General features: G+C 43.4%; 7 protein-coding genes and 1 long non-coding RNA gene across 12 annotated transcripts; 5 read left to right on the forward strand and 3 right to left on the reverse strand.

Moving 5' to 3' along the window:
* Positions 1 to 32,627: 32,627 nt before the first annotated feature.
* On the forward strand, positions 32,628 to 34,763 carry LOC134465980 (zinc finger BED domain-containing protein 4-like). Its single transcript, XM_063219878.1, has 2 exons — positions 32,628 to 33,871; positions 34,073 to 34,763. The coding sequence occupies exons 1-2, from the start codon at positions 32,628 to 32,630 to the stop codon at positions 34,761 to 34,763; spliced, it is 1,935 nt and encodes a 644-aa protein (XP_063075948.1).
* A 4,187-nt stretch (positions 34,764 to 38,950) lies between these two features.
* Positions 38,951 to 44,541, forward strand: LOC134466293 (uncharacterized). 2 transcript variants are annotated; one of them, XR_010038267.1, is made up of 6 exons: positions 38,951 to 39,308; positions 39,942 to 40,097; positions 41,063 to 41,125; positions 41,701 to 41,795; positions 44,146 to 44,306; positions 44,433 to 44,541. It is a non-coding gene; the product is annotated as an uncharacterized LOC134466293 (long non-coding RNA). The 2 variants fall into 2 exon arrangements; XR_010038266.1 differs by having other exon boundaries at positions 38,951 to 40,097.
* A 17,088-nt stretch (positions 44,542 to 61,629) lies between these two features.
* Positions 61,630 to 67,039, forward strand: LOC134465132 (cytadherence high molecular weight protein 2-like). The gene is made up of 4 exons (XM_063218595.1): positions 61,630 to 61,665; positions 64,620 to 66,012; positions 66,243 to 66,437; positions 66,699 to 67,039. Exons 2-4 carry the CDS (start codon positions 64,671 to 64,673, stop codon positions 66,776 to 66,778), a joined length of 1,617 nt encoding a protein of 538 aa, XP_063074665.1. The 5' UTR covers positions 61,630 to 61,665; positions 64,620 to 64,670; the 3' UTR covers positions 66,779 to 67,039.
* Positions 67,040 to 67,897: 858 nt separating this feature from the next.
* Positions 67,898 to 75,149, forward strand: ufsp2 (ufm1-specific peptidase 2). The gene is made up of 12 exons (XM_063218596.1): positions 67,898 to 67,991; positions 68,200 to 68,275; positions 68,395 to 68,578; positions 68,699 to 68,756; positions 68,943 to 69,100; positions 69,212 to 69,404; positions 69,728 to 69,874; positions 69,984 to 70,148; positions 70,600 to 70,724; positions 71,413 to 71,489; positions 71,814 to 71,938; positions 74,644 to 75,149. Exons 1-12 carry the CDS (start codon positions 67,989 to 67,991, stop codon positions 74,728 to 74,730), a joined length of 1,398 nt encoding a protein of 465 aa, XP_063074666.1. The 5' UTR covers positions 67,898 to 67,988; the 3' UTR covers positions 74,731 to 75,149.
* Positions 75,150 to 75,394: 245 nt separating this feature from the next.
* Positions 75,395 to 77,089, reverse strand: ankrd37 (ankyrin repeat domain 37). The gene is made up of 4 exons (XM_063218597.1): positions 76,885 to 77,089; positions 76,206 to 76,358; positions 75,983 to 76,074; positions 75,395 to 75,847 (listed from the first exon to the last, which is right to left on the reverse strand). Exons 1-4 carry the CDS (start codon positions 76,906 to 76,908, stop codon positions 75,616 to 75,618), a joined length of 501 nt encoding a protein of 166 aa, XP_063074667.1. The 5' UTR covers positions 76,909 to 77,089; the 3' UTR covers positions 75,395 to 75,615.
* A 3,295-nt stretch (positions 77,090 to 80,384) lies between these two features.
* Positions 80,385 to 99,241, reverse strand: LOC134465135 (sorting nexin-25-like). Of its 2 annotated transcripts, XM_063218599.1 has the most exons (20): positions 99,211 to 99,241; positions 97,629 to 97,705; positions 97,276 to 97,360; positions 96,699 to 96,915; positions 96,104 to 96,282; positions 94,522 to 94,708; positions 92,885 to 92,955; positions 92,097 to 92,284; positions 90,166 to 90,297; positions 88,865 to 89,149; positions 87,548 to 87,712; positions 86,402 to 86,533; positions 85,744 to 85,884; positions 85,241 to 85,354; positions 84,877 to 85,038; positions 83,007 to 83,124; positions 82,605 to 82,671; positions 81,965 to 82,146; positions 81,627 to 81,727; positions 80,385 to 80,766 (listed from the first exon to the last, which is right to left on the reverse strand). In XM_063218599.1, the coding sequence occupies exons 1-20, from the start codon at positions 99,224 to 99,226 to the stop codon at positions 80,701 to 80,703; spliced, it is 2,685 nt and encodes an 894-aa protein (XP_063074669.1). In that variant the 5' UTR covers positions 99,227 to 99,241; the 3' UTR covers positions 80,385 to 80,700. The 2 variants fall into 2 exon arrangements, with proteins under 2 accessions (XP_063074669.1, XP_063074668.1); XM_063218598.1 differs by lacking the exon at positions 99,211 to 99,241 and having other exon boundaries at positions 97,629 to 97,964.
* cfap97 (cilia and flagella associated protein 97) lies at positions 98,153 to 112,157 on the forward strand. Of its 3 annotated transcripts, none has more exons than XM_063218601.1 (5): positions 98,153 to 98,517; positions 100,168 to 101,083; positions 102,513 to 102,829; positions 110,201 to 110,354; positions 110,488 to 112,157. In XM_063218601.1, the coding sequence occupies exons 2-5, from the start codon at positions 100,177 to 100,179 to the stop codon at positions 110,604 to 110,606; spliced, it is 1,497 nt and encodes a 498-aa protein (XP_063074671.1). In that variant the 5' UTR covers positions 98,153 to 98,517; positions 100,168 to 100,176; the 3' UTR covers positions 110,607 to 112,157. The 3 variants fall into 3 exon arrangements, with proteins under 3 accessions (XP_063074671.1, XP_063074670.1, XP_063074672.1); XM_063218600.1 differs by lacking the exon at positions 98,153 to 98,517 and adding an exon at positions 98,950 to 99,141; XM_063218602.1 differs by lacking the exons at positions 98,153 to 98,517; positions 110,201 to 110,354; positions 110,488 to 112,157 and adding exons at positions 98,950 to 99,141; positions 105,514 to 106,531.
* slc25a4 (solute carrier family 25 member 4) lies at positions 111,908 to 114,322 on the reverse strand. Its single transcript, XM_063218603.1, has 4 exons — positions 114,113 to 114,322; positions 112,894 to 113,380; positions 112,590 to 112,730; positions 111,908 to 112,425 (listed from the first exon to the last, which is right to left on the reverse strand). The coding sequence occupies exons 1-4, from the start codon at positions 114,221 to 114,223 to the stop codon at positions 112,268 to 112,270; spliced, it is 897 nt and encodes a 298-aa protein (XP_063074673.1). The 5' UTR covers positions 114,224 to 114,322; the 3' UTR covers positions 111,908 to 112,267.
* Between the last annotated feature and the right edge of the window lie 29,259 nt (positions 114,323 to 143,581).

Raw genomic sequence — 143,581 nt, forward strand, 5'->3', positions numbered from 1 at the left:
GGCTGATGGGGCTGGAGTGCAGGTCTTGCGTCCCACTGCTGGGGGAGCATGCAGCGATGAGGGCCCTTCCAAGGGGTCACTGGGGGGGGCTGGTGGTGACAGCGGGACAGGGCTGGCTCTCGCTGCTGGTTGTGACAGCGGGACAGGGCTGGCCCGCACCTCAGCGCTGTAGGAACAAAAATGAATATTATATTTTTTACTACAATATTATATTATATTACATTATATTATATTATATTGTACTATATTATATTTACAATTTGTTGCATTTTCCACTAATTATACGTGTGTGTGTGTCTGTCATCAGCATATCATGAACCTAAATTAACCTACTAAATACAGTATACACTGCACTGTACTGTATTGTATTGCACTGCAGTGTTTCCCCCAGAAAATTGGTTAGTCAAGGTGGTGAGGCTTCGAGTCTGTCCCTGGGGGGCGGCGTGGCGGGGGGTTGGGGGGGGGGGCGCCACTCGCGATGTCACGCGGGGGGAGGTGTTGGCGGGGTTTGATGTCACGCACGGCACGAATACTGTTTCGGGGGTTTGGGGGGGGGGCGGGGGTTTGAATAATAACAAAGCTGTGTAGAACTGGAAAATATGTATTTATTGACCTGCCATATCAAAACTATTTACAGAAGCTGAAAAGAAAAATGTAACAAAAAGTGCAGTGCAGGTTGTTTACATTAACGAAAAAGAGAAACCAAATGGAGTGCAAAATTGACTGGCTACCTATGACTACCTATGGCACATTTTGCAAGTCCTGTCCTTGCAGGCCATCCTTCTCGGTTTTTCAAAAAAGAGTTCCAGTGCCCTACTGGTGGCCCATTTATGCTAATTCTTGGGTTGCTGTTGACGTCATAGTGCTGCCCCCAAAGTTCTTTTCCGTTCTCTGCTGCCCCCTGGTGGTGATCTACCGCTGCTGGTGGACAACCTGGGCTTGGAGCCATTGAAACCCATTCAAAACTTCATTTTTTCGATCTGACACAGAATATTTTTAATTATACCTAATTGGATACACACCATTGACACACCATTGGACTTGTTTAAAAGCTGAGAACCTCAGCTTTCCATAACTGAAAGCGGTATTTTCCTAGCATCTACCAGATCTAAAGATAGCGTTTTGTTTCCTTGGAAACGGACGCGGTTTATGTGTTACGCATACGCTATTTGACTCGGTTTTGCACTATTATGGATGAATTTCTAATCTTGACATGTTAATGGACAATCTATGCGAATTTCATAATGTGTTTTTATGTGATATGGGAGTAAATGTGTTTACATCCCGTCTGGGATTTGTTAAACTAGCTGGCCCGCTAGTTAGCTAGCAAGTGCTAGGTCTCTACACTACATCATGTCAAAAGTGGAAAGATTTTCTGACACTCAAGGCTGTGGATATAATGAACTGGTTCTGTGAATGTTCTCAGAATGTTTTGCTTTGACAAATTGCTGATATTATAGCATTACATCCAAATCCTGGTGTTTCTTTGTTTATGCTTGGGCCATTGAGACAGATCGATTCTAATATCTATCACCAGAGAGAGTTTATTTCTGCTATTACTTACTTGCTAGCTAACTAGCGAACTAGCTAACAAATCCCAGACGGGCGTACTGTTAACACATTTTACTCCCATGTTACATAAAAACGCATTTTGAAACTCGCACAGATTGTCCATTAGAATGTCAAGATTAGAAATTCATCCATAATAATGCAAACCCGAGTCAAATAGCGTATGCGTAACACATAAACCGCGTCCGTTTCCAAGGAAACAAAACGCTATCTTTAGAAAAGTAATTCTGCACTTAAAGTAGGCTACCTTCGAATTGGTAGATGCTAGGAAAATATCGTTTTCAGGTATGGAAAGCTGAGGTTCTCAGCTTTTAAACAAGACCCATGGTGTGTCTTAAGGTCTAATTAAAAATATTCTGTCGAACATCGAACAAATGTACTTTTGAATGGGTTTCAATGGCTCCAAGCCAGGGTTGTCCACCATTTCAAATTCGCGCGCTCCAGTGAAGGGGCATTCTGACGTAACTGCAACCCAAGAATTGAAAATTAAAATTGTTTCAAAATATGGCCTCGAGGATGGACACACATAGCGTAGTAATAAATCCGACCACTAGGTGTCACAATTTAGTCCAACCGATGTTGTCCTAGTGCCTGCGCTTGAACATGCATTACAACTTTTTTTTTTTTACAAGTTTTTTTTTTTTTTTTTTTTTGCCCTCGGACGCATTTTTTTTTTTTTTTAGGGAACGTAGCCAAGGCGGGGGTGGGGTTTAGTCAAGGCGGCCGCCTTGATAAGAAAGCGCTGGGGGAAAGCCTGCACTGCACAATCTCTTTCTCAGCAGGTCAATTTACTCTTCACTGTAATTTCCATGCATACTACATGTATATTTCATATACAAAGTAGGCCCTACACATTATACTGGACACATTCTCATCAAAAAAAAGTTGAAATTTGGACCTTACTTTTTACTCTTCAATATAATTTCACTGCATGCGACACGAGTATTTCTTACACAGTCCACAGTATTTCTAGACATGTAAACAAATTGCTTCAAATGTTCTAAATCTTATTGTACAAACTGATAAGAATAATTTCACTTACTTGTCGAGGATGACATCAAAGCCATCCTCAAAGGCATCCTCCTCCACGGAGTCGTAGCTGGCAGCCCCGGACCCCACATCACTTTCTTCTCCTTCCTCGGACTCCGAGGCGAACAGTGCGGCGTGCACCCCCGCAAGGCTGAGACCTTTCCTCCTTGCCATGACACAAAACGGTCACACTGTGGCAGTGTAAAACCACACCAATAGCAAGCCTAATACACGCAAATCGATGAAACGCCAAATGCAGAGCACATGCGAGTCGTGAAAGCAGTGCATCGTGGAAGCCGACACGAAAGCTAAAATGCTCATTTTATGCAGGTGTTTTATGCACTTGATTACGCACCTGGCCTGAAAACAAATCGGCGGACCAATAGGGTGAAATGACCACTCAAACTTTTCATCAGAAAGTTTTCTATTGGTTTAGAAAGCCATACACAGCTGTTGTTTAGTCTACTTTGTCGTTTAGTCTAAAGTATCCAGGCATACATTTTTGTTTACAAAACTTTCCCTCTGGGCACACATGAAAGATGCCGACGGCAGTGAGAAATAGTTGGTTAACAGCAAATAAAGACATTTTTATTTCATAGTGGACTTCTTCACGAGTTTGGCCATGTATGACATTGCGTGCAAAACCATAAAACAGTGACCATGAAGTGTCGGCGAACACGCCATTGGATTTCTATGAGGGAAAAATACTGTTTTTCGTAATGAAGGGATTACGCATCTGTGCGATTTTCCTGGGCATTTCAACACAACCAAGACCACTTTCCAGACTACTGAAAGGTAAAGAATGCATTCGTGGCGTTATTTAAGCTCACATTGTATATGTCACAAGTGGACCAGGCCAAGTTCTGTGCTACCTTTTATGAAGTTTGGGCCATTTTTAACAGTGTGTCACAATTACTTATTTTTTGCAGTGTTTCTAACCCGTGTGCTTTTTTAACTGACTGAGTGTTTTTATGTTATTTTTTAGTGGTTTTACCAAACCTGTTTGCAGTGCATTTTAAGTTTTTATTTAACCTGCTTGCAGTGGATTTTACTAATGAATTGCCCAAGTAACTTAATGAGCACCTGGACTTGGTTTTCCACCAGAGTTAACGAAATGCCTCTCCCCACTCTGGCTACTAATTGAGGATGCCCATATATGGGCGCAGCTTCCTGTGAGCTGTGACTGGGACTAATTTGACAGCCTTTAGTCTGTGCACTGAGTAATAGACAATTATCAGGGCTATGCCTGTGTGCTACAATTGTCCAATCACACGCTAATGTGTCTAACCGCCCCCACCTGTACAAAGGGGTATAAAAAGGCCAGTCTTTGTACAGATCAGGAGGAGAGGTCGAGTTCTAAGCGAGAGGCGAAGTGGCGTGTTGGCATAAACCGATTTGTGACTGAGTCTGGGCTAGGTTAGCGACAGGGCATGAATGAGGAGGAAGATATGGATGAGGACTTTTTGTCCTCTGAAGTATATAGGATTAGTGAGGACCTACGAGGTGGAGGAGCAGGTAGTGCAGGTAGGGGTAGAGGTAGTATTAGACCTAGCACTCAGTGGGGTGGTGTGGCTGGAAGTAGGGATGATGAGAGGAAAGAACGGGATGAGGAAGGTGGAGATAGTAGGGACGTTAGAAGGAGAATCGTGCAGGATCCTGCAGCTGACTTGAAGTTGATTGTGAAGTTTAAGCAAGGACATGACATTCGGGAGGTTGGCTTGGTTTGCTGGACCGCGGGTTTGAAGAAGGCTTGGGGAGAAATTGTGCAGGCAAGTGTGAGGTTTGATGGGTCCCTGCTAGTTACATGTAAAGATGCAGCGCAGAGGGATACAGTTATGAAGGCTCAAGTGGTGTGTCAAAAGGAAATAGCAGAGATAAGGAAGTTTGGAGAGCATGGAGCCAGAGGAGTGATTACAGGAGTGGCGCTTGGTGAAAACTTGGAGGAAATCAAAAAGAACATAAAAGGAGGAACAGTGTTGACTATTAAAAGACTGCTGGCTAAGCGAAATGGAGAAAAGGTTGAGAGCACTTCCCTGTTGCTTGGGTTTAAAGAGTTACGCATCCCGGAGAAAGTGATGATTGGTTACATGAGTTTCAAAGTGCGTGAGTTCATTCCTCCTCCGATGAGGTGTTTCAAGTGTCAACGTTATGGCCATGTTGCTGCTAACTGCAATGGGAAAGAGAGATGTGGAAAGTGTGGGGGTAATCACCAGTATGGTCAGTGTGAGGAGGGGGCAGTGAGGAAGTGCTGTAACTGTGGGGGGATCACTCAGCCGCTTATGGTGGCTGTCCTGTGAGGAAAAGGGCTGCAAGTGTGCAACAGTTCAGAGCAACAAAAAACCTGTCCTACGCCGATGCTGTGAAGGAGGTAGACAGAGAAAAGGGGCAGCGTGAAAAGCTTGAAGCGGTGCGAAAGCAGGGTGATGTGAGCCTTAGTTCTGAGCGACTTGTGCTTTTTATATCGTACGTGATCAATTGTACTGAGGGTCTAAAATCTAAAACTGAGAAAATAAGGTGTAACCGGCAGCCTGTTGGCTGCTCGTGGCCACCTTAGTTGCCCATCTGGTTGACACACCCCCTAGGTAGCAGGTTTGTTGCTTTCCACTAATTGGCAGTTCATTCATAAAAAGGGCGCTAGCCCGCAGGTTAGACACAAGCCCTGCTGTCACACCGCTGCCCCGGCCCTCGCTGCTTTAATTTAGAAGCACTATGCTTCTGCAGTTACTAAACGCTTTCGGGTAGGAAACTACTAAAGGTTTAGTCTTGAGGTTGCTGTCTGAGGGCATGCAGGTTCAGGGTTGTCATTCTGCTTGGTCCCCGCTGCAATCATTGGAGGGTAGCCTCCGCAGCGCAGCCAAACGCTTCCATGTAGGCTACGGAAGGTTTGGCCCAGAGGACCTGAGAGCACTGCCATTGAGGTTTTAAACGTGCAAGTAGGCATCCACTATGATGGCTAGAGAGGCCAGATGTCGTTGTGTGTGCCAGCCTGAATCACACGAAGGGCAACGCCACTGCTGCTTTGCCTAGCTTGATTTTACGAATCCAGTTATTGCCCTTTTTGGTTTGTTATTTTGGATAGTTTTGTTTTGTTGTTTTTCATTATGTTTGCTGCTGCTGTTGCGTCGCTCCACCACCCTGTTGGCCTGGGTATGTACTGACTGCCACCCATAGTCATTAGTGTAAGTTAACTTTACTAGGCCCTTGTAGTTGATGGTCTCACCTAGCCTTTTCGATCTTTCTATAGCCTGAGCAGTTTCACAGGGCGCATGTCATAGATTTGTAGTGGTAAATGAGCACCCTATAGTGTTTGCTGTGATCACGTGTGTAGTGCTCTGAGTGCATCAGCCCCGCTCTCCTAGTTAAAGTAACCAACCTCTGAGACTGCTCAGGTTTGGCCATTGTTAGTGGCAGCCAGTGACTTAACCCCTTGTGTGCCAGGTTTGATTTATTTTCTGTATCAGCAGCAGGTCTATGTTTCTTTGTGTTTGTTTATGTTTCAATAAATATTGTATCTGTTTTGGACTGGAACCTCACGTCTCTGCCTTTTCACTCGCTTACCTGTGTGCGGGAAACCCTCTTGTGCTAAACCTGGTCTAAGAACCATTGTTCAACAAGTATATCTGGTGGTGAAAGGCCACCAGTGGCGTAGTCGTTAAAAACAAACACACACTTTGCCAGGACCCTTTAGGACCCCCGGTTACAAAGGGTAATAGTCAAAGCGGCAGGGAAGTTCCTGAACCTTGACGTGACCCAAGATAAGATAAGCCACGCCCTGTATCTGAGCGAATCCCCAGAGATATCTTCTTCTCCGCCAGGATTAATGAAGCGGACTTAGTAGTTCTGCAATGGAACGCCAGAAGCCTTATTGCCAATGGGCAAGAGTTTAAAGGCTTCATCCAAGAGCTAAGCGAGGTACCCGATGTTATTTGCGTACAGGAGTCCTGGCTAAAGAGTCATTTAGATTTTGTAATTAAAGGGTTCTCAAGCATTAGGAGGGACAGGGTGGGGAGTAGTAGTGGTGGTGGTGGGTGTGTCACTTTTATTAAAAATGGACTGCAGTTCAGGGAGCTGAAGAAGTGTGTGGATTTGGAGGTTTTGTGCATTGAAGTATGGACTAAAGAGGGCAGTGTGAGCATAGTAAACTACTACAACCCATGTAAACAAATTCAGTTGGAGCACCTGGAGGCGATCTGGGAGGGGTTGGGTGACAAGGTAATATGGTGTGGGGACTTCAATGCCCACAGCATGCTCTGGGGGGATAAAAATGATTAAACTGGTGGCATTGTGGAAGAGTTCCTAGACGAGGTGGGGCTTGTATGCTTAAATGATGGCTCACATACACGAAAAGACGTAGCAAATGGTACTGGTTCTGCTATTGACCTTACAATAGTCTCCCAAACTTTAGCGGCCAGATGCAACTGGGAGGTACTGGACAGCACGGTGGGTAGTGATCACTTTCCAGTTGTAGTAGTGCTGGAGGTAGAGGTAATACAAGAGCAGGTGGTGAGGAAAGGGAAATGGAATTTAAATAAAGCAGACTGGGAATCCTTCTCAGAGTCTAGTGAGCTCAACTTGATGAATATTCCAGCCGATGGCTGTGTTGAGAGCATGTGTTGGGCTGTCACCAATAGTGTAATCAGAGCAGCTGAGAATGCTATCCCTAAAAGTGGGCCGGGAAGGGCAAGAAAGATAGTGCCGTGGTGGTCCAAAGAATGCAGGAAAGCTATCAAGGAGCGCAACAAAGCATTTAGAATTTTAAAGAAAACGTTGAACTTTGAGACATTGATACAGTACAAGCAGTGTCAAGCTGTAGTGAGGTGCACAGTTAAAAAAAAGTCAAGAGAGAGTATTGGAAAGCATTCTGCAAAACTCTAGTCAGAACTACCCCAATAGGAAATGTATGGGGAATGGTTAAAAGAATGAGAGGCATTAGGAGAGAGCTGGAATACCCCAAAATGATGGCAGATGACAGAGTTATCATAAGCAGCAAGGATAAGGCTGAGGCTATTGCTAAAACTCTTGTAAAGGTGCACAGGTCAGGAAATCTTACTCCTATAGAGGCAAGAGGAAGAGAAATCACAATAGATCGCTATAGGCATGTGTTATAGGCATGGAGGAGGAGATGGGGAATATGGGGAATATATATGCCTATAGATCGCTATAGGCATGGAGGAGGAGATGGGGAATGAAGATGCTCTAAATACTCCATTTGACTTGGGTGAATTGAATAGGGCATTAAAGAAAATGGGTAGGTCCACCCCAGGAAGGGATGGGGTTTGCTATATTATGCTGGAAAAGTTAACTGACAAGGGGAAGGACGTAGTTTTGGCTTTAATCAATAAGGTGTGGGTGGAGGGAGCTATTCCAGCCGAATGGAAACTGTCTGTAATTAATCCCTAATTAGAATCCCTATTAGAAAGCCTGGGAAAGATGCAACGATGCCATCAAACTATAGACCCATAGCACTGACCTCGCAGTTGGGTAAAGTAATGGAAAGAATGGTGAACGATAGGTTGGTCTACTGGTTAGAAACAAGAAATATTTTACACAGCTACCAGAGTGGATTTAGGCAGAGAAGGAGCACCATGGACCCTGTAGTGGCCTTAGAAGACTCAATAAGGAAAGCCCAAGTTAATAAGGAGACATTACTGGCCGTCTTCTTTGATATAGAGAAGGCTTATGATATGGTCTGGAGAGAGGGACTCCTAATTAAACTCAGACAGATGGGTATAAAGGGTAGAATGTTCCAGTGGATCAAGGATTTCCTATCAGGCAGGAGAATCATGGTTAAAATTAATGAAGAGTTCAGTAGTGAGTATATAGTGGAAAACGGCACACCGCAAGGAAGCATTATCAGTCCGATATTGTTCCTGATCATGATTAATGATGTCTTCAAGGAGGTGCAGGAGTCTGTCCATGTTGCGTTGTTTGCAGACGATGGTGCAATGTGGAAGAGTGGGAGAAATGTCAGCTTCATTGTGCGTAAAATACAACAGGCAGTAGACCATGTTCAAGCATGGGCCCTTGAGTGGGGATTTAGAATATCTATATATAAAACTAAAACCTTGTTCTTTACCAGAAGGAGCATTCCCATGAGTTTGAAGCTGAAGTTATCAGGCACTGAGCTAGAGAGAGTTGACTGTTTTAAATATTTAGGCCTGTTGTTTGATAAGAGGCTAACCTGGTCTGTTCACATACAGAAAATGATTGAGAAATGTAAGAAGGTCCTAAATGTCATGCGCTGTTTGAGAGGGGTGGACTGGGGAGCCAACAGGTCAGCCTTGAAAACAATATACATTAGCCTTATCAGGTCTGTATTTGACTATGGTTGTGTGGCCTACAGATCTGCATCTAAGACGCTTCTGACAAAACTGGATGTAATTCAGCATAAAGCATTAAGACTGTGTTGTGGAGCAATGAAGTCTACTCCTGTAAACGCTATACAGGTAGAAATGGGGGAAATGCCATTGTATATAAGGAGAGATCAACTGGCTCTAGTCTATTGGGCTAACCTCAGAGGGCAAGGGGAAGGCCACATCAGTCAACCTGTGCTAACTCATTGTCAGGAGAAAGATAAGCCTGGTAGAAGCTTTTATTTGGGTGGGTGATTCCCCAAAAGGTAGAGGCACTGGGCCTACAGGCACTTACTCTGTGCCCAGCTGTTACTTTCCCAGTTATTCCGCCATGGTTGTTAAAGAAACCTGTAATAGATTTAACACTTTTAGAGCTGAAGAATCAGGAGGAGTTCAGCAAAGATACAGTTGAGTATCATATCAGAGCACAGTATGAAGATAAACTTGTGTTTTTTACTGATGCCTCAAAGGCACTAGATGGCAAAGTGGGTGTGGCATTTGTAGTACCAGAGCTTAAGATGTGTAAAAAAGAAAGGATAAGCAATGACCTTGCAGTATATACGGCAGAACTAGTAGCCATCCTCACTGCTCTGACTTGGATAGAGGGAATAGACCAAGGGGTGGAGTGCTAATTGCCTCAGATTCTGCTTCTGCACTGATGAGTATCCAAAGTACCATGTCGGAGTCCAGACAGGATATTGTTATTGAAATTGCACAGATGGTCGATGGAATCATAACATCAGGCATTGATATAAGCTTCTTATGGGTACCAGCACACTTTGGGATACGAGGGAACGAGTTGGCGGACAAATATGCAAAAAAAAGCATGTGTGACCCCTGAGGTCACCTTAGAAGTAGCCCATAGTAAATTAGAGGTAAAGTCAATTGTTAAGACAAAGTCCAAGGAGATTTGGCAGAGTCAGTGGAGTGGTGCAGCTACTGGGAGAAAGTACTTTGCGATCCAAGGGATGGTTGGTCATGCTAGTGTAACAGGGTGGTGTTACACAGGTTTCAACTTTTACTAAATCAGAGTAGAAAAGGTGACTACGCCAGTCTCTTTATGGGTGAGACAACCCAGATGTTATAATATGTACACAATTTCCCCGACAGGTTCAGGATGATGAATGAGGACACAGCTGTTAACACAGAAAGTCTTTTTATTTTCTTTCTTTTCTTACTCTGTGTTAAAATGGGCAGGTAGCAGGTACACAGTTCACTAAGTATTCATACATACATCCACAGTAATCACAACTGGATTCAAACCAGGCTGTTACCGTGCAACAAGGCCGATAAGAAGAAGACACTGAGTGATGCACTAATTTAGAGAGACTATGCTATTCCCCTCGTTGCGAACTTGACACGGCAAACACACACGAAAATACAAAGGGGGGAAAACAAAATAATAAACCCCGATGTCAAACGGGGATAAATCACAGCAAACTCAAAAAAAGCAGTTCACAACGAGGAGATGCTACTAATTAAGCCTCTTGTCCGAGAGGTTACTATAACACTCAGTGAAATACCACCTCATCAATAAATGTATACACGATGAATGATACTAATCCCAACCGATCAGTCTCCAGTCGCTCATCCCTTACCTAAGGGGTGGGCGACTGAAGCTAGCCGTGTCAGACCGTACTCACAATGAATGAACGACACGCACGCATGCGTAGTGCTAGGAACGCGCAACTTCGCACCACCTGCCCCAACTAAAAGCTTGGTTATAAAATAAACAAAACAGAACCCAGGAGGAACGGTGGCGTCCCCCACCCTTGCCAATGGGTGCCTCCCAACCTGAAAGGCACAGTAATGGTTACTAGTGAACGACAGCTATGGTGTGGAAACCACACATAACTGGCACAGTTGAAAGTTACTTTGGGCAACTTTAAAGTTACCTTCAGGCTGTAGTCGGATGACGAATCCTGAGGAGTTCGTCTTGCTCCCGCTGGCTCCGACTAGAAAGCTGCGACAAACAGCAGTACATTAGCTAGTGTACAACACACATAGGAGTTACGCATCCTACAATTAAGAGGAGCCTACCTTCAAGAGCTGGATACATCTCGCAACCCATATTCGCCTGCGGTGCGCTTTACGCGCCACCACCAATATGCTGCCCAAATGCCACAGCAGCACGCAGGGCAAGGGCACATGCAACGCCAAGGCTATGGGGACTGGCAGCAGCAGCGAATAACAAACAAACCGGGCCTTTTATACGACCCGGAAGTCGTCCACCATCGCCCACCTGGCACTCATTTAATGATCATTACGCACACCAACCGGAGACCTGGTCCATCCGGTTACACTAGACCAACAGCAAGAACCACTAAAGAGGAGGACATCATATCTAGGATGAGGTTTGGGCATACTGGTCTGAACAGTACGCTATTTGTGTTTAAAAAACATGCTGATGGAAAGTGTAGTGTATGTGGTGCTACTGAGACCATAGAGCATGCAATAGAACGTTGTAGCAGGTTTGACCAGGAGAGGCAGCACCTCATCCTAGAACTGGAGTCAGAAAGTGTACAGTTAGATATGAAAACAATACTGCAGAAAAACTCAAGTGAGAAATGCTTTAAATACCTCTTTTCCTATCTAGAAGCCACTGGACTGATTAGAAGGATATAATCTCTTCTTTCTTTCTGTCTTTCTCTCTCTCTCTCTCTATCTTTTTTTTTCTCTCTACTTTAGCTGAGTTTAGCTTTCGTCCAGACTCATACTCCATTTCGGTAGGTGGCGGTAATGGTTCCAAAACGTTGTTTGCCAACCGCCAACAAAAACTAAGAAGAAGAAGAAGAAGAACAGATCAGGAGGAGAGCGCACCGGAAGAGGATCCCCTGTCGGCGTTGCTGCTGCCAAGTCTGCCCTGCTGCTCTGCTCTGCCCCGCCCTGCTGCTGCGAACCCCCGACGACACGGTGAACCCCCGACGACACGGCGAACCCCGAACGGCGTATCCCGGTTCAGACAGACGGCGGCGCATCCCGGTCCAGACAGACGGCGGCGCATCCCGGTCCAGACAGACGGCGGCGTATCCCGGTTCAGACAGACGGCGGCGCATCCCGGTCCAGACAGACGGCGGCGCATCCCGACGTCATCTTGGTTTTCAGCCAAAGCTGTCCGACGCGTTAACCTCCCCCAGCAGCCTCTGACCAGATTCGGTTCCGTGAGTGCCACTTACCCCAAATATACTCCGATGCCCTATGTCTAAAATCCATTGTGCTCTGTTCTAGAACCCCGAGGCCCAGGCAACCAGGTCCCACCAACAGACGCACCAACCCAGCCAGACTGCACACCATTCTCCGAACGCCTGCCACAAACCCCCCTGACCTTCAAACCTGTGCCGAACCACCTCCTTTTCCCAGCTAGCTCCCCCTTTTAACTCCCTCCTATCACTTTAGCTACACACACCTTAGGGCCCATACTTAACTTTAAAGGCCAACTTCCGATAAAACACAGTTTTACTGACTCCTTTTGAAGATCGGACGGTCACCCCAAGTTAAACTCACTTGCAAGGCTCTCATAGCGGTGCGTCACCTCGCCTGGCTGTGTTTCCCGGTGTTTCCCAATTGACATAAATAATGCAGAGAAACGAGCGAATCACGAAAGCCTTTCTGTGTTTCGTCACGTCGAAAGAAGGCGCTGCAGACAAAGGTTTATGTCGACCCATTTTTCTAAAAACATGTCGACTCATTTTTGTCTGCTTGTTTTCAATACAAGCAGCGTCTGGTGGCCTGAAATCTAGCTTAGCTTAGCTATCAGCTGGTTGCTACTCTCAGGTACACACACAGCACAAAGCCTCATCCATACAGCAAGCCCACTCTGGTTGCTCTGTGCCTGCAGCTTGCCTAGGGGTCGCTGTCGAAAGAGCACAGCCCTGAATGGAGCATGCACGCCTCCGTTGGCGCCCCTATAGTGCAGTACCACCCGGGGAAGTGGCGACTCTGTTTCCCATTACATTCTCTCCAAGAACAGGAGGACTGAGCCAATCAGAGACGCATTTCCACGAGAGCAGGAAGAGTGAGCCAATCAGAGACGCATTTCCACGAGAAACACGGAACACCCTCTCGTTTCTCCACAAGCCACCTTGCTGGCTTGCAAAAACGGCTTGAAACAAAGCAACCAGAACGTTTTTTAAAACAGGACCAACGCGTAACACATTCAATAACAATGGGGAACACAGCAATATTAATCAAATGACGTTGAGAGGCCATCTTTAATAAAGAAAACATTTGGATTTTGACACTGTTGTCTGTGTCTGTTTGTTGCTGGGAAATTTAAAACCTGTGTTGTAAGCGTTGCCACTAGGGGGCGACATATATTTGACACATTTCAAGAGTGATGTTGATGGAGCACCGCGTGTCCCATGTGAAGTCAATGAGGATCGTTCAGCTAAGCCAGAGATTCTCTAAGCTATGTGAGAGGCATCTCTCATTGGCTCCCATTATAGCCCCGTTAGCGAACGCAGCCAAGTAAAAGATGAATGGGAGCCTATTGGGCTAAATGGCTCAGCAGGGATTTGTGACGGTTCTGTTCTCTGGTTTGTAAAGATGTGTGCACATTCTGTACCTTATCATGGAAGTTGTATTAGAAGTGAAGTTAAAGGTTCCTGACATGGCTTTGTTCTCCCAAAGACGTGTTAGTTTTGTCCTGCAACACGCTAGCATTCGGCTAATACCTGCTGGCTGAGGAATCTCTGCGACTATTCACGACCAGAGCTGACGAGAGACGTACTCTGACTGATCCTAGCAGAGACATCTACGGTCACACACCTCAAAACCCCCCACCGCCGTCCAACATGTTAATTGAAGGTGCCCAAATTCTTACGGATGAGCGCAGTCATTTCCTTTACCCCATGTACACATGCCGCTTTTCCACCACCTTAAATGCAATAAATAACAGGTGTCCGCAACAATCCTAACATAACTTTAAACACATCGACATCTGAAGTCAGACTTAAAACTACAAAACAAATGGCGTAGTGCCGTAAAGTCGATTGTCACGTGTTATGTCATTGCTATAGTTGAAATAAGGGTCATTTTCACGAATCTAACACTTGACAAGATGCAAACGTGTCGGCAAATGCTTTCACTTACTCATATCTATCGAACGCGACTTCATTGTTTCCAGGGAAAAAATCACACGGGCAGATAGTTCTATGAGAAGCGTACAGCCCCATTGGCACCCATTCATTATTTACTTGGCTGCGATAACCTAGCTGCAGTGCCACTCCTGGCCACACCAGCTAGTGGTCGTTCTTGTACAATATTCCATTTTCTTTGATGGTAAGTAGGTTGGCATGTCAAATCTGGCTGAATATTATAAGGATCATGTAGTCATTTTAAAACATGCATACAGATTACAAAAATACTCATGTTATCAGTCTTGCTTGTATAAATCAGATCTAATAGTGGTAGTTTGATATATTAACTTAATGTAAGAAAAAAAAGGGTTTATGTTGGTGGCCCAAATTAGCTTAACCCCCTATGCTAAAGTGGGCCATGTGTGTTAAGCTAAAGTGGGCCACCCTCTATTCTTCCTACAAACACACATTTATCACATATTACATTTATTACATGTTTATTTTTTAAAGTAAAACATGTATGTTGATTTCCATGTGAAATAACTACAACTCAAAGCAGGGCTTCGAACCGGTTCAAGGAACGAAAACGAAAACCAGGAACTTTTTGTATTTTACAGGGAACAGAAACGAAACCGGAAACGTTATTATTTTTTATGTTCTGGAACGGGAACACTTATTTAAAAATAATGGTAACCGGTTAATACCGTTCCTTAAACTAAAAAAAAAAAGTAATTATTTTCCTGCGCACCATACCATGACGGCTGAGGTTCACTTCTTGTGTTACATCAGACATCCGCTGACTGAATGGAGAGAGAATGGTGGATTACAAAGTCTCCACTCCACATCTTAAATAAGAGAAACCACTGTCATACAAAATGACAGAGTTTGCATTGCATTATTGTAAGACATTGCAGGGAAGCACGTGTAAAGCGCACCGACAATGTTTCGGCGTTATTGGGCATCCATGGGCGCTTCAAATATGCACAAACTCACAATGTCCATCATAGTGCTCCCCGTGACCCAAGTCAGCATAGAGCGCACATTTTCATAATTGAGGTTTATTCTCTGCTTCTCCGCTTAGGTCGTCCCTGAATGATAAAATTCTGGAGGATATTCTTTTCATCCGCTTGAATAAGCAGTTTTGAATGTAGGCTGACTCATTTGCACTTCCGTCTTTCTTGGTTAATTACCGTCAGTTAGGCCTATGGGGAGTAATCAGCTGACAGGAACGAAATTAACCGTTCCGGGAACAATACTTCTTTGTTCTAACCGGTTTGGGAACGTCAATTTACTGGTGGAACTCAAAAATGTTATAATTCCGTTTCTGTTCGGAACAAACTGATTGGAAAAAAATATCGGTTCAAAGCCCTGACTCAAAGTAACTACTTTAACAGATAATTAGGATTTTAGGTAGCATTTAGGTAGCATTAGCATTTAGGTAGCATTTATGTAGTGATGGCTCAGTACATATTTGTGAGTCTGAATGCATGTGTGTGTGTGTGTGTGTGTTTGCATGCGTGCGTGCATGTGTGTGTGCGTGCGTGTGTGAGAGACTGTGTGTCACTATGACTTCAGAACAATAATAGGCCTAATGGTGGTAGATTTTTTCTTAAAGCGATGGTTCGGAGTAGAATCACCCTAATGCCATTTGAACCGTGACACCCATCCACCTTTACACCCGAAGTGTTTTCTGCCGCAGACTTACATCAACAGAGTTGCCGTGTTATTCGATGTTTATTCCGGTTAGCTTGACTCAAGCGCATATGGATACTGGGCACCGTCTCCAAACTTTCCCCACAAAAATAATATGTCATTACACCAAACTTCTGCAGTAGCACAAATATGGTCTGTACTCACGAAACGAAGCATTTGGAAGTTTGGAAATAGTCCAGGAGTTTAGTATTATCAACACAAGCTGAATAGCTTCTCTGCTGCTAAAGCTGTGCCAACGTTACTTCCGTCATATGAGACAAGCCCGTAAAAGTCTTCAACAAACTTCCAGACGAGAGTGTTAAAAAAGTTTTCACTGAATTGTGATTAAGGCTTATATTTTCAAGGCAATACTTAAAAGATATTTCAAATCTTACCTACTATCAATTAGACAAGGATTTTCGTTATCAATACTGATGCTGAATTCACTTTTCATTGTGCATATTATGAGCTTCGTTGAGGACTCTTACATGCTTGTCTTAGATGACGGAAGTAACGTTGGCGCAGCTTTAGCAGCAGAGAAGCTATTCGGCTTGTGTTGATAATAATAAACTCCTGGACTATTTCCAAACTTCCAAATGCTTCGTTTCGTGAGTACAGACCATATTTGTGCTACTGCAGAAGTTTGGTGTCATGACATGTTATTTTTGTGGGGAAAGTTTGGAGACGGTGCCCAGTATCCATATGCGCTTGAGTCAAGCTAACCGGAATAAACATCGAATAACACGGCAACTCTGTTGATGTAAGCCTGCGGCAGAAAACACTTCGGGTGTAAAGGTGGATGGGTGTCACGGTTCAAATGGCATTAGGGTGATTCTACTCCGAACCATCGCTTTAATTTACAGTGAGTATGGCAAACAAGAAGGAAGTAAGAGGAGAGGAGAGAGGGAGAAGAAAGCAGAGAGGCAGTGAGAGGAGTAAGAAGGATGAGAGGAGCAAAGTAAGAAGAGACAAGCAGAGAAAACAGGAAGCAAGAAAGCTGGTGATGAGAAAGGAATGCAGGGGGAAAGAGAAGAGACAGAAAGAGAGGAAAAACAAGGGCAAAAGAAGTGAGCATACAAATAAGAAACAGGGAAGAAAAGGGAAGCCAATAAATCAGTGGGTAATAGGATGAGAGGGGCCTTAGAAGAATACAAGGAGGCCCTGGAGAAAGGAGCTAAAGTGTCTGTGAATCACTTATCACGGGTATGGGGTGTTCCACGAGTTACACTGCAAAGACGCGTCAGAGGAGACGTGTCTGGCGGTCAACACTCATCCGGACGGAAGCCTTACCTCCCAGAGAAGGCAGAAAGGGAGCTAGTAGCCATCCTCAAGACCTTGGCACAGAGGGGGTTTCCAGGGTTGCCAGATGAGGCTGATGATTTCCAGCCCAAAAAATGTTCAAAACCTGCCTAGAAGCACAAAATCCCGCCCAATTGTATTGATTTCTATGGCAAAAAGTGGGCGGGTACCCGCACACGGCCATCCTAAGCAGCCCAATTGGGCGGGAACCAGCCCAATCTGGCAACACTGGGGGTTTCCTCTTACTAAGCGTACATAGTGGGGTCGTAGGCATGTGCATTTTTTGTCAGTCATTTCAAATTTGTGTTAAAGTTTGGTTTTCACTCCCAAGTTGAAGTTTAGGGTCTATAGAACAATTTGGGTTCGAGTGTCAAACACACAGATACCAAAATGGCCTGCGGGGAGCGCTCTAAAATATATAAACTGCTATAACTTTTTATTAGTTTAACCAAATTTAACATATGAGGTATGCATGGATTCAGCATTAAGAGGAGGAGCTGGTGAGCTAAGTATTTGGTTACCAGATTAAAGACACACTATGTCATAAACACACTTTTAGCCCATGGACAGCAAAATTCAGGGTTTTTTTTAAGATAAAAGGTGGAAATGCCCTCCAAGTTGCAATGAAACATAATTTATTGTTACAAGTTATTGTAAATTAAGCCTGGTATATCATTCAACTTGATTTGTTAAGAATATCCCTGAAGCACAAAGATACCTAGGATACCTATACGCAAATATGGCTGCATAAAGCCTATGTGATATTTAGGATCCAACTTGCAACTTTGAGTTTATGAATTTAGGATCACGAGTATCAACTTTTTTCGATGAAGCCATATTCTATTCACACATAAAATCACAAAAAAACGTTATATCTGGAAGAAAATAAATCAATAATAACAATAATAATAATAATAATAAGACTGCATTTCCGGAGAGACAATGCTATTGGTATGCTTGCGGATTATGCACACACACAGAGCTGTTGTATACACACACAGAAACACGAGGGAAAGAGATAGAGGTGTGTGTGTGTGTGTGTGTGTGTGTGTGTGTGTGTGTGTGTGTGTGTGTGTGTGTCTCTGTGCGAGAGAGAGAGAGGTGTGTGTGTGTGTGTGTGTGCGTGTGCGTGTGCGTGCATGTATGGAGATGCTTCAGGTGCCTTTCAGCAATGGGTGGGTAGGGAGAGGTAAGGGTGGGATTCAAACCTGCAACCCTCTGACAGACCAACACCCTACCCAGTAGGCCACTGCCACTTACTGACAGCAGAGGTCTGAAGTTCTACAAGGCTGCATGTGTGTGTGTGTGTGTGTATGACTGAAGATTCTAAAGGTGACAGTTTGGCAGTCAATAGCTGAGTAATATGTGCAGTCTTATTTTTACGCTGTCATATCTCCAAAAGTTTTGCAAGTTGTCAGATGATATTGACACACAAATGGCACAAACCTGCTCTTCATGTCAAAGCTGAGATCACTTTTCTTGGCCAAATGGTTCAGTCAAAAAATGGACATATTCAGGCCTATGCGCTGAGCTGTTCACACATTTTTTTGTAAGTGAATGGGGTCACATCATAGGGATTTTAAAACTGCTCTCTTTGTAACATTTTTAAGAGTTGGCTTATGATATTCACACAGTTTGTATTCAGAGCCAATACCTCTCTGACAATGCCTTTACCTAGTTGATACAAAAACCCCAGGACAGGTCACCTCTCACTCTAACTGCCACAGTTTGTGACATTATCATCTTGACCATTCTACCATTCATTTCAATGAGGGGGAAAACAGAGAGAAAACTGAGGAAAAACAAGTCTGGTGAACGAATGAAAGGGGGTAGGCCAGCGAAAAATACTCCACCCTAAGACCTTTTCGAGCTGTTCGTTTTGGCACTCGAACCGTGTCTCTATCTCGAACGCTGCAACGATTCAAAGCCGCTGTACTAATGAATGGCGATTCCCATATGCCGAGGTGAATGGAAAAATGTAGAATAATAATAAACTGTTGATGAACAATTAATATGCTTTCCCGCAAGCATACTAAATAAACTGTTGGAGAACAATTAGCATGCTTGCTGGGGGCAAGCAGAGGCCTTTGGCAAGCATACTAAATAATACTATAGGACTATTTCATACATGGTAGACACAATCATCTGCTTTGGGAACTGCCCATTTGTTACCAGCGTAGTTGACAGGAATGAAAACCGTTCTTATTATCTGCATTTGCCAGAAATGCCTGCCAATCTGGTAACAAATGAACAGTTCCCACTACCAAAGATGCCGTTGCCAAAGATGTTTTCCAACTAGAGGTGAAGTGCAGCTGTACTAGTACTTGTACAAATAGACCTGCCAGGTCTCGGTGCAAGTGCATGAAGGCAGAGTTAAAGTGCACACGTCTGTGCAAGTGCACATACAATTTCTAAGACTGACCACTGACTGTTTTTGCATCTGTTCTCTGTCATAGTTATTGTAGAGTGGAGTATTGGAATATTAAATGTTAGCCCTATGGTCTTCTGTTTACTTTTTGAATGCAAGAAAAAATTATGTTCCCCATAGTATTTATCATCATCATCATCATCATTATTATTACTATTATTATTATTATTGATTTACTTTCTTCCAGATATAAAGTGTTGAAGTTGTGAATAAAATGATGGCTTGATTGAAAAAAAGCTGGTACTCATGATCCTAAATTCATAAACTCAAAGTTGCAAGTTGGGTCCTAAATATCACATAGGCTTTATGCAGCTATATTTGTGTATATGTATCCTAAGTATCTGTGTGCTTCAGGGATATTCTGAACAAATCAAGTTAAGTGATAACCCAGGCTTTATTTACAATAATTTGTAACAATAAATTATGTTTCATAGCAACTTGGAGGGCATTTCCACCCTTTATCTTAAAAAAGCCCGGATTTAGCTGTCCATTGGCTAAAAGTGTGTTTATTACATATTGTGTCTTTAATCTGGTAACCAACTATTTAGCCCACCGATTTCTCCTCTTCATGCTGAATCCATACATACCTCATATGTTACATTTGGTTAAACTAATAAAAAGTTATAGCAGTTTATATATTTTAGAGCGCCCCCCGCAGGCCATTTTGTTATCTGTGTGTTTGACACTCGAACTCAAATTGTTCTATAGATCATAAACTTCAACTTGGAAGTGAAAACCAAACTTTAACATCAATTTGAAATGACTGAGCCTATTACGACCCCACTAACAGTGCAGCAACTGGCGTTTGAATATGCGGTGAAAAACGACATACCCGGCTTCTCCAAGACAGCAGGGAGGGCTGGGTATTATTGGTTCAAGAATTTCATGAAGCGCCACCCAGGTCCTCTCAGCAGCAAGGGCTGCGGCCCTAAACCCAACGGTAGTCTCAAAATGGTTTGTCAGGTACGAGGCCCTTTTGCTTGAGCTCGGCATTGAGGGCAGACCATCGCATATTTGGAACTGTGATGAGTCTGGGCTGCAGGACCAGTTCTGCTCAAAGAAGGTGGTTGGGCAAGTTGGCCTGCCATGTGTCGAGGTGTGTGCCTGTGAGAAGGGAGAGACGACAACGTGTCTGGCTGCTTTCAATGCCGAAGGCACGTACTGCCGCAGCATGGTTATCTTCAAAGGAAAGCGTATTCGGGCTGAGTGGGTGCCCAGAAAATATCACTGTAAGATGCTCTGAAAATGGCTGGATCAACACTGACTTCTTCTTGGAGTGGGGTCAAATGTTCATTCAGTCCCTCCCAAAAGATGACCCCCTGCCCCACCTTCTCCTGCTTGATGGCCACAGCAGCCACCTTTACAATCTGGATTTCCTTGAGCTGCTGAGGAGGAAAAACATTCATGTGAGGTGTTATCCTCCACACACCACTCACCAGTTACAGCCAGCAGACAAGGCACTGTTCAAAAGCCTTAAAGGTCCACTCTAATAGAAAACCATTCTTACATGTTATGTGCACCATTATTCAAAACCCATACAACTGAATCATTAATTGAGTAAAACATAATTTGGGTTTGTAATTTTATAGGTTTTAGTTAATTTACAATATAAACATTTCTGATTGGATATCACATAAGTGACGTCACAAGCCGAATTTCATGACTCTGGAAATATCGATTTTTTTTTGTTACAAGAATTAAAACAATATTTTTTGTAATGCTTCAACGCTGTTTTATATGGCATTGTAGGCCTACTGTGGGTACCGGTAGTTGTTGTGCCTACATGTTGGCAAACCACTAGGTGGCACCGTTACCTCATATTTCAGAACCATGGGGACTGTTGTTTACTCTGAGACGAGGCTACGCAAGCCAAAGTGCGACTCGAGATGAGTTGCAGACATGACGCTGTCCTGACTGACTATAAAGTTTGAAAATGTACTTCCGAGTCTACATTACAACTTAGTTCTTACAGATTTTATCACTTTTGAAACACAGTATGTTGAGCTGGAGAAATGACAAGGCTAACCATGTGAAACGATAACAGCACGAAGACATGGGATTGACGGCAGGCAAGAATGGGGTGTTCGATCGTTGAAATTATAATTCATAGGAGCCCTGACAGATACTGTATTTGGAAACGGATCGTGAGACTGCTAATGGTGCTCGCCTGGGTCTCAGTCAATCAACACATCGGTGAGTAGGACTAGCTAGCCTGCTAGCTTCGTCGACCTACTGTGCTTTCAGGGTTGGGTGGGTGGAATAGCTGTAAATATGATACAGTATGTAACAGATGAAACACTTTCCGTAACTTTGGCTCCCTTGATTGGCCGTTCAGCTACCGTATACCGGTGTGAACATATATTGTAAGTGTGTCAGATACATAATCTCCGTGTGACATGTTCTACTCTTTTGGTGCTACTGGCTATTCCAGACTGTTTAGAAACCCCATGTTGCTACTACGTGTCTTTTGAGGTCAAGCTTACAATGTAACGGTGTTAGACAGAGATGTGGACTTGTGACTTGGACTGACTTGTGACTAGAGATGATATAAAACCCGGAGGATCCGGTTGGAGAGCCGGGTAAAGACCTCATCCGAACAGACCGGATGGCTGTCGTGCATTGACCCGCCAAAGGCGGGTCAGACGGCATTTCATTAATATGTCAACAAAATGGCAGTTACAACGCGATAAATTGTGAAACCGGACTGTATCCTCTTTAGTTGACTACAACAGCCATTCTCTAATCTCCCTACTATGCTGTTCAGTCACGAACACTCACTGAGTAAAACTGAACCAACTCCCGCCTCGTCATTCATCGAGCCCGTTTGATCCGTCCAGCCTGTTGTAGCCAATTGAGTCGCGGGTCCACACTCCCTATGTGTGTGCTTCTGACTCTGTTGAGGTCTACATTTCTAAATGTTAACAATGCCAACGCTTTAACATCTCAGTATGTAGGCTACTCTTAGGGAAATTATAGTCTACAGACGTGACTCTACTATCACTCACTGCGTTACAGCGTACCGTCTTTAAAGACACTGCTGTCACTCCCCTCGTCCGAGTCACTCAGCAGCGGCGCCCTCGGCGACTCGGTGAGACGAATCCTGACTGAGTTGTTGGTAGCAGCGAATCCCCTACAGATCGGATCAACGCTTAAGTTTCGTTTTTGCCACGAGTGTGCGAGTCGCAAGGCAACTCGGCAGCGGAAGCGAGTGGTCATCTGCTGCTCGCCTCCTGACTCTCCCTGCTCAACTAGACTTCTGCTCCCAAATATTAGACTTTTAGTCTTCTTAAACACAAACACAAACACATTATTTATTGCAAAATCAGGAACATGCCGTTTCACTGCTGCCAAAGGCTGTTCGAGTTGTGGTTGCATGTTTAGTGAGGAGACCCAGGTGGGTCGGATCGCAGCATGAGTTTAGGAACTGTGACATTCATAAAGTGAGTTTTGTTGATCAAACTGTCTTACTCTTTGATTTATCAACGTGAATTGATGAATGGAACAACAAAGGTGAGGCGCATAGCTACTTAACGAAAGAAACGTTTTAAAAAATACATTATTATTATTTATTTTTTATTTATTTTAAATAAGTGATCCGTGTGATCCGACTAATCCGGATACCCTCCTTGGAATGATCCAATCCATCCGGACGCCTCAAAGAGTCGAGTTAAGCACCTCTACTTGTGACTTGAGTCACAAATGACTCGACTTGAGACTTGACTTGCCAATATTAGGAATGACTTGTGACTTGACTCGACTTGTACGCTATTGACTCGAGACTTGACTTGACTTGACAGTTTTAGTTTGCAATGACTTGCAATAGCATTCCAAGTCAGTGAATATATTATTCTTTTGCATTTGTGTGTGAAAAAAATGCATGAAAGAATGATTTACCCTTAAACAGTACCAGTAGGCCTACTACTTTTGTTTAGAACCCCTTACAAAAATCGTTTATGGTTTTACTGTAGTAACCATGGTCACTCTAAGTACTCTGTCTGAACCATCCACATTATCACTATGGCTTATCCATGTTTTTGTTTTGGTAACCATGAAAACCGTGGTTCTTGACTAACCATGGGTCATGGTTATTCATGATTTTCACGTTTTTTTCAGCATGGTTTCTATGGTTTAACCATAGTCACAAACCATGCTCAAGAAAACATGCTTAATTGTGGGTTGCATGGTAACCCAAAGAAAACCATGAAAACTTGTTTGCAACTGTGGTGTAATGGTTAGGGAGTTGGACTGAAGATCACATAGTTGCAGGTTTGAATCCCACCCTTAGGCCCATCTCTCCCTACACCTCCATCCATGACTGAAGTGCCCTTGAGCAAGGCACCTAACCCCACATTGCTCCAAGGACTGTCACCAATATGTGCGTTGGATAAAAGAAGCGGCAACTAAGTGTAATTTAATGAATAATTATAAACCGTGGTGAAATCATGGTTAGTTTTCAGAGTAAAACCATGGTTCATTTTATAGTTAAACCTAGTCAAACAAAAAACCATGCCAAACCATGCTCAAAAACCCACGAAATTATGGTATACCATGGTCGATTTTCGCAAAGGACATGACTGGCGAAGGTGGGCATGCAAAGCAGTCTGGAAAGGTAATGAATTTATGACCAAAAGTAATTGTCAATATTGCACATAGAATACAAGGTGACTTGTTAAGGACTTGGAAAAAATAAGACTTGGACTTGACTTGGCTTTGGCACGACTTGGACTTGGACTTGACTTGGTCAAATGTGTCGTAACTTGTGACTTGACTCGGACTTGATTGGAAAGACTTGAGACTTACTTGCGACTTGCAAATTAGTGACTTGGTCCCATCTATGGTGTTAGATATTCACCCCAACAGCGAAAATGTCGGGGGGCAGATTTGGTATTAGAGCTATTTGTTTCACTCCATGTCTGTGGACGGTGTCCTATATTTTATACAGTGGTGTTGTGCTTGGAAGTTTGCTTGGTAGTGTGGAGACGTGGGGAAGCTAATAAGCTAGCCTTGTAGTTGCAGAACTCTTGCTGTTAGACTTTCTATTTCATTGAAATTGAAAACATTTCTTTGCAAACTGTACACCGTCTTGGATAATGAACACCATGCTCTCTATAACACAAAGAGATAGTGTATTTGAACTATAACATCACTATCGTATCCGCACTCAAATTTCACAGCTCCCACAGTGTGCACAGATCCAGTTAGCCAAGGCGCTGCTAATGACCCGGTGTGCGTTCCATTCCCCGCACTGTGCACTATGTACTGAGATGCAGTGCACTTCCCACCCTCAGCTTAACGGCAAATAAGTGCAGGTATTTTGGCTGACACAAGTGCGTGGATTGAGACGTGATTTTTCATCTCTTGACATCAATAGAGCTCTTCAGCGTTGACATCAACTTGTATGCGGCGGTTGGCCTTCTGGTTCTATGGCGATTTTTTTACATTGCAACACGCCATAGAGATTCAGGTTTGGCAAAAATATAAGTTGCACGCCAACAACGAACATTAGCGTGTCCCCGCATCCCTTTCTCATTAGTGGAACGGATCGTATCATCATGTTGGTGTATTCACATGTTAAATCATGACGATTTTAATTCAATATTGCTAACCCCTCTCTGATCATTAAAACTTCCGAACTACATACTTTCCTTTGGTTGCCATGGGTACAACCCTCCGCACGTACATGACGTTAGATACAGGCGCCGCTTCTGTAGTCGCCAAAAGTTTACGGGTTTAGCATATGGACGCAACATCGTATTTATGTCGAAGTTTGACACAAAATGATCAACCATGTCATACCTACAGCCTATTTTTAACACCCTCGACAGCTTGCGGGGGTTCGCTAAGCGCGTGCTTGCACTCGGAGCTTATTTGAAACTGGCCCCTATTCATTCCCAATGGGAGGCCGGAAGCCGATACGAACCAGGAAGTCCTTAAATGCTAACATGAAAGACTACAGTCTACTACATGCTTCCGCGTTACTGAAGAGCTCTATTCTGGCTCGTTTTTGTTTTTGGGGGGCGGGACTAAGAGTGTTGAAAAACGGTTAAAACAACGTTTACAAACAGTCCTTACTACTGAACAAAACAACTTCTGTACATTCGAGTTCTGTTTCTGGACACATGAAAACACGTTTGAAACCATGTAAACTTATAGTTTTCTATTAGAGTGGACCTCTAAGCATCACTGGGATGTGGAAGGGAGGAAATGGACAAGGATGATGGCTGGGTAGAAGCTCTCCAAAATGCTGTGTTCAGCAGGGCTTGGGAAAAGGCTGCCACGGTGGAGAACGCACAGGCTGGGTTTCGCGCCACCGGAATGTTCCCTGTGAATAAAAACATACCGTATAGAGTTCTTCAGCGTTGACGTCAACTTGTATGCGGCGTTTGGACTTCCGGTTCTATGGCGATTTTTTTACATTGCAACACGCCATAGAGATTCAGGTTTGGCAAAAATATAAGTTGCACGCCAACAACGAACATTAGCGTGTCCCCGCATCCCTTTCTCATTAGTGGAACGGATCGTATCATCATGTTGGTGTATTCACATGTTAAATCATGACGATTTTAATTCAATATTGCTAACCCCTTTCTGATCATTAAAACTTCCGAACTACATACTTTCCTTTGGTTGCCATGGGTACAACCCTCCGCACGTACATGCCGGCGCCGCTTCTGTAGTCGCCAAAAGTTTCCGGGTTTAGCATATGGACGCAACATCGTATTTATGTCGAAGTTTGACACAAAATGATCAACCATGTCATACCTACAGCCTATTTTTAACACCCTCGACAGTTTGCGGGGGTTCGCTAAGCGCGTGCTTGCACTCGGAGCTTATTTGAAACTGGCCCCTATTCATTCCCAATGGAGGCCAGAAGCCGATACGAACCAGGAAGTCCTTAAATGCTAACATGAAAGACTACAATCTACTACATGCTTCCGCGTTACTGAAGAACTCTATTAGCCTGAATATAAGACGATCCTGATTATAAGACGACCCCCCATTTTCAGGCTCATGTTTTGGGGAAAAAAGTTTTTTGAAGACTTAATTTTGTTTCACATTGGAAACTTTTCTCAAAATGCAGTTTTTAATTTGTTGGACAATCTGAGGTTTTTTTTTACAAAGAACAAATTTCACAATATAATTTTCATGGAATTTCCTTTCTTTCCTTTCTTTACTCACTTCACCTGTCAAGCGCCAATAGGCACCTACAGGCTACAGCCGCCTGGGCCCGCCTGTTTAAAGTGCGACGCAACATAGCCTACACTCAGAGCATTAGTCTGCGCCAGCCAGGCAACCAGTCCAGTAGAGATAGGCTACCTATTGTGCAATGCACAGATTTTGCAAAATGCTTAGTTGACAGCAATATCTAACCAGCAGCCGTCTCGCCAAATCATTTTATGCATCCAAAGTTTTCCATTGGATTGTAGAAACCGAACGTGTCCAAAAGCAGATTGACGCATTTCACTTGAAACCCATGCGCTGCCTATCAGGACCACGTTGACATTAGAAGTCCGATTGATATTCATTTCATACCAAGGGTAAAACTACTAGTGATTTTATATGAACAAGACAATCTCTTGCCCTAACCATTATTCTGTGTTGTTACATCGTTGCGAGGCATATCGTCAAAGGCACCGCTTGTCAGAGGCGCCGCTCTCTCGCGCACACACAGATGACTATTGATTGGCTGATGACAGCATCCAAAACTTAGCCTACAGGTTGTTCGTCAAATCACCCTTCACTTCTTTAGTTTCTAGTGGTGTTGTCGGCTGACCAGAGAGAACAACCAAAGCTTTCCTGGTGAGACTGTAAAACCAAACACAAATATAAGCAGAGCAACGAGTCGCGATTGACTTGTGTTTTCCCCTTGCACTGTCGTCCGCATCGCGTTGACACTAGGTGCATTCGACATGTGTCAACGCATGCATGCGCATTTAGACAGCAATGCACCCTGGATGGAAAATGCTGCATGACGGTTAGATTTCCTGTCAAACTTAGAAATTTCGTCGACGTTGCGTTGACGAGGTGACATGTCACATGGTGTAAAACTATCGCGGGATGAATGCGGCTGCAGTCAGATCTTGCAACCTCTGCAGTTGCTTATCCCCTTCAACGCTCGTCGGTAGAGATGTGAAAAAACCCGGATGATCCGGTTGGCGATCCGGGTAATTACATCATCCGAGCAGACCGGACGGCTGGCATGCATTGATCCGCTAAAAGCGAATCAGGCGGCATTTCATTAATATCAACAAATGGCAGTTACTTACAGCGCTCTTGCACCTTACTCGTGAGATAAATGATGGAACCTAACTCTACAGATATCCCTCCGTAGTTGACAACTAGCCTACAACCATTCTCTAGCGTGTTGCTCCGTCATGGCTCATGGACAGAACCCTGAGTGATTGTGAAACGAAACCCAACTCTCTCCCGCCCCCTTAGAGTCATCATTGGTCGAGCCCGTTTTTTCGGTTAAGTGAGCCATGCATCCTTGAGCCGTCCGCACTGAGTTGCGATCCGTCTACTTACAGTGAGTGACGAATCCCTGCTGACTCGTAGGCTACCTTGGGTTTCCTTTCATGTGACGTAACCTGACCAAATCGGCAGCAGCAGCGAGCGAGTGGTCTGGCAGCAACTCCCTGTCGGATCCTCTGTGTTCATTCAGCTGACTCGAAATCTCGCACGGGCTACTTTGTTTTTTGTCGACTGTGTGTATGGCTTTTACGAGCGCAATTAAATAAACAACGTGTTGCCTTTTTGCTGGTTGTTCATTTATTTGGCACACATAGCCATAATAATAAGTAGGCCCTAACATATCAAAGATATTCCAGTAAGCGAAGTGTTTGATTAAGATTAAGAGATGTAATAATTACTAAGTTGGGCTATTAGACTGGCCGAGAATAAGGCAGCCAACAGAAGCACTCTTGCGCAACGGAACATAAAAATTAGAACCCCATGACATCGCAACAGTACACTCCCTTTAGTAACAGTAGGCCTAGAGACGGTCCATTTTTCTGAAAAAGAATCTTTGGTAACAGTCCCCCGTCCCTCCCGCGAGTTTGCGAAACATAGGACGATATTGCGCCCCAACTGCGTTTGGCGTCTCCGATTGGCTACAACGGCTCCCTTGTTCCTCCCCTCTGATGGCTTTCATTTGACAGCAAGAATTTCAACTCTCGCTCAAAGCAGGCTTGCAGAACATTCGTGTACAAATAATTTGGCCGATCTCTTGAAACAGACACTAAAAGTAGGGTAACAACAAACAAAAAGTAGGCTACCCAACCCATTTACGATGCAGTAGCCTAGGCCTACACAAATGCCGTGTCGTGTTTCATTTTAGCGTGGTTTGGCATATCTCTTGAAACAGATGTGCCAAGTCAAACAAATGTAGCCATAGACTACCCAACGATGCAGTGAGCTCCAGTATTTGATTTCATTTTTATTTACATAGCCTAATAAATGAAAGCGTCAGCTAAATGCAATGTAATGTAGCCTAATCCTAACTGCATAAACTCCTGTGTTTATAAATGCCGTATCATGTCATTTTATTATGGTTTGGCTGATCTCTTGAAACAGATGACACTAAAAGCATAAACAAAAGCAGGCCTAGCCAACGATGCAATACAAATGACGTTTCTTACCATTTCATTTTATTCACATTATCCAAACCTCGAGGTGATCTGGTAAGTTGTCCACCGAGTCCATGGCACATGTGGTAGCAAATGTAGGATTTACCTTCTATTATTATGTCGGTAAATCCATCTGGTGGTCATATTAGGAACTGCATTCTGCACATCAATTCATCCCCACTTCTGTAGATCTAACATTAACACATGGATACTTTGATAAGGTCTGTAATGAAACACTGAAATTGCGGTGATAGTTTTCTGTTGTCTAAGTACCTCAGTTTTAACCAACTTTGCCTGTGACCTGACAAAAAATAGGTGGTGTCATGATGACAGACAAGGCATATTGGATTGTAGAAAATGTATTAAATAGTATTTGGAACAAGGTATAAATCAGATTTCAAGGAGTGAAACTGCTACAGTGGCAAATCAACACAATGATGAAAGACAATGCATATTGCATTGTAGAAAATGTATTAAATAGTATTTGGAACAAGGTATACATCAGATTTCAAGGAGTGAAACTGCTGCAGTGCCAAATAGACACCGGGAGGCAAGCAGGCAGAGAGCATAATGAGGACAGCACACTCAAATCATGCAGATCAAATCTAAGCATGCAAATGTAAAATCAAGCAGCACAGCAAAACAAACCATTATAAACAATGCAACATGATGCACAGCAACATGAGCCAGTGTGACAGCAAACCACACCAAAAATGAATAAGTATGCAAACCAAGGAAAATGTAAAATCACAAAATGTGGTCAGTTTAAAAACATGCAAACCAAGGAAAATGTAAAATCACAAAATGTGGTCAGTTTAAAAACATGCAAACCAAGGAAAATGTAAAATCACAAAATGTAGTTTGTTTAAATCCAATCCAATATGCATTGTCTTTCATCATTGTGTTGATGCCACTGTAGCAGTTTCACTCCTTGGAATCTGATTTATACCTTGTTCCAAATACTATTTAATACATTTTCTACAATCCAATATGCCTTGTCTGTCATCATGACACCACCTACTTTTTTGTCAGGTCACTATCACCGCAATTTCAGTGTTTCATTACAGACCTTATCAAAGTAGCCTATCCATGTGTTAATGTTAGATCTACAGAAGTGGGGATGAATTGATATGCAGAATGCAGTTCCTAATATGACCACCAGATGGATTTACCGACATAATAAATAGAAGGTTAATCCTACATTTGCTACCACATGTGCCATGGACTCGGTGGACAACTTACCAGATCACCTCGAGGTTTGGATAATGTGAATAAAATGAAATGGTAAGAAACGTCATTTGTATTGCATCGTTGGCTAGGCCTGCTTTTGTTTATGCTTTGAGTGTCATCTGTTTCAAGAGATGAGCCAAACCATAATAAAATGACATGATAGGGCATTTGTATAAACACAGGAGTTTATGCAGTTAGGCTACATAAGGCTACATTGCATTGCATTTAGTGACGCTTTCATTTATTAGGTTATGTAAATAAAAATGAAATCAAATACTGGAGCTCACTGCATCATTTGGGTAGGGGAGACTGGGGTAAAATGAGCCACTTTTTACATTTTTCATCACAGCTAAGCGATGAAGGCGTATTTGGTTAAATTTTTTACATCATACCAAATTTCAAAGTGTCCTGATACTATTAGAGCAAAAACTAATTGATAAACTGTCATGGTTAAAATGATATTGCCTTTTAAAAATATTTTTTCAGGTGGCTCATCTTACCCCATGCATGGGGTAAGGTGAGCCACTGCTTGGGGTAAATTGAGCCCAGGCAAAAATCTCAGCTAAACAACTTTTATTTATTATAACAAATGTAACTAATGAATCTATGAAATAAAACAACTAATGCAACAGAACTATGCCAAAAAATACATATTGTGGGCCCTTACAGCTTTGTTTGAATACAATGGCGAACAATGCAGAGTGCAATGTAGAAAAAAGTTAATATTATTGTTTGAATTGGCTGAAACATGCATAAAGTCATTAATCTCAACTCACCTGGGTATGATATGAAAGAAATTATCTGATTATGCTGAAATATCATGGCATGTTTTTCAACCATTATAAATCCCATTAGGATAAGCGGCTCATCTTACCCCATCTCAAAAGGCTCACCTTACCCCATGCAAAAAAACACATTTTCACAAATATCTCTCTTGCCAAATTTGGTACATGCTTCACTTTTTCACAGGTGTTAGAAAAGGATTTCCACCACCTTAGAATGTGGTGACATGTTAAAATGTATTCACCTTTTTCGAGAAAAAGGGGGTGGCTCACTTTACCCCGTGGCTCACTTTACCCCAGTCTCCCCTAGGCTATGGCTACGTTTGTTTGACTTGGCACATCTGTTTCAAGAGATATGCCAAACCACGCTAAAATGAAATACGACACGGCATTTGTGTAGGCCTACTGCATCGTAAATGGTTTGGGTAGCCTATTTTTTGTTTGTTGTTACCCTACTTTTACTGTCTGTTTCAAGAGATCGGCCAAATTATTTGTATACGAATGTTCTGCAAGCCTGCTTTGAGCGAGAGTTGAAATTCTTGCTGTCAAATGAAAGCAATCAGAGGGGAGGAACAAGGGAGCCGTTGTAGCCAATGGGAGACGCCAAACGCGGTTGGGCGCAATATCGTCCTATGTTTCGCAAACTCGCGTCCCGCCCACCCACACTAGAAGTCAGAACGCCCGTGCTGCGTGCCGAATAGGGGGAGGGACACAACACACATTCGACACACAACACATAGGCTACATTAGGCCTACACATAGCCTATAGGCTGCTGTAACAAACACAAACACAGGGCACTTCAAATACAGCGCCATTGAAATAGTAGGCCTACAGTCTGCTTGTGTAGAGCAACCAATTTCGTTGTGGATGTTAGTGTTTCTAGGTCTAATTATTATGACTGTTGGTTTAAATGTCTTCTGTTTTTATTATTTTTATGAGTAACCCTGGTCTCTGTAGGCTATATTCAATTCATGGTGCAACTGTTTAGGCCCAGGCTTATTATTATTATTGTTGTTGTTGTTGTTATTGTTATTGTTGTTATAATTTATTGGACCTATTAGGCTATTAATATTATTAGGCCTATAATAATAATCATAATTATTATTATTATTATGGTCTGTTATTATTAGTGAAGTAGTAGGGCCTAGTAGCAATCATAGTAATAGCAGGCTTATAGCATTTTGATATTGTTGTAGGCTATTATTTTAAGAGACCTTCTAGGCCCACCTATTACGGTGGCTATTGACTGAATTTCCTTTGGGTAGGCCTACTCTAGGTTTCTTTAGGACTGTCTCTGTGACCTTTACCCCAGTTAAAGTCTACAACTGTCAATCTTACATTGGACTGAACAAGTTGCCATGGTATTTAACTGTTGACCGGCCCATTTGACCTTTTCGCCCAATAAGATACCTGTCAAGGAATACTCAATCCCCACCCCCATCCCCCACAGCAGCCCCTGAACTGCTCAATCACTCATTCACACATAGGAGAATCAGAGAGAGTGCATTGGTTAATTTGATGTGGTGATTTGAGTTTTGCAATGAGTAACAGGAAGAAGAGCGTGGTATGGAACCACTTGGACCCCACCACTACACCAGGGTATGCCAAATGTAAGCTGTGCAAGAATCTGAGTTCTAATCAAGGTGGGAGCACATCTAATATGATGAGGCATTTGAGGTCTCAACACCCAACAGTACTGCTCACCAACACCCAGGCAGAGGCAGAAGGAGACACAGACCCAGCAGAAGACCCAGCTGCAGCTGGCACATCTACTGCTGGCACAACGGGTGGAGCTGCTACTGCTGCTGCTGCTGGTGGTACATCCTCAACATCTGCAACTGCAACACCAGCAACTGTTAGGAAGCGCCAAAGGCAGACCACCATGGGGACCTTCATAAAAAAACCAATGGCACCTCACCAAAGACAGAAGGTGGATAATGCACTCATCTCCATGATTGCCAAAGACTTTCAGCCCTTTTCGGTTGTGGATGATGAGGGGTTTAAGGAGTTTACAGCTGCCCTGGACCCATCATACACCCTGCCAAGCAGGCACACTTTATCCAGGAAAATGCTGCCTGCTCTATATGATAAGGTGAGGGCAGAGTTGATGACGGACATCCAAAAGGCATCCGCTGTGTGTCTGACAACAGATTGCTGTACATCGCGGACCACAACCAGCTATATGTCTGTGACCTGCCATTACATCGCAGATGATTTCAGCTTGAAGAGCAACCTGCTGGACTGCTTCACCTTTGCAGAGCGGCACACGGCCGAGCAGTTGGCCTTCAAGCTAAATCAAGTGACAGAGGAATGGAAGATTAAGGAGAAAGTTGTGGCGTGCGTGACAGACAACGCAACAAACATAAAAAAGGCAGTCAAGGAGGTGCTGAAGTGGAACCATGTGAGCTGTTTTGCTCACTCCCTAAACCTTGTAGTGAGGCATGCCCTGGACCACAGTGCGGACATTATGTCCATTGTCAAAAAAGTGAAGGCCATGTCAGAATATATCAGGCGGAGCACAGTGGCCAGTGATAAGCTCCGCCACATGCAACAAAGCATGGGCCAACCACAATTGAGGCCGAAAATGGATGTGGTGACGAGGTGGAATTCCACCTTCTACATGCTGCAGCGCATCCGCCAAATTAAAGAGCCCCTCATTTCCACGCTGGCAATTTTGAATCCCCAAGAGCCAACATTGTCTCATGGTGAGTGGAAGGCCTTGGATGAGGCGTGTGCAATTCTGGCACCCTTTGAAGAGGTCACACGGGAGATGAGCTCAGAGAGGTATGTAGGCCTACTTATCTTTTATTATATATTTATATTATATATACCTCAATATATACCTCATGTTAAACATAAATTGTTTGTGATTGAAATATAACCATTCAATATTATACAATTTCATCTGAATATAATGAACCTGACATGATGAACATGTTATATGCATAACTGATCACTGTTTTTTCTTCTTCCTCTTTATTTTAGCTTTGTGACAGCCTCAAAGCCCATCCTGATTGTGAGAGGCCTGCAACGATTCCTCACCCACCACCAGAGGAACCCCCCTCGAACTGCAGCAGCGGGTACACTGGTGAAAGCTCTCGTAGTTGAGATTGGTGACAGATTCAAAACACTGGAGAGGAACAGTGTGCTGGCCGATACCACATTCTTGGATCCCCGATTTAAGAGGCATGGCTTTGTTAACGATCAGGTTGCCACCCAAACCATGGCGAGAATAGAGAGGGCAACACAAGACGTGACCACTCCTTCCCCACCCTCACCAGCACAGGAGGAGGAGAGTGAGGAGGCAGCCACCGAAACACAAAAAGAGCCGGTACCAGTGTTTTGGGCAGACTTTGAGGAAAGGGTGACAAGCCTCAGGCCTGACGTTCAAAACCCCAGAGCTGCAGCCTTACTTGAGGTGAAAGGCTATATATCAGAGCCACTATTGCCACGTCCCTCTGACCCTCTGCAGTGGTGGCAAGCCAGAGCCTTGGTCTACAAAAACCTGTGCACTGTAATGAAGACCAGGCTCTGTATTGTGGCTACAACGGTGCCCTCAGAGAGGATCTTTTCAAAGACCGGACTTATAGTCTCTGACCGCAGGAGCCACCTCACCACAGACAAAGTGTCTCAGCTGGCGTTTTTGAACGTAAACCTGAAGAGGAAACACAAATAGACATTTAGGCCTACACCTCTTCTCAAGCTTAGGCCTTCAATTGTTAAATATGTACAGCTTTGTTATTGCACAATTGCACTGGACTATTGCACCGGACTATTGCACTGATTATAAGCACACAGTTATGCCTACAAGGCTACATAGGAATAGTTACTATTTTGTTATCTTGCACATATTTTTTATGTTGTCCTTTTACTGCTTTTTATTGCACTGTTTTATCTAGTTTTTATATATATATATATATATATTTAATATTTCATAGTGTATTTTCTACCTTGCCCTTTTTTGTAAATATGTTTATGAGGGTATTGCCTGCCCTTTGTTACATTTAGGTCTACACCTCTCCTAATGCTAAGGCCTAATTTTGTTAAATGTTCAGCTTTATTCTTGCACTACTACGCTGATTAAAAAAGCACATAGTTAGGCCTAATTAGCCTACTATTTTGTTGTTACAAGTCTTGCACATATTTATTTTATTTCAATTGTGTTTTTTACTGCCTGTTCATTGCACTGTTTTCTCTAGATTTTCTATATTTTTAAATATTTTATAGTGTTAATATTGTATAGTTGTCATGTTCATTGAAGGTTTATCAGGGTATTGTCTTTTGTTAATTTTTTTTAGGTCTGCTGTTTTAACTGTTCACGTATTTCATTGCATTTCTCTTGTGCTCTTATCTAAGCCATTTTTGAAATGGTGAGATTTTATTTATAATTTTATTTAAATTTGTATTTGTGTATCATTTAGGCCTGTTTAATGTTTTACTGATCAATAAAAACACGACTTATGGTCCAACTTTGTACCGTTGCATTGTTTTCTCTAGTTATCTTTATCCAGTTCTCTTGCTCCGAGTCGCCGCCGAGTCAGTCACAACAGCGGCTCCGTCGGCAACTCGGTGAGAGACGAATCCTGACTGAGGTGCCGTTTCCACGTAGCTGGATATTTTTATATGTGGATATTTTTTTCTCCTGCTTGTATTGGTTTTGCATTGGTTTTGGCCTTCCGTTTCCACGTAGCAGATATTTAAAAATCCAGGTGCAGAAGAAAAAAATAGCAGGAGAAAAAAATATCCTGTTTAGGGGTCTGAAACGCATTTGTTACAATGGAGGATTTTTTTATCCACATGTTGCGTTTCCACGTAGCAGGAGAAAAAAATACCCTGCTAAAAAAATATCCTGCTACGTGGAAACAGCACCTGAGTTGCTGCTTTCAGCGAATCCCCGCCTACCCGGATCGCCGCTTAGGTTTCGTTATTGCCACAAGTGTGCGAGGCACAAGGCAACTCGGTCGGTAGCGGAAGCGAGTGGTCATCTGCTGCTCAACTTGACTCTGATCCTCCCAACTATTTAGGCTAAATGTTTAGTCTTCTTAAACACATAAACAACTCTTAGGCCTACAACAGTGGACTGTTATCATCATGAACATGATGTTCCAATGCTGACAAAGCCGCGGACATGTTTACTAGACCCAGGTGGGTCGGATCGCAGTAGTAGTTTTTGTTCTGTGATGAGCCTGTTGTAACTCGCGAATCCTACAGTAGCCCATGCGTGACCTGATCCTTTCCTGGCTCTGTTTTGTGGTGATCTCAGTGGCAGGGGTTTTGTTGATAAAACTGTCTCACTTTTTAATTTATCAAAGTGAATTGATTAATGGGACAAAAAAGGCGAGTCACATAGTCACTTAACGGCAGAAACGGTTATTAGGCTATTATTATTATTATTATTAATTTTTTTTATTTATTTATTTTTTTTTTTGATGATCCAAGTGATCCGTCCAATCCGGATCCCATCCTCTGGATGATCCAATCGATCCGAATCGCCCAAAAGATTCGAGTTAAGCACCTCTACTCGTCGGCGGACTGCCTCCGAGGTTGCGCGCCCATGAACTGGTTGGTCAACAACTCACTCACGTGTGTATATGGGTCTTGTCTCACACCTCTACACAAGTTTGCGCAGGTCCCCACTTCAGCTCCTCCTCACTGCCTGTCCCCCCACTCCTCACACCTGGTGTGTTAGTAGAGCAAACCGGTGCGAGCTCATCGTCTCGTTCATATTTGTGGCCGACTTTAAATGCTCTGTATTTAATAACACCCACATCGTGACAACAAGTTCTCGCTCACGTGCTTCCGTCAACGTTGGTCGACAGCAACAAAGTCGTATGGGCTTATTGACAGTTGATAGACGTGCGGTGCAACAGTCATAACGAAACAAGCATCTGCAAATTTGATATGGACAAAACAATCTCTTAACCCATCCATTATTGAGTTGTGTGGCATTGTTGTGAAGCATAGGCTAATGGCCGCATTCAGGTTAAGTTAAAAAAAAAAAAAACTTTTTTTTTTAAAAACTTTTTTCTCTAGCGCGCGGAAATAAGACGACCCCCCTTTTTAGAGTACTATTTTTATAACAAAAACCACGTCTTATATTCGGGCCAATACGGTAATTCCCGAAGCCTTGTATGCCCCAAGCAAAACCACCGAAAGAGAACCCCTCCCACTTCTGCCCACTGCACCAGTGATGCCCCCTGTCACCTTGACCCCAGCAAGACTGCTTGCTGAGCATCACACCTTCCATCTGCCGGCAGCTACACTCCAATCACCTGCCATCAAGATGCACCTGCCCTCCAACCTGCGGACACCATTGGCACCTGTGCAGCCCATACCAGCGCCCTCCACCCTCCTGACACCATTGACATCTGTGCAGCCTTTACCAGCGCCCTCCACCCTCCTGACACCATTGACATCTGTGCAGCCAATGTACTTTTTCCCAGATGTGGTTGAAGATGTGGAAAACATAGCAGAGGAAGACACTGGCCTCTTCGGTGCATTCACACCACAAGATGAAGCTCTCCCCCGGGATGAGGGACCCTCCACCTCCAGAGTAAAGTGTCATTCTTATACTGTACTTCTTTCAAATGTTACATAATATGTTACATTTGCATTAAATCCTCATGCAGACATATGCATGAGAATAGCCACACACATGTAGGCCTATATATAAGCATAATGTACACACATGTACGTACACGCACACTCACACAAGAACGTACGCATGCATCACACACACACACAATCATCCTATTTTTGCATTTTGATTCGACTACGCTTTTAAGTCCATGGATTTTATTTGCCAATTCCACTAACTATTAACTGCATCCAAAATGCAAATGCAAATCCAAAATGGGTTCTGGAGCTCTGAAAATGACACCCAAAATGATTGGTCAGACTTGTGAGGTCTTCTGGTCAAACACTGATGGGGTTTCCTTTCTATTTATAGCTTTTTATGAGAGTGTTCCCACTTGTCTCTACAAGGGGAAAAAATCAAGAGGCTATGTTGGGCACAAATATGTCTTCTGAAGGGGGAATGCTATGACGATGCAGGATCATACAGACCAAAACTGACAGTTTAGCAACAAAGTATTCCTATCTATGTACCAGCATGCCAAATTTGAACTTCCTACATGGTTTAGTTATTGAGCTACGGGCTTGTGAACTTTGACAAAAAAAATTGTGTGAACAAAATGGGCACCCCCCTCCCCCAGTAAAATTGGCTGTAACACGGAGAGTATGCATCTTTCATTCAAATAAATGTACAGTGTTTCTCTTAAGTACCATGGGTACACTTGGTAATATTTTCAGAATTTTTTGAGACCTAAGTGAGCGGGCTCTTGTTGATTTGGCGTGGAATGACCCTACTGATAATTGACATTTTGCTTTTGCCAAAAGCGTAGGCGAATTGTAGAATCACTCATTAACATGTTCTTCTTCTTATGTCATTTCTGTCTAGTTTGCAAGATCAGTCCAGTTCACTGACTTGATCTCAGTGCCACAGAGGGAGAGGGCCATCAGAAAGAGAGCGAGACTATGGTGTTATAATGTGGACAAAAGGTCCACGAGCGCCACTTACTGTACACGCGAGGTATTTTATTCTGCGCGCGCGCGCGTAGACACTGTCGCGCGCGCGATTTTGCTCTGCGCGCGCGCGCAAACGCTGCCACGCGCGCGCAAACACCGTCTCACGCGCGAGAGGTGACATGAATTTCCTCACGCGCGCGAGCAGAAATATGAATATTTAAATGATCTCCTCCCACTGGTTAGCATAACAAATGAGGCGGAAGTTTGTTTAGTCCATAGTAGTCAAACACAGAGATCTCAATTGCTGATAGACTATCGTTGCTACGGTGACTGCAAACGACCACCTTTGAAACACAACTGAAACGCAACTCACGGCTGCGCTGACAAGGGCATTCACCTCTTTATTAGTAAACCCATTTTATTTTTTGGTGGATGAAAACATTGTGTCAATATGCTATGTCTATGTTCGCCTTATTCACCCGGAACGTTCTAAAGACGTTGAGGGGTACACTTCAGGGGTACATTCGGCAACGCACCAGCTGTCATGCCGCCTCACTTTTGTGTGCCCAAATGTTCGTCCTCAAAGAGAAAAAAATCCTACCGTGGACAGACTTTCCACCGTTTCCCCAAAGAGCAGGCACTTCGCCGTGAATGTATAAATCACATCAAGAGGGATCCTGGTCCATATTTCAAGGTAAGATGCAAAATTATGTTCAATCATACGCATTAGCTAGCACAAATAAGCTAGCTCGCCAAACTTGTCATGACTCATGTAGCCTAATGACGCGAATGCCTCGGTGAAATAAAAAAAAAATATGAATGTGTAATTACACAACGCTACATTTATATGATATTTCCAGATCGCTATTTTCAAGATTAGGCTTTTAATTGTGTGGTAAGCGATCCGATGGCCATTGATTTTGTGCTACCAGAACCAGTAGCATAGGCCTACTTGATTCCCTGATTGTCGCTCCCAACGCAGGACGCTCCCCGGTCAGCTCGCTCCCACTAGCCAGACTATCGATCCCACCGCCATATAACGGAGCTAGTTATCTTTTTGATGTTAGTTTTTTGTTTCTAACCCTAACCCTAAACCTAACTCTAAACCTAACCCTAACCCTAAATGGCTTGTATGTGGCAGTGTATGATAATACGTGAAATATAATCGGGTGGGACTACACGTCCGGGAGTGATAGAAACACCTGGGACTACACGTCCGGGAGCGATCTCAGTTGGGAGTGTCCATCTACCTCCCGGCCTACTTGTGCCAAAATCAAGTTGTTTTGCTAACGAACTAAAATGCATACCCTGGTATTTATGGTTACAGATCAACGCTGAGACCAAGGTTTGCTCTGAGCACTTTGAGAAGCAGTGTTTTGTAAAGACCGCCCGTGGTATCACAAAGCTTATAAGGATGCCGTGCCACTTTGTTCGCCTGGACTTCAGAGAGGCCAAAGAGGAGAATCATCATTCGCAGACCGAGGTTAGTTTGTTCAGTCAATATTCAACTGACATGTGTTTAGCAACCCTCTAATAATAATAATAATAATAAACTGAGCATAACCGCGTTCGTCCCGCGACCGTTCCGCCTTGGTATGTTTTGACCCCTTACATATCGCACGAAGCAAAGCGCTCAGGCCTGGGCAGGTTGCCGTGGCAACGCTTCGCACAGCCCTGGCTGGTAGAGCTGTGAAGGATTTTGAATGCCAGGCAGCCAGTAGGGTACAGGGTACAGTACAGGGTACAGTACAGGGTAAGCTCGCTTTTATGCTGTTATTGAGAATTTGATTGAATGAGCAGGCGTTGTAAACTATTCTATGCATCAAAAAGCCCTATGTTCTGCGCAGTGCTCCTCCCTCCGAGTCCAGTGACTTTTTAATAACTCACTTTTCTAAAGTTTTAACTTGGATTTCTGTCACGTTTAAACGCCACCGCTCCTGGATCTCTCTCTATGCTGTGCCCTGCCTAGTATTTCTGAGTCCCCTGAAATAGGCTGTCTGCATTCTCTTTTTTAATGCACTGGGCCCTTTCTTTCAAATTAGTCAGTTTGTTTCAGATCTTGTCATTTCTGCTATAGGTGACTGCTCAAGATGTGGCTTCCTGTAGTTCAGAGATAGTTTTCAAAACTGCCTCAAGCTTATGTAGTAGTGTTAAGAATAAACAGGTGTGGAACATATGGCCTATATTTGAATAGTTGTGGGAATAACTGTGGGAACATGGAGCAGCAAGAATAAGCTGTGGGACCAATGGGCTGTGGGAACATAGAGCAGCTGACCCCCAACAGGGTCTTCATGGTTGTATGACCTGAATACATTTGACTTCTACTCTTTTCCACTATTAGACGCGCCTTTGTCCTGCACCTGGCCTCAGCGAGGTGGGATGTGCATACTCTTACTTTTATAAAAATGTTGTATATTGACCACTAATTCTGTGCATGCTGTCATACAGAGATGATGACCCATTCCTGAAGTTGGACGCCAGAATGCAGGAAGGTGCTGTTTAAGAGCCTAGGTAGGTATTTGCTCTCAAGACACTTGTCTGCGACAATTTAGGAAACACTATCAAAGTGTGTGAATGACAAAGACCAGCTTACAATGTTTTCTCTTCTCTTTTCTTTTGTTTCTGTGCTGTGTGGGACATGTTTGACATGTAAATAGACCACTAGGCTAGTTCAGTTGTTGGCGGTGGATTTATGTTGATTATAAATACAAGTCCTTTAGTAGGCTAACTAATTAATATGAGCATGACCTACTGTGTCATGCTAAACAAGCAGGAAGCTGGGCATTCTTGGCGACTCTGAGAACTATAATACAGGCCAAGTCGTCATTGTTATAAGATGGTAATAACATCATCAAATATTTGCCCTGTTGAATGGATGTACGTTTTTGCGTCACATCCTGTTGATGCTACAATTACGTGCACTGTTACATCAAGATCCATGAACTTGTCAGCAGTGCAGCCAGCCTTCTTTCTATGGTCGTAATGTAATCGTTTACAGCTCTCGAAATGAGCAGACAGCTCAGCTGCTTGGTGCATACTCTTACCAATCGGTCTATATTATTCCCTCTTGCATTATTTATTTTCAGGCGGTGGAAGAAGCACTTGCAGGTATGCTACCGACCAGGCTCCTCAACATCAATCCGAGACGGAAGATGAACCGGGATGAAGCAGTTAGATTGAGGTAAACATCTACACACCCCTGTTCAAATTCCAGGTTTTTGTTACGTAAAAAAATGACAGAAAACAAACTTAAAGCTTTAAAAGGAAAGAATAGAAAATAAAAAACTTCTATCTACATCGTTGCATAAATATGCACACCCTTAACCTAATACCTTGTTGCAGCACCTTTGGCTTCTATTACAGCACTCAGTCTTTTTGGGTAAGAGTCTATCAGCATGGCAAACATAGAAGTGACAATATTTGTACACTTATCTTTGCAAAAGTACTCAAAATCTGACAGATTGCGAATGCATCTCATCTGCACAGTCCTCCTCAGATTGCCCAACAGATGTTCCGTGTCATACAGGTCTGAACTCTGTCTGGGTCTTTCCAAAACCTCAATCTTATTCTAATGAAGCCATTTTTTGTTGATTTTTGGCATTTGCCTAAAAGTAATTGTCGTTCTGAATGATTAAGGTAATCCGCATCATTACCTTTCTAACAGGGGGCAGTATGTTTTATGCCACTACAATGGCCCCTGTGGAACTGTTCTAAATTCCAACCTCCCAGTTACAGCTGAAGAACGATAATCACATAGCATGATGCTGGCACCTTCATGCTTCACTTTACGCTTGGTGTTACCTTGGCAATGAGGTGTTGTTACCTTTTGTAATTATGTCCAAAATGTTAAACCTCGGTTTCACCTGACCATAATACATCTTCCCACATGCATTTGGGAGATTACAGAAATATTTTTTGCAAAATGTACTCCACCAAGATTGAACTTTTTGGTCATAATTCGAAAGGGTATATTTGGCAAAAAACATCACCCCAATAACACCATACTTAAAGTGAAGTATGGTGGTGGGAGGGTTCTTTTGTGCTGTTTTTCTTCAGCTGTCACTGGGGCCTTCATTAGGTAGGAGGCAATTATGAACATTTCCACAGGGGCTGTGGTAGTGGCACAAAATCTTCGCCCCCCTGGTAGAAAGGTGAAGATGCAGAGGAACTAATCTTTCACAACGACAATTTCCCTAAGCGCACACCTAAATCTACTAAAGACTGGCTTCACCAAAATAAAATGGAGGTTTTGGAATGGCCCAGATTGGGGGCCTTGTTGGGTGATCTGAGGAGGACTGTGGGAGATTGCACTCGCAATCTTTCTGATTTGGAGGGCTTTGCAAAGAGGGGTGAACGAATATTCAAGTGAAAAGAGAAGTCCGCGACACTGCTTGTCTATTTATTATTTAATCGAGCAACGTTTTGACCTTCAGGTCTTCATCAGGCAAAGACACTTTGCCTGATGAAGACCTGAAGGTCGAAACGTTGCTCGATTAAATAATAAATAGACAAGCAGTGTCGCGGACTTCTCTTTTCACTTGGATTTACTCTCATTGTCCTGCACCTGGCCCATCGAGTGGGATGTGCACACATCTACTTCTCTGAGGGTGAACGAATATTGCCATATTAATGTGTGCCATGCTGAGACTCTTACCCACAAAAGACTGTGCTGTAATGAAGGCCAAATGTGCTGCAACTAAGTATTAATTTAAAGGTGTGTACATTTTTGCATTGCATTGCATTGAATAATAGTTTAGATTGAAGGAGGGAAAAGCTGTGAATTTATTTGTCTCTCTGTCATTTTTTTACATCACAAAAACCTGACATTTGAAGAGGGGTGTGTAGACTTTTGGGAGCCACTGTACATGTAGAAATTATGTGTTCATATCACTAACCCTCTTGGTTTAGCACGATAATGAAAAGAACTGTGAGCAAAAATGTGGCTAGCAGAAAACCAGAGTGGCTAGTGACTTGGGAAAACCACTAGCCACTGTGGCCGGAGAGCAAAACATTATAATGTCAAACCCTTGTCTGTACCCAGACATGGGTTCTACCAGCTGTACGGATACCCAAACACAGCCTGTCACATCGTATGCAAAGCGCAAGTCTGAATTAAAATTTCTAAACGCATGTACGTAAAAAGTGGACCACAGTCACCTTGTAGTTTGAATACTTTTACTTGAAGGAGAGGATTGTGCACATCCCAGAGAAAGGTGCAGTACGAAGGTCAACTGTAGTTTTCAGAGTGAGGAGTCTGCACACTTAGAATCGTTTTTGTTGCGTTTTATTTTTTCATGGCAGGATACGTTTCTACCTCAACAGTCTTCTTCAGATTCTCAGATTCAGATTTTTCATTGTTTTTGGACAAGTTGGGTAAGACTGTATTATGTGCCAGTGCTTGAGTATTACCTGTTTGATTTCATTTGCCAACAATTAGAATTATTTTACACTGTCTGGACAAGATGTAGAAAACTACTACTGACCGACAGTGATATGTCATGTTCTTAATACTGTATATCCTGTCATTACAGACAAGGCGGCCGGAAACTTTGATGACCTCAATGACACTGGCTAGGTGAAGGACATCAAGAAAATGGCATCCGGTCACCAGACATCAGCTCATAAGCCACAACGCCATCAACCATTTTGCGCCAAAAATGAAGCCGTTCACATACCATGGCATCCTAAGCAGGTAATTTCATACCTCTCAGTAACCTCAGAATGTTGCTGGTGAAGGAGAACATCCCGTTCAATATCAATATTACACAGAATAAACAAAATCATCACTTCCCATAATTTCTACCACATGTTTCAATAGGCAGCACCACACTACTGTGCAACAGTGAGAGAGAGCGGGCAAGGACAAGTAAAACGGACCTACACTACAGCAAGACTTTGACACTTCTCCACGTGAGAGGCAGCCATCGGAGGAGATGATCCGACGCCATCACAGCCGATTTCCAAAATTGTACACCAAACTCTGTATGGGCGTGTGTGTGTGTGTGTGTGTGTGTGTGTGTGTGTGTGTGAGATATTGTAAAACTTTTCAGTCCTTCTTCTATACTATACAGTGTATAAATATGCATGTGAAAACCTAAATATGCATTAAAAACCATTACTGAGGTTAAGAAATGCATTATAACAAATACATCTGATTCAGGTGTACTGTACATTGAAATGTCTTTATTTGCCACAAATACATCACATCCTGGAAACCTGTACAATGTGTGGATTCAAAGGTCTGCCAGATCTTTGTGATGGCACAGGATTGCAGTGGAACCCAAACATAGCCTAGGAGCTCCCACGCCATCTCACCAACTGCCGATATGCAGTATGCCTGAATTTCCTGTACAGCAAAGAAATGTAGAGATTGTGCCTTCATCGAGAATAGGTCATTTGGAATCACAACAATTATTCAATTTACTTTGTGCGTGTGGTGTAGCTATTGCTGTTATTATGTTACTACTAGTGACCCATTTAGTTGAGCTTAATAGTCTACATGACATCTCTGCACTTGTGTTACCACTATTGGGATTGGCTGCTCCCTAAATGAAAATGAGAAAAACTTGCCCGGATGAAATGTTATGAACTGTGTGCGTTGTGCTGCTTGCTGAAGTAACATGACACCCACATCACCTTCCAGAAATAAAGTGTATACAGGCTACCTAACCAGAGTCCTAGAGACCTGTTGCTGCTGTGTGATGAAATCCAGGCAAAGACCCACCTGCTTTGGCAATTGCTGCAACATGTAAAAAAAGGTAGACAGATTAGGCCCCTGTAGATATGGCATGTGTAGATGGATTCACTTAATTCTTTAACCACTTAAATGGCTTGGGTCAGACAAGCTGGGCTGCACACTGACCTCTTCCATGTTGCCCATGTGGTTTCGTTGGCTGTGTGTGACCACCTCCGTACAGGGGCAGATTTATTTATTTATTTATTATTATTTATTTATTTATTAAAATGTCTGCACCTTTTTATTAAATGTATTGCATTGCACTGGTATCACATTGCATTAAATGTACTAGCCAAGTGACACAAACAGAGCAGGTAAATACAGTCTTGATCTGTACCATTTATGTCACTTCTTAAAGATTCAATTATTCAACTCTATATTCGAAGAGGCCGGTATTGCGCTACCATTTTCCATGAACCAGTCAACTTCTGGGAGTCATTGCAGTACTTTGAGAAAGTGATCTTACTTTCTAGCCTAATCATTCATTGTGCTTGTGTCAGTATTGTAGTGTCATTGGTTATTTACAGTGTGTCGACGCCATCTACTGGATACTCCACGCACGGTTCATTTTCTATCCACTTAATCATTTCATTCCAAAGCACAGAGTGAGCTCTTTGATGCAATGTAGGCTAAATTCACCCAGAGCTCTAGTTGTGTATACCCGTTGGATCGCTGAATACATAGCCTACATTAAATCCATATTTCAGCCGGTCTCAAGTCAACTGCGGCCGTCTTGCCCAGTGTCGTCACCAGCTATGGAGAACAGTGGCAAAATGAATGATTGTTCCAACCGATTTCAATAAAGGGTTTCTGATCTGACCGCTTGAATTGACTATCCAGCTCCCTCTTTTATTGCAATGCTTACCAGCAAAAGTATCAAACACACTTGAATCCTTACACATTACAAATATCTGACTGGACCATCGTAGGAAACAGGTTTGTACCGGTAGGCCTATGTCTCTCAGTCATGCATCATGCACGGAGCTGGATTTCAGTGAAACATTGCACTTACAACATGTTAACTTAAGGTCTATGTAAACGTGCATTTTGGTCTTCTTTGCAAAACAACTATGTCATCATGCCAAATACCTAGCCTGCTAACTTTAAGCTCTTAAAACACACTCGTCGTGAGCAAAATGAAGCTTGACAGGAATAGTCCTAGGCTACAACACGAACCATATTCAGTTGATGAAATGTCTACTCACTTTATTCCTCATCTGCTGTCTGCGAATCTCAACAAGTTCGCCCATGAAACAAACATATGTATTAAAAACAATGCTTTATAAAAATGGGTAAGAAATAGAGGTAAATGCCCTTGTCAGCAACCTTCAGTCATTCCACTCGTCAGTAAACGCGAGCTGCAGTCACCGTAGCAACGATATAAACAATTGATCTTGATATCTGTGTATGACTATTTCGGACTAAACAAACTTCCGCCTCGTTGGTTATGCTAATCAGTGGGAGGAGATAATTTAAATATTCATATTTCTGCTCGCGCGCGTGAGGAAATTCATGTCACCTCTCGCGCGTGAGGCGGTGTTTGCGCGCGCGTGGCAGCGTTTGCGCGCGCGCGCAGAGCAAAATCGCGCGCGCGACAGTGTCTACGCGCGCGCGCAGAATAAAATACCTCGCGTGTGCAGTAAGTGGCGCTCGTGGACCTTTTGTCCACATTATGACGCCATACGAGACCACCATCCTATCACCTGACTAGTGAAGAACATCTTGAATATATCAAAGCAAAAAAATCTAACAAGAAGCCTGCAAAGCCAGCCGACAACCCATGCAAACAGCTGAAAGGCGAAAAGCACATCACTTTGCAAGGCCTGCAAAGCCCAATATGGTGACCCCAATGACCCAAAGGCCACAGAGGAATGGATTAAGTGTGGACTATGTTCTGCCTGGTTTCATGAGGGTTGTGGTGAACTAAATGGCATCTGTGCTGATGATGGTTTTATTTGCAAAGACTGTGTTTGAACATATTGTACCATTCTTTTCACTTGCCTATTTATAGGCATTTTAAGTGTGTTTGCTTTCATGTCATGAATCACTTTCATAGTGTTGTAATTAATACTTTTTAACTATTTAAAATGTTTGAATTACTATTGTTTTAAATATCAGTTGCTGTCTAGTTTAAGACACGAATTCATTAATTAAGACATGAATTAATTGAATGAATACTCCGCGCCACCAATTCCAGTGCACTTACAAGTAGGACTACAGTTACCGCGACGTAATTTAAAAAAAAAAAAAAATTAAGTGTTTACTACAGCCTGTAGCCTACTTCATTTGAAATATCTGTATGTTGTTCACTTCTTTATACATTAAAATTGATGATGGAGTACTATTTTGTGTTGTTATTTCAGTGGCCCATATTACCTGATTGCTGGCCCGCTTTACCAGATGGGCTGGCCCACTTTAACTGAAGCTGTTCGTTTTCAAAAAGTTGGCACAACAAATGTTTAAAGACTTCTAGGGCCTAAATATTGATACTTTATAAAATAATTTCAACATGAAATGATAAAAAAGAGTCATCATTAATCATATACACATTGATAATACATGGGTGGTGGGATTTTTTTGTGTCCCATGCAATTTACCAAAAAGTGGCCCACTTTACCTTAGTTCACCCTAGTTGTTACATACAATTTTGAATTCCCTTTGATTTACCATGATTGAGTGTATATAAGACATAGTTTTGTCATTAAAATCATTCTATAAGTTCATGACATCAAGAAATATGTATTGGCTGTAGTCTCAATCTAGCACTCCAAGAATTACGGCTATTGAAAATTGACCATATTGTAACGACCTATGGTCTAGGTTGAATGTTGGTTAAATGTGTGTTGATCAATTGCCAATATGTTCTCTTGTTGTGTGTTGTCCCTTTACCTTGTCCCCTGTCTCCAGTGCTGCTGTGTTATTGTTTTGTTATGGTGGGATTCTGCATTCTGGGGGGCGGGGGGCTAAGGGTTAGAATGTTGCAAGTTCGGATGTTCTGGGCGCGACAAGTTTCCCCTGTAATGTTAAGCTGCGTTGTTTTATGCTCCCGCTGTTTGGGGAGATAAATAAACATTCCTGAGGAATAACCCCTTCTTTCCTCGTCCTTCTGGTTTCCGGAAACGCTACAATTGGTGTCAGAAGTAAAGCGGTTTGTTTATTTTATTTTTTTTCCTCACGTTTCATTTCGTTTAGGGTCAGTGACGTTTGGGCTAGCCGAGTATCAGTGACAGTTAGCATCTGGCTTGTCATTCTTGGGCGGCGTTTGTGATCGTTGCGTCCAGATTTTTTTTATAAAACATTATTTCGTTTTTGACTACGTGACATTATGGAGAGGGTTCCTGGCGTGAAGGTGAAGAGGGAGGCGGAAAGTGATCCGGAGTTGGGTTCATCATCGTACCACAGACTTTTATGGACTCGGTCCCAGCTGAGGGAGGAGACGTTGAGGTTGGCTGCGGCAGCGGGAATGTCACGTTCGAGTACTGGCCTGGAACCTCTGCGCGAGGGGAGAAGAGTTCCAGCTGCGAATGTAAACAAACAACATGGCGGCGCCCGCAACACCTCGGCGACAGCAGCAACCCTGAAGACACCCAAGTATGCAGGCAAGTCGGAGTGGGAGGCTTTCCATGCCCAATTTGAACTGTTAGCACAGGCTAGTGGGTGGACTGTACAGGACAAGGCCCTTCAATTAGCACTGTGTCTCACGGATGATGCTTTACAATGCTTGCTGTTATTGAGTCCTGCAGAGAGGCACAATTATGGGGCATTAGTAGGGGCTCTGCAAAGGCGTTTTGGGCAGTGCGTGCAGCCGGGACTTTTTAAGAATGAACTCAGCAACCGCTGTCGGCTGCCGGGGGAACCACTGCGGGTCTTGGCCAATGAGATCGAGAGCCTTACCCGGCGTGCCTACTCTCACATGCCCCCAGATGTACAGAGTGAGTTGGCGCGGGACCAGTTTATTAGGGCTTTGTCCCCCGCTGAGCTGCGCGTACAGGTCCAGCTAGAGCACCCACAGTCCCTGCAGAGTGCCTTGGAGCTGGCCGTGTAGAGGGAGATCGTGTGGGGTGTGTCAGGCGATGGCAGGCGCGGTGAGGACACCCCTACAGCCAGGGCCGCGATGGGGACCACTGTGGCGCCGGAGAAACCAGCGTGGGTGGCGGAGGTCACGGAGCTGATACGCGCTGTGTCCTTGCAGACAGCGCGGAACGCGCGCCCAGGGCCTAGGTTGTGCTGGGGGTGTGGCCAGCCAGGGCATCTCCTCCGGCAGTGCCCCAACTTACCCAATTCTCCGGGAAACGGTGCGGGGTTCGTATAGGGGAGGCTGTACGGACCCCAGCCCCAACCCCCTCCTCTTCGTCGTCTGCGGGAGGGGCCCGGCGGCGCCGACGGGGAGGTCCTGCCTCATCTCCCCTTGAAGCAGACGACAGCTCGCCGCCTGTTTCCTCCCCCTCTTCCTCACCGGCAGGAGGGGCCCGACAGCGCCGACGGGGAGGCCTTGCCTCACCTCCCCCTGAAGCAGACAACGACTCGCCGCCTGTTTCCTCCCCCTCTTCCTCACCGGCAGGAGGGGCCCGACAGCGCCGACGGGGAGGCCTTGCCTCACCTCCCCCCGAAGCAGACGACAGCTCGCCGCCTGTTTCCTCCCCCTCTTCCTCACCGGCAGGAGGGGCCCGTCAGCGCCGACGGGGAGGCCTTGCCTCACCTCCCCCCGAAGCAGACGACAGCTCGCCGCCTGTTTCCTCCCCCTCTTCCTCACCGGCAGGAGGGGCCCGTCAGCGCCGACGGGGAGGCCTTGCCTCACCTCCCCCCGAAGCAGACGACAGCTCGCCGCCTGCTTCCTCCCCCTCTTCCTCACCGGCAGGAGGGGCCCGACAGCGCCGACGGGGAGGCCTTGCCTCACCTCCCCCCGAAGCAGACGACAGCTCGCCGCCTGTTTCCTCCCCCTCTTCCTCACCGGCAGGAGGGGCCCGACAGCGCCGACGGGGAGGCCTTGCCTCACCTCCCCCTAAAGCAGACGACAGCTCGCCGCCTGTTTCCTCCCCCTCTTCCTCACCGGCAGGAGGGGCCCGACAGCGCCGACGGGGAGGCCTTGCCTCACCTCCCCCCGAAGCAGACGACAGCTCGCCGCCTGTTTCCTCCCCCTCTTCCTCACCAGCGCCAACCTACGGCAGCCTTCCCCCTTTGGATGTGGTGGTAGTCGGTCGCACCTGCGTTGGGGACTTTTGCCACATACCGGTGACTGTTGAAGGGGTCCCCTGCACGGCCCTTGTAGACACCGGGTCCACAGTGACTCTGGTGAGGCCGGATGTGGTGCCCGACCATACCCCACTGGAACCCACCACTGTGCAGCTGCGCACGGTCACGGGTGGGTTGGCCCCAATGAAAGGCCGGGGCATGTTGACTCTGACCGTGGGAGGGAGGGTCATCCGTCATCCTGTGTGGGTGGCGAGTGTGCAGGACCCGTGCATACTGGGGTTGGACTTTTTGAAGGCTACGGGCTGTCAGCTTGATCTGGGTGGGGGCACGCTGAGCTTCCGAGAGGGGCCCGCCCTCCAGTTGTCAGCCTTGTCGGCCTCAGCGTCGGGGCCCGTAGCCCTGGCCGCCCGCGATGTTGCCACCTCTGTGCCTCGGGTCGGTGTTACTCCCCAACGCCCTCAATCCCCACTCCAACACTCCGCTGCCCCCCTGCCGTCACCCTCTCAGGTGGCAGGGAGCCCCAGGTCATCTACACCCGGCGGGGTTGCACCGGTTCCTGCCAGTGGGAGCTGTTCGTCCCCCGCTCCGCTTCCCCTGAGGGAGGAGGCCCCGCACTCTGCCCTGGTGGAAATATGGAGGGAGAACTGCGAGGGCCTGGACACCCAGCAACAGGAGCAGTTGTGGGGGCTCTTGTTCGAGTTCCGGGACAGTTTTGCACAGGGTGAGAACGAGGTGGGGCGAACCCAGCTGGTGGAGCATGAGATCAACACTGGGGACGCTCGCCCTGTAAAGTGCAGACCCCGTCGACTTCCGCTGGCACGCCAGGAGGCATGCGACCAGGAGGTCTGGAGAATGCTGCAGGCTGGCATCATTGAGCCTTCGGACAGTCCCTGGGCCTCACCCGTGGTAATGGTACCCAAAAAGAACGGTACGTGGCGCCTGTGTCCGGACTACAGGCCCTTGAATGGGGTGACCAGGAAGGACTCGTACCCATTACCACGGGTGGACGAGTCTCTGGACTTGGTGTCTGGGTCCTCCTGGTTCTCTTCTTTGGACCTCCGCTCCGGCTACCACCAGGTGCCCCTATCACCCGACGCAGTTCCAAAGTCGGCTTTTTGCACGGGACGGGGCCTCTGGCAGTTCAAGGTCCTCAGCTTCGGTCTGTGCAATGCTCCAGCCACCTTTGCCCGACTCATGGACCGGGTACTGGCTGGCGTCCCTCGCCAGGAGTGCCTGGTCTATTTGGATGATGACATCTTGGTTCACGGCGGCACGTTTGAAGCAGCGCTGGAGTCACTGCGTCGGGTGCTGGGAAGGATCCGAGGTGCCGGCTTGAAGCTCCACCCGGACAAGTGTCACTTCATGCGGCGACAGGTGACTTTCCTAGGGCACCGAGTGGGGGGGGGAGGGCATCAGCACATTGGAGGACAAGGTGGAGTCTGTGAGCAGCTGGCCTGTCCCCACCTCTCCGGCGGACGTATAAAGTTTCCTGGGCCTGGCCTCGTATTACCGGAGGTTTGTACGAGGGTTCGCGTCTATTAGGGCTCCCTTGCTCCAGCTGCTGCAAAAAGACCAGGACTTTTCGTGGACGGACAGCTGCCAGGCTTTTACTCGACTGCGCCAGGCCCTGTGCGAGGCTCCCGTGCTGGCCCCACCAAACCCCTCCCTGCCGTTTGTTCTGGACACTGATGCTAGCGGGGTGGGCGTCGGAGGGGTGCTGTCCCAGCCGGGGGCGGAGGGAGAAAGAGTCGTGGCGTATTTCAGTCGGACTTTCAACAAGGCTGAACGGCGCTACTGTGTCACCCGCCGTGAGCTCCTGGCCGTGGTGCTATCCCTACGCCACTTCCGTTATTACCTGTGCGGCCTGCCTTTCACCCTCCGGACTGATCACTCCGCTCTGCAATGGCTCATGTCTTTCAAGGAGCCAGAGGGGCAGGTTGCCAGGTGGTTGGAGGAGCTGCAGTCCTACAACTTCACGGTGGTGCACAGGGCCGGGGCGCAACACGGCAATGCAGACGGTTTCTCTCGTCGCCCCTGTGCTGCAGAGGGGTGCCACTACTGCGAGCGCAGGGAGCAGCGTGAGCGGGAGTTATGCGAGCAGGAACACCAGCTGGCCGTGCGGCATGCCAGCACCGTCACCTGCAGGGAGCTGCAGGCGGTGGACGCGCCGGAATGGAGGCGACAGCAGGAACTGGACCCCAACGTGCTGCCGGTGCTCCGGTGGGTGGAGGAGCGGCAGAGGCCGCCGTGGGAGGAGGTGGCCAGGCTCTCTTTAGCCACCAAGGGCCTCTGGGCCAAGTTTCCTGCCCTCCATCTGCAGGACCGCGTGCTGCAGAGGGCGTGGAAGGAGCCGGCCACGGGGGAAGAGCTCTGGCAGGTGGTGGTCCCCAAGGGCCTGAAGACAGCAGTGTTGGAGGCGGTGCATGGGACTGCAGGATCGGGGCACTTCGGGGTGGGTAAGACCCTGCGCCGCCTTCGACGGGGGTACTACTGGGGCCAATTCCGCCGGGATGTGGAGGACCTCTGTCGACGCTGTGACCCATGCACGGCAAGGAAAGGCCCAACCGGTCAGTCCCATGCCCCTCTGCAGCAACATCTTGTAGGGGCCCCCATGGAGAGGGTGGCCGTGGACGTGATGGGCCCCCTTCCCCGCACCGACAAAGGTAACACCTACACCGCATTTCACATTATTACGCAAATGACATTTTTTTCCCTTTTCCCAAATAGTCAATAGAAATGACAGTCGTCATAATTTTCAAGTAATCAGCCATTAGAGTACAATTCAAAAATTTTTGAATGAACCTTCCAATGATAACGGTATTTTTTTAAATAATAAAAAACTTAAAATGCCCAAAATGCTCTGTTCCAAATTATTACGCAAAACAGTTTTGTAGTGTTGTAATACAAATTTCTTTCTTTTTTTCCCATTTACATCAAAACAGTTGGCATTTGGTACCTTCTAAATTACATTTCGATGTTCAAAACTTGGTCATAAGCTGTAACTGGAATGCTGCGTTTAACATTGAAGTCAATGGCAGGACATTGCATGGAAATTATGGAAGCCCAGATATCCTTGATGCTTTGCTCTCAGCTGTTTTTGTTTGTTTGGTCTGGTGACCCACACTTCACTCTTCAATATACCTGTAGATTTCCATGCCACGTGTAGGTGCTTTGGAGGTGATGACATTCAAACTCACCAGACATAGCATCCCATTCATTTTCAATGGCGTTTTATGTCTGGTGCGTTAGAATGTCATCACCTCCAAAGCACCTAAACGTGGCATGGAAATCTACGGGTATATTGAAGAGTGAAGTGTGGGTCACCAGACCAAACAAACAAAAACAGCTGAGAGCAAAGCATCAAGGATATCTGGGCTTCCATAACTCCCATGCAATGCCCTGCCATTGACTTCAATGTTAATCACAGCATTCCAGTTACTAAGACAAAGAGCTTATCACCAAGTATTGAACATTGAAATGTAATTTAGAAGGTACCAAATTCCAACTGTTTTGATGTAAAAGGGAAAAAAAGAAAGAAATTTGGATTACAACACTACAAAACTATTTTGCGTAATAATGTGGAACAGAGCATTTAAAGTTTTTTATTATTTTAAAAAATACCGTTATCATTGGAAGGTTCATTCAAAAACGTTTAAATTGTACTCTAATGGCTGATGACTTGAAAATTATGACGACTGTCATTTGTATTGATTATTTGGGGAAACAGCGAAAAATGTCATTTGCATAATAAAGTGGAATGCGGTGTACATTCTGTCTGTCATCGACTATTTTACCAAGTGGCCTGAGGCGTACGCCCTTCCCAATCAGGAGGCAGAGACTGTGGCTAATGCCCTAGTGCAAGGCATATTTAGCCGATTTGGCCTGCCTGACACCCTCCACAGCGGCCAGGGGAGGAACTTTGAGTCCCGGGTGTTCTCAGCCATGTGCAGTCGCCTGGGCATCCACAAGACCCGTACCTCCCCGCTAAGGCCCCAGAGCGACGGCCTGGTGGAGAGGCTCCACCGTACTCTGTGTCAGCAGCTGGCCATACTCACCTCTGAGCATCAGCGAGACTGGGACGAACATTTGCCGTTGGTGCTCATGGCCTGCCGGTCCGCAGTTCAGGAGTCCACCGCCTGCACTCCCGCCCTTCTTATGCTGGGGAGGGAACTCCGCACCCCGGCTGAGCTGGCGTTTGGTCGTCCGCCAGACGCCCCGGCCGCTCCCCCCGGCCCCGAGTATGCCAGCCAGCTTCAGGCTCGCCTTGAGTCGGCTCATGCATTCGCAAGGGTGCAACAAGAGAATGCTGGCGCCCGGCAGAGGCGCAACTACGACATCAGGGCGAGAGGACGTCATTTCCAGCCGGGGGAGCTGGTCTGGGTCTACAACCCGCAGAGGAAAAAGGGCCGTTGCCCAAAGCTGGACAGCTCCTGGATGGGCCCCTGCCGAGTGCTGGAGAGGATGGGCGAGGTGGTGTACAGGGTTATGTTGCCGCCACGTGGCCGAAGGGTAGCGCTGCACAGAGACAGACTGGCCCCGTATCGTGGTAGCGCAACCCCCCAGTTCCCCGGCCCGCCACTCTCGCCGCCTGTCCCCCACCACGTCCCGACCCCCCTTCTCACCCCTCCAGGCCAAGGCTCGTTCCGGGGAGCCCCACCCCCGCCCCGGGGGGGTCCGGACCACAGCCCCACTCCCCGGCCCCCCACGGTGGCGCGCAGTGTCCAGGGTCATCATCCCCAGTGTCTCACCCTAGCCCACCCCCACCACAAAGCCCCTTAGCCCCCAGGAACCCCCATTCCCTGCCGGGCTCTCCAACAGGGCACACCAGCCCTGTTCACTCCCCGCCACCGCTGCCTCTTGAGTTGCGCCCCCCCTCAGGCTCAGGGATGCTCCCCAACGTGTCTCCTGCCTCCGCGGGAGTCACGTCCCCACCAGTGCCACCCTCCCCGGTGGCCCGCCCTCGCCGGGTGCGAAGACCTCCTCGGCGGTTGGCAGACTTTGTTTGTTCCCTCGGGGGCGAGGAACTTTGTGGTGGGGGGGTAGTGTAACGAGCTATGGTCTAGGTTGAATGTTGGTTAAATGTGTGTTGATCAATTGCCAATATGTTCTCTTGTTGTGTGTTGTCCCTTTACCTTGTCCCCTGTCTCCAGTGCTACTGTGTTATTGTTTTGTTATGGTGGGATTCTGCATTCTGGGGGGGCGGGGGGCTAAGGGTTAGAATGTTGCAAGTTCGGATATTCTGGGCGCGACAAGTTTCCCCTGTAATGTTAAGCTGCGCTGTTTTATGCTCCCGCTGTTTGGGGAGATAAATAAACATTCCTGAGGAATAACCCCTTCTGTCCTCGTCCTTCTGGTTTCCGGAAACGCTACAATATTAAGAATGCTTCATGTGTGCAAATGATGGAGGGGTTTGAAATTCTCCTATGCTTCCAAGCTCACTTGAAATAGACCCAGAAGACATGGTAAACTGTCCTTTGCTTACATGAAGTTGCAGAAGTCAATTAGTTTAAAAAAATATATATATAATCTTGCACACCCTGTGCTACAGTGAAAATGGACCATCCAACTTGTGTTATTGCCAACTTCAAAAGTCAGCCACCATGATGGCATGGGGGTGCAGTAGTGCATCGGTTAAGTTGTTCTCACTCATCTGTAGAGTTAAATACAGTGCTGAATGATATAAATGGGTTTTAAACAACATGAAAAGCCACTCATGCATTTTGAAGGGAGATCTTCAATTAATACTACATAGTAAGGACAAATTGAATTCTCTACTATGTTTTAACAGTTTAACTCCATCATAACGACAGCAGGTGATAAAATGGTGGGCTTTTGGTCAAGACCTGTCACACTGTAAGCACTACAGAAAGGAAAACACTGCAAAACATGACAAGGAATACACCCACCATTTAAGCTGGTGAAATCATGTCCATGATGTCCAAGATAGGAATTAACACTGTTTTTAATATAAAATCATCTAATCGGTTAATGTAATTAACTGTTAAAGGGACACTGTGCAGGAAATGGTCAAAAAGGTACTGCAAATATGCAGCTCATTGAAACTGGGCTGCCTATTGCCAAATTTAATCTTTACATGAAAGTTTACTAAGTAATAAACAAATATTTTCTGGTAAGGTCCAAGTACAGTCATTTTTGCAGCTAAAAATGGCTATTTTTGGAAATTCAAAATGGCGGACCATGGAGAAGATCCCCCTTTTCATGTATGAAAAGTGCATTTTTTCCAGTCATAGAATACTTAGAATTTGATGCTGGTGGTAAGTATTCATGAAAGGTAACATTAGTGTTGTCCCCGTCCCAACTCTTTTGAGACGTGTTGTTTTTATATAATCATGAATAGTTTTCTTTGTACCATTCTCCATCTAATGTAAGAGTCAGACGTTTTGAAAATGGCAATATTTTGTTCTTATCCGCAATTTACCTTGTGTCCCAACTTCTATGGAGTTGGGGTTTGTACTACCATAGTAGCCTACTTCTATGGCATTACACACAGTCAGCCATTAGTAATATAGTACCGGTAGGTCACTGTCATTCTGGTGACAATACATTTATAATGGGTCATGTTTTAACTGGTTAAAACATTCTCTACTTAATTATGTGAATAATATTACTTCCTGTTATTAAACAGCAACCCTGGCCCCAGAGCATGTCCATGAGGTCCTTTTCCTAAACAAGAATCTCAAAGTGAGACCGTTTCTGTTGTGAAAGGTGAAGTTTACTGATGAATTTCATGAGCTAAATAATACACTTTGGTAACTATTTTTTGCAACGTTCATTTGCACTTTTAACATTTGCACTTTTTTTACTTAATGGAAGATGGAGGCTTATGGTTGAAGTTTCTGGTGAATTTAATGAGTTAAATAACATACTTTGGTAACTATTTTTTGCAAAGTTCATTTGCACTTTTACATTTGCACTTTTTTTTACTTACTTGAAGCTGGAGGCTTATGGTTGAAGTTTCTGATGAAAGCGTTAAATAATATTCTTTCCTCAATATTTTTTGCAACATTCATCATTTGCACTTTTACCTTTGCACTTTTACTGACTGGAAGATGCAGGAATTTTTTATGTTAATACTTTGGTAAATGTGTTGAAAAAATATGAATTTAAGTTTTATAATACTGAATATTTTCTCAAATGTACAATCCTCTACAATGGTTACGTTTTTTTAAAGAGTAAGATGGAGGCAGTTTTGTTTACAGTTGCCTTGATTGTAATTGATTTAGCCTACAAAATAAAAACATGTCTTTTGCATAAACACTTAGTGGTTTCTTTTGCCTTAAGACATGTAAAAGTTTTTATCTTTTACCTGACATGTTTCGACGGTGTTACTTCCGTCTTCATCAGAGGGTCACTGTGATGTTGATGAGTGACGTGCTTTAAAAACAGCTGATGTTGTTGTGGAGGTGTGACCTCCCTGTCAATAATGACAGGTTGGTCACACCTCCTGCTGTTAGAGTTGTCCTCTTAGGATGGTGGTCCAGGTGTGTGAGAGCATGTAAGCCCCCTCATCCCAGCAGGAGGTGTGACCAACCTGTCATTATTGACAGGGAGGTCACACCTCCACAACAACATCAGCTGTTTTTAAAGCACGTCACTCATCAACATCACAGTGACCCTCTGATGAAGACGGAAGTAACACCGTCGAAACATGTCAGGTAAAAGATAAAAACTTTTACATGTCTTAAGGCAAAAGAAACCACTAAGTGTTTAAGTTAAACAGTTAGACATAATGAACTTAATTCATATGATAAACGCAAGTTACGGAAGAGATTGCGTAAAAGAGTTGCGGCGTTTGGAACAACTAACGAGGAAACGGGCACGCCAAAGAAACCATCTGCGATTCAATCTAAGATGCCGAGATGAAGGAGTAGTACCGGCAAGTCTGAACATCAAGACTCCAATCCCGACCAACAATGCAAGAAAAGCCGTCGACAGAGCGCGTAAGATCCTTATCAAGGAGAGGATTCGATGTACAAGCAACACCATCAAAACCATTAACGCGGAGTATGAAGGACGACTACAACGTTGGAAACAACAGTTCCCCCTCACCAACGAATTGGACACGCTTGTACAGGAACATCTCCACGGAATACATGAAAAAGAATTCACACAGACAAAAAAACGCCACATGAGGAAGTTGGAGAGGCTGGTCGCCAAGAAAGTACAACAGAAGCAGAACAACACTGAGACCAGAAAAAGATGGGTACACAACATATCGTCACACAAACTGACTCAAACAGAGCACAGCGTTTTAACAAGGGGCCTTAACTATGCCATAACACCGCGCAAAATCCCACACGAACAATTCATCCTCGCAACAGAACTGGCATGTGAAAGAATACCCGACCAAGGACAGAAATTACGCAATGAAGTAGCAGGCATTCTAAGATCGGCAAAAACACCACCCAGCAATATAACAAAAGCAGAGGAGAAAGCACTAAAAAACTTGGCCAAAAACAACAACATCATGATCCTGCCGGCGGACAAGGGCAGGACGACGGTCATCTTGGACTCAGAACAATATGAAACACAAATGTGCAATATGTTGGCAGACACGGCCACGTACGAGGTACTCAGAAAAGATCCAACAGAAGACAAAAAGAAAAAACTCAAAGCCATACTAAAACCACTACTGGACGCAAAGAAAATAGAAAAAACGGCATACAACAACCTTATACCCACAGCAAATATAACCCCACGGATTTATGGCACCCCCAAAATACACAAACCTGGAGCACCATTAAGACCCATTGTGGACAGCATCGGATCCGTCACTTACAACCTCTCAAAGGCCCTTGCAGAAATAATAAAACCAATGCTCGGCCAAACGGAACACTACTGTAAGAATGCCAAACACCTAGCCGAACAATTGAGAAAGGAGAAAGTGGAGAAGGATGAGATGCTAATTTCATACGATGTGGTGTCACTGTTTACAAAAACCCCAGTGAAGGCCACACTACACGTCATACAGCAACGCCTCGAGACTGACAGAACACTCAAAACACGCACATTACTGACAGCACAAGACATAAGCCAATTACTGAATTTCATCGCCACATCCACATATTTTCAGTTCCGTGGAACAATATACAGGCAGAAGGAGGGATTCGCCATGGGGGACCCACTCTCTGCCATAATGTGTGGGTTTTTCATGGAACACCTGGAGAAGGAGGCCATCACATCTGCCCCAGAAGAATGCAGACCCACGTTATGGCGGAGGTATGTGGACGACATTTTAGAGAAAATAAAAATTGGACGAACGCAACAACTAACTGATCACCTCAACTCCATAGACCAAACTGGCAACATACAATTCACACATGAGGAGGAGAAGGACAAATCAATAGCATTCCTGGACATTAAAATTCACCACACAGACGAGGGAGACATCAGAATAACCATCTACAGAAAACCAACACACACGGACCAATATTTACTCTGGACGTCCGAACACCCCATTGCGCACAAACTATCCGTTGTCAGAACCCTCTACGAACGCGCATCCATCATTACCGATCCCGACGAACGCGCAGCTGAAGAAAAACACATCCGACAGGCACTTGCAGCTTGCCAATACCCACCATGGGCCATTCAAAAAGGCGCCCTACAGGTAAAAACGAAGGAGGAAACACAAGGGAAGAAAAAGAAAAAGCAGTCCACACAAAAACCGGAAAACAAAGGAATGGTGATCCTGCCCTACATCAAAGGGATCACCGAACGCATACAGCGAGCCATGAAGAAACACAAGATACAAACGCCAGTAAAGCCACACACCAAACTACGACAGCTGCTAGTACACCCCAAGGACAAAATAGACCAACATAACAAATGCAATGTCATATATGAGATTCCGTGCCGGTCATGCAACAAGTCATATATTGGGGAGACAGGGAGGACATTCAACACAAGAAAAAATGAGCATAAAAAAGAATGTGAAAAGGAAACAGAACAAAGACATACAAGAGCAATAAAGGAGCGAGCCACACAGGAGAACCTCAAATCAGCCATAACTGACCACTGTAGGAGGGAAAATCATATCATGGACTGGGACAAGGCAAAAGTCATACAGCAAGAGAACAACAGATACCACCGCTGGATTAAGGAGTCTATGGAGATCAGAAAGCGTAGCCCAAGTACCATGAACAGGGATGAGGGGGCATACATGCTCTCACACACCTGGACCACCATCCTAAGAGGACAACTCTAACAGCAGGAGGTGTGACCAACCTGTCATTATTGACAGGGAGGTCACACCTCCACAACAACATCAGCTGTTTTTAAAGCACGTCACTCATCAACATCACAGTGACCCTCTGATGAAGACGGAAGTAACACCGTCGAAACATGTCAGGTAAAAGATAAAAACTTTTACATGTCTTAAGGCAAAAGAAACCACTAAGTGTTTAAGTTAAACAGTTAGACATAATGAACTTAATTCATATGTCTTTTGCATTGTGTTGCATGGAGATAATTTCATATATTGAATTAGGGAAGCCATCACGTCAAATAGAGTGCAAAATCTTGAGATTTTGGTCTCTCAACTTTCCACTAGGTGGCAGACATGTGGTAGGCTAGACCTACTTCAGGCAGAGCCGTATAGAGATACTCTGACTTCAGGCAGAGACTTCAGGTGTTACCAGCTCTAAATAAACTTTTATCACCAGCCAAAATGGTTAGTAGGCCTAGATGTTAATCTTACAAGCCAAACGCACACTCTAATCTAATCGGTCAAGTGGCTAGCCTAATAAATTTGTCTGTTCTACCAGCCAAACTGAATTTTCACCAGCGTTTGACAGCAAAATGTCAAGGATATCTGGGCTTCCAGGCTCCCATGCAAGGCCTCTGCCATTGACTTCAATGTTAAACGCATCAGGGCAGTGATTAATCTAGATCCGAACCAACGAAAATCTGGTCCGTTTGGTCCGAAACGTGGTAGGTCTGAATACGCCCAGTTAGTAGCCTCGCAAACGTAACGTGCGGCAAATAGCAGCAGCTGACGGTATCCAAAACTAAAGAGACGTTCGAAATAGAGAATCTAGTACTAGATTTCTGGCTACAGCGCGTTTCGAACCGCTATTGCCAAGGGAACCCGAAGCTAAAGGTAGGTCTGGTCAAACTATTTTGCTCGTCGCCGTGTTATAAGTACTTTTCTTGTTAAACGGTTTTTTAACAACTCTGATATCTGCGTGCTAAGACAGTGCCACAAACGTAGGCCTCCTCTGAACGTCAAGGCATGCGCATTCATCTAGGCAATCAAAACCACTGGCAGTCTGCAAACATTAGAAGTAGACATGAATTCATCCATCTAAAGTGCAGGGCCTCACCATAGCCTAGCCTAGGGGCCTACACCATGGTATCAAAAACACTATAAAACAAACAAAAAAGTAGGCTATAGGCAGGGCTCTAAATTAACTTTTTCCACCACCAGCCAATTTGGCTAGTGGACATTTTTTCTTACCAGCCAAACAGAAGTTCAACAAGCCATTTTATTTTCTCGCCAAAATAAACTATGCGTTAGGCTAGTTTTTTTTTTTTTTTTTTTTTTTATTATGGTCATTTTGTTCAACTATTTCTACAACACAGATACACCATAGGCCTGCATAAGCTACTATATGCCTACATAATAAGCATATTACAGGCTATACATTTTTTTCTTTTTTTTTTAACTTCTGCTTTATTTTTTACTTTCATTACTTAGGCATAATCAATTTGATTCGTTTTTGTTCAATTCCTCTGAAAACAGCTGAATCACATCACACAAGCCACTCACATAACAGACCTTTAACATAGGCCTACAGTAACCAAGCACACAGCTTAACACTACAAAACCTCACATAGGCCTACGCACACCCCAAGGAAGGAGAAGAGATGAGAGGAGAGAGGAGGAGCTCTTCTCTACCATGCGCAACAAAATGACAAGAAGCCTAGTTTAACTGAAAGTAAATATTATCTCGGGAATATTCGCTTCCGTTGTTACTTCGACAGCTTCGTCGTTGGTTGCTTTTTTTCTTTCCGATGGCGTGGGCTTTCCAACTTAGTTGCGCCAGGACTCGGAACATTTCAGAAGACAACTGAACTGACAGCTACGGTCACACTACTCTGACAGTCAGCTCTCCTCCTCTGCCCTTGTCGCTATTTCGTTCCACAGCCACTCATTTTTTAACGTCACTATTATTACGGTTACACCAACGCACAGAACCTTGCGCTAACCCCCGCCACATTCTCATCACTCGCACAAAACATAAGTCTACAGAACAGAAGTAGCTCTATGCATAATCTGCGTAACTCCTGTTATTGAAACGGCCAGGGCCTCGCTGCTTCAAAAATGCAGCCTGTTACAGCAATGTTCATATAGCAGTAGTGACGTTAAAAAGGTTGTAGCGAAAGCGACGAGAGCATAGGAGGAGAGCTGCCTGTCAGAATAGTGTGAGCGCAGCTTAGCTGACAGAATGTTTTCAATCCTGGCGCGCGCAACAGCATGGAGTTGCCGCTCGCTGCACTGGAAAGCCCACTGTGGGAGGCTACGTCGTGACGCCAGTGTCCATGGGTAATATAGGAAATCTCGCCGTCTAACGTTCGTCAGAGCAGCGGTTTACTGTTCATAATTTACTGTACTCGGGAACTACTAGCCAAATTGGCGGGTAGGTATTTTTTTCTACTAGCCAAAATGAATTTTCACCCCTGTTTGGCGTGTTGGCGTGTGTTAATTTAGAGCCCTGGCTATAGGCATAACAATAAAGACATTGTTAATTCAGTGTGACTAGGCCTATCTATGACTAGACCCAGCCATGACTCTACAACCTCTAAGTTATCTATCTCTCTTCTTCCTCTGCCTTCCTGCTATTGCTGCCTCTCCTCTCTACCTCTCCTTTTAAATCCATCTCTAACAATGATGTTTTTTCCCCCATTTGTTAAGCACTTTGAGTTGCATGCCTTGTATGATACAGTGCTATACAAATACAATTATTATTTATTATTATTATTAAAAATAATAAAAGATAATAATGAGAGGGAAAAAATTGACGGGAAAATGAATCAAACAACGAAAGATATAGGCCTAGGAACCTCAGACCAAATAATTAATAATTAGATCAATGCTATTCCCTGCCATAATGAAAGCAAAAATGCTTTCAATCTGGATTTGAAAATCGCAACAGAGCTGGCCTGCCTAATGTTCAGGGGAGGAAGCCCTGTGGCCAGCAGACTTCCTCGCACCTCAGGGATAAACGAGAGACCCGCATGCATGGACCATCCATCAATCAATCAATATTATTTATATAACTTAGCTCATTACCATACAAAACTGTCATTCAATGTAGTAGAGAGTTGAAAAAGAGCAGAACATTTTGTATTATAGTATTATATATAGTATAATTGTATTATAGATAGTATATTGTATTATAGATAGTAGATATGTTAACTAACTAACTATCACCAAAGGCAGATGAAAATAAAGCTGTTTTTAATTTCTGTTGGGGCTGTTCTAATTTGGACTGGAAGCTGTGGCATTATAATGCCTGAATGCCATTTCACCCTGTCTGGATTTGACCCTAGGCACGATCTAAGACATCTATTAGCAGCACTTTATTGTATTGTATTATAGATAGTAGATATGTTAACTAACTAACTACCACCAAAGGCAGATGAAAATAAAGCTGTTTTTAATTTCTGTTGGGGCTGTTCTAATTTGGACTGGAAGCTGGTTCCTGGCATTATAAATTAATGCCTGAATGCCATTTCACCCTGTCTGGATTTGACCCTAGGCACGATCTAAGACATCTATTAGCACTTTAGTTGTACAGTCTAATTCCAGTACAGTGTGAATGTCCACTAAAAATGTTGTTGGACCAAGTCTGTAAAGGAAGGCTTTGCACTCTGTGTGTAACTTATATAGCCTAATGAATTTTAGCCTTGTCAATACACTACTAGCCTACAGAACACAACATTCAGATTTTTTTTAGGAAGAATTGGGGACAACAAAGTTGAAGACAACGTAGAAGACTTGCTTGTTAAAAGCCAGTTTAAAATGTGTTATTTCCCTTCTTGCATTTTCAGGTGCAGGAAGAGAGCATAAGTCTAATTCACATGTGAGCCAGATTACTGTAAATGGCCCACGAATGCCAGTCTGCGATGGAGGAGAGAGAAATGCTACAGAAACATAACCCATCAATCAGTGAACCCCACGACAGTGTAAGAGAAAACAGTGCAGGGGACGGAAGCAAAACTATCCAACCAACAAGCAAGACAACCAACAACAGCCAACGGATAGACGACTTGGAGAAACTGATTGGTAGATTGAATAATGCCATGTTGACACTGGAAGAAGAAAACCTAAAATTGCACAAAAGATTGAAAAACAACATTGAGGCCAGAGCAAATGTAATACCGGATCACGGTGTGGACACCCGTTGTAAAGAAAGCCAAACGTTTCCCCTAGAGGGCACAGAGAGAAGTAGTTCAAATGCAGGTCTGTTACAACAAGATGACAAATATGGTCAGCTAAAAGCTGAGAATAGCCACCTCAAGAAGACACTTAAAGAGACAGAGAAATGCAGTAAACAGTATGCAAGAGATTTACAAAGGCTGCTCCAAAAGTATGAAGACATGAAAGCCCAGAATCAATTACTAGAGCAGTGCAACAAGCAGCTGGTCCCTGACAAAGGTGCTCTTGAGAAGAAACTAGACATTAGACATAAAGCAAAATCATCACAGACCAGTCGGAGCAGCCAGACAGAGGTCTGGCATGTTGACCCCAGTAGGATGCATGTGGAAACTGGACATGGCCGCAGGCTCTCTTCTGAGAATAGCATTGCTAATGATGGAGCACAACACACCAAACATTTAGCCGGGAATATCGGTGTGGAAGAAGAGCTTTCTGTTACTGAGACTGTGGCACACCTCAGGGAGAAGAACCGGCGGCTGCAGGAGGACTTGATACAGAGCATTGAGAGAGGCATCCAGACAGCAAATGTTGCCATGAGCCTGAAGGAAGAGCATGTCATCATGGAGGGCTGTCTGGAGACTATGAAGCATGAGAAAGACCTACTCCAGATGGAGGTTAGAAATCTACACCAGGACTACATTAACCTCAGCAAAAGCATTACTCTCCATCTGAGAGACGCTGGAGAGAGCAGCAGACCTCCGGAACTGTACAAATCCCATGCCCATACCCCTGATGTCCACGATGTTGCTCAATCTAACAGCATCAGCACAGAATTACATGACAGCACCTCTGGATCTCTTGGTTTCTCTGTGTCCTCTAAATCCCCAGTCATCAAGCAGAGCAACAGTACTGACAGCACTCTGAGGGACAGGGCATCCGAGAGGCGTAAATCCACTGGCTCTACCCCCAGCCTGGCCCCTGCTGAACACAGGAGAACCAGCAGAGGAGAAATGGAACGGTCACCGCAGGAGAGCCCAACGCAGATGGCCAAACATGTCCAAATAGGTATGATAGTGGACGCAACCATGAGACAGTCACTAACTTGGTAGCTCAACATGAATGCTTTTGGCCCCCATTAATATTGTGAGGGTGAGGTATTTTGAGTTTGGAGTAGCCTATGCTATACCACAGCCATTCAAATGTATACATTATAGGTAAATTGATCAATGAAAAAGGCTTACTTGCTGTTTTCTTCATTATATTAATCTAGTCATAATGAATGCTCTCCCCCACAGATAAAGACACTATTGAGAGGATCAGGATCCGATACGAGGAAAATGAGTTGAAGGACAGGGCATCCGAGAGGCGTAAATCCACCGGCTCTACCCCCAACCTGGCCCCTGCTGAAAACAGGAGAACCAGCAGAGAAGTAGAAATGGAACGGTCACCCAAGGAAAGCCCAACGCAGATGGCCAAACATGTCCAAATAGGTATGATAGATGATAGTGGACACAACCATGAGACAGTAACATCACTAACTAACTTGGTAGCTCAATGTGAATTTCATGTCATCAAGGTGAAGAATTTACGTAAATGCTTTTTGACCCACATTAATATTGTGAGGGTGATGTGTTTTGAGTTTGGAGTAGCCTACCACAGCCATGTAAGTGTATAGGTTAATTGATCAACGAAAAATGCAATACTTTGCATTATTGTATTAATCTAGTGATAATGAATGCTCTCCCCCACAGATAAAGACACTATAGAGAGGATAAGGAGCCGATACAAGGAAAATGAGTTGAAGAGAGAACAGAGACGTGTCAGCCAGTAACAGCAGCAGTATTAACTCTGAGAGGCCTGTTTTTGTTTGTTTGTTTATCGTTTGTCTGCTTGTTTTTTATTTGAGTGTTTCACATATTCTTCTCACTTATTCTTCTGTGGGAGTTTAAGTATTTGAGGTTACGGAAGTAACAACTTTGGAAAGCAGTGAAAGATGCTGTTCTGTACTTTAAAGGTTATAATTCTGTATTTTGTAAAGGTTGAGCAAGTCCTAATCCTACGATTTTTAAGAGGAAATAAAATAGAAATTTGATTTGGTTTGAAGTTTCTTTATTTGGTATTACCCTCACAGGCAGTGGGTGGGTATTTTTTTATCCACCGACACTCACAACACAAGTCTCTATGAAAAAAAATGTTCTGATTAAATTTTGGTATGAATTTCTGGTGTTCTGGTGAAGTATAAGGCCAGAGGTGTGGGGTTAATTGTGGGTGGTGATTTAGGCCTATTATTATTAGCTAACAGGTAATTTTGATCCTTTTTGATGACATATACTATTATTACTACACTACTACTACTACTACTACTACTACTATTATTATCATTATTATTATTATTATTATAATATAGTAAAGGGCAGTCATGGGTGTCAGACTTGTAGCCCAAAGATTGCCGGTTCGACTCCCGGGTTGGTGAGAGGAGTAATTAACCAGTGCTCTACCCCATCCTCCTCCATGACTTGGTTGGTACCACCCCGCCACACTGCTCCCTTGGGGGCTTCCCCCTTGCATGGGTGAGGCATGAATGCAATTTCGTTGTGTGCAGTGTGCAGTGAACACTTGTGTGCTGTGGAGTGCTGTGTCACAACGACAATGAGTTGGAGTTTCCCAATGGGCTTTCACTTTTCACCTTATTGTTATTATTTGCTATAGGGAATTTATAATCGCAAGCCTGTACAACTACTGTGTGAACAACGTGACATCATATTACAACATTTTATTCAGTCTGCAGTGCTCGTGTCTGGAAAAGAAGTTTTATTCATTGTATAGTCACTTGGTTTCAGTTTTCAATGTTTCCCACTGCATGCGTGGTACTAGCCCTTTAAATACCGCCAGCCACATGGGTGTTCAATGGACCAATGAACGATCTCCCTTCCCCAAGTGTGACGTGTACCCGGAAACATGTGCTAGATCGAAAGCCTCTGGTACAGCAGTTTATCGGTGTCTGAGGAAGCTGAAGAAGTATATATCTACAGACTGCCGAAATGGTAGGCCTTTCTAAGATTATATGACAGTAAAGTAAGCTACATAGTATGACTTTTGTCATTCAATGCCGTTGTAGATGACCTACTGTTTGGTGGAGTGCACGGTAACACTGCGCCTGGCAGCTCACGAACCTCGTAATGTTAGAATCACATTGTATTTTACAGCCAGACAGTGTTGTGCACTAATCCATGTTGTTTGATATTTCCCAAGGCTCCATCTGACAGCACTGTCATCTTACGTGTGCGCGGTTCTTTGGCTTTCTCGTGTTGGTTAGAGAGCTCCAACGGTAACGAATGTTTTTGTTTACCATCCCAGCTGTTTTGCTGTCAGCTGCTTCACTGTCTAAGCCTAACACACACTCATACACAATGAGTCACTCGTTGTCTCCTTTCTCCTCCTCTGTAGGCTCACAATCACAGAAGTCTGTTTCAACGAGTTTCAGTGATTTGCGTGCCAAAGTTAGGGACGAATCTTTTGTCTTCAATTTGTGCAACAGCCCAGTGTTCATTTGGCCAAATAAAAACTGCCATGCATCAGTGAGCAGCATAACAGAGTCTACGAGGTGTGGAGATCTTCAGAAACATGTAGAGTGAGTATCATATGTCTGTTTCAGTTTTTGAAATTGTGCAGTCATTAGAACTATAGTTGATGTTATCATGAAGTTAATCCATTAGATGTTGTTCTGCACATTCCTGTAATTCTTATTTAGAATGGAGGACGGAGATGGGGGCGGCAAGAAGAAAAGAAAAGACAGAAAAACTGTGTCCGTGAGTGTTGTTTATTTAAATTAAAATAATATTTTATTAGGCCTACTGTTAAATGTGAAAAATACAGTAACTACTTTAAAATTGGACATTGATGTGTTCCAGGAGACTAAACCTTTTTTTTTTTTTTCTTCTTCTTCTTCTTCTTCTTCTTCTTCTTCTTCTTCTTCTTAATTTGATGATGCGTAGACTGTTGTTAATTTAGCATCAATGACCGAAGTGACTGTCTCAGATGAGGAGAATCTCACCGCCCCTCGCTTATCCCAAAAGAAGAAAGAACACTCCTTGGATATGACTCTCCCCTTGGACTGTGTCGTCTCTACGGGTGCTGATGAGACTGTTGGAATGTGAGTTGCCTTCATCATCTGCATCCAGCTCCTATTTAGTTCTCATTTGTTTTTATTTTTAATTATGTGAAGTCAGTCTGACTGAAATACGTTTACACCTTTCTCATCTAGTGTTTGTGAACGTCTCATTGGAGCACTTTGTTCTCAACTGTTGGACATGGAAAATGTGGTCTCCCAACACTTGCAGGGGACAGACATTCCCGTTCCTCAGCCTTTCCACTTCATGCTACCCGAACCCCATGGCCTGATCAGCGTTGTCTACCCTGCAAATACCTCAGACAACGATTTGGAATCGTGTAGAAAGGCAAGATTTTTTTTTTCAGTCTCATGGTTTTTGAGTCAATTTTTTTGTATCAGTGACATCCGGTGTGTGGCTAACTACCTTGCCATATGTTGTCACTTGTAGACATACTTGCTCATAATATGTGAGTGTAGAGTTCTGGAATGTGATGAACTATGGTATTTGGTTTATGACCACTGCATGAGTTGATTGTCAGCCTTGGTTAATTGTTACCATATAGTAGTAAACGATTATTTTACCTTGCACAAAAGTCTACAAAACAGCTACTTCATTCAATCAAACAGTTATTTGAAATACATATTCACAAATGTCTTTATTTGCCTTAGGACCTACACAAGAAGTATGAGCTGCCAGAAGATAGACCATACTTCAAGCGAGCAAATGCATTTCAATTTCCAGACCAGCAGTTCAAGGACGGTTATCTCCGCAATCCACATGAGCATCTTAATCATCCAAACCTAGAGGACGCTAATGTGAGTAGAATTCAGCATACACTGCAGTAAGTGTAAAGGTCATGGAGAATGCACTCATAATACAATAAAAGTTTTCAAAGACTTGTAAATTCTGTCTCCTTTCCCTTAGCTCTATCTGGTGCAGGGTGTATACAGCTACCACCACTACATGCAGGATCGTATGGATGACAACGGCTGGGGCTGTGCTTACCGCTCACTTCAGACGATCTGCTCATGGTTCCAACAACAGGGCTATGTGGAGAGGACGGTGCCCACTCACAAAGAGATTCAGCAGGTATGTGGACTGGGGTGGGGGATGGGGGGAGAAGGCAGCCACAATCTCCACTACTCCCAACACTAGTGATGGAATATTAATAGTGGTGGAGGTGCCAATAGATGTAGCAGGACCTGTCACTGATAATAAAACTATGAAGATGTAGTCCTCCATTTCGAGACATACAGACACATCGGTGTAAGATTCACAATGATGGCTCTGACCTCTGTTTAAAAAAACAAAACAAAAACCAACTAAACTTAAGTATAATATTTTGTATTCATGCCCATTACCAGTGGAATTTTCTATGGAATGGATTATATTTCTTCAAAAAGTATAATTTAAGTCCTCTTTTCATATTTTATTTAGCCATGTAGTGTATTCAGAGTAAGAATTAACATGCCAGTGGTGTACTATGCTCTGTAGCTTTGACCTTTGACAGCTAAACAGACAAAACTATTTTGTGTTCCAGGCCCTTGTTGATGTAGGAGACAAACCTGCTGCGTTTGTGGGGTCGCGGCAGTGGATTGGCTCAATTGAGGTGCAGGTTGTACTCAATGAGCTGCTCAAAGTCACATCGAAAATTATGTTTGTCAGGTAAATGTAGTTTTATAGTATTTGACTCAATTGTGCAGGGGTTGGACAATGAAATCGAAACACCTGTTTTTAGACCACAATAATTCGTAGCAGCCCGGCCGTGTATATTGACCCTGCGGAGGTCCCGACGGACAGTTCTGGTGGTAACAGGAGAGTTGAGTTTCACACTTAATGAACACACTGTCACACAGCAAGACGTGCATCAACAATTTGTCCTCTTTTGAACTCTGATATATCACCCATAACTGTGTGTTCATTGCATTATTTTGAGCCGAACTGTGCCCTTACCCTGCTAATTGAACCTTCACACTCTGCTCTTACTGGTCCAATTTAGCCATGAAACCTCCCACACTAAAATGACAGGTGTTTCAGTTTCATTGTCCAACCCCTCTATGTCATTGATTCTTGAGAATGTGGCTATGTACATATAAAATGAAAGTCTTTTAAAGAACTGTCAGAAGCACAAACTCCCACCTACACCTGAAGAATACCAGACTGGTCGAAACGTTGGGTAAAATAAATTGGGAGCAGCAACAGTGTGCGGACCTTCTTTTTGCTTGTTTGTTCTTGTTTGGCTGTTTTAGCCACATTCTCAAGAATCAGTAATGTATCAGTCATCAGTGTTTGCCAGTAAGGTTTTCCATCGAAGTGTAGCTTAATGAGATCGATCTATGTTTTTTCTTTCAAGCCAAGGCTCCGAACTTGCCACAAAGGGACGAGAGCTAGCAAACCATTTTCAGACAGAAGGAACGCCAGTGATGATTGGTGAGTCACTGTTTTGGATGCATACTCTACGCCACAGAAAAGCAGTCGCTCAGGTTCAGTGGGAGCCTATCCTTATTGGCTGCCCTTTTCCATTCAATATGAACAGGAAAGGGGCGCACCTTGCATCAAATGTTATTTAATTAATTTCCTGAACACGTTTGTGCACAAACAAAAAAGTTTTGATGCAAGGTGCGCCCCCTTTCTGTTGATTTTGAAATGTTTTATTTGGGCCAACACCCTCAAAATAATTGTAAAATAATCAAGAAACTCTGTGTGAAGCCTGCTACCTGCAATAACTGCCTTTTCCCATTCCCATGACTATAGGAGGTGGTGTACTTGCTCATACAATCCTCGGTGTGGCATGGAGTGAAAGCTCAGGGCAAATCCGTTACCTCATCCTGGACCCCCACTACACTGGTGGCGAGGATCTGCAGACCATTACTGAGAAGGTACTTTTCACAATAATGCAGCACAAATAATGCATTTATAAAATAACTACTTTGAGGCACTTTCAGGCAGTCTGTAGAATGGTCTTTTCATTTGTAAACTAGGCTCATTGAACATTTTGGGGTTTCTTTCAGGTGCATTTTAATCTGATGTATTTTCACTTTCACCTTAGCATAGGGGTAGCTGCCAAATTTGGTATAGTGATGAACTGAGAAACTGATAGGGAATCTCTGGAACTTGTTGCAGAATCTGTTGTGTGTGTGTGTGTGTGGGGGGGGGGGGGGGTTTGATTTAGTTCATGTATTCCTCTTGACAACAAAATGTTTCAACCCAGCGCCGGCGCTAGGGATAGGCAGACAAGGCGGCCGCCTAGGGCGCCAAATGTCTTGGGGCGTCAGTAATACAAAAAACTCCCACAAAATTAGAACTTAGAGCAAAATAAAACATTTAACTTCACATGAACAATGAATATTCATGGCCAGTCAGTATAAATGTAGGTAACAGCTCAGATGTGCTGCATCAGATGTACAGTGTTATGTTTACAAATGCTATTTTCTAAGTAAATGCACAAAAAAGAAAGGGCACCAAATTGACGAGAACCAGCCCTGTTTCAACCTATAGCAAACAGATAGCAACACAAATAGTTTTTGTATAGTGTGTCCTCCTTAAAGGGACACTGTGTGAGATTCTTAGTTGTTTATTTCCAGAATTCATGCTGCCCATTCACTAATGTTACCTTTTTAATGAATACTTACCACCACCATCAAATTCTAAGTACCGGTATTCATTATGACTGGAAAAATTGCACTTTTCATACATGAAAAGGGGGATTTCCTCCATGGTCCGCCGTTTTGAATTTCCAAAAATAGCCATTTTTAGCTGCAAAAATTACTCTACTTGGACCACACTAGGAAATATTTGTTTATTACTTAGTACACTTTCATGTAAAGATCAAATTTGGCAATAGGCAGCCCAGTTTCAATGAGCAGCATAGTTGCAGTACCCTTTTTGACCATTTCCTGCACAGTGTACCTTTTTAAATCTAATTTCTGTTGTACCTGTGAATCGACACTTCAAGTACAGTGAGTCCAATATGTATTTGATCCCTTGCTGATTTTGCCGGTTTGCCCACTAATAAAGACATGATCAGTCTATAAATTTATGATAATATGTATTCAAATATGGAGAGACAGAATATAAAAAAGAAATTCCAGAAAATAACTTAAAATAATATATTTTAATTTATTTGTATTTAATTTAGGCAAATAAGTATTTGACCCCTCTAGCTAAAGAGGATAAAGTGCTTTGTGGCAAAGCCCTAGTTGTCTAGCACTGAGGTCAGATGCTTCTTTTAGTTGATGACAATGTTTGTGCATATAGTAGAAAAGATTTTTGCCCATTTTTCTTTGCACATTATCTCTAAAACATTAATAGTTTGTGGCTGTAGCTTGGCAAATGGGAGGTTCAGTTCTCTCCATAGAATTACTATATGGTTCATATTTGGAGACTGTCTAGGCCACCTCACGACTTTAATATGCTTCTTATTGAGCCACTCCTTCGTTGCTTTGACTCTATGTTGTGTATTATTGTCATGTTGGGAGATCCAAAAATGGCCCACCCTTCAGTGTAGTGGTGGAGGGAAGGACGTTTGCACTCAGGATTGCACATTAAATGTCTCCCTCCATGCATTTGTTGACGATATGAAGTTGTCCTGTGCCTTGGCCAGACAAACACCCTCAAACCATAATGATACCACTTTCATGCATGATGGTGAGGAGGGTGTTCTTGGGATCATAGACAGCAGTGCTCTTTCTCAAAACACATTGAATTGTGATAATGCCAAACAGCTTGATTTTGGTTTCATCTGACTACAGCACCTCCTTATCATATCCTAAACCAGTCTGATGTCCATTGGCAAACCTCAAGTGGGACTGCACAGGTTCCTTCTGAAGTAGAGGTACCATGTGTGCACTACAGGATTTTAAACCTCTGTGGCATAAAGTGCTACCAGTAGTTTTCTCAGTGATTTTGGTCCCAGTAGCTTTGATATCATTGCCTAGTTCATCCCGTACAGGTCTAGGGTGATTTCTTTCTGTTCTCATGATTATCAAATCCCTACAAAAGGTCAAATCTCGTATAGAACCCCAGACAGGCTGATGGATAGTCATTTTGTATTCCTCACATTTTGGAAGAAATGCATCAACAGCTGGGTCATTAATACCCAGTCTCTTTCTTGTGACTTTGCAGCCCATTTAATCTTTGTTCAGGTCTAAAATCGTGTCCCTGATATCATTTGACCACTCTTTGGTCTTTCCCATGCTGGTGAGGTTGGAGTGTGACTGATTCACTCATACTATGGACTGATTCTGCTGATCCAATGTGTCTTTTATGCATGTTAGTATGTACAGGTGTCTTTAATTCAGATGACAAGTTGATCGGAAGTGCCCATCTGGTCTGTGGGCCCGGAACTGTAATCAGTTGGCAGGGGATCAAATACTTATTTTGCTCGATGAAATGGAAATAAATTAATATATATTCTCTTCAGTTAATTTCTGGATTTTCTTTTTGATATTCTGTCTCTCCATATTAGAATGCATATTATCATAACATTTATTGACTGATCATGTCTTTGTTAGTAGGCAAACCAACAAAATCAGTAAGGGATCAAATACATATTGGACTCACTGTACTTTTTATTTCTTAACAGGGCTGGTGTGGCTGGAAAGGGCCTGATTTCTGGGACCAGCAGGCATACTACAACCTTTGCCTTCCTCTTCGACCAAATATAGTATGAGAGCACGTGTGAGTGAGAGAGGTAGTAAGTAATATATAGAACTACAGCTCTGGAGAGGAAATGGAGCTCTGAGAAATTGTTAGTTTCACATTTATTTGTAAAAAAAAAAAAAAAAAAGTAAAAAAACTCATGTAATATTTTCAAACCTCAAACAATATAGAAAACAAGATATTACCTTTAAAAAAACAACATAATAGGCTACTTTTTTGTAACCTCGGAAGAGTTCACACCCTTTGGCAAAAATGTCCTATTTTATTGCATAATACTGTACAGACATTTACAGATGTGTTAATGTAAGAGTCAACGTGTCGGTGCATAACTGTCAGGAGCCTGTATATCAGTAGTGGGACATGTAACAAATACACATATCTTCATCTCCAATGAGTTGTCGTCACATTAAACATACAACTTCTACCTTACTCTCAGGTTTGCTTGTCATTCATTCAGTCAACTGATAAGGCACTCCCAGACAGGATCAGTGTGTGCATTCCAATATGCACACTCCCGTCCTCCACTTGTGCTTGTGGCCTCGCCCTGCCTGCCGGGCCCACCTCCTTGAAAAAAAACAATAAAGTTTCCCAGTTGTCAGACTAGCCACAACAACTTTTGGGGGAATGTTTTTTCATTCACCATCCCAATTGCAAATGAGAAAATGACATTAGAATTGCGCTTTTGCAAAATATTTAATTAATTTTCTGTCATCAGTGACATCATCATGAGGTCACAAGCAGGCAAGTGAGTAAGGGAGGATGGAAGTCCGCAGATCGGAATCCACCCAGTGTGCCCCCTATCCTGGGACTATTTGTCCTTCCACTTCTCTGGTGCTGACTTCCTCATGCACATGATATCAAATTTCTATTTCCTATTTGGGTGAAGTCAATTGTGTCACCAGTCGCGAGACTTCTTCCCATCTTGAGCATCAGGGCTTATCCGCGCTCTTTTCTGCCCGGTGATTGTGCAGCTGTCGGGCCGTACTCCAAACGCTCCCTCCTCATGGACCCCAAGGCAGGCTTTGCGGTGGTGTGTCAGTCGGAGAGTGCTTAAAAAACGGCCACACTCTGTGAATCCATAGTGCCACGCCAAATCCTCTGCAGTTTTACCATCATTGTTACAAACACTAAAAGGGAAAAGGTACAATGCAATCAATATTTTATCAATAATTAAGTAAAAAGGAAAATGTGAATGGTGATTATAGTAGTCATGCATGGTGACTGTGGCAATACCTTCATGTATCTCAGTAGGCAATACTTACTCAAGTTGTGCATCGCATGCCACAAGGGCACTGAGACATTCAAGGCTACCCACACGTGCGGCTTTGTGGAAAGGTGTCTCACCAGCGCTGTCCTACAATTAAACACACACACGATTTTTATTCTCATTGAAAACTAATTTAAATTCTGCTTGAATATTCTTGAATCTTGATCTTTCACATCATCATGTAGTATCATTGTCATGTTTACATGCCAGCAGCATACCTGATGGTTGGCGTCTGCGCCTGTTTGAAGAAGCCAGAGAAGGCAGAAGGCCTGCCCACCACAAGCAGCCAAGTGCGCCGGAGTTTGTCCCCAACTGTCTCCAGAGGAATTCACTGCGCACCCTAACTCCAATAAGCTGTCCGAGCTGCACACCTGCATAAAAAAAGATGATGTGATCAGAGAAACACAAGCAAAGAGTTTCCACCTAAACGTTTGGTTTGAGAAGCACCCTGACAGCGCCAACTACATTGCACAACAAATGCATGCGGAGCGGATGGTGTGATGCGCAGTGGTTGCCAGACAATGTACAATTGCCGTGGCCCATTTAGCGCGCATATTATTCGCCTTTCTCAACATGGATTTCACAAAACATCCACACACAAAAAACGACATTTTAAGCTACTTCTACTATTGCCTACTTCCAGCCTATGTGTGATTACTCTATTTTATTGTACAGAAGGTTACAGTTGTTAGCTGCCCAATGCGAGTGGTGCTGGCACAGATCGAAATACCGCTCCTTAGACATAGTAGACTACATTTAGGTTTTACCCTGCCTTTTGGTGCAGAGCCGTTTCTCAAAAAAGGGATTAATAAAGAAATAGGCATACACAATAGTTCTCAGTAAGCCCACAAAGGGAAAACGTAGATTTGAGAACAGTAGAACTTTGGTATTTCATACCTGCGAGTCATCAAGCAACAGCATGGTGAAATGCAATCGAGCTCTTCGTGGTGTTTTTCAAATGTAAGTCCAAATTGTATGGCCGTCGCTCCCTCGTTCTTCTGCATGCAGAAATCAGATGCACGTGTGTGTTGTGCCGTGTATGGATATTGTCATAATAACTCCTCTCTCGGGAAGTTTACAGTTGGGGCCGGATGGATCACGTGGTCGGGTCTATTAACCATAGACTGAGATGCTGGTAGCCACACGTAGCAGGGAGAGCGGATGCCAGCCGAGTGCAGGGAGTTGTGTGCGAAAGCTCACGTACGCACTGGCTGAGGCAGGGGGAAGTCAAGTCTTTTTCAGAGGGAGTGCTAAAGCAGTTAGGCTGACTAGGACATTAGTCAGAAATCATGGTTAGAAAACCCGCGCAAAAAAGTGTGTTTTACCGGTAGGCCTACATGACGAGAAATTGTAGACCGAATTTGATCATAACAAAAATTGCATTTTCAAAACAATAATTAATAGGCCTACACCTAGCGTGCATTCCATACAGGCCTACAATGAAGAAGTGCAACGACTGGTACATTTTGCTAAATCATTATTTTGAGGGAATAAGGCTACCGTTTATTTAAAACATGATCGTATATGAAACCTTAGGTAATTGCCTACATTGGGACAAGGCCAATTCTGAAAACACCACAAGGAAGAATAAAAGTTCCATGTCATTTTTCCAACAGTCTATTAGTCAGATATGCTATCCCATTAGCTGACTGTCAGCTACATAGGCCTATTGATCTTTTTTTAATAAGGGATCCATTAGTCCGACATCCCATTGAGATGACCACACACCTGCCTGGGGACGGATGCAGCATAGCCTATACTCGTTCGTTCCAGAGAACCACAGTAGTGTTCGTGTCTTGAACTTCAAGGCACGTTTCCCAATAAAGATGGATCATTTCCTAAATGCAATGGCCTGAACGATTAATCCCAAACATGTTTGAGGTGTTCCACGCCTGTTTCCCAAACATCGTACGCGAACGCCTGTCGTTGATCATCTAGGGTCGCTGTCCACACCGGTGGTGCTGAAACTTACCAGCCTACTTGTCCGTGAAGTGGAGCGTGCCAAAGGCCTAGGCTACAACCACATAACCAAGCAATTACAAAAAGCAATCAATGTGTTGATGTCAAGTGCCACATTTTATAAGGGATGGCCTCCATGTAGTTTGAAACTATTTACAGAAGTTATTGTTGGTGAATAAAACACAGTGCACGCAACCAAATTATGCCTTTACAGCGGAGGAAACGAGCAAACTGCCTGACAGCTGACCGTGTAACGTTCATAAATATAAGGCCCCTGTAAAATACCTGAAGTGGGCAGGTGTGTTCAAAATTAACAAGATATCTAAATCAAATAAGTATGCCTATTTATCGGAGTTCAGACATCTATGTGTGTGCAAAGTAGGCCATTAAATAGGTTACAATGATCTTCAGTGCATGTTGAAGGCTTTGACAACTGGTTGGAGAATTTTGCATACCATCCTGCTGATAACAGCACCTTTCGAATGTGTTACACTTGGCTATGCACAGCATTCAGAATCTACCATCATCAATACAAGATGTTGATCAACAATTTATACACTGCATGGAAATATATCTTGAGACATTGCAGAAGGGTATCTGAACAATGACACAGCAAAGGTGTTCCGACCATAACCAGGCAGTCCAACAACAAATAAGTGTGTGTGTAACCTTTTTTGGTCACGACTTTTTCTTTTTGAACAGTCAATGTACTATATACTATACATACCTGTATGTAGCCTGATTATCATCGACTTTCAAATCTCTTCAACACTTGGTCTGAGCGAGAGCATAACAATTAACATTTCCCAAACGACCTGGTTGACCTGCCTCCCTAGGTTTTGCAATGGTTGTGGGAGGAGTCCCCGATTTTTCTGGAGGTCAGAAACGATATTTACATTGTTCTTGGCCTGACTAGAAGCAACGCTGAAGGTGTTGAGTCACTAGGAGGGCGTGGCGTGGCTAATACACATGCTGTTTTCTTCTCAAACCCCAAACCCCTGCACCTAGATCATCCAATTACCCAGTAGACCTTCATGCCAGTGTAGGCTGTGTCCACACTTACTGTACAGTGCCCAGCAATAATGAGTACACCCCTTTTGAACATTTGAACAACATTTCAATAAACACACCTTATTTCCAAAAGACTGCATGACAACATATGTTGAGCTTACAACAGAAAATGAAAGTTAATGATGTCATGTACGGTAATAGATGCGCCTGGGAGGATACACTGTGAAACACGGGATGTGCATCATTTTGGTGTCATACTTAATGACTGAATCACTGTCACGTCTTTGGAAAATCAGCAGTGGCCATAGGTGTGTATTTAGGGTAATTGTTATGTTGGGAAAGAACACAATAATCAAGTGCATGGTGGTATCTTTGTTTTCCAAGGATAAATACACCCATGTCTTCAGGTGCAAAGCAGCAAATTCTGGGCCCTATGCACAATCAGCTCCAAATTATTTTCTTTCTTTGTTTTTTTGTGTTTTCTCTTGCAGTTTCATTGGAAATGGTAAAGGGTTGCTCTATAGAACTGTTTTATAGCTGACTGTCTGATGGAAAACTGTTACGAGTCCTTAGACTCACCTTGGGCTGATATAATGCTTGTTCAATTAATACATATAGTTTCATTGGGGTGTAGGCCTACTCATTTCTGCACCACAATTTGCCAAAAACTGAAAAATAAATAAAATAAAACCATATTAAAACCTTTCTTTTATAATGTAAAATGAATAGATATCGTATTACACTTCATCTATGCATAAACCGAAATTGTATTTAATGAAATATCTTATATTTTCACAATGTTACTTTTCAAAAAGGGTGTACCTATAATATAACCTAGGCCAGTGTTTCCCAACCTATGGGTTGGGACCCACCTTATGGGTCGCCAAAGATCCACAGGGGGTCGTGGAGCCCTCTTGATTTTAAGGGGTTTCATTTTAAATATATATAGCCCATGTTGAATAAAAGACAAAGCATTTAACTAATAAATGCATAGAAGCAACAAATTGTAAGTGCTACATTAAACATTTATTCTAAATTTCACCACAGACAAATTGAGGAATAAAATAACTAAAATTAGTTTTCGCAGGAAACAGAGGGCATCTTGTGACTCCGTCTTGTGCGGGCGCTCGCGTGGTTGGGTCACCAAAGCTTACAATAGTAAAAACATGGGTCCCTGAAGAAAAAGGTTGGGAACCACTGACCTAGGCACTGTAGGCTATATTAACCAGCATGTTCATAAATTGTGCAATATTAAGAAAAAGTACATTTTAAAACAGATCTTGTATCAGCAGTAGCCTATTTGGTTACTGCCACAGCAGCGTAAAGATAACAAAACCAGGAATGAAGCCCAACAAGCTGGAGGAGCGGTCTTGCCTCCTTCATGTTGCAAGATCCAAAGATACTGTACACCAAAGATAGCCAGCCAACCAGAACACAGAAAAATAATCCATGTTTTATTTTTAATTGATTTAAAAACAGGGCGATAGATTTATGAAAAATGAAAATCTGGTTCTATTATCACTTAGACTACTTTTTAGAGAGATTGTGCAATTATACATCGTAATGTAAAACAAAAACAGAAAAAAAACAAAAACACAAAGTTTTTTTATATAAATATACAAATATAACTCAACATTCATCTTTTGTAGAAGTGTTTGGTTGTTTGTTTAAAGGCAGTGAAGAAGTACATCAGTCATTATGTTCAGAGGGAAAAAAGGAAAAGTTATACAAGAATATGTGGTGTTACAGCTCGTCCATTTCAGCAGACAATTCAGGGCAGAGTTCTCTTAGCAGCATTTCCAGAAGGACCTAGAAAACAAACAAACACACACAATTTCAAATTTATATAGGCACATTTCACGTGAAAAGGTCTTCCATTTTGGTTAATGGTCGATGAGTTCCTCTTTTGACCAGCTAGATGCAAGTATCTGAGCTCTATGCTTTGCCAAATATGGTTTGGTGCAAATCTAAACCTACCGACCATAGGCCCTTAGGCCATTGGGAGTAAATGAGTGATTATGTAAAAGGAATAACAAGGTGGTGCTAACCTGGCTACCAGTACACACACTGTATACTATGTCATTGGTTCTTAACCTGGGGTGCGGGCACCCCATGGGGGTGCGGGCACCCCATGGGGGTGCGCCAGAAGTGTCAGGGGGTGCGCAGAATTTTGTCTGTGTTGAGATTGTGACCAAAATCCTGCTTGCAAGCATTATATTTAGGGCAAATTAAGAGCAAATTAGAACATATTTTGGTCCCCATTTAAAGTAATTAATGTTTTGATTAATGTCTCAAGCAAGAATCATTGTAATTAATCCCTTTCCTATTTTTTTTTTGTGTGTATACACATGTAGAAGTTTGGGTTGGGGGTGCGCGGCTTGTCTTCGGCAGAAGGAAGGGGGTGCGTTAAGAAAAAAAAAGGTTAAGAACCACTGTACTATGTGATAAATGCTGCAGTACAGACAATTGACACAAGATGGAGTTGTAGAGTTTCAACATGCCATACTTCAAGGTGAATTGACATCAAATTAAAAATGTATACAAGTAGCTTTGTCCGTGTTGGTGTTTCCAAATATCCACATAGGAATGCAGAATGAATGCAGAATTTATCAATAACAAAAACAAAAACAACAAAAAACCTCAAAGACTTGAAATAAATAACTGCTTACATATATCAGGTGGCGGTTGGCATTGACCTCCTGAAGGGCACTGAATACACGGACTGCCCCAAAGCGAGCGTTCTGTTGCCCAACGAGGTTCTGCAGGGCATCTAAACACAGACAGGGCATCCCATATTATTACCCCCCACCAAAAGCCCCGGCTAGAGGTGGCTAGAGGGAGGGGATGTATATGACGTATAAATGTATTTATGCTTTTTGAGCAATGGAATGACTGGTCTCACTGTATAAAAACATAAATGGACAAAGACAAGGGCCATGCTTTCATGACAAAGTATGTTCTATTTTACTCTGCATGGCAGATCCAATCACCAACTTCCCCCACTTACCTGGAATACTTTCCAAAAGTTTCTTCTGGGCATGATCTCTGGTCTCCTGCCTCTCCAACTCCGTCCTCTCATTACTGAGGACAGCACGCGCTCCGTCAGGCCAAAAAGTGTCTCGAAATATGCTGATGTAGTAGACGATCACAGGCTCCCCAAAAATCCAGCCCACCATCTCCCTGATCTGCCTACAAAGTAACATACAGGACATGTCTATTGAGAAAGCCATCATTTAACCCATTTTAGCCTGATGCTGCGTATGTTGTTTGACCTTTGGCACCTGGAGCAACATGTATATATTTATATAGGTACTGCATTCAGGCTCTTGAGATTTGAGCTTTTTTATTACAAATGTGGGTATGTTGGAGCTGAATTAACACATTCTATTGCAAGATGGGGGTCCTAGCTTTTAAATGCAACTTATCTCATGCTTTTTTGTGCTTCGGAGGCTGAGATATTTAGGTTTTAATAGGCAGAGGGCACCTTTTCCCAAAAAGGGCTTAGGCTTTCAGCAGGCGTTTTTTTGCAGGTGCTTTAGGCTAAAATGGGTTAAATTGTCAAGAGTTGCATGTACTGTAGCTAAAAACTAAGGTCAGAAGAAATTACATCCGTATGGCTCTTGTCTGACTAATGGATTAACACTCACCTGTTGATTGTGCGTCCAAAGGTAACCTGCACCAGCGAGATTAAGGTCCTCCGCACCCATTTAAACACTGAAGAGAGCAAAAATGATTCACATACTCAAATACAATTATTTATCACTCAGCAGTATACAAATCCAACAGTCCTTTCTTTACGATTTCACCAACATTAAAAAGGTTCCAAATACATAATGCAGAAAGACGTGGTCTAACGGTTAGAGAGTTGGTCTTTCAATCTGGAGGTTGTAGGTTCGAATTCCACCTGACCTCTGACCTAACCCCACATTGTTCCAGGGACTGTAACCAATACCCTGAGAAATAGTAAATGTAGTTCGCTCTGGATAAAAGAGTCAGCTAAATGTAATGTAAAAATAGAAATACAGAATATCATCATACAACGGACTTACTTCCCCTTAGTTCAAAGATTTCTCCAATCAACATGAAGAACGGTTCAGCCAGCAGCTCCCTCTTCCCCTCCGGCTCTTCTCCGTAGTCTGATAAGTCACTGTCATCATCTGCCTCTTCCTAATAAAACACAAACATCAGAAAAGGATACAAGAAAGAGAGATCCTTAGTGTGATATGGCGTTTGTGTATTTGGTCTCTGTGCATGTTTTGAATTTGTATATTAGGTCCTTGTGTATGCTTTGTATTTGTGTATTAGGTCCTTGTGTATGTTTTGTATTTGTGTATTTATGTATTTGTGTACACCTTAATTTCCCTCGGGATTAATAAAAGTACACTTCTCTACTATTGTGTACATGTGTATGCATGCAGGAGGTTTGTGTATGTAATGCCGGGTGTACACTATGATTTTTGGCCAAATTTTTCCACAATTTGTCAGTCAGATTACTTTTTGGAAATCGGGCCGTTTTTTTGCTCAATCGTAAGTCAATCGCGTGTCTCGCATTGTATAGTGTGCATGGGGTAGTGACAAGTGATTTCACCTCATGACCTACTCCCGATCAGTAATTGTATGGCCGCAATCAAGACACTCCAAACTATTTGAAATCCTAGTCGTGGTCGCCCCTTATAAGTGCATGGCACTGTTGAAGCAGTGATACAAGATTTGACACTACCTCTCACGCTGCTTTAACCTGGTTCTCACGCAATGGTTGTACATTGACAATCGCTTAGCTCTGGAAAGGCACGGGTGTGTTCAAAACAGCTCAAACCTGATTGGAGAATTCACATGGCTTTTTTTTAAATCACTACTACTTCAACCACTGACTTGTGTTTTTTTTTTTTTTTTTTTTCCTTTTAAGGGATGGCACTTAGGCCTACTGTAACATCCTATTGATTTTGTGTATTCATACATGTGTGTGTGTGTGTGTGTGTGTGTGTGTGTGTGTGTGTGTGTGTGTGTTGTGTGCACCTTAAAAATATCAACAGCACTGGGTTATTAACTTTGAATTGTGGGGAGAGGATCACATTTTTTTTATTTTACTGTTTTTGATTTACTTGATTAATTTGTTAATACTCATATTATTTCTATTATTTACTTATTATACTTCATGATATACTTCATGAATTTAGACTTTATTTGACTACTTCTTTTTGGTTACTTCTATAGGCCTACTTCAAACTACGCAGTGTTGTTGCTCCACCCACAATTTCGTTGACTTCATTGACAATGACAATAAACTCCTTGAATCTTGAATCACTGACTTGTATATACAACGCCCCACGATCTCGCCCCACGATTCTGATTGGACAGGCCATGAAATATCTGATGCCGTTCGGGCTCGTCTAAGATTTCCAGACCCTCGTGCCAGCTCACGAAGTTTAACGAAGATGCACAAAGGGTCTGCGTGAGAGCCAGGCTAACGCTACTTGTGTTTCCATGCACAAAACGGCACAAATTGCCAGAGCAGCAGGACAGCAGTTTCACTTCTGCGTCTTAATCATCTGCAGTTCTGGGATACAAGTCTTTTCACGTCGTATAATGTGAGCACTCTGGTCACATCCAACCATCAGCTCGTATCGTGTGAGGACACGAATCGTGAGATGTGAACTTTGAAAACCTGCGATTCACTTGTGCAGTGTAAACAGGAGCTGAATACATGCGACTGGCAAGATCTCACAGTGTACACCCGACTCTAGAAAGCTAACAAGAGTTTAATAACTTACAAATAGTTATGACTAATAGATGACTTAGTGCAAGAAGGAGACAGGCGATGTGATGAGGTGATCATCTATCCAATGTAGTGTTTTGTAATAGGCCACCTCCTTTACAATTCATGGACAAAAAATGAAAGCATGCGTATTCTGCCCTCACCTCCTGGTGTGTGAAGAAGTCTCCAGGCAGCCTCTCGAGTAGTGATGTGAGAGAGAAGCCGACCTTCTTCTGTGGGTCCATTACCTTCAAGTGCTCTAGCGATGGGCTCAGGAACACGTACAGGGCCTCGCTCTGGCACAGACACTCATCTGATAAGATCTTCTACGCGCGCGCACACACACACACACACACACACACACACACACACACACACACACACACACACACACACACACACACACACACACACACACGCACACACGGCACACACACGGCACACAAACACACACACACAGAAAGTATGAGGTGTCTAATTATGGATTGACATTAAGTTGAGAAAGTGTGCATCGATATCTTGTGATACCTGCAGAAAGTTGTTGAGTTGGTTTTTTGATTTCTCCAGGAACTTCTGGTCAATGGACTTGAAAGGAAGCTTACTGACTGAGGGGAGCTGCATCTTCTTCAGGACAGGGAAACACTTAAAAAAAAAAACAGACAAAAAGGAAAGTATAGTCAGTTGCACATACTGTATGCATCCATATTCACAAATATACTGTATGCGGTATATACGTACACCCTGCTACATTGGGTTTTTTTTTCTTGGCACTGGTATCAGTGTTTATCTAGACATAAAAGTAGTGTGAGGGATGTTCGCACATCCAGTAAAACAGGTGCTGGATCAAACAAAGACGTGTGAAAGAAGAAGGAAAACTGCACACTGTTGCTGCTCACAGGTTAATTCAACACAACGTTTTGACCTCAGGCAGTCTTCATCAGGTACAAAGGTCACCTATACACCTGATGAAGACCGCCTGAGGTCGAAACATTGTGTATTAATAACTTGTATGTAATAGATATGTGTAGTACCTCAATGAGTTTCCGATGTAGAGCCTGAAACTCGCTGAGTTTACGCGACACAGCCCAGCGACTGTGGGTGGAGTTGTCTGTATCTGGCAAACTCACACATATGTAAAAACAAGCTGTCTGCTCCCCATTCTCCTCTAGAGCCTGGGAAAGAGAGAGAGATAGGAAGATACAAAATTATGACATTTAAAACCCTTAAAATGCATATTTCCAACAGAAGTTTGTTCCTCAGATCGATCAAGTAAGCAGGGGTTGGCATTAACATTTTTGATAGTGGTTTGCCTTAAAGGTGCTGTGTACGGTAGGATGGTAGCCAGAGTAGGTATTGCAACTATGTTGTTCATTGAAACGGCACTGCCTATTTCCAAATTTGCCAATTTGATCTTCTCATGAATATTTACAAAGAAATAAACAAATATTTAGTAGTATGACCAAAGTACTGTAAGTTTTGCAGCCAAAAAATTTTTATGTCTGGAAATTCAAAATGGCAGTCATGGAGAAGATCCTCCTTTTCGTTTATGAAAAGTGCAATTTTCCCAGTCACAATGAATACTTAGAATTTGATGATAGTGGTAAAAAAGATAACATTCATAAAAAAGATTTGTGAATGAGCAGCTTGAAAAATATTGCACAGTGCCCCTTTCAGAAACACAACCTTTACCTCTGCACCGATGACGGCCGCTCTCCACATGCCCAGGTGTGTACACCACCAGTCAGCACGGGAGATGTGAACCTCGAGGTCAGAATGCTGCTTCTCCATTGTGCTGATCTCATCCGTCAGTTTGCCCACAATCTGTGTAGCCACACCATTAAAGCATGAGAGTATTGTATACAAAAACTAGAAATGCACTCAGAGAGTGCAGACCTCCGCCAAGGAAGCTCCCCCCCCCCCCAGAGTCTTTCTGCCTCCTTTTTGTGGAGTAACAAACTGGAATGTCAAAATTCACCCTGTTCCGCAATGGTCCACCAGGGGGCTCTGGAGCCCCACACACACACACACACACACACACACACACACACACACACACACACACACACGATGTGCTGCCTTCACATACACATGCAGACATTAGCTGGTTTGGTCTACTACACTACAGTCTTCCACTCTGGCATGGAAGGACTAGCTGTTTTTATGTATTACTAACTTTTACAGACATAAACTAGACAAAATCTGTATCCACCCCATCCCAAATTGCAGAATGAATGAGCGCTTACAGTATCGCTCACAACACTCTGCATGAAGAGGTCATACTTATTATTATCTCCGCCAAGGAGGTTGTTTTCGGTCACATTGGTTTGTCATGTCTGTCTGTTTTTTGCTTGTCTATCCCGTTGTTTTTCTGTCAGCAGGATAACTCAAAAAGTTATGAACGGATTTGGATGAAACTTTGTGGAGTTGTTGGAATTGACCAAAGGAACAACTGATTAAATTAATTCGAGTTTCTAACTCCACAAAAAGAGGCCAGAAAAATGAGGGTGTAACACAGTCAAATGTTCTATCAAACAGCTTCCTTGGCGGAGGTCTGCACTCTCTGAGTGCATTTCTAGTTCACAATAGTTACTAGACAAACAGTAGGATCATGATCGTTGTAACAGTTGGTTTTCTTTACTGCTGTGCGTTTGTGTGAGATCTTCTGGTCACCACAGGTCAGTAGTTAGTCTTCATACACGCATCACATCCGATTAAATATGACATGCTGGAAGGCCTTAGTCTAGTGATCTAAACCCCTACAGCAAAAAGCTGACGGAAATTCAATTTGCGGCCGCTAGGGGCGTCTATATTGATTTCTAGGCTAGCAAGTCGTACCTTTTTGTCTGGTTTGGGTGAGTTCTGGATGGAGCCCAGGGCCTGGCGCTTGTACTCTAGCCGGTCAGCAAGCTGGCGCAGTTGCATCGCTGCATGGCTAGCCTGCTCATTGATGCTCACACGACCCTCATCCAGACATGTTCTACTACCAGACATGGTTGGGCTCTGGTGAAAAGAAACACATAGAAGCAGAGATAATATGGAGAGCAACGGAGAAGGACACAGCAGTAAGACTACTGTAAATGAAAAGGCAGCGGTTCCCAAACACTACCTTGACAAGCCCCCCACATACCGTTAGATAGATTCCGTCCAAGGCCCCCCTTACACGGGGCGTGCTATACTCTGCACAACCCCTTTCATGACGATAGCCTGTGTGTGTGTGTGTTTGTGTCAGTGTCCCATTGGGATATATAAAATAACTATGTATAATGTTCATAGGTGCAATAGATTATTATGCAGTTCTGTGCTGTATTTTTTTCTTCCGACATTCGGCGGATCCCACAGCACCCCTTCGAGGCTCCCCGGCCCCCACTTTGAAAACCACTGCATTACTGCACCCAGGCCTTAGCCCCAACTGTGACAAATGTGGCAACACTGAGGCAACACTGAGTCATGGTTTTGGTTTTGCCCGAGTCTTGAACAGTTTGATTGACATTTTTTTATTATAAGCTTACTACTACAACACAAGTTTGAACCTGACCTGGAGGTGGCGGGAGGGGGCAAAAATATTCTGAGGTCCAAATGGGGATCCCTGCAGAAAAGGCTTTGGGAACCAGTGGAGTAATCAACCACCTTCACCTCTTTTTCTTCCCCCACCTACTTCAGAAGTGTAACTAGCTGCTGCGTTTTCCACCAGTTGCCTATGCCTACTATGCACTGGGTAAAAAAAATGCTACGTCCTGTCCATCCCTTTTTCCCCGCCTCTTTCTTTTTTATGTTAAGAGCTAGGATGGGTTGGGATGAGATGGGAAGGGAAGGGAAGGAGGTGGGTGTTGTGAGGCACTGGCAATGAGGAGATCTGGATGGGAAGGGCTGACCCAAGAAGGATCAGGAAGCGCGCTCAACACCTTGCAGTATAATGCTCTACACTGGGTGCTTAACTTTATTCATTTATTTTTGAGATTTGAGTTAATGCATGGACAAAGAACGCTCATAAGATGCCTTTTTGCTTTTTTAATCGCGTCACAAACGTTTCAGGCTTGCAACCTTCTTCAGTGTGAAATGGCGATGAGGAGATCTGGATGGGAAGGGCTGACCCAATCAACTATTTATGCTTATCTAACCCTTCGATTTTTCCGAGGCTGCCCTGAGTCTTACCATGTTGCCCCTTTCCTCTGGCACGGGCATGGGGGTGCCACCCCCACTGCGCTGCTCCTGCCAGCGGACGAGGCGGTTGTAGAGGTCACTCAGCAGGAAGGAGGGGTAGTAGCGCTCCCTCATGTCCTCGTAGATCTCCGTCTGGAGACGGACGAACACCTCTGTTCCCTTGTCGCCCAGCAGCGCCTGCTGGATCTCCCTCAGCACCTCCCGCTCCACCTGGATCTCATGGCTCTCCACAAAGAAGATCTGGTAGAGCTCCCCCACCAAATAAGGGACCTCACTCTGAAACGAGATTCACACAGTGGGGCAGACCAGTGTTAAAGAGAAGAGAAAGCACTGATGATGGTCTAAGAGCCGAAACACGTCTGCTTGTGGACATGGTGGTATATAATGAATAAATAATGAGACTCAGCTCTTGAGTGCGGATTTTCTCCTCTTGAAGTTTGTAATTTTTTTGCGCACCCAAAGTTATTTATTTTACTCCAGAAGTTGAGCGCGCCCTTTGCAACATGTATTGTTCGAAGCAAAGGCAACAAGGGCTTTAATCTTTGTGAGTCTGTAGTAGAGTGTAGCTTTGTTATAGTATAGGGATAATCATGAATATAATTTCCTCAAGAGCTCTTTTTTATGGAGAAAATGTAAATAAAAGGCATTGATTCCCATAGGAACTGATACCCTGTGTAAGATCATGAAAGATTTCCACAGAAATAGAATGTCACGTTCCACTATTTAAAGACCCACAACAGACAAGATACCCAATACCAGATAAAAGCAGGTGTTAAAACTTTGAATATACTGAACTTTGATGTCTGAATTGACAGACATCGTTCTTGTTTCCCTTTTTCCTGGTGCCTTTACCGCAGTGCATCAGACATTGTACCTTAGTGATTCATATATTGTACCTTAGTCTTAGTGCTAGGGCTGGGCGATATGGGGAAAAACCTAGATCACGATATGGATTACTTAATATCACGATAACGATATACATCACAATATAGCACAATTATTTATGTTTTCAGTTATTCTCTTTATTTCCTCTATTTCGTCCTGTCGCAAAACCACATTTCTTTAAAATGAATCTTTTTATTCTATTTTTTACAGTTAAATGAACTTAGAGCAGCATACATATTGGCAACATGAAATGTAATTAAATGATATTAAATTGTCTAAAATTGATCACATTTGTTTATCACGATGTAAACGATAGAGGAGAAAGGGCACGATATGCACTTTTCTATCACGATAACGATATATATCGTCATATTGCCCAGCTCTACTTAGTGCATCATATATTGTACCTTATTGGCAGTCTTCAGGATCTCCACTAATTCCCAGAAGTTAATGAAGGCACTCTTATCCATCTGCCCCATGTAGATCCGAAAGTACTCCCGGTATGCTGGCCTGGACATTATCTCCTCGAACTGCAAGATCTGAGCACATGGAGGGACAGGTATTAAGAGTAATCACCCAAAACCAAACACAACTGTACTGATGAATATCAGTGTTTCCCACAGAAATTTGGAAACTATGGGGGCAGCCGGGATTTTTTTTGTCCGGGGGGGGTCTTTTCACTGCCCTTTTTTTTTTGGGGGGGGGGGGGGAGTGTTATTCACGCAGTGTAAATGCAAAATGACAAAATAGGAGCAGAGATAAGAATTTGAGATTGCTGTGAAATTGTTAACGCATAAACAAAAAGGGTCTAGGGTAGGCTATGCCTTTTTCCCACACACACATAGGTGTACACATTCTACATGAGGTGTGCTGGTCACAGGGCCAGTTTTTCAAAATTAAAAGGGCTGAACAACATATTACACATTTATGTCTATATTCACATTCATTACATATTCATTTCTATGCAGCCCGATGCCTCCTCTGCTGTGTCAATGAAGGTCTGTCACCTAACTCATTACAACTGTAAAACAAAGCCTGGGGAGTGTTAGTAACCTATCCCAACTGTCCCTTCTCGGAAGGTTTTTTTTTTATTGCTCCCAAACCCAAGTTAACTACAACAACTTGACAAGGCTTTTGATCCCTCTCTCTTTCAAGCACTTGTGGTTTTCTCTATAGGATGTATTTACTCCAGGAGGAAAATGCGAAGGAAATCGTAATTGAAATCGCTTTTAACAAACACGGAAATCGTAAAAAAAAAAGTAAAAAAAAAAAAAAGTAAAAAAAAAAAAAAAAAAAAAATTTTTTTTTTTTTTTTTTTTTTTTTACATTTTCGGAAACTATGGCGGCCAAATTTAAACTATGACGGGCCGCCATAGTTTCCTCAATGTATGGGAAACACTGAATATACTGTATATCAAGTCCCCCTGTATAACTCTGCTCTGTAATTCCAGGCTGCTTCATAACTATCCTTAGGGTTCACCTATATAAAGTCTGCACTTCTCTTGTTCTGTGGTACTGTGACTTTAACATGTCCAGACGACGCAGGCTGGGTCTATTTCAATATCTAATTAGACTAATCTCCCGTCCTCTCCCTGCGTTTGTGGCCTGGTGATGCAAGCCAAGATGTCATTGAGGATAGGAGTGTCATTCAATATCTTGCAAAAGCAAAATTCAAAGAGTCATGTTTTCATGTGTTGATTGGGGAAAAGTCCAAAAAAAGTTGTTGTGCCTCGGTTGACAGCAGGGAAATGTTAATGTTTTCTCAACCGGACGGAGCATCAGTGAAGCGCGAGGCCACCAGCTCAAGGCGAGGATGGGAGGTAAGGTTAGATAATGGATCCTCTGCAGCAGTGTGAGGGATGCACGCACATCCAGGTAAACAGGTGCCGGACTTCAACACCATGAAACAATAAAGGAGGACGGCACACTGTTGCCGCTCCCAGTTTATTTGACACAGCATTTCGACCAGTCTGTAAACTGGAAGCAGCAACAGTGTGCAGGCCTTCTTCCTTTTATGGATCCTCTCTCACCCTTGGCGATGATCATGGGAGGTTAGATAATGAGATGGATCCTCTCTCTAGCCTGATTTTCATCGACTTTCAAATCTCTTCAAGACTTGGTCCGACCAAGAGCATAACAATTAATGTTTCCCAAACGGCATGGTTGACCCACCTCCCTAAGGTCTGCTACTAATTGACTGGTGTACGACAGAGTGGATGGAGTTCCCAATTTTTTGGGAGATCAGAAACGCTATCTACATTGCTCTTGGCCTGACTAGAAGCAACACAGAGGGTGTTGCGTCACTAGGAGGGCATGGCCTGGCTATCCTCCCTCTCACCCTTGGCGTCTGGGCCCCCTCGGTCCCGTCCGGCGACCCGTCCTCCGGCTCCTCATAACTGGGGCCCCCCAGGAGCCAGATCCTCTTCTCACACTGCTTCTTGGCCACAGTCAGCTGGTTGATGTAGCGCTTCATGTTCCGTGCTCGCAGCAAGTTGGTCTTCATTGCTTTATCCTTCCCTTTGTTATCTGCAGTAAGAAGAAGAAAACATGAGGTTGAATTTTGATTGAACGATGTACATTCTGGAGCAATCTTATTGACTGGTGAGACCTAAATTAATTGAAAAATGAAAGGAGCTGCTTATAGCCAACGTTGCTAATCACACTGTAATGGCAGAAAATAAAAGATGATATTCAGAACTCGCCTCATTTTTCTCTCCTGATCTTAAACCCAAATGTGTGAATAACAAAAACAAGACTATTTCCTTCGCTTGTCCAATACGTTTGGAGAGAACTGTATGTCACATAAGTAATATAAACATATAATGGGGGGGGGTCTGCACGCTAAGCCCCCCACATATGGGCTTGCATGCCCAGGGGCACCCTGGGTTCGAATCCCGCCTGGGTCATTTCCCAACTCTACCCCATCTCTCTCTCCACACTCACTTTCTGTCAGTCTTCACTATCCTATCAGAAAAAAAGGCCCAAAAAAAAAAAAAAAAATGTTTTACAAAATAAAATTATAACAGGGGGCAGAAGTTCTATGAGACGTGAAAATAGATGTAACAGACACAGACACGTAGAAGAGATTCATGATGTCATGGTTCTGCAACATTCAGGAAAGCCCACCTTTCTGCTTCTTCATCTGAGGCAGACTACTGAGTGTGGTGGCCTGGATTATCTCCATTACAATCTGGTACCTGCAAAGAGATGTGCATTACATTCATTTCAAAATTCCAATAGTGAATGGCACACACGCACACTGGTGGTGTGGATTGGCACTGCCCTCACGATCCGATTCGATCACAATTCGGGAGGTAGTGATTTGTTTCGATTCGATTCTATGCGATCCGGTCCGATTCAATTCTACAATGCATTGCAATGCATTACATTTCTACTGAAAGCAAAGCAAATGTTTAATCAGTCATGATGAGGCAATACAAGTAGTCAGATACTGAGCTGATACTTTTCTGTATCAGTCTTTATCAGTCTTGCAGTGTTTTGAAGTGCTTTTATTTAATTTAACATTCATTTGCTCCCGAAATATCCATGGAAGTAATTGAAACTTAAAAAATTGCCGGATCGATTCTGGAACTTGCCGGATCGATTCTGGATCGTCCATGCCCCGCATTAGATTGCATCGCTGAATCGATCATTGTTGACACCACTAACGCACACACACACCCGTTTTGGTTGTAGCCGTCACTGGTCAGTCCTCCCAAGGCTTCCATCAACATCTATGTCCTTATCAAAGTGTGCAGTCTCACATAATGTTTTCCAGCCCCCATGCCCTCTTGGTCTTTATCAAAGGAACCATTTCCATGATTTTCACAACTTTTTCTTTCAATGTTTTCAAACAGGTGCACTTTGCCAAGTACATGTATTTTACGCAAAATATGGAAAACACTGGCACATTTGTCATAGGCTAGCGAGTACTCATAAGTCCTAGTAGCAGTGGTGTAGTCTACGTAGTACGCAGTATACCCATTTCAAAATTTCAGTGATTTTAGTATACCCACTTAATATTGATTGATCCATTATTTAGAATAGCACAAATACAGTATATACAGTAAACCTACTTCAAAAATGCTCAAATATACAGTCTACCCAAAAAGTAGACTACACCACTGCCTAGTAGTAGTACCAGCCCTCAATAAAAAGTAACTGATTGAAGGTGTTTCAATCAGGATGTGTTTCCTGGATACACAACAGTTGTGATACAGCAGGTAGCGCAACAGCTCCTCATGTACAAGTGAGGTGAGAGAGCTTTAATAAAGCCCTAATGTTTGCACTCTTTCATCCAGCCCAGTGTTTTTTTTTCTTGTAAGTCAACATCAAAACAACTGCAATACAACTCTCTAATACAGAAATTAAGCTTGGGTTAAAGTGATACTGTCCCATTTTTGGAAATAAGGTTATTTTACACCTCCTCTTGAGTTAAATAATAGGGTTTTACCATTCTCCTGTACTTTCAACCGTTCTCGAGGTATGGCAGTGCAAATTTTACCTCCATGCTAGCAGTTAACATTGAGTCCTATGAGACCAGCTTGTGGCTAACTGGTCTGGCCCACGAGGGTGCAGGGCCCACCGGTGAGTCAGTTCTGCGCAGATTATTGTGAGGGGGCCCCTTTCAGCCAAAAGTGCCCAGACCTTATTTCTCCCCCAGTCCAGCCCCGTGTGTGGGGCTGTGTGGGTAAAACCAAGACACAGGAGTGACCGTAAGTAAGAAAGTGGTAAGTGCTGAGGCATGCCAAGTGAGGTCTGACCTGAGTTGCTGCAGGAAATCCACGTCGGTGCTGCCACTGATGAGCTTGATGAACTCCTCGTAGGAGGGGGCGTAGGTGTAGGCCTTCCTGTGGCTCTCCAGCAGCTGCTCCCGCTGCTCCAGCTGAGACAGCAGCATTCGGTTGATGTAGTCAGGGTCGCTGAATACCTCAACTAGAGGCCACAGTACTGACAAACACACACACGCACACGCATACGCACACCATCAAAAATAATTCAGTTATAAACACAAAAGCAGTCAGCAAGTGAAAACTGTAACCATACACTTACAAAACCACTGCTGAAGAAATGCTGGAGACCCAACTTGCACAATGTCATGATGTAACTTGGGCACAGTGTCAGGCCCTGAAAAAGGCCTGCTCTCAGGCCGAAACATGTTGGCTTGTTTAAGCACTTCAAATATGAGCTGGCTCTAAAAAATCTAAATCTTTTTATTGAAAGAAGACTTGTCTTGGGTATCCTTCTTGAGAAACAAATGTCATTCACATGTGAGACTAGGAAGATAACAAACTCTAAATAGAAAATGTGTAGGTAAAAGCGGTCCATATAAAATGTATGGCATAACAGATGGTAAATTTTTTTTTAAATTCCTGTTCATGAAGTCCTTGTGCACTTGCCTGCCTCTTGCCCGACCTGTAATTCCGTACAGCTTTGTGAGCTCCACCACCAAGTCTGGGAGCATGTAGCAGGATTCCATTTCTCCGGTCAAAAAATAATCAAAGCATTATTCTGTTTTTCTGTTGATCTCTAAAGCGTCAATATAGTCTATAATATGTCCTGTGACTCCTCAATGTGAGAGCTGCCATTGATATTGAAGCAATAAATGCTCCGATTATTTTTTGACTGGAGAAATGGAATCCTGCTACATACTCCCAGACCTCTGTGTTGAGCGCCACCAGGGGGCTCCAGAGCTACACACACACACACACAGGTGTGGTAGGAACCAGGCTACTTGTGCACAGGCCTTTAGTAAAACAGGCGCAGGTGTGTGGCAGGAACACCTGATGAATGATGAATATTCAGAAAACACAACACACTGATTATTTTTCACTTCGCTCTTTTTTTTCTTTCTTGGAGCGAACACCATGTTTCACCCAGTGCTTTGTATGCTTGGCTTTAGGCCTTGAGAGTATAAGAGTCTCTGTATGTCTATCAGCTGCAGTTATGGTCAGGGGTGTGGGCAGCCGGGCCAAGGGAGAGAGCTCCAAAATTGGGTTCTCATTACATTGTATTTGTTGGACTTAAGGCTGGTTTAGACTCGTCCTTCAGTTGGAGGACACGCACTGTCAGCGGGGGGTAGCGGCAGATCAAGTACCCAAACAGCCACCACCACGCCCCCTCTTTTAGCGCTGAAAAGACCCCTTGCCGCGATCAACGTATATTTCTTCCAGGCTGAATTGTCCGCGATCTGCCCAAACCCAACTGAAGGAGGAGTCTAAACAGACCTTAAGGGGCCCTTTCAGATGACTTTATCCTGAGCCCGGCCAAAGCTGTCAGCGGCCCTGCTTGTGGTTGCTTTCACTCACAGCAAAATCAGTGGCTACCGTGCATGGCCCTGCTGACCTTTGATGGCGATGACCTCCGACAGTACCAGGCGGAGCGTGGGGGAGCGAGCCTGACGCCCAGGCAACAGGCTGAGCAGCAGCAGGCGGGCGCAGCAGCGTAGGAAGCGCAGTTCCTCCTGATGGCTGCGCAGGCAGGGGTGCAGGGCAAAGGGCCTCGGTACAGGTACGTCCTCATGGCTGTGAGACGGATGGAGAAAACCAACACTATTGTATGAATATGGGGAAAAAAACTGTGAAAAGACTTTGACAAATACAGTACAGCAGTAGAATTGCAAATGAGGGCGTGTAACGGAGGCCAACTAGCAGAGTTCGGTGTGGAACGTTGGTAAGCCTCCCAGTAAACCTCCCTCCCAAAGCCTCATGTATTGATAGTGCTGGGCAAGGGGACTGGTCCTTTAGTCCAGCAGTATTGTACTGTGGCTACCATTTCCAGATCGTTGTAGTTGACAAGGTGGCAGGTTTGCATCCCCGAGGGGGACGAACAGGTGCAGGAACACCTCCGTCACAGGTGCATACTCTAGTTACTAGTACTACTAGTAGGCTACTAGTATCAAGTAGGCCTACAAACACAGTCTGATAGGAAGGAACCCCACCTTGTGCTGGCTGTTTTGAGGTCACAAAAGTGGGCATAAAGGGTCCTGACCACGTCATTGCACACCAGGTCCACCAGGTCGATGTCTGCAAGCCGTCCCCTCAGCTGCCTGATCACCTCCCAGAAGTCCTCAGACAGCATCTGGTAGAGATGGCCCTCGTCACGGCTCAGCCGACCATACCACGACTGCACATAGTCTCTATAGCTATAGTCAAATACTGACAGAATGGAAGAACAAAGGATGAGTACTACTGGAAACGTAGGAAACGGTGTGACAATGATGATACATTTATTAAGATACTGGATAAGGCTAACAAATGATTTAAAAAATATCAGACAGCCTATAACAAAAGCTTGTTTATTTATTATCAATATTAGATTGTGGTTCTTCTGGGCCTTTAAAGAGATGTTGAAGCACACAGATGAAATATAACAAAAAGAATAGTTTCAAGCACAATATTCTCATTCTTCTCAATTCAGTTTTCAACTCGTCAAGGCCTACACTGTGACCTTATATAGCCCTATTGCCTCAGAGTCTGGGCACTACCTTGTTTGCTTTTCTATTTCACAGCACTCACCTTCCTTGAGAACTTTGTCCACATTGTGTGATACCACTACACGTCTCAATTGGGCTGATTCAGACAGTGATACTGGCATCCCATTCTGACAAAAAAAAAGTTATGAGAATTCAGATGATATACCTCAACAACCCCTGATGGGTGAAAATACACCAACTTAAGATGGCCAACAGTGACAAAAGACAATACTTGCCCATTGTGATACTATCAATATATAATTTGCATTTTACTCCAGTTATTACCAAAGATGAACAGGCAAAGCAAGTGCAGCCCATGATGCAAAAGCATCCCTCATTCCCTTCCCTTCATTCATTCATTCATTCATTCATTGACCACGGGAGGGCCTAACTTACTGGTATTGTGTTTAAGAAATCCAACAGGTACGCAGAGTTGTTAGAAGTGTCAAAGTTGATTGGCTTGATTGGACTTTCTTGACATAGTATTCCAGTGCATCCGAAGAGAATACAAAGTAAAAGAAATGACACATACACAAAAGTCTTGAGAACTAATGTAGTCACGGTGAGTCCCCCGCTGGCGAATTGAAATAAGACAGCAGTCACCAGTGCAATGCCAACAAACTGAAAAAACCGACGGAGATTGAAGTACGCAGCTTTCTCTTTACGAGGCATTGAAACATTACTTAGCCTGCTCAGTTTGTTAATGTTAACACTGCCGACGCCAACATGCATCCTATTGGGAAAGCATTTCCCTCTCCAGAACCGCACGCATGCGACTAATGAAACGTTAACTCTGCTCCAGAAGATTAGGCTAGGTAGCAAGACAGACACCAAGACACAAGACACAAGAGGACTTGTGTCGTTTTATTGGCAGATATCTACACCGTTGACGAAGTTAACAAAACATTATTTCGCCTCCCGTCTGTATCGAAGAGAACATCAAAGATGGAGGGACCTGGAAACAACACAAATCCAGCCAAGGCCCATAGCCTATTAGTGATGTTGTTGATGGCTAGAACTAGCTGTCATCTAAGCCGAAAGAACGCACCGCACCGATGGACCCAACAAGCGACCAAAACCATTTAAAATGGTTTAAGTGTCTTTTCTCCCCTCCTCGCTAGGCTACCCAAGTTACTGTCACTTCAACATAGTGAATGACAGTTGACGCTGACTAAAATCAAGATCTATCTTGGTTGTCCCCCGAGTTTCCTGCAGGATTAAGTAGGCTGGCTGATTGACCTGGTCGAGGGGTAGCAAGCAAATCACTCGAGAACATAATGGGCAGGTAGGCAACTTCACGCGCGCAGCTCCCCAAAGGGCACGTGCAAGTCGTATTGTGCAGACATTTTTTAAACACAGACATTTCATTTTCACAACTCTGGTTGGCTGTAGAGGCTATATTGTTTTTTTTCTAATGCGGTTAAATATCAACAGGTCGTGGAATAGACTTTTAAATAAGACGGCATGGGGAAAGCCTTTGTTGTCCTTGTATGCATTTTAGATGTAGTGCTGCTATGTGTTATGCAGGTCGACAGTAGCTTAAAAAAAAACAAAAAAAACAATAGCATGACAATGCAAACTATCTTACACCTGAGCAACTGAGCACATTGACAGATGTAATTGTAAACAACATACTCAGCGCCATCTGCTGGCGAACTGGGGTAGCTCTACACCAGAGTGGTCGTTAGGAAGTGACGTTGCTTAGTTACCTTGGGGAGCTGTTGCCAAAGTAGCCGGTTTGCTATTCTCCTGTTGTTTGGTTCGCGGTATCTACTAAGTGCACTCATTGGGATCAGGTTTATTTAGGGATATCTCAAAACATTCATGGATAAAGGACTCAGCTTATAGATAGTCATAGACGCAATGCATTCAGCATCATGGCTCCGTGTATATGAAATGTGAATGACAGGTAGGTTACTCTTTGCAAACTAGCCACGCTGTCAACTTCATGTTAGCCATCTATAAATGTTTTTTTTACCTTTCCCTGTGTCCATGACCGTATCGATGACATGTAATACAATTAAGATATATTAGAATGACTTAATCAGTTTCGTCGTTTGAGGAAGCTTTCTGGGATGCCATGCTAACTCTAATTGTGTCTGTTATTGGCTTTCTTTTTTCACACCATGCTGTTGCATCAAAACAGCAGCAAGCAGCAGAAGGTGCAGAACATTAGTCGTCTGTTTATTTTACTGTCAAGGGAGGGAGACTATGAGTTTATTGACAGAATACGACGTAAACCGTACAGCATTGTGTCTGCTGCTGTTGTGTCGCAAATATTGTATACATTAACAACAGCATGTGTTTGTTTACTTTTCTTTAAAGCTGCACTTCGGCTACACTATACATTGTACAGCCAGTGCGACAAGTTTCAATGTGTTTGATGTTTCGGTGGTGCTAACATGTCTACGACAGAAATCCGTTAACTGAGTGACAGAACATTTCTTCAAACCCATTTCAAATTAGGTCGCTTGCTGCGCGTGATGATGACCTACTCCAGAACCCCAGTTGAAATCAAACTACACAACTTTAAAATCGTATCCGATTTTGATGTTGGATTTTGCCGCACACATAAAGATAATTTGCTCGTTGTCTCTAATCGTAAACACGACACCCAACGTTCTGTTTCGAGTCAAATCTGTTTGGGTGGGTGGGAATGGAATTTGGGATCTGACCATCATTCCATCGATTGTCGTAGTGGGGAGTGCTTGGAGTGTAGGCCAAATTTGAGCTCAGCTCAGCTTAAAAAGGTAATCTAGAATAGAGACAGAATCTATAACATTGGTCCCCATGATGTAAAGCAAATTCTCACTTGAAACAATTATGGAAAATGTGTTGTGGATATATGGAAGATATGTGTTATTAAACGATGATGGACTATATGTTTATGTGTTTACAGTATGTTTTTCCCATCTGTTCTTTTTTATCCTCTTAGTTGGAAGACATGTACAGTCCAAAAGAACAAGAGGAGGAACCGGACCACTCCTTCTTTGACAGTGACCCTGAAGATGAACCAAGTCAAGACTGTGACAGCAAAATACAAGATCACCAAGACAGTTTGGGCAATGGTGTGGTTTCTCATGGTCATAGGTCCCCGGCTGAGCTCTCGGACTCAAATAGCATAAAACAGAATCATGGAGGGCAAAATCGGATGGATGATACTCCTCAGGTGGAGGGTGCATCTATTGACCTGAAGGAGATCAAAAAGGCTGTATCAGAAGTAAAGGATGGCAGTGCAGAGAACAAGAGAAGGGGTTCACCTGACCTAGACAGCAACGACCAAACTGAGAAGGGGGAATGTACAGTAGCTGAGAGCCATGAGAATAGTGAAAGTAGTGAACCGTTGGGGGCTAATTTAGTGTCAAGAGTATCAGATGAGATGCAGGTGAATGATGCCAGTGAGGGAAACAAGATCAAAATAACTAATTTAGACTTTAACAATGGTGTAAAGTCTCAAACTAATTTGAAGTCTAACGTAGATGAGGAAGATGATTCCAGCATTAATTTGGAGGACAGTAGCCGTGAGCGGAGTCTGAGTAGATTATCTGGGAGCATTGGTGGTGAATACCCCATGGAGTCTCCATTTCCCTGTGGCCAGGAAGGCAACTTATCGGAAACAGAGGTCTCCGAGTCTGAGGACACCGTGACTGATGTCACGCCGCTCTCCACCCCTGACATGAGCCCTGCCCAGTCTTTTGACTTGCCTAGTTTTGGTTTGGAAGCCAAACAGCCAACCACAAAAGAGGGAGCATCACCACCACCTGAGACAGCAGCATCATGCCCTAATAAGGAGGCAAAGCAACACAATGTCAACATTACTCTCTCACCAAGGGACAATTACCATCATGAAGGTGAGATATTTTTTTTTAGATAAGTGTTCTTAGCAACTGTGTTTGTGCTGTGCTCAGTCGCATTTCATCTTTTTTTTTCTTCAAAACATTTTTTTGTTGTACACTGTACTTTATTAGCACAATATTTGGTAAAATGAAGTGTTATCATTCATACTTGATGACTTAAGGTTGATATCATGTACCTTCACTATATCTTAAAGGTGCTCTGAGTAGAATAGTGGCCAGAGTAGGTACAGTAAGCAACTACAGTGTGTTGCTCATTGAAACTGTGCTGACCATAGCCATATTCAGTGTTTTTCATGAATATTTACTAAATAATAAACTAATATTTACATATGACTTAGGTTTTGCAGCTAAAAATGTCAATTTCTGGACATTCAAAATGGTGAATCATGGAGAAGATCCCCCTTTTCATGTATGAAAAGTAAAACATTTCCAGTAATATTGAATGCTTAGAATTTGATGGTGGTGGTAAGTTTGTGGGAAAGGTAACATTTCTGAATGGACATCATGAATTCTGAAAATAAAATGCTAAAAATATTACACAGTGCACCTTAAACTTTTAGTGTACACACATTTTGAAGGTGGATGTAATATTAATGTTAGTGTTTCATTTTCATAAATATTTCAGAAATATTATTATTATAAGTAATAAACTAGTATTTGCTGACCAAAGTTTCTGCAGCCAAAGATGTTTTACTGGACATTCAAAACTGTGGCCACGGAGAAGATCCACCTTTTCTTGTATGAAAAGTGTAATCACTTTGAAGTCATAAAGAATACTTACAAATTGATCATGGTAAATATTCATGAAAAAGAAAATATTTGCGTATGTGCAGCATAAATTCTGGAAATAAACTACCAACAAATAACACACTCCTCCCTACCCGACTGATGTTTCACAGTATTTCATTTTATGGTTTGGAGATGCAGGAGAGTTCTATGAACGTGGTTTTAATAATACAATGACACCAATGATAAAAGACAACACATGATAATGATAACACATGTTTTACATAGTACTTTTCTTATCTCACTAAGGCGGGTTTTGGTGGTGAATGGATAAACCCAGGTCATCTGATCATCAACGCTAACGGAAGCATACAGTAGTAGAGCATGGAGCACTGTAGGGGGAGCTGTTTTCCACTGTTTCAAATACAATGTCACATAGGCACATCATGCATTGGCCAATTCAGCCTTCTTATCCATGGAAGTGTCTAAAACAATTTTGTAGGGGCCATATGGCCATTAGGGCAAGTTGAATTAATTATTTGTTCTCTGACTTTTTGAATATCTCATTTTCATGATGTGTCTTCTTTTTCAGATTGGACAAATGTGTCTGTCTACTGAAATTATTCTTTACATATTTTATCTTTTTAAGGCTGTGCTTTGATATTATTTTGGCTTTCTTTCCCCAATCTGTTTGCAGGCCACTGTCGGGTGAGGTCAGCCCGTGAGCAAAGGTCTGTTGGCACAGGCAGTGCACAGAGTGATGCACCCAGCAGCCAACAGCGGCGCAACTACACCTTCCGGGATGATGAGGTGCGCCGCATCGATCGTGAGAATCAGCGACTGTTGCGGGAGCTATCGCGGCCTTCCTCTCGTCCACGGTCTGCAAACACCAATACCAACGCGGCCTATTCCATGTCCAGCAGCACCTCGCGCCTCATACCTCAAACCCAGCGCCTGTATCACAGTGCTACCAACAGACAGCGCGATCAGAAACGCATCGAAAGAGAGAATCTGGTAAGGGTCATGGAAACACAGCAGCTTCTTGCAAATGGTTGTTTTACAACAGTGTAAAAGTGCTGATTAGTCGGTGAGTGTGTACAGCGTGTGCAGAATAATTAGGCAAACGTTTTTTGACCATATCAAATGCAAATTTTCAAACGCCAAGCTGCATGAACATGAAAATCTATTGGATTTACTGTACGTAAGCATTCCAGGTCACGCACATTTGAATAATAAGAGAGGGTGTGACTGAAGGAGCCCAACACCCTTTATGAGGTGTGCAGAATTACACGCATTAGGCAACTTTGTTTTCCTCCGGGAGAATTTGTCACAAAATACATCCAACAAACTCTGAAAAGACGAAAAAATTTTGAAATCTTCCAGAGGGATGTGGCGGTATGAAATTGCCAGGATGTTCGTCACGTAAGAACACAAGTATCAAACGCACCGTTACAAAGCCATTATAGTCACAAGAAATATATCTGCCAAAGATTGAGAAAAAATAAAGGTGAAACTACCACAGAATTATTACCCTGCAGTGCTGTCGTATTCCAGAACTGAAACCTACATTGAGTGTCCAGAAGAATAAGGTTAGCACTCAGAGACATGGGCAAAGTAAGAAAGGGTGACACCAGACAACCTCTCAACAAGAAACTTGAGTCTTGACTGGGTCAAGAAATGCCTGAAGACTGAAGATTTCAAAGGCATTATGAACTGGTGAAAGTGACTCTTGACAGACAAGATGGAAGAGCCCATGGCTGGATCCATAATGTATACAACGATTCACTTAGAAAATACACACACACACACAATGTAGAGGTAGGATACTGGTATGGTCTGGTATCATTAAAGATAAGCTAGCTGCACCATTTTAGGTTGGAAATAGGCCAAAAATCATCTATCAAACCTACAGCTAGATTCTAGAAGAAATAATTACCAAGGAGTGGTAGAGGAAAATGTTTGCATCTTTCAAGAAGACAATGATCTTTATGCAGGAGGACATTGCTGGCATCTGGGTGGAACTCTGTGCTGGAAGTCACATTATGCAGCCCTGGGTTCATGTACTTGGTCCACTATCAGTGTTCATTTTGTCAGCTTTTTTTGATTTAGTCGTAGTCTTAGTCACAATGACGAAAATCAATTTTAGTCTTAGTCATATTTTAGTCATTGCCTTCCCAATTTAGTCTTAGTCTTAGTCTAAATGACGAAAATCAATTTTAGTCTTAGTCAGTTTTTAGTCATTTTCGTCATTTTAGTCAACACTGTACATTACACAACTTCTCCACACACTTTTAACATATATCATTGACTGTAGAGAATAAACTTCACCGCACACTGCTTCTCTTTTTAACATATATCACATTGTACAGAATAAAACTTCTTCACACACTGGTTCGCTTTTTCTCTATTTTATTTAATACCAGTGTTAATTTCGTCAGCTTCTTAAAATTTTGTCTTAGTCTTAGTCACAATGACGAAAATCAATTTTAGTCTTAGTCATATTTTAGTCATTGCCTTCCCAATTTAGTCTTAGTCTTAGTCTAAATGACGAAAATCAAAAAAGGGCATTGACGAAATATTTTAGTCATAGTCATGGTTGACGAAATTAACACTGTCCACTATTAGTCACTTTCATTCGTTCGTAAAACCTTTGAACTCTGTCCTCAGACATCTTGACCCAGTCTTGACTTGGGTTTCTTGTTGAGTGGTTGTCGGTTTCAGCCTGTCTTACCTTGGCCATGCCTCTGCTGAATACCAATATGGGTTTCAGTTCTGGAATGTAACAGCACTGCGGGGTAATAGTTTTCTGGTAGTTTCACCTTTAATTCTTCTCAATCTTTGGCAGTTACTTTGAACACATTTCTTGTGACACTGATGGCTTTGTAATGATGCAGTGTTTCCCCCAGAACTTTTGTTAGTCAAGGTGGTGGGGCGTTAAAAGTATATGTTTTAGGCTAAGCAACTTTAGAAATTACATTCACAACATGAAATCTTTACCTCTTCAGGGGACCTAGTCAAGTTGGTAGGTGTTTCTTGTCAAGGTGGCCGCCTTGGCAATAAGATGCTGGGGGAAACCCTGCGATGCGATTGTGCAACTCATAGATCTGTGGTCACATGACCAATATCTTGGAAATTTCAAGATGGCCACATCCCTCTGGAAGAATTGTTAATATACTTTTCAGAGTAGTTTTCTTTTGTTTCCCAGAGGAAAACAAAGTTGCCTAATAATTATGCGCACCTGATGAAAGGTGTTGGGCTCCTTCAGTCACACCCTCTATTATTCAAATGTGCATGACCTGGAATGCTTACGTAAATCCAATCAATTTTCATGTTCATGCAGCTTGGTGTTTGAAAATTTGCCTAAAATAGACGATATGGTCAAAAAACTTTTGACTAATTATTCTGCACACCCTGTACACACTCACAGACAAATCAGCAGTGATTCATTATTATATAATTTCTTTTTTTAAATGCCATAAACCACCATTGGGCATAATGTGTTCATGCTTCAGCTAGTGGTGTAATCAATCTATTGATTCTGAGAAAAAGTCCGCTGCACGACCAGGATTTCTTACGTCTGAAGAAGGGGTAAAACCCGAAACGTCACGAAAAAATAAAATATTGGGAGCAAAAGAAATCCTGGTCGTGCAGCGGACTTTTTCTCAGAATCGTCTAGTCACTTGTGGTCCTTCTCCCAGGTCAGACGTTCCCGTGGATGTGCGAGCTTTCCACCATTACCGTAATCAATCTGTTAAAATGACTCAGTGTCCATGATGGTGAGGGGTAGAGAAAGCGGTAAACCTACAGTACAGTGCAGACCTACGTGCATTAAATTGTGTACAAATTCAAAAGAGAGAAAACGTTTCTGACTGAAGTGCATAAGTGTGTTACAATTGCTTGCACAAGATCTATAAAAACTGACGCTGACCTGTGTGGGCATGTGGCTTTGCAGTCATTTTTTCATTGGCCTCCAGCCAGTGCTTGTGTTGCACCTTGGAGCAGCTTTCTCCCTGCTGTTTCTGCTTCTGTGACATTGAAGCCAGAGATGATGACTGACTCTAGGCAGACCACTCACGCCATCTGCCTCATACAGTTATGTGTAAGTTCATGTGTTGTGGAGACTGTAGGCTTGCATGTTCAGTGTAATAACTACTGAACGTTTTCCATGGGGTTCTTAAAATCCAGTTGATCACATTTTTCTCTGTTCTGGGTGTTGCTGTTATTGTGTTTGCTTTGTTGTTATTTTTGCAGTTACTACTGTTATTTGCTTATCTAAACACAATTGAAAATATTGATTGCTGGGTTTCCACTGCTTCGTTCTGAGGAAAACAGTTGTGCACAGACTGTCAAATCAAAGTTCTATGGTTGCCCTTCTTGTGCTACTCCTTTGAAAACAATTGAGTGACAAACTGAATGCTTACTTTAAAAAATCAGCAATTGCCCTTGTGTCTCAGTGTTGTGAAGGCGTGTTGTCGAGAATCCTAGCAGAAATCTATCTTGGGGACACAATATGCTAAGTTGTGTCCACACTGGTGTTCGGGACTAATTGCCATGATGTACAACAGCAATAGCCAGACATAGAAAGTACAGATGAAGAGAGTAGAAAAGCTTGGAATTCATCATGGCCTTCATAGCCAGGATTAGGACTGGGCGATATGACAATATATATATCGTTATCGTGGTAGGAAAGTGTCTATCATGCCCTCTCTCCTCTATTTTTTTATATCGTGATAATTTACCGCTAATATACAATATCATGTGATTTAATAACACTTCATGTTGACGCTCTGAACACTCTTCATATAACTGTAAAAAAAAAAAAAAAGAATAAAAAGATTCATTTTAAAGAAACATGGTTTTGCACCATGACACAATTAAGAGAAAATAAAGAGAATAACTGAAAACATACGTAATTGTGGTATATCGTGATGTATATCGTTATCGCGATATTAAGTAATCCATATTGTAATTAATATATACTTTTTTTCCATATCGCCCAGCCCTAGCCAGCATGCTGTACTGTACCTGGCTGTTAAGCCCAGTCGTGTGTACAGCTACGTTCAGACACAACTGCTAGTTACTTGTTCAGCGAGTTAAGTCAATAGAATGTCTATGTGTTCCAGCGAAGCGAGTAGGCGAGGTGACAGTCAGCCGGGTGACATGGGACAGCACAGCAGTCTAGAGGGCAGAGCCTGGAGCAGAGAAAGTGACAAGGAGTGAAAGTAGAGATGGCAGCCGGTGAAGACGAAGCATAGCAGGTGGGGAGGGGTGGGTTGGAGAGTGTGGGTGGGGTGGAGTAGGAACTACAACATGCTGCTGTCTGTTGACTTCACACTATGGAGACGTTACCATACCTCACAAATAAGAAAATGACTAGTCTGCCCGTGTCCGTTCATGTCTAAACCCTCCTCAGAATTCTAATCCAGCAAGTTCAACCAACACCTCCAAGTTAATGGTATGGCCATGTTGTAGTTGCCAGAGGCTGGTGGACCCCGGTCCCTACATTACATTACATTACATTACATTACATTGCATTTGGCAGACGCTTTGTAACCAAAGTGACTTTCAAAAGAGGGCATAATCAAGCCAACATCACAAGCAAATACAAAGTGCACAGGAAATATACAGAACAACAAGTGCAATTGCAAAGCGGGGGTTATTTTTTTTTATTTTTTTATTTTTTTTTAATAAAGAGGAAATAACGAGTACACACACACACAAACACACACTCACAAACTAAGCTAAACTAAACATCATGTCAGGAGTCCAGTTCAAGCATTAGTCTAGTAGATTCTCTCGAAAGAGGAATGTCACTTGATGGATTTATCTCTCTGATGAAGCTGTGCAGCATCTTCCGACTACTCAGTACAAAATGTTTTGGCTAGAAATTCCCAATTGTATCTACAGATGCAGTTCTTAAGTCAAGGACACAGTGTACCCTGTCTCAAAGACTGACCCACCCCCAACAACCTTAGACACAGTTTTCTGTCTCTTGCACACACACTCTCACACACACTCTCTCTCTCTCTTCTCCCCTCCCTCTCTATTCTTAGTCTAAAGAAGTAACCAAATCCTTCATGTGATCATTTTATTCCTCCCCTCACTACCTCAGTCACTCCCTCCACTCCACTCTGACCTCCACGTGAGGGCTGTTTGGGTAGAGCAGTGGAGAAGAGGGGGTGTCTGTTGCCCTCTCAAAACCCTGTTACAGTATGCTATTCAAAACTCCTCATGAAAACTATTAGGATGCACACAGACATACACCATGCTTTTAATGTTATACTCATTTTGTTTTATGTTTGATTTTATTTATTGTTTTGTTTTGTTTATGGTTCTTTTTTATTTATTTATTCATTTGTTTTTATTTCTTTGCAATTTTAGCATTAGTTCAGGATTAACCAAAACTCTAGTGTTACTAGTGATTGGACAATGCCTGTTACTGAAAGGTTGAAGTGGTGTTGGTCCTACTGGGGAGAATTATGTTCATGCTCACTGTGTTCCACTGTCTGTCCTTTGCATTGGGGTTTTGCTTACTTAGATGTTTCCACACGGCTCTCTCAAGCATTGCGAGTAGGCATGGCCACTCGTGACATTTTGGTCTATGGCCATTGGTTATTTTTACATGCAAGCCTATGGTTTTCAATCACTTCTAGACTGTCTACAGTGGTTTGCATGCATTTACTAGTGGGCTACTGATTGTGCAAAGGATGCATGTTGTAAAATAAGCAGTGTATGCAATGTCAAATTTACTTTAAGGAGTTACTGATCATGAGCTGTTTCATTGTGGTACATTGCAGTATGTTCTTAACCCCTTAAGACGCGGCTTTATACATTTGTTGTTACCAGTATGGTAATGACCAAGTCGTGGTGCATTACTAAAGGGCCTGTATTGTGTCATAGTGTTGTAGTGCTATGGGAGTTAAATTTCAATGACTATTGCAGCATGCCACTGGAGGTACGGCGCGCATTAAGGGGCTACTATCCTGCTTATTCCTCCTCACACATAGTCATAATTATGAATGTGCTATGGATCTGTTAACCCATTCACGCCTGCAAAAAGGGTGCTGAATGCCTGAGCCCTTTCTAAGAAAAGCGGCCCTCAGCCTATAAAAACCTAAATATCTCATCTTCTGAAGCGCATACAAATATTAACTAAGTTGCATTGAAACGCTAAGACCCTCATCTTTCATTAGAATGTGTTCATTCATCTCAAACAGACAGAGACTTTTAATAAAGTTGTCTCAAATCTCATGAGCCTGAATGTTGCGTAGTGCAGCTCACCAGATCACCAGGGCCAATGTTGCGCAATGCAGGAAACAATGGGTTAAAAACTACGTAGGGAAAGTACGGGGGAAAGTACGGGGGAAAAGACCTACAAAGTGAGGTATCGCACCTTGAAATTAGTAATAGCAGAAGACATTGTAGACTTCACTGATTATTAGATCACTGCGATGACCAATTACATTACCTCATACCTTTTTAGTGGATTAATTCTGAGGAAATGAATGAATGTGTGAAAAGGAGAGGATGGAGCACACTGTAGCTTAGTTTTTGAGACTTTATTATGTTGTGCAAACACCCAACTACTGTTTCAGTGTTGCTACACCTTCTTCAGAGTCAAATGATAACAGGGACACATTTCTAGAGCAGAGATTGCCTACTCTAGAAATGTCTCTCTCCTGTTATCATTTGACTCTGAAGAAGGTGTAACACCACTGAGACTTTAATCAGGTGTTTTTTTGCATATAATAAAGACTTAAAAACCAAGCTGCCATGTGCTCCAGCCTCTCCTTTTCAACGATGTTTGTCTCACTGTGATGTACCTGTACCTGTTCGTTCAAAAAAGGTTTAGAACTACTGATTTGGTGTATATGACAATAGACAGTGCTAGGAGAAAATGTATTCTTCTTTGCCTCCTTTTTACCTCTCTGTGAATGTAAGTTACTGAATTACTGTATATTGATTATTTCGGGTTAGATTTAAAGGTGCACTATGTAGGATGGTGGCCAGAGTAGGTATCGCAACTATTCTGCTCTTTGAAACTGTGCTGCCTCTTGCCAAATTTTATTATTTCATGAATATTTACTAAATAAATAACTAATATTTACTAATATGACCTAAGTCTAGCAAGTTTTGCAGCTAAAAATGTCTATTTCCGGAAATCAAAGTGGCAAACCATGGAGAAGATCCCCCTTTTCATGTATGAGAAGTGCAATTTTCCAAGTCTTAAGACACAGCTTTATAACTTTGCTGTTAGCAGAATGGCAATGGCCAAGTTGTGGTGCCCTGTGTTATAGTGTAGTACAATGGCAGTTAACTTTTCTATGTTTACACTCTTGTTACACTTTAACATTATTTTCTTCCACTGTACGTTGTTGCTTGCAGGTACTCCTGAAGAAGATTGAGTCTGTGAAACCTAGCATATCTCGAGCAGAGCAGCTGGCAGACTACCAGCGCCAATGCAGATACCGGTGTTCTTCCCCCATGCAGGAGCACTACCGTCCTAGGTTAGACACGTCTCTGTCAAGAAGCTCACAAGGTTTGTGCTGGAAAATTATGTTTTTGTTTTGGAGTTTACACAATCCTATTTGAAACCAGATAGTTTCAACCCAAGGTCATGTAAGAACCTGTAGATCTTATACTGATGCTTGTACGTGCGTCTTCCCAAACAGGAAGAAGCTCCAGGCCTTGCAGTGCAGGTTCCCGCCCTAGCACCGGGACCGGGTCGCGACTTTCTCCATCTCCAACCAAACCTAGCCGGGGTGCCTTCCCTCGTCCTGCGTGGACCTAAGAACTTTCACTGATATAAATACGTATGCCTTCATAGATCAGCATTTGCTCAGAGATTTGCAAGAAGAGGTGCACTTCTCATCAGAGTTTTTGTCACTTTCCTCATGGTTTATGTTGCTCATTACCCCACTTGACCCACTTTGACTATTTCTCTAGTTGTCTGAAAGATGCGTACTGTAGTTGTTCACATCAGTATAGTAAGGCTGAGTTTGCCTTACAGCATGAGAACCACCAACATCTACATTGTCCAGATTTTAGCTGTGAAATTTCTGGGTAATTTCAGTGAGACCAATCCTCTGTAATTTAATCTGTTTGCTCAAGTGACTAAAAGTAACTAAGAGTAAATTAAAATTACCTTTTTTTGTACAGCTCCATTGTTGATGCCCATATGCTATTTTTATACAGTAGCTGTGTTGCTTAATGTGAAAAGTTTGCTTAGCCTATATTTTTGTTTTGTTGAAAAAACGTATATGTGTAAATGTATATTTATGTAGATTATGTTGGTAATAATGACCAACAGATCAATGATCATGTGTGGAAATGGAAATTTGTTGCCCCTTATTGTTATTGCGTTGCTTTTCGACTTCATCCAATAAAGCTTCATAAAGTCGATACAAAGATTGTCTAATGACTTGGGTCTATCTTCTGCCATCTTTATGCCACTGTGTCTATCAGTTGTTATTAATAATGAGGCTTTTTTTTTTAACCCTCTGCTGGGTGGATTGGCCATAAGGCATACAGAGCATTTGCCCGGTGGCCTGTTGAAGGTTTTGGCCTGGGCCTCCCCTCAATATTGCGATATCAGTCCTCACTGCACTACATCTGACCTCTCGGAGTCAGATTTGAATATTCATTTTGGCTGTTGTGGTCAAAATAGCTCGTAATAGATGAGAAAAACTGTTATCGTGGTTTCATTATCTCTGTCGAGGCCTGTTGGACCGCTCTTGGCTGAAAATGCCCGGCCTGTTTTTTTGTCCCAGTCCAGCCCTGCTGCTGGCACAGGTTCTTGTCACCACTAGTCACAGACACTTGAGGCGATGTCATCCTGTGTCACTTTTGTGCAAACAGAGCTGTTCAACCTATTGATAATGAGTAATATTTATAATCAGATTAAAAGACAGATTCACCTTTCCTTTCATACAAAGGGCTTGTGGGCTAGCCATGAACAAAAATCAAAGTGACATTGTATTGTGTTTTTGTTTAGGTTTATTCTTATTAAAAGAACATCAATCAGGTGGAATACACCACAACAAAAATACTCGGCCTTCAATTCAGTGAGTGGGTGTGAGGAGGGAACATTGCTTTTGGGACAAAATAACCAAGAATTAGGCCTATTCTGTACATCCTTTGTTAGAACACGGATCTGCGGCAACATGGGGGAATAATGTAAATTAAGGTTCTAGTCAGAACATGTTACGTCTTGACACTGAAAGTTCGACGGTGCTTTTTACAGTCGGCTGGCAGGTAGGATATATACATGACGGTTACAGCACAGACGTGACACTCATAGCCGCGGCAAATGACTCAAAAGAACGTGGCCGGCTCAACAAAATGCACACCTAACCCTCAACCAAAAGCGGTTGGAGTCACTCAATCAATCATACAAGTAAGACATAGATGGCGTTAAAGGGGTTTCCTTTTACATAAGGGTGCTTAGAATGTTTATACGACTTTCTTGATCTCATCGTACAGGACCAACACGAAAGCGCCGCCCGCGCCTCTGATCACGTTGGACCAAGCGCCCTTGAAGAAGGCCTTGGCTCCTTCATCCTTGGCGATCTTCTTCCAGCAGTCAATTGTGCCCTTGTACATAATGTCAGCTGATGGGATAAACCAAAATAAGTACAGTAAGTTAAGATATAGAGCGTTGGTCTGTGCGTAATTAAGTTTGTGCGTAAATTGGATAGCCTATTTGTTTAATCATCAATCAATCATTACATTTAACTTTAGTGCTGCATGTGATCACTTATGTTTTAGAGCCTACCTCCTTTACGTCCGGACTGCATCATCATACGACGTCTGACGGTGTCGAAGGGATAAGAAATGATACCAGCAGCAGCAGTGACAGTCTGTGCAATCATCCAGGTGATAACAATGTGTGTGTTCTTGGGGTCTGGCAGCATACCTGTAAAAGGTTTTGAAGTGAAACAACATTGTCAAGTTCCTGTTATATTTTGGATAATTCACCTTATTCAAAGAACAAGGAAAGGTTATTAAAAAAACACAAAAAAAAAACCCAATGTAATTCAGTTTATGACGCGCGTGCCTATGGCACACCTGTGGCATACCTTTAGCTGTGTCGAAGCAACCGAAGTAGGCTGCTCTGTAGATGATGATGCCCTGCACAGACACATTGAAACCGAGGTAGAGACCTTTAAGGCCATCGGATTTGAAAATCTTGGTGATGCAGTTGCCCAGGCCGGTGAACTCTCTCTCTGTTGCACCTTTGCCGATGTCGGCGGCAAGCCTGGTTCTGGCGAAGTCAAGGGGGTAGACGAAGCAAAGGGAGGTGGCACCGGCTGCACCTCCTGATGCAAGGTTACCAGCGAACCAGCGCCAGAACTGTGTCTTCTGATCTATGCCACCCAGAAAGATCTTCTTGTATTTATCCTTGAAGGCAAAGTTGAGGGCTTGGGTGGGAAAGTATCTGATGACGTTGGCCAGGTTTCCTCTCCAGAAGGATATGAAGCCCTGCTCCTTGGGGATTCTGACCACACAGTCGACAATACCTTTGTACTGCATATCGGCTGTGATCTGTTTGCTGGCATGTTGTACCTAAACAGCAGTTAAAAAGACATTCACGGTGAATGAGAGAAACAGAGAAAAGCTGCCATGATTTTATTTTTACGCGCATTTTACTTTTACGCGCATTTACGCGCAAACGTTGCAGGTTCAGCGCCCAATGCTTGGTAGGCCTAGTATGACATTTGAAAGAGGCGCTTGTATACCACGTGTGGCAAGCCCTAAACTGTACTTGTTCGTGGGGTGAAAGTATTGAATTGCACGCCTATGGTTATTTATAGGAACAAACTTACACCAGATATCACAGGTCTTTGCAAGCACGTTTTACGGGCACATGGATGTCCGAACCTGTACTTTTAAGACATTGACAACTAGACGTGTCTGGGTGCAGAGAATTACAATCTAGACTTAAGAGCAAACTAATAAGACAATTATTTACATCACCATAAATCATATTTGTGTCTCTAAACTTTGTGGTACATCGTAGTAGTTAACAATTTGAATGAGCATACAGCCCACCACCTATTCATTCCGTTACGCGGGGCATCTGGTGACAATAGCACCTTGGATAGCGACCAGATTCAGCTTCACAGGTGTTTCAGTGCAGTTGCAAAGAACTCATTCGACAACATCATTTGCCTCAATCTCATTTAGGAATCAACTACACGCGCTCTCTTACTGGAAGCATGACTGATACTTAATTTATCGGTCATGTCAAATTTGCCATTACTGTCTCGACAAAACTTTTTTGAACGCCATGCTTACCTGAAGCAGAAGTTTCACTCTCTCAATAGGGGCAACGGCGGTCTTAGAGATGGCAGCGGCGATACCACCGGCCAAGAAATCCTTCATGAAACTAACCACAGCGTCCGACATGACTGCGGGTTTCTCTGCACCTTAAGGTCAAAATTAGAAAGTATCTCCACCAAGAAGCAGTCCTCAAGGAAACCCAACGCCCCTTCAAGTGGTCGTCGGCTTCCGTTCGTCCCTAATATATATCCCCTCTCTATCGCGAGAGGATAGTGTGATGGATATGAGAATGGCCAAACAGAAAGTCCAACTTGAATAAATTTCCAGGGTCAGGGTTCAAGACCTTCGCCATGTTAAAAATCAGGGACTTGGGGGAAAGTTAACAGGGGCGTTTAAAGGACAAATGAACATTCCCCCACACGTTTCCTAGTAAATAAGGCGTCATTGCTATCAAAAGACTATACATTGACAGGTGGAGAAACATTTCTTTGCTTTATTTAGTCAATTACATATAGGGATAGGCCTACATCAAATGCTATTATCTTATTTAAACCTGTTGACCATGTGTGGAAATGCATTCATCACTTATATCTTTACTTTATCAGGTATATTACTTTCTGAATAGTTATCAAGTAACAACAGATATGAGGAACATTTTGTAGTTGTGAATGTCCATTGTCAAACCCCTTACGTTACAGTAATGTTTTGTCAGAAGCATAAGACGTTTCCATGAATATTGGTAAACTGATGGGAATATCAAATGTGTTGCCTTTCAGACTTCTGCGCACCATACAATGGCACACATGTACCAATGCAATAATGCTATCAGATAGGCCCATATATATGTTTTAAGTGTTTTCGCCCAAAGACACCCAGTTGTCCTCTACTGGCCTACAAGACACCCAGTTGTCCTCTACTGGCCTGCACTAATAGCCTACTTGCCAATAGTATATAGCCTACGATTCGGCTGTGCGTAATTGTGCAACACTGGGTCGTATATCCACAGATATTCGTATTGCATCAGCTTCCTTGTTGACCAACTTCCTGACAGCAGCTGTTTTGGGGCAGCATGATGGTAACAACCGCTTACGCACGTTCTGTAAAAGAGCACATGTTAAACTGGACTTTGATGCCCTGTTTTGTTTCGGGTTTTTTTCTCTCTCTGATCTTCAATAGTAGACAACACACCGATATTGTAACATGGCTAATGAATAATTGATACTGAAACTGTATAGCACTATTTTTTGTATTATTGCAGGTGGACATTTGTCATGGCGGGCCACATCACCAAGGTGAGGTTACTTCAAACGCGTCGAATCGTTGCTCTGTTGCGCACCGAACTTTTGGCATGGCTGGCGAATTGTTTTCAAATGTCACTTCTGTCGCTGACAAAGTCAGAAGTTTTACATCAGTCGTCAGGGTCCACGTAAAGCAAGCCAATTTAAAATACCCTCTGATGTGCAGGGCACCTTCTGGCGCAAGTCTTTAGGCCTAGTTCTACGAGTGTCACAAGCTGCCTTTTTCACATTACTGGAGAATCGCCAGGTCCCTTCTATTAAGCTGGGCAATCCTCCTTATCTCCCCCATCAACCTACTCAAGCGAATGGTAGCCTATAGAAGTCACTCGCGCGTAATTTTCGTTAAATAAATTAATAATAGGCTACTAATAATATATTGATTAATTAAAATAATATATAGTTAGCACAATTCTGCTCTAACTGAATTTGGAGAAAGTAAGTACTACAGAAGCAGCGACAGAAGTAGTTCCCCTCTGATCTCCGTGCATTAAGCCTACAGACTTTCCTCTTGAGCTTCTTTCAGTTCAGCACCATGACAGCGCCAGCGTTTATATGCCCCATTCTCGTTGGCAACGCCCCACGTGGCCTCAAGGAGGGTGGAGGATCAAAATGGCTAACGGGTTGTGCCATCTCTCATCAGCACAGGGTGTAGGTCTACATGTCGTTACCATTCATGCCATTCAAGTGTCAAATTATGGCATGCCTTTTAAATGTCCAATTCCAGTTCAACACTTTGTCTTCAAGAAGGGTTGCTGTCAGATACACACTTCCAAAATAGCAACAAAAATAACTTCAACAACAGCAGCAACAATAAAAATAATAACAACAACAACAACAACAACAACAGCATCAATAATAGGCCTATAATAAATGGCTGAAAAGTAGTTGTCATTGTTAACATATTTCAATGTCTGCTATTTTGTTTTCAATAGCCTACCTACGCGTACCTACCTGTTAGCCTATTTAAATGCTGGGCTCACCAGTGCACTGTGATTCATTGTTGTGTCAACCTTAATGTCTTAACCTAACCAAACTCAAGACTCAAGACTTTTGGTAGGCCTATCTTTGAAGGCCCTACAAAGTGTTTTGTTCTCTCATTAACTTGAATTCATGAGTAGTGACATTCTTGTGCTCAACGATGCCCATAATAATTTCACAGTATTTCATCGAAAGAAAAAGAAAAAATGCAGATGTTGGGTTTGGGATATTGCACCTTTTGTGTCAATCTCAATATTGTTGAGTCTTGAAATTGTGTTGCATCGGGCCAGAGGGTGGCGCCAGAGAGCCGGTTGAAAAGTTGTATGCGTCGTGCTGGTTCTCCAACCCCATTTGCCCTCTTCACTCTCTGGAAGACCCGCACAGCAACCACCGCCTAAAAAAAGTAAATTCCATCCTGAGAGACACATCACACCCAGACACACAATCTGTTTGCACTGCTGCTGTCTGGCAGTAGATACAGGACCATGAAAATTATGGACAAACGGACTGAAAACCTGAGCTTTACCCAGGAGCTATTACTGCACTAAATGATGCTCCCAAAGTAATATTATACCTACAGCATGGATGTGGATGTGTATAGCTGTGATGTGTGTGGGTGGGTGTGTTAGGTTTGAGTTGTGTATGTACTTGGGCGCGTGAGAGTGTGTTTCCCTGAACTGATCAATTTTGTTGTGCTTCTTACAATGAAAAATAAAACATATTGTGTTCTATTCGTCATGTGTGACATCCAAATTGAGGGTTAGGTGTAGACCCAATATGTCATAAAGGCATTCCCTTGCTCAGTTTCTCAGATTGGTTCATTCCTTTTGTAATATGGTAAAGGTGATGATTCCACCAAAGTTCCCCGTGCAGGTTTTTTTTTACCTTGTGTTTGAACTTCATAGCCTACTTCGTGTCACACCAAAGATTCTCTTATTCGCATTTAGATCGTCTCTGGACCAAGAGGCAGGTGATTGGAGTTGATAAGACGAAATGTGATTTTATTTATCAGATTGCTTCATTCCTTTAACCAGCTGTATCACTTTCCCAATGCAGATAAGGATAACACTACATCTATAGAGAGCTCATTTGCTTTCCTCATAATGTGCACAGTTTCAGCAGTGGAGCACTATAGTGAAAACATGTAAATACTGTAATACAATACTACATTACTTTGATGTTATTATTATTATGTTGTAATACATTAGGACTTGGTCCTCCATTCTCGTAACAGCAAATTTACTGTAGGCCTATAACAGAGGCCTTGTCTTAAGAGTTAAAGGCTTGATTAACAGAATTGCAGTGTATCCCGGGACTATTTCTCTGTCATTTCAAAGAGTGGATGTTTCACATGCTGCTGGCCTGGCAAGCCTTTAGGTTTCATGTAGTATACTAAGCTAATGCACTGCCATATGTATATTCTCTTCAAAGATCATTCAGTCACCTTCTTCTGTAATAAATTCTAGTTTCCCTTGTCATGCAGAGACGCATATTGCACAAACAAACCCGGCCAGTATAAGCTCATTATCTTGTTTTGAACCATATTCAAATAACGTAAGGTTTGGCTGTTTTTTTTTTTCCTGCCAGTTGATTGAGCTTGTTACACTGTGCAGCTTTCGTGAACTACTTCAAAGGCAAATATCCCACAGTTTCCAGCCTTGGTGTGCTGTGTGCCACATCTATTGCATCTATTCATCAGTGGAGAGGGGGGGAGCCCAGGAGTCACGGCCCCAGCAACCAGTAACGCTTGGCAGCAGAGGGGATGGGGCCATGAGGGATTAGCCAGAGAGCCTGTGTGTGTGTGTGTGTGTGTGTGTGTGTGTGTGTGTGTGTGTGTGTGTGTGTGTGTGTGTGTGTGTGTGTGTGTGTGTGTGTGTGTGTGTGTGTGTGTGTGTGTGTGTGTGTTCGGGTGTGTGTGTTGGGGTGTGTGTGTGTGTGTGTGTGAGAGAGAGAGAGAGAGAGAGAGAGAGAGAGAGAGAGAGAGAGAGAGAGAGAGAGAGAGAGAGAGAGAGAGAGAGAGAGAGAGAGAGAGAGAAGCCTAGACTGTGGTCAGCAGGTGCATCTGCAGAGTGATGAGCTCTGGACAATTTATGCCAGCCTGCCTCTTCCTCTGTTTTCTCTAATGCAGCCAATCTTAAGCCATCTCCTTTTCTTGTCCCCTCAGCCTCTATACCACCCCCTCCCCTCACACACACACATGCACATGCACGCATGCACACGCACACACACACATGCACGCACGCACGCACGCACGCACACACACACGCATACACGTACACCAGAAATGGTTGCTATAGCTCCTTAGATACCATCTCTGCACACATACACACACACACACACACACACTGCTCCTGCATAAGGTGCAAAATGTTAAGTAAATATTCAAACTGACGCAGATCACACCATTAAAACACTAACCAAACTCCTGAAGCATATACACAAATCCACACACAATTGTGGGTGTGTGTTTTTTTTAATCTTGTAAAAATGTCTGGTGGTAACTCTGCAAGCACAGACTCCTCCACAGTCTGACAGGGTCTCCCTCTTGCTGTGAACATTAGAAGACTTCACATACTGACCTCATTTACATGAGACATTTGATTCAGAATTAACTCAATTTAATTCAGAATTAAACTTAATTCCATTCGGAAAGCATCATGTAAACACTTCACAATTCGGAATTAAATGAGAGTGCAATGTAAGATCCACAGAACTATTTAATTTGCAATTATTAATTCGGAATTAAAAACATCATGTATACGTGCCCACTGTCTTTGACTTTCGCCGACTTGCCATTTCCAAATGTCCCACTGCCTATAACCATATTGTGTGAAGTGTACAGTGTCATTTGAAAATCATAATGCAGCTGGTGAACATACCTTCAAATTACAAATGATAGGTCTACTTTGTCCAAACATTTTAGAATGTAGAATGTGTCTCTGTACACGGAGAGCTGGTTCCAAGTTGCAATAGTGAAATTTGAAAACCTGAATCAGTGCCACTTCTAATTTCATTAACATGATTTCTCCCATAGAGGGCGCTCAAACACAATGTCCCTATACTCATCATACCACATTGACACAGGGGCACAAGTGTATTTCAATGCCCCACACAAAGTTTAAAAGAATAATAGCACTGTCCATGTCAATGAATTTTGTCCATGTACATGTAGACAACAGAATTAGTCTAGGGAAATATCACAGCCACAGTTGCAGGATCACAATGGGCAATCCGCCAAGGAAGCTGTTTGATAGAACATTTGACTAAGTAACACCCTATTTTTATTTTCTGTCTTTCTGCCTTCTTTTTGTAGAGTTAGAAACTGGAATGTCCCACTATTCAATTTGCGGTTACTAGGGGCGTCTAGGATTGTAGGCTAGCAATGGTGAAGAATCTTTTTAAATGTCCTGGTTCCGATTCCTGATCCGGATCACCACCAGCATTTAATCACTTGTTCCTTTGGTAGTTTCCGACAACTCCAAAAAGTTTCATCCAATCCGTCCTCAAGTTTTTGAGTTATTCTACTGACAAACAGACAGACACGCTGACAAACAGACAAACAAACAGACAGACAAACCAACGGAACCGAAAACACAACCTCCTTGTCGGAGACAATAATCAAAATCATAATAATGCATCTGAGATATGTAGTGTGGTCAATATGTGCTGGTTTGGACATCCCGGTTGTAGTATCTTCCCTGTGTTCAGATGGGAGGGGACACTCTTTTGCTAGCACAGCTTTGGCCAGAGTCTGTAGCAGGAATCCCTGTGGCACATTTAATTGTGACATGCAGTTGTCCAAGGGAAGCGTCCACTATTTCTGTGCTGGTTCCAGGGTCACAGGCTCAACAGAGACGACTTCATGCCCAGCATTCTCTGCAGTCCCAAACAGGGGTCATAGCAGAGGTCACATGACAGCGGTCAGATGCAGGACCGGCTTACTTAGCTAAACCAGCGTGTGGTTATTTACTGTGAACTACAGAGGTCAGCCTACCGTCAAGACTGGTCCTCATGAGGCCGCCACCTGATGCTCAGCGGCTCCATACCAGCGTCAGCAGTTTGCTTGCATCTCTTTTGTGTCTCTGCCTATACATGGGTTCACAGTGTTTGTAAACACAATGTTTTGAGGAGGGGCAAGGCACAGGCAGCCAACCATGTGAGCACATTTTTTGACCGACAGCGGTTTCCAACAATCAGAGGTTAAGTCAGTTACAGTAGTTTCGCGCAGTCAGGAGAAAACAAACATTTAGAACAGTGGTTCCCAACCTATGGGTCAGGACCCCCCTTATGGGTCGCCAAAGATCCACAGGGGGTCGCGGAGCCCTCTTGATTTTAAGGGGTTTCGTTTTAAATATATATAGCCCATGTTGAATAAAAGACAGCATTTAACTAATAAATGCATAGGCGCAACAAATTGTAAGTGCTACATTAAACATTTATTCTATATTTGACCAAAGACGAATTGAGGAATAAAATAACTAAAATAAGTTTTCGCAGGAAACGGAGGGCATCTTGTGACTCCGTCTCGTGCGGGCGCTCGCGTGGTTGGGTCACCAAAGCTTACAATAGTAAAAGCATGGGTCCCTTAAGAAAAAGGTTGGGAACCACTGATTTAGAACCCATGTATTCAAACCCATCTCTGACTCCACTGCTCCTTACCAGGCCTTGCCAAACTTAACTCCATCTCTTTAACCCATTTTTGCCTAAGGCACCTGCAAAAAAACACCTGCCTAATGCCTAAGCCCTTTTTGGGAAAAGGTGCCCCTCAGCATATAAGTACCTAAATATGTCAGCCTCCAAAGCACATAAAACATGAAATAAGTTGCATTTAAAAGCTAGGACCCTCATGTTTAATTAGAATATGTTCGTCCAGCTCTAACATATCCACATTTTCAATTAAAACACCTCAAATCTCAAGAGCCTGAATGCAGCGTATATGTCGCTCCAGGCGCCAAAGGTCAAACAGCAGATAAGTTGCATGAGGCTAAAATCTCTAACTCCACTGCTCCTTGCCAGGCCTTGCCAAACTTTACTACTCCAGCTCTTAAAAAGAGGCTCATCATCATCCCATAACAGGCTTAGCCCCTGTAGTTTGCCACTGCCCTTCCCCAACACATGCACACACAGAGGCCACAGGCAACATCCCCATACGGGTCATTCTTTAGAGGGAGGACCACTGAGCCGGTGCGGCTGTGTTTGGGTTTGGCCTGATTAAGGGATTGGATTCTGGATCAGGAGGTGCAGGCAAACACAGGCGCTGTCCATGAGCCACAGCCTCCAAGTCACTCTACCCCCACACTACCAAGGCTGAACTGGTCATGGACTGGCCACGCACCCCCGTGCCCCCCTAATTTCGGAATTCTATTTACATTTCTGAAAATAGGGGCCCACGAGGGTGCAGGGCCCACCTGTGAGTCAGTTCTGTGCCGCTAATGATGAGGGGACCCTTTAAGCCTAAAGTGCCCGGGCCCTATTTCTCCTCCAAGACACTCAACCCCCACACTACTGAAGCCTCCCCTATGAGCCCAAAGGCTTGTCGGAACGTTTCTGATGGTGGTCACCATGGATGTGGGCGGGCCTCCGCAAGAGGAAGAATAGAATGGGATTGAAGAGTTGGTCGAGGATGATGTCAGATTAGTGAACTGGTTTTCTAGATTCAGTGTGTGTGTGTGTGTGTGTGTCTTGTGTGTGTGTGTGTGTGTGTGCGTGTGTTGGGGGGAGGGTTTGGTTCTATTCACTGGTTTAAATTTGTATACATTTCTGATCTATGCCATGAGTGTTATATATGTATGTTTTAGATGCTGTAAATAACTACAGACGCTTTAACTGTTGCTGTAATGGAGCAGGAATATGTGCAACAGTAATGAATTGCTAAGTGCAAATTTACATGTATATCTTAGCCGACGTATATTTGTATATTTTATATCTATGTATATGTCTCTCCACTTTTTTTACCATCTCCCATATCATTAATCTATTCTACTGGGTTGGCCTTTCCATTTTTATTGTTCTGCTTTTTCATTATAAACATCTGTGTACACCTGAAATGACTAGAGTAGGCTAAATTGAAACAGAGTTCCTTTTCCTTTAAGACACACGTTGGAGAGGTCTCTTTTATGTGCCTATGTCACATCTTTCATGGACGCCCGTAATCAGTCGGCTCCATACTGAGTGTCATTTAGGGGCGGATGTAGCCATTTTGGGGCCCTATGCGAAATGCAAACATGGGGTCCCCGAAAGTCATATATATAGACATAAAATTCTGTATTTTAGTGCTATTTTAGTGTTTTGTCGCATATATATGTATATATATATATCTTCGATTACTTTACATATGTGACAAATTAATATCAAGCCTACTTTTTGTGTGTTTAGCGAGGCTGGTGTGACAGTTTGGGGGGGCCCATGGACGACATATTTGGTCGGGGCTCTATAGGCAATTGCCTAGGTCTGCCTATTAATGGATAGTCAGCCTCTGGTGTCATCAAGGGCACCACAGTGGAGGCCTCGCTCTCGCCGTGCTGCTGGGGGGTCACAGTCCTCAAGTGACTCGAGTGAGAGTGTGTGGTTCTTGAGATGCACCCACCCGAGCTCCTTGAGCCAGCAGCCCTAATTAGGTGAGGTCCTCCACTGAAGGAGCTGCCTCTCACATGTCCTCAGTTCACCCCCTTCTGGACCGGCAGGGCAGCCCTCCTCCACTCCACTTCACTTCACTTTACACCACTCCACAGCCCAGCCCAAGTCATCCATTAGGGCTGCCTATTGTGCAGCTTGGGGCCTTTCGCTTGCCGTACAAGACAAGGGCATTGCAAGCGAGTGATATGCTAGGCGACTTGCCATTCATGAAAAATGCTGTGTTCCCATATGTGCCACGATTAATTGGTATGGCATTTGTGTATCTTTCAAGCATATTCAATATGGTTTTAGGTGAATTGCAACCGTCATGGTGTACATTGTATGTACATTTTTGCAAGAACGGTGTGGAGCAGGTGTTGTGTTTCTCCTCCTGTGTTCTATGAATGATTCTTTGAAATGTGAAATATGGAAAATTCAGGTAAATTGGGCCACTTTTTTTGCATATAAGCGAATGGCCCAAAGTGGCCGATTTACCTAAATTCACTTAGGACACCATGCTACCATGCTATATAGCAGTTGCTATATAGTATGTTCATGTGTATATTGCTCCGTAACATCTGCTTGATATTTCTTTAGCATTCATCACACAATACCTGAATACAATTAAAAATGCCTATCTCGTGGAAACTCGTATGTATAATTTAATTTACTTGTATATTTGTCTTTGATTTGTTGGTTAAATACAGGCTTCTTCAAGAATAATCCACCTTCGTTCTTTGTAGTGGTCACTCTCTGTATCAATAGGACACAAGTCTATTAGGTCCAATCAACTTCCTGGTGAATTTCATCATCTTTGATAAGTTCATTTTCCCATTATGTTTGATTCCTGGACCGAGAGAAAGTGAGTTCTGTCAAGACTATATGCGAGTGTGTGGATTTGTCGATTTGATCTGTGTGTGTGTGTATGTGTGTGTGTGTGTGTGTGTGTGTGTGTGCTGTGTGTTGTGTGTTGTGTGTGAATGTGTAAGACCGAGAGAGCGAGTACGTATGCAAGTGGCCTTAATCCTTTGATTGAGAGATGGGTCCTAACCATGTCCATCTCGATGCGATGACCACTCAATGGAGAGCTTTGACCTTTGACCTGGCTGTGTGGGGGCCAGTGGCCTCAATCGCCTCCGGGTTGTCAGAGGGGTCAATGAGCAGCGTATGCTGGGGACACGCTGGACTCTTGGCTGACTGGAGGCCACCATATGAGGGGTGGCCTGGCCAGTTCGGCCCTCCGCCCTGAAACCCTCTGGGTGACCCATGGATGACCCTCACTGGCCTGCATCGGGCTTTTGGCCTCCGCCATGCTGCGTTTCTTCCTCAGGTCTGTTCGGAGATGACCTGTCCGAGAGTTTAAACAGCTGCTGGACAGGATTGGCTCTGCCATTACTACGCCGGCGACCCGGTTTCGATTCCAGCCCGGGTCATGTGCCAATCCTTCCCCGTCTCTCTCTCCCCACTCGCTTCCTGTCCCATTCTTTGCTATACTGTCCAAATAAAGTTGAAAACCCCCCCAAAAATATATATTTTAAAAACAGCTGCTGGACAGACTACCGCTGGATATCCATGGAAATGTGCAAGACCCTGTTTTGGGTGCCATCCGACATCCTCCAACATTAACCGTATGCACTCAGAGGTGAATCTAGGGTCAGCTTGGGCCCCAAGTAAAAACTCAAAGGAAGGAACATTTGAACCAAAATCGCCACAATTGTAGTAAAGTGTGAGCAGTTATTCACCATCTTCTAGGGGGCTTGGCTCTGTATGCACAAAGTCAGCAATATATTTGGTCATATTGTCAGTCAAACTTTGGAGTTTACATGATCACAATTGATTAATGACACGGCTCTATCCCCATCTCCTCAGTGTACTGCTCTGGCCGCTTCAGAAATGTGTTATGGCGTAGCCCCTTAATGCACGCCATACCTCCAGTGGCATGCTGTAATAGTCACTGAAAAGTTAAGCACCATAGCACTACAATACTATGACATAACAAGGGGCCTTAAGTAATGCACTACGACTTGGTCATTGCCATTCTGGTAACAGCAAATTTATAACACCATGTCTTAATGGGTTAAAAGATGTTCACAACACCACCAACATAAATCTGATTTATTTTGGTTTGTTGTAAATTTGAATTTAGTTGCTTTCAAATTTCCACATTTACAACTTAACAATAAATATAACAAACTTTCCACAAAATAATCTCATCAGGGAAACACATTGTGACTAAAATAACGTATTATGCAGGCTTTTAAAAACACGGATTCCGTGTTGTATTTAATTTATCTAGTCAACTGGAAAGAATGTGTGGATTTTTTTCTGTCACCCCCAGATTTGGGAATGGGCAACAATAACCCTGCTTAAACATTTTATACAAATAGGACAGAGCAATGAATTTTAAAATGCTATAGTACATGTGGACTGTGTGTGTGTGTGTGTGTGTGTGTGTGTGTGTGTGTGTGTGTGTGTGTGTGTGTGTGTGTGTCTGTGTGTGTGTGTGTGTGTGTGTGTGTGTGTGTGTGTGTGTGTGTGTGTGTGTGTGTGTGTGTGTGTGCGAGCGTGTGTGTGTGTGTGCGTGCGTGTGTGTGTGTGTGCGTGCACGTGCATGCGTGTGTGTGTGTGCGCGCGTGTGTGTGCGTGTGTGTGTGTGTGTGTGTGTGTGTGTGTGTGTGTGTGTGTGTGTGTGTGTGTGTGTGTGTGTGTGTGGCATTTGTATCCGTGTATCTGTTTTGGGGAAGTCTGTGTGTGTATGTAGAGGGGATAAAGACCTAGAAAACCAGCCTGGCTTAGTTGACAGGTGACAAGGGTTATAGTGAATGGGGATTTTGTAATACCAACAGTGGGGGAAAAGCTTGGCCACTGAGGGACCTCTGAATGGGGAGAAAGGAAACTTTTATGCTCTCACACAAGAACGGGAGAAAAGCCCTCGGAGACAGGCAGCACTGACACGACCGGCAGGGACTTAGCATCCACTATCCAAACTCTCTCACTCTCTCTTTTCTCTCTCTCTCTCTCTCTCTCTCTCTTTTCTCTCTCTCTCTCTCTCTCTCTCTCTCTCTCTCTCTCTCTCTCTCTCTCTCTCTCTCTCTCTCTCTCTCTCTCTCTCTCCCTTCATTCAAACAATAAGAAATGCTAAATCATTCCAATGCTAAATCGGATTGATCCCGATGTCAGTGCCTGTGTGGCATTTTCAGTCCCCCCTCCATCCTCCAACATATCCCCCCCCCCAAACATCCATTTGTCTAAAAGTTTGACATATTTGTCAAACAGAGGCGGTGCTGTCAGGCGTCAGACCGGCGCAGATTAACATCACTCTTAGGCCCTAAATGAGTTTACTCCGACCAAAATGGCTTTCATTCAACTGGGTGCGCTACGTTTGTGTGCCCTTAGCACCGTATGAAAGTGTAATTAGCCCCAAGAAGGCCCAGGCTTGAAAAACCATGTGGTCCTCATAGCCGCGCGTTTACATGCGCGTCTACCATGTCCTAAAGCTGAGTGAATGATCTGATATTATGAAGGACATTTGAATAAAGTTCTTTTTCATATAAATATGCATATATAGGCCTATGAAATAGAGAGAGAGAGAGAGAGAGAGAGAGAGAGAGAGAGAGAGAGAGAGAGAGAGAGAGAGAGAGAGAGAGAGAGAGAGAGAGAGAGAGAGAGAGAGAGAGAGAGAGAGAGCGAGAGAGTATGATAAATAAAATAACAATAAAAGTGTACATTGTGCGTAATCTAAAATAATGTGGAAAAACGCAGGAAATACAATTACAAGGAAAATTTGCATCTCAAGCTCAAAAGTCATTCTCAACAGCAGAGTCCTGCTATGGGTGGTCCCAACTTTGTAAAAAGCTGGTGATTCTCATGTAGGATTAACATCCCTTGCTTTGCATGGCCCTTCTCATAGTTAGCATCAGCATTCCCTCTGAATAGCAGGCCTGTGCCTAAGCCCCAGGCTTGGCTGAAATCTTCCTCCCACATCACCATCATAATCATCATCTGCAGAACAGAATACTGCTCTTTCACAGCACTGTAGACAGAATGGAAGGGATGGAATCAGAAGGCTACCTACCGTACATTCTGTTTGGTCTGTAAGTTCAGGCGAGGCATTTGGGATAATTTGAAAGGGTGAAAGTCTGACAGATAATGTAAGTGTGAGTAGAATTTGTGCATGTTTTTGTTGCAGGGTAGTGAAAAAGACGAACTGGCGACAACACGAGACTGGGAGGAAACACGTGGGGGGGGGGGGGGGGGGGAGGGGTCGAGGATGATTCCATCCAAGATATCTCTGTGGGAACCACCACAGTGGAAGAACTCTGAAGCTGATCCGCATCAAGACACTTTGTTTTTCTGCTACTTTTTTTCTTTGTTGCAGTTTCAGTCTCTTTCTGCTTTCGCCATCGTTGGGGGGTTTCATTTTTATTCATGGGGGTGATAGGGGTGTAAAGCCGGCGGCTGTGTGTGTGTGTGTGTGGGGGAGGGGGGGGGGGGGGGGATTGGGTCGGATGGAGGAAAAGAGGGGAATCTGAGTCTGGGGAGATACCGGTTCAAGATGGGTGCGGCCCTCAAAACCAAGCTAGCCATGGCAACAATAGGCGCAGTGTTAGTGAGGGGAGCTGCATCCAGGACTTTTGGACAATTCTTCCCATGTGGGTATAAGCACTACTGGGAGGTAGCTCCATTAGGGATTACCATATCATTAATAGTATCCATGACTTTTGTTCAAAGGCTACTTGTGTAATGTTGCCTTGTGGATGACAGCTAATCCCCTCAGCTGCAGCTAGTAAGGATGGGCTCTCTCTCTCTCTCTCTCTCTCTCTCTCTCTCTCTCTCTCTCTCTCGCTCTCCCTCTCTCTCATTCTCTCTCTCTCTCTCTCTCTCTCTCTCTCTCTCTCTCTCTCTCTCTCTCTCTCTCTCTCTCTCTCTCTCTCTCACACACACACACACACACACACACACACACACACACACACACACACACACACACACACACACACACACACACACACACACACACACACACACACACACACACACACACACACACACAATGTCACCTCCCTTCCCCAGCTCCATGTGGAAATCAGGCCTGTGCAACACAGATAAAATCAATGTCCATCACAAAAGCTCTCCATAGTAGAAAAAGAAATATCTATTCCCACTTCCCCGATACCTCCATCCCATCCTATACCCTGTCCTCATCTGCTCATATGGTGAGTAGTTGGATGGTTTTCCAGTTGGTTGCCGCGATTTACCTCAGCTTTCTCGTTTTAGTTTCAGAGATCCAATGAAAAGTCACGCCTGGTTTGTAACCATATCTGTTTTTGTAACAAACAGCACAATGGGTGTTCATGGTGTTTAGTTTATCGGTAATCTGAGTTACGTTATGAGTCACCACTTGTGGTGCACTTGCCGTCCACTAGAACGTCACATACAAATGATGGCCAGGGGTAGGCAATTAGGATTGGACGCAGGCCGAATTGTTTTTCTGACAAGGGCATCGCGAGCCGGCCATGGCCATGGTTTCTGCCGCAACTAATGTTTACAACTGCCAGTTGTTCATTGTTATAACATGTTTCATTAACTGTTGAAATTTCAAAAGTCATGGAACCAAAAGTTGATTCCGAATGTAGGACAAACAAAGAAGCATAGAACTAATCCTGTCTGCATTTTTTTCAGCTATTTGACTGTTCACTGCACTGCACTGCTATTTGCTGCATCTCGCGGGCGGAATATAATTAATGGCGGGCCTGATTTGGCCCCCGGACCGCTAATTGCCTACCCATGCTATAGGCTCTGACCCCCCTCCACTCCTCACGCAGGTCTGTGTATGTTGTGCAGAGGTATCAAAAGTAAAAGTAAAAGTGAAAGTACTTTTGTGGTGTAAGTACAACACTAGCACATAGAATTACATAGCTGGTACACCATTTATTCCATTGTACCTAATGAGGTACATAGACTGTGTTGTTACTGAAAAACACTGAAAACCTAACAAGGACCTACCACCAACTTGATATAACCAGTGCAGAGTTAGCTGATCATAAGACAAGTACACAGGTCTACTGGCAGTTTATTACAGTGTAAATCAAGCTCATGAGTCACGACTTTTTCACCTCCCATCCAGGAAGTGTTTTTGACAGCATGCACACTAAAAACTACCAGGTTCAGGAATAGTTTCTGTCTGACTCACCATACTGAATACCACTAAAATCCAGGTCATTGTAATGCATTGTAACGTATTTAGCATTGTAATATTACAGATTTTTGCAGCAAAAAGTAATGTATTACATTAATTAATTACTTTTGTAATTCTGCCCAGCACTGCTCATTCCTCTCACTTGATCTGTCTGGTGTTATCACTGTAATTGACCTTGTTTGGTTTCTTGCATTTATTTTCAAGTTTTTGTTTTAACACTCTCTCTGGCGCCTTTGTAGGTACAGAGGAAATGGCTGTATGCAGAAGGAAATGGCTGTATTCATTGGCAAATGCCTCAACTATACTGTCTAAGGTGCTGCGGCGCAGCGTGCTAAGCTGTCTACAGTTTGTAGATGGGTGACCTCAGTTATGCTTTTTATACTTAAACATGTTCACTATGTAACACATTTAGGCCCTTTTTCTGAGTTGTCTGAAATGCAATAGAGTGGCCCACACCGATCTTTTGATATTTGCTGCTGTCTCCGTTATTTGGCTAATTTGGATTTTATGTAACATTTATTTTCAAGAATGTGCAACTCACCAAGTACTGGTAAGTAATGGTGTTCACTGGTGTTCCAACTGTATTCAAATTGTATTCCAAACAAGTTTTACAGTGAGACATACAGTGAGTCCAATATGTATTTGATCCCTTGCTGATTTTGTCGGTTTGCCAACTAACAAAGACATGATCAGTCAATACATTTTATGATAATATGTATTCTAATATGGAGAGACAGAATATCAAAAAGAAAATCCAGAAATATTCTTGAGAGAATATATATTAATTTATTTCTATTTCACTGAGCAAAATAAGTATTTGATCCCCTGCCAACTGATAACAGTTCTGGGCCCACAGACCAGATGGGCACTTCCGATCAACTTGTCATCTGAATTAAAGATAACCTGTACATACTAACATGCATAAAAGACACATTGAATCAGCAGAATCAGTCCATAGTATGAGTGAATCAATCACACTCCAACCTCACCAGGATGGGAAAGACCAAAGAGCGGTCAAAGGATATCAGGGACAAGATTTTAGACCTGAACAAAGATTAAATGGGCTACAAAGCCACAAGAAAGAGACTTTGTATTAAGGACCCAACTGTTGATGCATTTCCTCCAAAATGTAAGGAATACAAAATGACCATCCATCAGCCTGTCTAGGGTTTTATACAAGATTTGACCTTTTGTAGGGATTCGATAATCATGAGAACAGACAGAAAGCACCCTAGACCTGTACGGGATGAACTAGACAATGATATCAAAACTACTGGGACCAAAATCACTGAGAAAACTATGGGTAGCACTTAAAGCCACAGAGGATTAAAATCCTGTAGTGCACACATGGTACCTCTACTTCAGAAGGAACTTGTGCAGTCCCACCTGAGGTTTGCCAGCGAACATCAGACTGGTTTAGGATATGATAAGGAGGTGCTGTAGTCAGATGAAACCAAAATCAAGCTGTCCGGCATTAACACAATTCAATGTGTTTTGAGAAAGGGAACTGCTGTCTATGATCCCAAGAACACCCTCCTCACCATCATGCATGAAAGTGGTATCATTATGGTTTGAGGGTGTTTGTCTGGCCAAGGCACAGGACAACTTCACATCGTCAATGAATGGATGGAGGGAGACATGTAATGTACAATCCTGAGTGCAAACGTCCTTCCCTCCACCACTACACTGAAGGGTGGGCCATTTTTGGATCTCCCAACATGACAATAATACACAACATACAGTCAAAGCAACGAAGGAGTGGCTCAATAAGAAGCATATTAAAGTCGTGAAGTGGCCTAGACCGTCTCCAAATATTAACCCTATAGTAATTCTATGGAGAGAACTGAGCCTCCCATTTACCAAGCTACAGCCACAAACTATTAATGTTTTAGAGATAATCTGCGAAGAAAAATGGGCAAAAATATTTTATACTATATGCACAAACATTGTCATCAACTAAAAGAAGCATCTGACCTCAGTGCTAGACAACTAGGGCTTTGCCACAAAGCACTTTATCTTCTTTAGCTAGAGGGGTCAAATACTTATTTGCCTAACTTAAATACAAATAAATTAAAATATATTATTTAAGTTATTTTCTGGAATTTCTTTTTGATATTCTGTCTCTCCATGTTTGAATACATATTATCATACATTTATAGACTGATCATGTCTTTATTAGTGGGCAAACCGGCGAAATCAGCAAGGGATCAAATACATATTGGACTCACTGTACCTTCTGTAAATATTTGTAAATGCATTTTTTTTTATTATTCACAAGATTCCAAATAAGACAGAACATGACAGGGAACGCTGTGGCACAGTGCGCTAAGCCCCCCACATTTGGGCTTGCATGTTGAAGGGTTGCACCCAGGGTTCGAATGCGGCCTGGGTCATTTGCTATCCTGTCTCTCTGTCCACATTTGCTTCCTGTTGCTCTTCACTGTCCTGTCTGAAATAAAGGCGAAAAAGAACATGACAGAGGCCATGTTTCGCTTTCAAACTTGTTAGGGAATGCCAGTGAACACCCCTAACTACTTGGTGAGATGTACTGTTGAACACCCCTAACCACTTGGTGAGATGTATTGTTGAACACCCCTAACTACTTGCTGAGATGTATTGTTGAACACCCCTAACTACTTGGTGAGATGTAGCCTATTGTTGACAACAAATGTTTAGGGAGGTTTTAGCAGCAAGCATAAATCATTGATGAGGACCACTCTATTGCATTGCAGACAAATCAGAAAAAGGGATAAATTCGCTAAATAATGAACATATCCTTTGATGACTTGTGAGTAACTTGTGGATGTTGTGTTTATACAGAGTCATTTATTTTGAAGTTAATTTCTTGATAGCATTTACAAAAAAGTTATTTGGAACCGCATGATTATTAGCCTAGGACGTAAGGTATATTTCTTGAATCGGTAGGCCTATCTATGAGAAAATAGGGGTTTTTTTTAGATATATTATTTTGGTCTTTTTTACTTTGATAGGACAGTGAAGGTGGTGACAAGAAGTGAGTGGGAAAGAGACAGGGAAGGGCCGGCAAAGAACCCGGGCCGGGAAGCAAACCCGGGCCAGCCGTATGGTAAACGAGTGCCCACCGGTTGGCCACAGCAGGGCTGAGAAAATAGTTTTCACTATAGACTAAATAGATTTTTCTAAATATTGTGTTTTTCTGATGTTGTGCAAAAATTACTGTACATTTTGCTTTAAAAAACCTTTCATTCATTTAAAACTTCTGCATGTTTTGCTTCTAATTTTCCACTGAAAAAAGTTTAACGTGGCTGTCACAAGGTCAGTGACTACAGTGACTCATATTTGCTTGTACTTTCCATTGTATGAGAGGTCCCTCTGTGCTGCTCATGTTATTTTAGCTTTACTCCCTGCTTTCTATATGGCTTTCTATTAGAGATGCAACAGATCCTGATTTTTAGGATCCTGCCAGATACCGGATCCACTGCTTAAGATCCTGCCGGATCTGGAATGGGATACCGGATCCTACGAAAGGGTTGAAACATATAGCCTACTCGCACACGTGGGCCCTTTTTATTACGTTGACTCAAACTATTTTTAGACTCATTGGCTTACTGCCACAGTGTCTGCACTGCAGTGTTGTGCGTGAAAGCATTCAAAAGAACGTGTTCATTGAACACGCTCATTTTTTCGTGAATGCTGAACTGAACGCAACACATTTTTTAATAAAGAACTTGAGCGTGAATTAGTTCACTTTATGTGTCATGAACGCCAGACATCACTATAAATGAACATTGGAATTTAATTCCCCTTTAAAGCTGAGTGAGATCTGTTTTCTCTTTTGAAACGCAACGAGAGAAAGTTCTCCCCTTCTGTACTCTCGCTGGTGCCGCTTGTATCATCAGTCGGAATTTCTTTGGACATAGTGCGCAATGCATTGCGGGCAACGTAGTGTCCGGCTGAGAATAGTTGAATAACACAGGGCTAGTTATTGCTGCTTACGCACGACGTTACCCGTGATGAATTGCGGCGGAGAAAGAGAGGGAGGGAGAGGGAGAGCGAGAGACAGACTGACAAGCGCTGCATTTAAAAAAATGGCTCGTGGAAGTGATGGCACGGAGACAGACGCCGATTCTCCTTATGAACACCTGCGCAGCAAAAACAAGTAAGGACATTCACAACGTCATTTTTTAAATTTGAAACCGCATATTCAGTTAAAACATCCATCCGGTGTGAATGCATGCACGCCCTCGAGGGTCATAAGTGAGGAAAGGGGGAGAAGACCCCTGCCAAGCCCAACACTGCCAGCAGCCTTCAAGAGGTCCGTGGTGGTCTCGGAGCAGATAAAGTGTTTATCGACTATTACATTGTGGAAGATGTACAACCTCTAAACAAAAAACACTGTATCACACGTGTGTTATAAGTGTACATAACATAGGCCTAGCCTACATGTGTATACACAGTTTCCTTCAAAATATATAGGCCTATATATTTGTGCATTTGACTTTTGCCTTCATTAGGCCTACCTTCATTCAAGAGTTTTGCTCATGTAATAATTCATACACAAACAGATAGGCCATATAATATCATATAAAACTATATATAAATATTTCATATTATATATATACAGTAAATATATATATTTTTTTAAATGCTAGTAGACTTCATTACACTAGGCTACAACTGGTCTACCTTGTCTGTACTGCATGCTGCAAGTTTCATCACCTGGTAAGAAACCCACAATTGCAGTGTCATGAGCAAATGTCTAGTCAGTTTCAAAGAATGTATGATTTCTAGCTCGTAGTGTGAAAAAAGTATTTATTTGAATATCTCAAGAAACAAAGTGAAAATGAACTGAACTTTGAACTAGTTCAGAATTAAAATTGTGAACTTTGAACTTGAACTGTTCACTTTGAGCATTTATGAACTGAACTTGAACTAGTTCAGAAAAGCTGTGAACTGGCACATCACTGCTGCACTGGCCGGTTCCCAAGTTCTTTCACTCCATGCAGCAATTGGGGTTGTGAAAGACTGACTGAAAAACCTAGGCTAGAGATGCACCAGATCCTGATTTTTAGGTAAGTGTCGGATACCGGATCCACTGCTTAAGATCCTGTGAAAAACCCTATTATCCTGCCGGATCCGGAACCGGATCTTGGATCTTGTGCATGTCTACCTTCTATATGGCTCCTCCGGCACAAGCCGTCTGGCTCTGCCATCCAGTCGCTCTAGGTACTCCCAGTCAAGACTGTTCTCCATTGTCGTACCCAAGTGGTGGAACGATCTCCCAGAGGCAGCAAGACTAGCACATCTCTTGCAGCCTTCAAGAAGCAAGTAACTCTCCTCTTTCGTGACTAATGTTTGAGCTGCCCTAACCCCAGGCCAGACTCTTGATGTGTGTGTGTGTGCAGGGTTGGGGAAGTTACTTTTTAAATGTAATCCGGTAAAGTTACAAATTACTCTTTCAAAAATGTATTCAGTAATGTAATCCCATTACTTCAATATTTAAGTAATGTAACGGATTACTTTTGGATTACTTTTGGATTACTTTTCCCCCAAAATACTTATAATGACTTAAGTGAATCATGCTTTTTTTCCCCCAAACACTTACAATGACTTAAAATAAATTGAGGAAAGCTTACTTAGGCTTAGTTTGTCAATTAAAGTACACACAGCAAGTCCTGACCACAGTTCAATTTATTGAAAAAAAAATAACAGCTATATACAAAATCAACAAAGGCACACCCCACACCCAACCCCTAACCAGGTTGAACTATGTACACAATGGCTGCCCCCACAGCCATCCTCATTGACAGTGCATGGCAGCACGGGATGACAGCACCCGGTCAATGCATTTGGACGAATGTCCATACAGTAAACTATATGGAGTATTATGGGGACAGAAAATTAGAAAGCAAACACTTTCCAGAGTTTAATGGATATCATTAGTTGCAAGTTGTACTTGTTAGCCAGTCGATGGCTAGCTCGAAACTGACTTACACTTTCCCTACACCAGTACCAATTCATCGTAACGGGAAGACAAATGAATACAAAATTGACTGTTATGAAATGGCTCTACAAGGACATTACGGGCTTGACAACACCAATGTTTTGAAAAGCCTCCCCATCCCATGATATTTTTTTTTTCCAGAGTAGGCTATGTATGACCTGAAAGTGCTGACGCTGTGTCTTTCGACGCTGACAAGATATTGACTTTGGGTTGGCACAACCGGCACTGGACATCGATATTGGCGCCCTTGTCTTCCTTGAAAATGAAATGTTTATTTGTATTTCCACCGGGTAAATGCATTTTTCTCCATTGCTCACGACTGCTCTGTACTTCTTTGACTGAGTGATTGATGCAACGACAACGAACTATTGAACACTCCCACCAGCAGGGAAGGGAAGCAAGGCTGAGAGAACGCAGGTCGGTCAGGAATGCTACTGTCACTGTCGTCATTACGTAACAGGTGATGATTCCGGCGAAAAACCAAAAATCACAACATACAAGCCGCGGCATAACAATAAATGAATAAATAAATCAGTTAATATAATAATTAAATAAATAAAAGGGACCAAAGACGCAATTTCGCAAGAATTGTAATCCTGTTAAGTAATCCCCATTCCCACTGAATGTAACTGTAATCTGAATACATATTTTTTTGCTTGTAATGTAACGGATTACAATTACATTGATTTTGTATTCTTTTACCGTAACGCCGTTACATGTAATCCGTTACTCCCCAACCCTGTGTGTGTGTGTGTGTGTGTGTGTGTGTGTGTGTGTGTGTGTGTGTGTGTGTGTGTGTGTGTGTGTGTGTGTGTGCGCGCGCTCTACTTTAAACAACAACAACAACAACAACAACAACAACAAATTGACTAACCCTTCTTTGCATCTGCACTTGTTCTGTATATCTCCTATGCACTTTGTACTAGTGATGTTGGCTATGATTATGTCCTCTTTTGAAAGTCTCTTTGGTTATAAAGCGTCTGCCAAATGCAATATAATGTAATGTAATGCAATGTAATAGAGCTTGAAAGTGACGTCATATCCTTCGATTTCATGGGACCTCACAGTGTTTTTAGCGGAAAATGTTGGCATGTAATCACAGGCTTTGTTCACAGAAAATAGAGAATATTAAAATGATATTTCGATCCCCTATGAATTGTGCCACGGGTTTCACACATGTTGTTTCTGATATTTTTGTAGGATTTTTCGAACAAAACACCAAACGATTTAGAGGGGTGTGTTTTTTCTCATTTTTCATGCAGACGACCTCGGAAAACAAAATATCGACAGGCCTACATCTGCATAAATAATCTAAATTTAGCTCCTTAAACAGTATATTTGTAGGCCAGTGCATATAATGACTGGAATCAGAAGATATTTACTCGCTACCATGTTGTTAGATGGTCAGCTAAGGACCCGTGAATGCGGAACTAAGGGGAGGGACTTTCAAGCCCTATTCTGTGTGAGATAAGGCTGTGGAAGGGGGGCAGGAACTCTGTTGCTAATGGTGACATTTTCGCTCTTCACATCTCCTATGATAAGTCAGTGGAGTGGAGGACCAAACTGGGGTTGTGGGGGCGTGGCTGGGAAAATGAAACCCCGTGACCAGACACTGTTACCCTGACACCCCCTCGCGCCCCTGCGGACCCTCTCTTCAGCCTCTCTGTGGTGCAGACACTCACCTTCTTTGGGGGGCTCAAAGCAGTGTCACACCCCTGTCAGCTCACCTTAGCACTCACACTGTTGAGCCCTTTATCCACCGTCCAGCCAGAACCATAGCTCCACTGCTAGCTGAGAGAGAGAGAGAGAGAGAGAGAGAGAGAGAGAGAGAGAGAGAGACACACACACACACACACACACACACACACACACACACACACACACACACACACACACACACACACACACACACACACACACACACACACACACACACACACACACACACACCATGGCTTCATTGACTAGGATGTACCCTTTAAAAAAACACTCAGAAACATGAATTGGCAATTGATAAACATGTACTGAAAATTACAATATAATCTAGGGAAGCACAATGCTGTTCTATTCTATTCTGTGTTCTATTTATACACACAGACACCACTAGTGTTTGTCACACAAACTTAAGTCACACAGAGATGCACTCACACAAGCGTACACAGACACACCCCTTCCTGAGAGATTCTACCCCTCCCATCTTGTGCCAAAGTTGCTTACCGGTATATTATCCTGTCAGGTGACGTGCGGCAAAGTAGTGGATGTGGGGAGTGTGGTGTGTGTGTGTGTGTGTGTGTGTGTGTGTGTGTGTGTGTGTGTGTGTGTGTGTGTGTGTGTGTGTGTGTGTGTGTGTGTGTGTGTGTGTGTGTGTGTGTGTGTGTGTGTGTGTGTGTCTGTGTGTGTGTGTGAGAGAGAGAGAGAGAGAGAGAGAGAGAGAGAGAGAGAGAGAGATTAATGCCTGCATATTGAGTCCTTGCATATTGATTGACTCAACACTGAGGGGCAGAGGCAGCTTCAAGTTAGTCAGACAAAACATCTCTTAACGATCCAACACGCATGCCTTTCGCCTTTAAAAAAAATATTTGCTGAAACAAACATACATGTCTTTTTTTTTTTTTAAAGGGGCACAATGTAGGATGAAGTAGTTTGCGCGGTGCCCGTGGCATGCCTGTCTCAAAATCTACACAGTCATGAAAAAATGCTGTTTAAATAAACTCGCTGTGAGAATGTTTTTCATCACGGAATGCCAGCGGTTAATACAAATCTGATTATGGTATGCAAAGCGATTTTTCGTACGAGAAGTGTTTCCAACGACACTCGACCGGGTCGCTTTGTCTAAAGTTACATTTGGGGTTCTCTGACAGCGGACCGTGACAGTGGTCGTGAGAGTCATCGTTCAATTACTAACGACTAAAAATAAGCATCGGCTGACTCGGGACAGTGATTTATTAAACTTTTAATCCTACATAGAGCCCCTTTAAAAATCTGGATAGAGGGTGCATGTAAGCTGTTTTGTCAGATCCGTGGTGTGCACATCACAACGCTGGTGTTAGCCAGTGTGCTGCACCACGGTGGTAGGCTACCTTAGAGTGACTTTGTGGCCCCACGTCTTCTCCTGCTGTGCTGCTGTGTGGTCGCGGCTGTTCAACACGGGAGTCCTGCTGAGATGGCCATCACTAGGTCACAAAGACCAGACGGGAACTCTCCAGCCAGTCAGTGCTCACCCGCAGCTGCCCTCAGTGTAGTTGAGAGGAGGGGTATCTGCTTTGGCCTTATTTTCACAGGCATGGCTTCTCAGTGAATGCATGCGGTTGCTTTGAAATTATTATAATCTGCTGCCCATCAACAAGTCCATACATTTGGCCTGTTTCTCCTTGTCAATTTTACAAGTGGAACAATGTTAGGAGTGTGTGTGCTGTGTGTGTGCTGTGTGTGTGTGTGTGTGTGTGTGTGTGTGTGTGTGTGTGTGTGTGTGTGTGTGTGTGTGTGTGTGTGTGTGTGTGTGTGTGTGTGTGTGTGTGTGTCAGAACGTGTGTGAGTGCCTGCATGCATGAGTGTGTGTCTGTGTGCGGGCATGAATGTGTGAGTATCCACACAAAATCCAAATATATTTAAAAATATTTCCGCCGCTCCAATTTCTACTGAAAACTCAGCTCAATGAAACATTCTTTCATTCTCTTCACACAGAATTTCTTTCAGTTTAAAATCTTTGTTGTTTTTCATAGACAGGTCGAGTAGACTTGCTTAGTATGGTATGCCTGTGGTAACAATGTAGGGCGTTCCATCCTCTGATTCTAGCCCAATGGGCATAAACCACCATTGAGCAACCAAAGCCAATCCAGCTCTTAGCTCTCCTGAGTCTATCTGACACTGTGAACAACATCTGAAGGTGTCTTCAACCCTGAGTTTGATTTGTCCTTTATTTGGTATTGTGTCTTGCGTTTGCTTGACTGCATCATTCGACCTTCAAGGTCCGACCTTTAAAACCCACAGTCCTCCCACTCTGGCTTTCCAGTTGGCCCTCATCCGGCCCTATTTTGGGGGAAAAGAAAGAGTGAGGTGTGGCTGTGGCCTCCTTCGGACAAAAAAGCTGAGGGGCTGTATGTGTGAACCCCATTAGCTCAATGGAGCGCATGAAAAGCATATTAGTGCCTTCCAGGGCCGGATTAACGCACAGGCTAGATATGGCTGAAGCCTAGGGGCCCCCACCTGCCAGGGGGCTCCCGATTGGCCAAAAGTCAAAAATGGCAGACTTGTTATAAGATGTGACATTGAAAAACGAATCTGTCGTGTCAAGTATACTTTTAAATCTTATTAATACTCCTGTCCATAGTTGACACACATATCCTTAACTCCTAGCTCGTAATTATGACACTGCCTCTTATTTTGTTGCAAAATTTTCTTTCCGGGGGGACCCACAGCAGCCTGTAGCCTAGGGGCCCCAGGCCATGTTAATCCGGCCCTGGTGCCTTCCTACTGCTACTTTCCTCCTCCAACACCCCACTGGTCACCCCGCTTACCATACTTCTCCTCCTTAGGCCCATCACGGTCTTACAGGTGGCCGACCGTACCGCAGATCTGGTTTGTTCCTTCGTCAAGGTTTTGGTTTCGCTGGCCGCGTTCAGACCCCCGTGTGTTTCCTCCCTTTCTCTGCTGTGCCCTCCAGTCTGGCCCATCTCACCCCACTGTCACTTCTTGTAAGTGAACTCATGGCCCACTCAAGCGGAGACGCAAGCGGAGATGTGGAGAGGGGTGGGACTGGGGACACCCAATGGACCACCAGTCCATTGCAGCAAAAAAAAAAAGACTCAATCGGACGTTCTTTTTGAATTTCTTGGTTTAAACCTTCTCTTCACCCCCGCCCAGCTCTGCCCTTTTTTTTCTTTATCTCTGCTGGTCTTTGTCTCATCAAATGCTGAGAAAACAGTTGGATGTGAATATCGTCCCGCCTGTTGCTCCTTCATGTTCTTTATTTATTTAAGCTGTCTTTATTCAATCAAAGTTGAGGAGTTTCTAGTCTTTTCCAAGCACAAACCGCCTCGGATTGTGGGAAAGGAGCTTATGTCGTGCAGGAGGGTGATCAGAGCGTGGGAGAGGACAGAGGGATGCTGGGACAACGAATCAGTCAGGTGCAAACCACATTACATTATTATATAGACCAATATCAAAATTACTCCAATGTCCAATGCTATATATATCCAATTCATCTCATTTTAGAGTCGTTACGTATATCAAGGCCATTCTGTCAGCTGCAGCAGATCTGCAGATGGTATGATTTCACTAAATCGATTGATTATTGAATGATAACTAATCCCTTTCTTGTGACGAACATCATGATTTATCATGTGTGGAGGAGTTTCTTCTGATTTTTCTTAATTGATCTTTTGATAAGATGAGATAAAATAAGATAAGATAAAACTTGTATTGTCTGTAACAGAAATGTGTCTTTTGATGTGGGTCCAGTCATTCTCATATAGACGTTAAACAAGACAAGACAATGCATGTAGCTTATGTTGAGGCTGGATAGCTGATAATGGTCATCTTGTGTGGAGTAGTGCTAGAGCTGAGGGGATGAAGGACTGTTTGCTTCTGTGTGCAAGTGGTACATTGTAGAGCCGACCTGATGGAAGCAATTGTGGAAGGTGTGATGGAGGGGTGAGAGGGGCCTTCTATGATCAGGTTGGCTTTCCTAGGGAGGGTTGGCTCAGATAGGTAGGGTTGAGGTGAGGCAGTAGTTTTGATAGCCTGATTTATGCCAATTTTGTAGTGGTACTAGGAGGATGTGCTGAAAGTATGGACTGATTCTATGAGTGAACGGTATACTAGAGTCAGAATGTCCTTGCTGACTTGGAATATCCTGAGTTTCCTGAGTTGGTAAGTGTTTTTGTGCTTTTTGAATACTGTATCCATATGCTGCGAGAAAGACAGGGAGGTGTCCATTTCTGTGCCCAGGTACCTGAAAACTTCCACTTTGGCATGACGCCATTGTCATTGTGCTTCACACACTCCTGGAGCATCTGGAGCCCAAGAGCACCAATAGCGCGTTCAGGCCGACTGAGAACCGTGCTGGAGCCCGTTCCCACACCTAATCGCGAACCAGCTGTCATGTATACGCCACAGATATTTGTGTTCGCGAACCGGAAAGTTGGTTCGCAATGCGAACCGCAAAATACTAGGTTTTTCTCTGCGAACCGTGACGACAGCGTGGTCGTCAGCAGGTTCATCCGGGTAACACAGTCACGTGCGGAAAAAAATCAGAGCCCGGTATGAACACTGGCGGTTCGCAGACAAACACTTTAGTGCCGAACGTAACTGGTGCGAGCACCGACACCGGCTCCGTTCTTGTCGGCCTGAAAGCCATACAAGTGTCCTCTTTGTGGACTACAGTTCGGCCTTCAATACCATCCGACCTTACAGTCTTCATTCCAAAACACACCAGCTGGGACTTAACACCAGCTTGTGCAACTGGATTGTTGATTTCCTCACTAACAGCACGCAGAGGGTCAGAGTAGATGATCACAAATAATCAACTCTTGTCATCAACACTGGTGCTCCCCGGGGGGGTGTGCTAAGCCCTCTGCTCTACCCCTTTTTCATCATCAAGTTCGCTGTTGACACTACCATTCTTGGATTGATAAAGAACAATGATGAAACAGACTACAGGAATGAGGTGCAACATATGGCGTCATGGTGTGACAACAACCTGGGGCCTCATGTACGAAGCTCACTTACGGACAAAAAAGTTACTTAAGTTGTTTTCCACGGCCACGGTCAGATGTACTAAAACAGACTAGACGTGGAAAACTGCGGATCTCCACGCGAATTTCAGGGCTGCTGTGGAAGTTTCCGTAAGCGTGGAAGTTGCCGTAAGTGGTGCATTGCGTCTTTTTGGCGGCACACAGAGGCATGCAGCACAACTACATGTGTTGTACGCAGTCGGAAATATTGCAGAGATGCAGCCAATTAAACGTGGATTTTAATGTTGAGGCGCATGATTTAAAAAAGAAGATGAAGAAAACCACCTCAACCATATTATTGTTGAGGCAGCTGGTTAAAATGAAGCGGACTCATGAAACTATCCTGGAATTACAACGAAATTGGATGCCCATCAACAGCATTATTTGGCAACTATTAAACATTGAATAGCCTATTTTCTGGATCTGCGATGCGTCTTCTCGCATTTGTTAGGAACGTCCTCACCGCAGTGATTGTCTTTCTCTTTTAATAAGGCTACTGTAAAATTAGTCCATCAATTGACAGATGATTTTTATAGGCTAACTGAGTTGACTGCAAGTTATTCATAGGCCTACATGTGGCGTAGCCTATGCGTACATGTGTCATCTTTCAGAGTTATAACCGACATAAATGTTTATTTCTCTGAAGCCTTGGCGACTGCCTCATCGCAATGTGTTTTGATGTAATGCCTTTTAAATATCAATTGTTGGGAAACCTGCATTGTAGGCCTACTGCAGTATAACATGACAGTTTTTTTTCTGCAGTCCTCACATTAAGTATTACCAATGCCTGATTTTATACACGCCAAAGTAATTTTGTTATTGCGCGCAGCCTTTTTCCTTTTAAATTGGCCACCTCCGAAACAGCGCCTTCACCTCGCATCATGATTTCCCGCGTTCCCCTTCCCGCGTTCCCTTTCCAGTTCTTTCAACCAATGAATGCACATGAATGGGTCTGTTCATACTAATTAGAATATTCATATAGAATATTTAAGGGAGGAGGCAAGGTGGAGACTTGGGCCCGCATGTGCTCGTGCATGTGCGCAAGATTTCACGGCAAAACCTGGTTACGCACTTATTGATACATCCGGATTTTTTTGTCCGTAAGTAACTTTCAAGATTTGTAGGCACTTCTTTGTACATGAGGCCCCTGGTCCTGAACACCAAAAAGACCAAGGAAATTATTGTAGACTTTCACAGAAAGGACCAAGGAAATCAAAGGCCCATCTCCATCGGCTCAGAGGTGGTGGAGAGGGTCAGCAGCTTTAAATTCCTGGGGGTGACTGTGGCTGAAGCCCTTTCCTGGGGTACTCACATATCCTCAGCTCTCAATAAGGCCCAGCAACGTCTTTTCTTCCTGAGGAAGTTAAGGGGCTACCACATCCTGATTAACTTTTACAACTGTGTGATGAGCAGCGTTCCGATGTATGGGGTTCTGGTGTGGTACTCAAGCTCATCAAAAGCAAACCAGCGGGCACTCCAGTGTGTAGTGAAAACAGCACAAAAAATCTTTGGGACACCTCTCCCAGAGATAAGTACCATTTACACCACACGCTGTCTGCGATGAGTGCAGAGCATCCTGCATCACTGTCACCACCCTGCTTATCAACTGTTCCAACCGCTGTCCTCAGGCAATGAAGCTAACCAAATAGCTAGTTTCCTAGAGCTAGGCATTTTGCT

Source organism: Engraulis encrasicolus, chromosome 16 (genome assembly GCF_034702125.1).
Source record: "Engraulis encrasicolus isolate BLACKSEA-1 chromosome 16, IST_EnEncr_1.0, whole genome shotgun sequence".
NCBI classification, from domain to species: domain Eukaryota; kingdom Metazoa; phylum Chordata; class Actinopteri; order Clupeiformes; family Engraulidae; genus Engraulis; species Engraulis encrasicolus.

What these genes read in the sequence shown, in the direction of transcription:
- ufsp2 (XM_063218596.1), top strand. An exon ending in TTGGTTAGAGAGCTCCAACG is followed by an intron (nt 68,276 to 68,394) that starts GTAACGAATGTT and finishes CCTCCTCTGTAG; the next exon opens with GCTCACAATCACAGAAGTCT. An exon ending in GCTGATGAGACTGTTGGAAT is followed by an intron (nt 69,101 to 69,211) that starts GTGAGTTGCCTT and finishes TTTCTCATCTAG; the next exon opens with TGTTTGTGAACGTCTCATTG.
- LOC134465132 (XM_063218595.1), top strand. Translation starts at nt 64,671, where the DNA reads ATGGCCCACGAATGCCAGTCTGCGATGGAGGAGAGAGAAATGCTACAG. An exon ending in GGCCAAACATGTCCAAATAG is followed by an intron (nt 66,013 to 66,242) that starts GTATGATAGTGG and finishes TCTCCCCCACAG; the next exon opens with ATAAAGACACTATTGAGAGG. An exon ending in GGCCAAACATGTCCAAATAG is followed by an intron (nt 66,438 to 66,698) that starts GTATGATAGATG and finishes TCTCCCCCACAG; the next exon opens with ATAAAGACACTATAGAGAGG.
- slc25a4 (XM_063218603.1), bottom strand. Translation starts at nt 114,223, where the DNA reads ATGTCGGACGCTGTGGTTAGTTTCATGAAGGATTTCTTGGCCGGTGGT. An exon ending in GAGTGAAACTTCTGCTTCAG is followed by an intron (nt 113,381 to 114,112) that starts GTAAGCATGGCG and finishes ACTGCTGTTTAG; the next exon opens with GTACAACATGCCAGCAAACA. An exon ending in GCAGTCCGGACGTAAAGGAG is followed by an intron (nt 112,426 to 112,589) that starts GTAGGCTCTAAA and finishes TTATCCCATCAG; the next exon opens with CTGACATTATGTACAAGGGC.
- ankrd37 (XM_063218597.1), bottom strand. Translation starts at nt 76,908, where the DNA reads ATGCTGTTGCTTGATGACTCGCAG. An exon ending in TGTTGCTTGATGACTCGCAG is followed by an intron (nt 76,359 to 76,884) that starts GTATGAAATACC and finishes TTTTTTATGCAG; the next exon opens with GTGTGCAGCTCGGACAGCTT. An exon ending in GCATGCGATGCACAACTTGA is followed by an intron (nt 75,848 to 75,982) that starts GTAAGTATTGCC and finishes TTTCCCTTTTAG; the next exon opens with TGTTTGTAACAATGATGGTA.
- LOC134465135 (XM_063218598.1), bottom strand. Translation starts at nt 97,964, where the DNA reads ATGCATGTTGGCGTCGGCAGTGTTAACATTAACAAACTGAGCAGGCTA. An exon ending in CACCCAAACCAGACAAAAAG is followed by an intron (nt 86,534 to 87,547) that starts GTACGACTTGCT and finishes GTGGCTACACAG; the next exon opens with ATTGTGGGCAAACTGACGGA. An exon ending in CGGCCGTCATCGGTGCAGAG is followed by an intron (nt 85,885 to 86,401) that starts GTAAAGGTTGTG and finishes TCTCTTTCCCAG; the next exon opens with GCTCTAGAGGAGAATGGGGA.
- cfap97 (XM_063218601.1), top strand. Translation starts at nt 100,177, where the DNA reads ATGTACAGTCCAAAAGAACAAGAGGAGGAACCGGACCACTCCTTCTTT. An exon ending in GCATCGAAAGAGAGAATCTG is followed by an intron (nt 102,830 to 110,200) that starts GTAAGGGTCATG and finishes TGTTGCTTGCAG; the next exon opens with GTACTCCTGAAGAAGATTGA. An exon ending in TCTGTCAAGAAGCTCACAAG is followed by an intron (nt 110,355 to 110,487) that starts GTTTGTGCTGGA and finishes CTTCCCAAACAG; the next exon opens with GAAGAAGCTCCAGGCCTTGC.
- LOC134465980 (XM_063219878.1), top strand. Translation starts at nt 32,628, where the DNA reads ATGAGTAACAGGAAGAAGAGCGTGGTATGGAACCACTTGGACCCCACC. An exon ending in CGGGAGATGAGCTCAGAGAG is followed by an intron (nt 33,872 to 34,072) that starts GTATGTAGGCCT and finishes TCTTTATTTTAG; the next exon opens with CTTTGTGACAGCCTCAAAGC.